At 39.2% G+C, this 144,179-nt stretch overlaps 6 protein-coding genes across 12 annotated transcripts; 3 read left to right on the forward strand and 3 right to left on the reverse strand.

Annotated features, from left to right (window-relative positions):
- Nucleotides 1-2,386: 2,386 nt before the first annotated feature.
- letm2 (leucine zipper-EF-hand containing transmembrane protein 2) lies at nucleotides 2,387-23,610 on the forward strand. Of its 2 annotated transcripts, none has more exons than XM_033619702.2 (11): nucleotides 2,387-2,622; nucleotides 3,428-3,496; nucleotides 6,649-7,183; nucleotides 13,164-13,307; nucleotides 14,501-14,644; nucleotides 15,514-15,717; nucleotides 16,184-16,303; nucleotides 16,813-16,932; nucleotides 17,684-17,779; nucleotides 19,355-19,423; nucleotides 22,301-23,610. In XM_033619702.2, the coding sequence occupies exons 2-11, from the start codon at nucleotides 3,450-3,452 to the stop codon at nucleotides 22,355-22,357; spliced, it is 1,536 nt and encodes a 511-aa protein (XP_033475593.1). In that variant the 5' UTR covers nucleotides 2,387-2,622; nucleotides 3,428-3,449; the 3' UTR covers nucleotides 22,358-23,610. The 2 variants fall into 2 exon arrangements, with proteins under 2 accessions (XP_033475593.1, XP_078026737.1); XM_078170611.1 differs by lacking the exon at nucleotides 2,387-2,622 and adding an exon at nucleotides 2,694-2,773.
- Nucleotides 23,611-27,269: 3,659 nt separating this feature from the next.
- Nucleotides 27,270-32,665, forward strand: LOC117252296 (uncharacterized). 2 transcript variants are annotated; one of them, XM_078170612.1, is made up of 3 exons: nucleotides 27,270-27,721; nucleotides 28,520-28,959; nucleotides 29,008-32,665. In XM_078170612.1, exons 2-3 carry the CDS (start codon nucleotides 28,527-28,529, stop codon nucleotides 30,180-30,182), a joined length of 1,608 nt encoding a protein of 535 aa, XP_078026738.1. In that variant the 5' UTR covers nucleotides 27,270-27,721; nucleotides 28,520-28,526; the 3' UTR covers nucleotides 30,183-32,665. The 2 variants fall into 2 exon arrangements, with proteins under 2 accessions (XP_078026738.1, XP_033474966.2); XM_033619075.2 differs by having other exon boundaries at nucleotides 27,271-27,721; nucleotides 28,520-32,665.
- A 2,535-nt stretch (nucleotides 32,666-35,200) lies between these two features.
- Nucleotides 35,201-44,653, forward strand: prnpb (prion protein b). The gene is made up of 2 exons (XM_033618600.2): nucleotides 35,201-35,346; nucleotides 40,041-44,653. The coding sequence occupies exon 2, from the start codon at nucleotides 40,048-40,050 to the stop codon at nucleotides 41,263-41,265; it is 1,218 nt and encodes a 405-aa protein (XP_033474491.1). The 5' UTR covers nucleotides 35,201-35,346; nucleotides 40,041-40,047; the 3' UTR covers nucleotides 41,266-44,653.
- Nucleotides 44,654-49,322: 4,669 nt separating this feature from the next.
- On the reverse strand, nucleotides 49,323-54,179 carry sprn2 (shadow of prion protein 2). The gene is made up of 2 exons (XM_033619782.2): nucleotides 54,053-54,179; nucleotides 49,323-50,596 (listed from the first exon to the last, which is right to left on the reverse strand). Exon 2 carries the CDS (start codon nucleotides 50,584-50,586, stop codon nucleotides 50,047-50,049), a length of 540 nt encoding a protein of 179 aa, XP_033475673.1. The 5' UTR covers nucleotides 50,587-50,596; nucleotides 54,053-54,179; the 3' UTR covers nucleotides 49,323-50,046.
- Nucleotides 54,180-54,493: 314 nt separating this feature from the next.
- Nucleotides 54,494-77,354, reverse strand: rassf2b (Ras association domain family member 2b). Of its 2 annotated transcripts, none has more exons than XM_078170613.1 (11): nucleotides 76,957-77,354; nucleotides 69,168-69,216; nucleotides 66,109-66,182; nucleotides 64,133-64,208; nucleotides 63,643-63,794; nucleotides 61,532-61,647; nucleotides 59,792-59,934; nucleotides 59,446-59,599; nucleotides 59,175-59,296; nucleotides 57,790-57,887; nucleotides 54,494-57,664 (listed from the first exon to the last, which is right to left on the reverse strand). In XM_078170613.1, exons 3-11 carry the CDS (start codon nucleotides 66,159-66,161, stop codon nucleotides 57,595-57,597), a joined length of 984 nt encoding a protein of 327 aa, XP_078026739.1. In that variant the 5' UTR covers nucleotides 66,162-66,182; nucleotides 69,168-69,216; nucleotides 76,957-77,354; the 3' UTR covers nucleotides 54,494-57,594. The 2 variants fall into 2 exon arrangements, with proteins under 2 accessions (XP_078026739.1, XP_033475672.1); XM_033619781.2 differs by having other exon boundaries at nucleotides 76,986-77,353.
- Nucleotides 77,355-84,546: 7,192 nt separating this feature from the next.
- Nucleotides 84,547-141,470, reverse strand: slc23a2 (solute carrier family 23 member 2). 4 transcript variants are annotated; one of them, XM_033620194.2, is made up of 16 exons: nucleotides 141,217-141,445; nucleotides 121,321-121,369; nucleotides 116,220-116,440; nucleotides 112,653-112,751; nucleotides 110,530-110,646; nucleotides 106,459-106,616; nucleotides 98,444-98,532; nucleotides 98,069-98,136; nucleotides 96,277-96,458; nucleotides 94,276-94,396; nucleotides 93,153-93,309; nucleotides 91,813-91,960; nucleotides 91,599-91,704; nucleotides 89,634-89,901; nucleotides 88,034-88,129; nucleotides 84,547-85,838 (listed from the first exon to the last, which is right to left on the reverse strand). In XM_033620194.2, exons 2-16 carry the CDS (start codon nucleotides 121,367-121,369, stop codon nucleotides 85,561-85,563), a joined length of 2,157 nt encoding a protein of 718 aa, XP_033476085.1. In that variant the 5' UTR covers nucleotides 141,217-141,445; the 3' UTR covers nucleotides 84,547-85,560. The 4 variants fall into 4 exon arrangements, with proteins under 4 accessions (XP_033476085.1, XP_033476084.1, XP_033476088.1 ...); XM_033620193.2 differs by having other exon boundaries at nucleotides 84,552-85,838; nucleotides 116,220-116,443; nucleotides 141,217-141,443; XM_033620197.2 differs by lacking the exon at nucleotides 121,321-121,369 and having other exon boundaries at nucleotides 84,552-85,838; nucleotides 116,220-116,443; nucleotides 141,217-141,470.
- Between the last annotated feature and the right edge of the window lie 2,709 nt (nucleotides 141,471-144,179).

Below are 144,179 nucleotides of genomic sequence, written 5' to 3' on the forward strand. Positions count from 1 at the left end.
ACATTAAAGCCCATCTCAAGCTCTGTCCACTGACCCACGTCAATGACATGACAGTTTATCTGATATCTGGCCTGATTTTCCCTGGACCTGATAGATGCTGGTTGACAATGATTTACATTTGAGTGGTGCTCTGGAATTTTTCCTCATGCCAAAAAGCATTTCGAAACCAGAGGGTGTCTGGCTAAAGTGTAAACAGCAGGTGATGTAATGCATTTCTGATGCAGAGTGATGCAAAGTTTGTCTAGCAAGGGGTAAAAAGCTTCAAAAGGCAGCATACAAACAGCTTGTGTGCTGGCAGCAACTGAGGGTTATGTATTCAGGATCAAATATGTTTAGAAAGCAAACCAAAATGAGATGAGAACGGTTGAAAGCTGCACAGAGGTGCATTGAATATGTTTTGTACATTGGTTCTCATTATAAAGAGTCCAAAACATAGTGTAAGGCATACATAATGAGTTACTGTGTTTCAAATACTACTAAGACTAGGCATTACAATCTGAGTGTAAAATTCAGCTTTTTTTGGACCACTTTTCATGTTTTTTCCAGTTTAAACATAAGACACAGGCGGTCCATTCAGGCATATAGGATTCATTTTTTTGTTTGAGAAAAGGGGAGAGATAATCTTTTATTAGTTTAGGGCATCTGTCAAATGCAAATTCAATAATTTTGCCATAAGAGAAGAAAATAGACAAAAAACACAAAAGTTTCATAGGACCTTTATTCTGACAAAATTAAGAGGCCTGTACATCATAAATAAATGCAGAAAAGACACAAGTTGGTGCATAAAAATTCACCTGAATGCAGAAACTGAAGTGTTGATGCTCAAAATTTTCTGTCAGGGGCCCTCCAGTATTGAAACAAAACCTACGCCCTTGGCATGCTACGATATAATACAGTATTTTTATGAGGTATAAGACATATGCAGGGGTATAAATATAGACAGTACAAGCAGAGCAGTTACAGTGAGGCCCATGATGTGAGGGGCCCCATCGAGAGTGGGCCCTCCATCTGTTTCTCAAGTGGGATTTATATTTGTGCAGCAGACCCTACACACGTAGCCTACGCTGTTGTGAGCATTTACACCTGTGCAGTGGTGTATCTGTCACACTGCAGTTACACCTCCAAAACACTAGAGGAGCTTTCTGTGAAGTGCTAAAAAGTTTAGTTGATTCAAAACACACCCATAACACCCATTAAACATGGCTTAATAGAGACAATTTCAAACCCAAGTACAGAAAATCAGCTTCACCATAACTTGCAGCATTCATAGACAGAGCACCTGTCCTTTGCTGGACACATTTTCCCCACAAATACAACATGCTAATGTTTTTAGCACAAGCCTATGGCATTTTACATCGATAGCTAGCAGCTAGCGGAGATTTCCTCTGCTCATATGAAGCCAGGATAAATCACACATAAGACTTAAAATGCTATTTTGTGGAGGCTTTATTGTCTTTACAATTTGTTGTTTCTTATCTGTGAAATTTAAATAAATAAAATCTTCGTCTCCATTGAGGGAAATGATTTCAGCTTATTAAAATAGACCGAAGGTCTGCATTGCCACGACACCTAGTTACATGTACGGCATAGGCCTCAAATCGACACAGAGCATACGGCGTCGATTCGATACACAAGTAATAATCATTCCTTGGGCAGAAAACAGGCCCTTATGAGTAATTTAGATTGCCATCCTTTGAAATATGCCTATGTTGAAAGACAAACTCACATTTAATTAAAAATGGTGCCATGTGCTTTATATTCCTTTGAAAAGGCAAACCCATCTTCATCATGGTTTTCTTTTTTCTTTTCTTTTCTTTTGTAAAATAGACAGTAACAATATATGACAAAATGTTGTAAAATATAAAATATATAAATAAGTTATAGAAAGCCATTCAAGTAAATTAATAATTCCTTATTTTCTTTGGTAATCTTGTCCTATAAGTATATGCGATGATGATTTCTGGGTATTGTGTATGCTGGTGTTATCCAATGTCAACTCTTTATTTGATGATGTGATAAGATTATACAGTAGCTAGTTCAGGCACGTAACAAGTAACTAGCATATGCCTTAGGGCCCCTCACATAGCTGGGACCACTGGTAACTACCTCGCTCACGCCACTGGACATATGGTAGTATAAGGTGCAATGTGAGTGTAATTTCTCAGGCTCAACCCTATTACTATTTATTACTTTTGTGACATAAAATACTAGATTTACTTTATTCAAATTATTTATGTTTAATATAAGCTGCTCTGAGGTGAAAATAACAGCTGGGGCAGGGTATTTATTTATTTTTTAAACACCGAGTACTCCATCTTCCCAAACATAGACGATCTTGGGTGGGGACGCAGGCAACATCCACGCATGTACAGTATGACCTTTCAGTGCAGCTGCCTGGGAAGGCTGCACATGTCGAGCAGACGGGCCACAGCCGAAACACCGAGCCTTTAAAAGCATGAACCCACCGTAAATGGGTCTATCACCACATCTGCCGTTTCTTTCGTCGCTCCCGTTTACCTCGAACGATTTTTGTGGATGGATTACAATATTCACCGTCTCACCGAGAAGCCTTACAACGCCCAGTCAGCAGCGGCAGCCATAGCTCCGTCATTGACGCTGGAGGTTAGTGGGCTCGTCATCGGCTGACTGCCATTTCAGCAGCTAGCTTAGCCAGCTGCTAGCTAAGCGGCTAGGCTAACGGAGGTTTACAAGCTAATGGTGACTGTGCTAGCATGATGCTAATGTGAGACTAACGTACCGGCAAGTTTGAGAGGTTTGTAGAGTACAAATGTTTAGATGTTTTTTAAGATATTTTGGATATCTGATTAGGGCGTTTTTAGTTTTTAGTTAACGTCAGTGGGAAATTAACAAAATGGTGACGATTTTCCTCCTAAGTTTAGCAGTTAGTTAACGTCTGTTTAGCATAACAGTGGCGTGTTGCTTAACCTGAAGCCAGGCAGTAAGGAAGGTTTGTGTAACAATATGTGAGCTTATTTCCTACTTTATAAGAATTGTTTAGAGTATAAGTTTATTTAAGTGTTAAATAAGCCGTTGACAGCTACATGGACCGGACTGATATGTGATATCTGTCATAAGCAGCGAGCTGTGTTGTTACATAATATTGAGTCACTGAACGTGCTGTCCGGTTATGTCAATGCTAATGTTAGCTCTATCATATAATGTCATTCATAGTTAGCTAACTTGCAACTCATAATGTCTATCATGACTTTGTTGACGGCAGGAGTGTGTGTGTGATCGGTCAGATGTTGTACTTCTTGTATTTTTCCATTCAGCCTGTTGCTGCACCATGAGTGTGACATGTAACCAGACACCTACATGCTCTCTCTCTCTCTCTCTCTCTCTCTCTCTCTCTCTCTCTCTCTCTCTCTCTCTCTCTCTCTCTCTGTATCCATGTGTGCTTCAACAGAAAACTGTAACCTGCCTGTGCAATGGCAGTCTTTAGTCACCAGGTGCTCCTTGCAGTCACAAGATCAAGGTAAGCAAGCAGCACATGGCTACATTTACATCCTGTGTGTCACTAAAACAACAGTTCTGGCGATGCTAAGCAGGCTTTGTCCAGCATAACTGGTTTCTTCAAAGAGTTGAATAGCAGTAATTACAAGCTCTCTGGTGCTCTGTGCTGTGTTTAAGTTTGAGGCTGGTAAAGGCACAGACTGTCTCTGTTTACCTAGAGTCTGCTGTCATGAAGCTAATTCAGTGTATCCCATGACTCACAAGAGGTACATACACAAACACACACACAACTGTGGTTTCTACTGATGATGCAAGATCTCAATCTCGCAGTTTATAGGCCAGCCTTTTCCTCACTTTTACTACCTAAATTCTCATGACCGTTGCTGTTACAGTTGTCGGATTGTTACACAATGTGAACTTAGCTGTACATTAGGGTTGGGCAACATTGTGATCTATACCATGAGAACATATGAACCACTTTGTCAACTGTCAGTGACCTTACAATACCACAATTAACTTGCAGATCACTGTGCTTTTAATATGTCTTAATATTATATGCCACTGTTGCATTGCCAACATTGAATTTACAGAATCTTTGCATTAGGTATTTTTCCTTTAATCAGCCAAAAACAGCCATTCTTGTCTGGTTATTTTATCTGCAGTTAATAGTTTTCCCGCTGAGTTCACATAAAATGTACTGTCCTGATGGATCAGAAACCATGATGGAAGATTTCTACCCATATTGTCCAAGTTTTGCACACATTTGTAATTTATTAAATGTTCCCTGTGCAGATTTAGACCTTAAATAGTGCTATGGGGCTGTTTTTTATGTGTCAGTACTCATTTTGTTTGTATTGTGCACATGTACAAGAGAGCTCATGCACGCGGGGAACGCAACCCACATTCTTGCCATTAGTTTTATGCTGTTCAACTGAGCTACAGGTGGTAGAAAAGCACCAAGAAATACAGCACTTCACAAGCAAAGGCAGGAAAGAAGAAGACTGAAAGCTAATAAACATGAAATAAACAATGTAGGATTTAAGACACGTGAGGAAAAAACTGCTTTGCAAATGTTTGCTTATGACAACGGAAGTTCATTTGATGCATTTGTTAGAGCTCAAGGTTAAACACAACACACTTGGTATGTAACAAACTTTGGTTTGGTTTGCAAGAGAACTACACAGAGCACCTCAGGGTTCTCATGGTCATTGAATTTCACAATTACATTTTCCAGGCCTGGAAAAAAGTCATGGAATTTTTTTTTTTTTTTAAAAAAAGACAGTTTTGGAAAAGTCATGGAATTTTGTTAAGCATAATGAAATTGTTACTGTAATCTTCCGTGGATAATCCTCCACTAAACGTAACATAACGGCAAATTTCTTTTCTGTAGCTGTCGACGTAACATAGCTCTAATATGTGGTGATGCGTCCAATATATGTGAAAATGTTTTGATTACCATCATATACATTTCTTCATTTTCTCCCCATGTTTGATCCCTCCTGTCATGTATGCCAGCGAGCTGAAATTATGTCTGAAAAGAGTTTGAATCTGGTATGTTTAAAAAAAATGCTGGGCAAATCGGGCAAGAAAAAATGTTTGTTATTGGTCCTTAAAAAGTCATCGGAAAGTTTTGAAATATTATTCATGAAATTGTGTGGGTACCCTGAGTATAGTAAGGTGTTTTTTATTTAAAATTCACACAACTTAAAGCTTATTATTTTTCAATTTAGACTAAATGCATTAGTTTTTGAAGTGTCTTGGTCCCTGGCAGCGTATCAAGATACCCCAGGTTTGTGACAGAGGTTAGAAAACACTGTTTTAGATGACAAGTGAAAATCATAAAAGAAGATAAACGGCATTTCAGATGAAACTTAGTGACAAATTAAGGACACAGAGGTTCAGCTCAGAGGTATTCAGCGGCACATTATGACGTCATCCATTGTAGGGCATGAAGACAGGTGATTCCCAGAGTACAAATAGTCATCAATCTTTCTTTGCTTCTTTCTTTCAGTAGTAGTACAACTATACCAGTATTTAGTGGTGTACATGGTGTGTAGTGATGCCTGCAACCACTAAGTATTTTTATTTTATTATCATTTTATTGATTAATAAACAGTTAAGAAAATGAAATAAATGATGCCTACAAGCTTTCAGAGTCTGTCAGAGGTGTAACTAACAGTTACTTTCATTATTGATTAACATGCAGATTATTTTCTTTTTAAATCTGTGAATGCCCATCTTAATTTCCCAGAGCTCAAGATGACGTCTTCAGATATGCTATCTTCTGTGACCAATAAAACCAAAAGAGTTTCAATTTCTAAAGATATAAAACAATAGCAAATCCTCACATTGATGAAGCTGCAACTAGAGAATGTTTAAGACATTACTTCAGTTATCAGAATAGTAGAAAATTAAGTTTTTTCATAGGCTAATCGTTGCAGCTCTAGGGTCTTGGGGATGTCCAAAAAAAACAGTGGTCTTCACTTTACAGTGATGTAAAACATGAGAAACTATAACCACAAACTGTTTTACTTTCTAATATTGCTGTCACAATATTATATATATATATTTTTTTTATTTTACCACACAGTGGTTTTGGCCAAAAGAGTTCATAATAATAATATGTCAAAAAAAATGTTACTAGTCAAACTAATCTTTAACTTTGTCTCTTGTTGGCACCCAAATTTCAATTGCAGGGAGATGGAGAGTCTGTAAACGTAAATGCACCAAATCGTACTAAAAGAGCAGTTACACCTAATGCATAGTGAAAAGGCAACCAGGTGGTGTTGGTGGTGGAGGGAGACAAAGTGAGAACATAAAGAAATGGAAATTATTAAGAGGTGCTGTATTATTATTGTGTAAATAATCCAGTGCCTCTTAAATGTTTTTTTGTTTCTTTCCATTTGTATCATATGTGTGTATTATTAACGTGGCATAAATATTTAGTTTTTAAACTTTAGGGTTATGGTCTATACCGACATATTGTGGCACCCAAAATTTATATATCTATTAACTGATTATTTAATTATTAAAATAGCAGATGAGTATTGTTGATAAACTAATCAGTTCATCAAATACACATTTGAGCATTATCATACACTCTTTTTTTTTAAGGACATTCACCCGCACAATATTACATAATAACTAACCAGTTTTTCTTGTTGCTGTCACCAGGGGATCGTACTTGTTATCCAAGAGGCACAGCTGCTCTTCTCTGTCTTCCAAAGCCTATCTCCATATAGACCCTCCCCGCCATGTCTCGTCCTTGCTCACACTCAGGCACTCCCGCTACGGCTACCCCCACTGTTACCGAGGCCACACCCTCAGCCGAGGCCACAACTCCGCCCTTTTCGCCCGCTCTCTACACAGCTCAGGTGTTTGGCTCCAAGACATAAAGCAGGAGGATGCTAAACCTTCACCAGCCGCTGCACAGGATGCTTCTGCAGGAGCTAAAAAGGACTCTGTAGCCGCCGCACCCCAGTCACAACCTCCATCAGCTCCCGCTCCGACGCCCGCTGCCACAGCCGCTGCTGTACCTCCGGCGCAGGAGAGGGCAGTCGTGAAAAAGGCGCTCTATGTGAGGATTGTGGACGAGTTGAAGCATTACTACAATGGCTTCCGGTTACTTGGCATCGACATCAAGATTGCAGGCAGGATGGTGTGGAGGCTGCTGCACGGACAACTGCTCACACGCAGGGAGAGGAGAAGGGTAAGAGAAGCTAATGTACATTATAGTGTCACATCATTCAGTCTAATGTTACAAGATTTATTAATCTGAGACTGTAAATTATATCAGGCACGTGGGTCTGGATCATTTACAGATAGTGAGTGACTGAGTCATGCATACACAAGTCTCACGGCATACGTGCACTTGGACACCAAAAATACTGTTGCAGTGGTGAAACATGTCAGACAAGTACATAGATACTAGTAGGGCTGCACAGTTAATTGAAATATTAACAAAATGGCATCATGATTTATTGCTAAGGGTAAAATATATCACAACATACCATTATAAATGAAGCATTGTGGTGCTACAGAGATGCCCCAGCCTGCAAATCATATTCCAGACATAAGAGGACATGCTTGTTTGGTACAGATCCTAGCAAAAACCACATTGGCATCAGTTTTTTTTGTTCTCAGGATAAATGAAATGCAAATATTACCAGTCACAAACTTAGATTGCAATTGTATTATCTGTCAAAATAATCACAATGATTTTTTTTCACTGCATATTATGCAGCTTTAACTGTTCACATACATTATTAGACCGATAGATAGATTGCTCTTTTCCTAAAACAAAGTTTTTTATAACCATCCAACCAGAAGAATTCATCAGAAAATATGGATAGCTTACTAAAACATGTAGCTCTTAAATCATCATATAATCTCATGTCTTTTCTCTTCAGTGAAACATTTAAACCTACCTGTGTGTAACAGAAATGTACCTGAAAGTATGTTAGGGCTATATAAAAGTTATTATGTAGTGGTCAGTTTGGGTCTGAGAACTTGCAATGAGCATTTCAACAGTTTTTTTTATGTGTTATTGATTATCAAAAAATATTGTACATATGAATTGATGATGAAAATAGTTATTAGTTGCAGCCCCATTGTTGTGAAAGACTTACAAAGACAACCTTAGATGAAGTCAAGGCTCCTTTTACCTTTTTTTTTTTTTTTTTTTAAATAACCATCCAACCAGAGGATCAGAAATGAAGGATATTTTACTAAAAAGTGCAGCTTTAAAATCATCATTCAATAAACCATAAAACATTAAACAGACTGTCTTTAATCTCACCTAAATCACATGTAAAACAAAGCTTTTTCCCATCAGGTAAATCATTAAACCGACTGGTTTCTATTGGTAATGTACATAAACCTAACTGCACATGAAGATCTTTAGGCGCCATACTGTGGTTTTACATGACACATTATAATTTAGTGTTGTACCAAATATCAACAGACCATCTTGTCAAACTTGTGTCCCAACGTATTTGGAAATCTTCGTATGTGTGTTCTTTTTGCCCTGGTCCTCTGTATTGATCTTTTTCTGTTGCCCTCTGGTCACAGCAACATGTCTGTCTGGTTCTTTAACAATCATCTGGCTTCTTTTCTGTCTTTACAAAAAGACTCCAAAAGTAATTGTCCTGGTTCCTCTGTCACTCTTGTCTGGGTTGTTATCAGTAAATTAGTGAGACAAATATTTTATGACTTTAGGGTGAGCGTTACACACCTTCGCATGTCAATACGGAATCTGTACAGTGTGTTCCCAAAGTCATAAAAAAAAACCCACAACAGCATGTATGCAGTTGTATGGTACAGTGGTGGACAGACTGCCCTTTTGAGGGATTTTTCACAGTTTAAAGCATTTCTACTTAAAATACACTATTAAAACTCCTTAATAATCCTGAAAAAGATTCAGTCTGTGACACTAAATCCTGCTGTTGAAGACATTCAGCTCTGGTGTTGGTCTGTTTGCTCTGCTGTGTTTTTGTAAGGATTGTTGTAAAATGGTTTTAGACTGATTTGTAAAGTATGTACCATTGCACAATGATTTATAGAGTTCAGCTATAGGTTGAGTTTCATTCAGCACCTAAATCATTTACACTGTCAGTAGCATTTTACCATAACTTTACTTAAGGGTCATGGTGGTTGCTAATAGTGAACAGTCCATCGCTGGATTGGCATTGGCAGACATTTTAATCATTGATTAATGATTTAGCACATTTGTACATTCAAACAAAAGTATAAAACATAATTGGCAGATTTAGATACTTTGTCTTTGCCTTATGTGATAGTAAACTTAAAATCTTTTGTTCTTGGACTGATGGGTACTTTTCACCTTTTTTTTTTTTTTTTTAGATTTTATAGAAAAAAATTATTATTAGTTATTATTATTACTAGAAAATAATCACTAATGAAAGGAATTGTCAGTTGCACTCTTGTCACTGTTACTTTGTTTTGCCCCTGAGCCTAATTGGAGCTCTCGATTTTTGAATTTACTGATACATTTTCAGAGACATGATACACCTGCACAATATGGCTAAAAATACGTCCAAAATAGATGTGACATCAGTAAAGCTTCACACAATTTTTCAGGCTGCTATTTATAATCTAAAAAATCTGACAGCAATATCAGCCAATATGAATTGTTTTACATAACAACACACATTTATGATAAGGATCATTCAAATTAGATGATCAAATTTAAGTTGTGACAAAGATACGTGTGGGACACTATACAGTGAAAAATAAACTTGTCAGTACTCTGTGGTGGACAAACTTTGCAGTTAAGACACTGTTCTTAAAATTCCTAAAACATCTTGTCTACATCAGCGTGGTTGCATTACTCTTATGTAGACTTACACACTCATACTGAATAGGTGTGGGCGTCACGATATGGCCTTAAAGTAATATCACAATATTTCAGGGTATATTCTTGATGATATGACAAATTAGTAAAAAAAAAAAAAATTTAAGAAAAAAGAATTGCAGCAAATAAGTGTCATAGTTTTACATGTCAACCCAACAGTTTGCCTTCAGATATCCAGTGAAAACTTAACAAAAATTATCTCTAATTTCTTTAGTTTGTTAAAAGCATCAGAGTGAGATTCAGATTCTGTAGACCATATTAATAGTTCAACAAAATAAACCACAAATTACACATTTAAACACCTCCCAAATACTACAAAACAACCCTGGGATGTAAATATATAAATCATCTGGGCCCAGTATTTCAAAGTTATCTGATAGGATTATCCTGGCCGGATTGGATTAAATCCTGATCTGATTTGAAAACTGGGTATTTCAACACAGATCAAGAGGATCCTGATCCTGAGGATCAGGATTCAGTTCTGGTAATCCAATCCTCCCTTTAATCCAGATAAAGGCTGCATTTGGGTATTTCAAAAGTTAAGGCAGAGATCTGGATCAATTTGATACCAAATTTCAGGATTATTTGGATCCCACCTCAGAGGTGGATTTGACAAAGCCTCAGCTCCACTTCTCCTAGATATTGATACTCAAGATATTCATTACACTTCATCTAAATTAGTGTTTTAGTTGTAAGTAATTTCAAGCATAGAAAAATATTGTTTGGCCATACTTCCTGAAACTGCTGTAAATAAGAGTAACAAATACAGACCTATTTCTCAACGTCTAGTTTCACCTAACATTGTAACCTGTTTGTACCAAAACATCCAACATATGTTTGTGGTCAGACAAAGGCAAGGAAATGCAGTGCAAAGCAAATTTATTTGTATAGCACATTCTTTTCTTTACATAGAGTGCAAGAAACAACACAGGGATTAACATAATAAGCACAATTCAAGCAAAGTACTAAAAAAGCAATTAGAAACAAATGATATGTGTGCGCTTGCATTTTTCCAATGTTACATCACATGTTTGAGGGGGGAAAAGTAATAGCTCAACTATGTCCTGAAAAAACATTGCTGTATGTCTCAATTTAAATCACATTTAAGCACTTTCAATGTATATTTTCATGCTTCTGATTTAATGAAGATAAATTTTACTTAATTCAGATAAGCTTGAAAATACACCTTTAAAATGCCTGGGAAGTGCTTGACTGTGATTTTATAACATGCAGCAGTGTATTTCAGGAAGTGTTTGTGATTATTTTACTTCATCAAATCAGATGCTATAGTGCTATATGTTTAGTGGGTGCCTTCTACAAAAGGGGATACATGTCCAGAGATTTCCAGCACTCGATCTGTTGTCTTCATTAGCAGTGGCATTGCTGAGTGGTCCATGGGTGTGAGTGTATTCTGAAAGTAGAAGTAGAGTGTGCATGAGCATATCTTTATCATTGTCAGGAATCCACAATAGTCAGAGAAATTGTTTAAGTAACGTTACAGAAAAGCATATCATCAGCATTACTGTAGCATACCCAAACTCAATCCTCTAACACTTCTGAATGAACCGCACAATTCATACTAGTACTGTGTATTTTTCCAATTCTGCAGCAGTCTGCTCTGCACACATGTAAAAATAATAAAAATAAAAAAGTCCACTGTGTTGGCAATACCATAACGTTAAACTCTGAACAGGCTGGTGTTTAAAGAGTTCATGTATGACGTACTTCAGATTAATTCCCTTTTAAGTTAAACCATAGACCGCAAAATACATCAACAAAGCCAGCTACGTCACTAGCCTGCTAGCTACTTAACATGCAAGTCAATGGAGCCGCGTTAGCTACCATTAGCATGACCTCGGCTCAATTAGAGATCGGTACGCCCACGTTGTAAGTAGGTGACAATTCAAATAGCTGGCTCACATGAGATGGTGGGTGGCCTTCGTATGGTCTTAAAAACGCTACACATTAGACAACGGTATACTTACATTTTGATGCGAAAGCTGTGCTACCAACTGCTCCTTTCGTGAAGTACTCCGCCGTGGAGACAGAGCACAGCGGGTCATAATCTGAAAGCCACGCCCCCAAAGGGGAAACGTTTCAGATCTGGGGGCGGAGTCGTGAGATTTGGAAATCCATATCCAGTCAGATTGGGATCAAAGTGATCCACCCTGCCAATGTTTTGAAATACCCAGATAAAGTAAGCAGGATCACCCTGATCCCTGACTGAGAAAAGGAGGATTTCATTATCCGGATTATTCTGATCCAGATTACAAGTTTTGAAATACTGGGCCCTGGTGATTTCCTTCTCTCTTAGCAAAGTCTGTTTACTTGCTCACAATGCTGAGCAGTTTCAGTGTTAGTAATTGTGAACATTTGAACTCAAAAAATTACTACTAAAATCTGTTGTCAGTCAGTTACTGATACTATTATGCAAGTTATGAAACAGCGAGTGGTCAGCTGAGCTGGTCTTGGTTGTGTTCAGAAACTTAAAGTGGCTCTATGTGAAATCCAGAGCCTTTAAGTTTGTTCGACACGGTTCTCAACATGAAGGTGGCTGAGCTGGTGGCTAGCAGCTAACAGTGCTAACTCCATTAACAGCAATAAACAATGACAGTGTTGACAGAGCTAACAGGGTTAACCAGGGGTGAACAGGAGGGAGGGCATTACGCTTTCATGAAAATGCTGTCCTGATATCAGCAGCAAATGCCTTATGAGGGCAGTGCAAAGTGGTGGTGATGAGCTAGCCAGTGGTGTAAGTACGTGCAGTGACGCACACACATGGCTGGATCATGCTATTCTAGCAAACCACAGAGAAGCTTAGATTACAACACTGACAGAGGGACGTGCTCAGGACGTGGTTACTCCTCTCTATCTTTATAAAGTAAATAGTGGTTTGCTGCAATATTAATGCTCTGAATGTTGCATACACAAAATTTTAGACATGTTGAAAAGTCGATACCTTCTGGAATTGGCTCTGTCTGATGTTATGACCTCCTCCTTGAACCTATCTATGCAGATGTGAGATAAACTTCATGGAGAGGACACTGGTAGATCATTGAAAAGGACATACTGTTACTGTCCATCCCAGTGCCTGATATACACAATAAATGCACCCTCAGTGACCCAAGCTGTGCACATGCCATGGTAAAACTATATTAAGGCTATTTTAGAAGAGGACTGGCAGAGTCTCAGCACACATGTAATGGATCTTACATGCAAACACGCCTCTGAAGACGACTGCACAGTGGCATGAACACTGGCTCATGTTACCCTCCACGTTTTCTGACATTAACATTGTTCTTCTTTGCATTGACAGCTGATGAGGACCTGCGCTGACCTGTTCCGTCTGGTGCCCTTTATGGTGTTTATCATCGTTCCTTTCATGGAGTTCCTTCTTCCTGTCTTCCTCAAACTCTTCCCGGAGATGTTGCCCTCCACCTTTGAGACTGAGAGCAAAAAGGCATGTGTTTATGTACACACACACACATGCACACCCTGTCGCCTGAATGACCCCACCTCTGGGTTCACTGTTATCATATAACTCCTCAGATATGTCTGCTGTACTAAGAACGCCAGGCCATGCAGGCAGCAGACTTTATCTAATCTTTATTTATTTAGGATTTGTGACATAATATATAACACATGTTATCCAAACCTGTAGTATGCTTACTGCATCTGATTTTAAAAGCCCTCATACTGTTTATATAATCATAATGATACCACATTCCTTACCTTTTAATCTCCTGTAAAAGAAAAGCAGCAGGTCTTTGTGCGTGGTCCTCTCGGCCTGTCAGCTCTGATGTTCTCTGGTTGTTCTGGAGCACGCCTCAGTGATTCAGAGAAATGCTCTCGTGCTCCAGGACAGCACAGACGTGTGCAGCCTCTGAAAATGTGATCAAACATAAGGATCAAAACATAGCATGTTAATAAAGGGGATTACAGCATGCTGCAAGAGAAAATGTTATGATATAGTCAAAACTGTCATTATAAGTGTATATTGTGATTTACTGTAATGTTATTATCTGCAGTGAACTAAAGACCCATTCTATACATTGTACCCTCTACGGTCCTTATTCACTCAGGTGCAAATGCCTTTTAATTAAGTTGTTTGGTCAAATATTTATTCTCAACTGTCTCCCTCATAGATTAAACCCTTTTTTTATAGTAAATATCAGTTTGTGGGCACCAGCCTTTCAGGTTTTTATGTTTTGCTGTCTGTAATTATGTAAAATATCACTGTTAGTGCAAGAGAAGTTAGCATTTGAGAGTCCCAGTTAAAAGTAGGCAGCAAAACGTGCTGCTTTATAAAGGAAAGACCTGAAGAGACAACCTGCAATCCAAACAACATGTGAAATCACAGTTCTGTTTTTATAGTGTCATTATGCACAACTGTCTCAAACTGTTTGGAAAGTCCACTGCTTTTCCCCAAAGACTGCATCTTTTAAAGAAATCTAACAACCACAATGAGAGTTTTAACTGTGTATTATTAAACTATAGAGAACTTGTAATGTACACAGTGTTCTGGAGGAGAGAAACCAGTCCATTCTGACTGTATTTGCTGTGTATTAATGCATCCAACTGCAGCTGTATTTGCAGTATTTTTTTTTTTTTTTTTAATTAACCTGTGTCCCTCCCTCTTCCTTCTTCATGCAGGAGGAGAAGCAGAAGAAAGGTCTGGCAGCGAAGTTGGAGCTGGCCAAGTTTCTCCAGGAAACCATCGCTGAGATGGCTCGAAGGAACAAAGCGAAAGCACAGACGGAAGATGAGACACAGCGCTTCTCCACATATGTTCAGAAGGTAAATTAGAGCAAAGATAACATTTGAACATCTTGTGTTTAAGTGGCAGGTCATTTTACTCAGCTCACGGCAGGCCCCCTTGATTACACCATGGATGTATAAAGAGAACTGGATGCAGTATTGGAGTCGACGTTCATTTAATGAAAACTGCTCAGTGGCACATGAAGCCAAAAAAGTTCAACTTCCTGGATGTAAAATTATCTGGATCTTTTGCATCATTGGGCCCACAGAGCAAGCACACTAGAGACTAGAGAAAAATTGTACCCACTGATTCACAGACGTCTCTTTCACGATTTAAGTCTGTGGGAAAAAAGTCTTTTTGGGCCTTGTAACATCATGTGATTGACCTGAAAGCTGTAGTTACAAGGTTTGGCCACTTTGTCAAATTCAAAGCTTCAAAGTCCAGCACACTTCCAGGGGGCTTGTATTAGACAAGTCACTTGTTTTAATGCTGTACTGTTTTTGCTTTACAGTTAATATTTGACTGTTGCCAGCTAGTGTTTAAAGTGATAATCAGTAAAGTCAGTAAACAAACTAAAGCATAGTTGAGAATACAACTTCGGATGAACTAAGATGCATAAAAGATTTTCCATAACTTAAAAAAAAAAAAAAACAGCATTATCCAAGGGGGAAAAGGCATCTTTGTAATATCTGGAAACCTGCAGTGTTTTATGTTATAGCAGTAAAAAGCAGATAAAATTGATGGCTTAGAATTTGAGACTTGTTTGGTGCATTCCATGACTGCAGTCCTGTATCCAAATAAAGTGTATATAGGTTATCTTATCTTCTCTTATGAAACTGCTGGTACAGTTGGTCTGGATAATATTTGCTCAGCCTGCTTAGCATTAGTGACTCTTTGTCCTTGCCAGGTTCGGGGCACAGGCGAGCAGCCCACCACAAAGGACATCGTCCGGTTTTCGAAGCTGTTTGAGGACGAGCTGACACTGGAGCACCTGGAGCGCCCCCAGCTTGTGGCACTGTGTAAGCTGTTAGAGCTGCAGCCCATCGGCACAAACAACTTGCTGCGTTTTCAGCTGATGCTGCAACTCAGAACCATCAAGTCAGACGATGAGGTGAGACGGAGGAGTGGGACCTGGTGTTTTTGTGGTCGAGGGGGCGGTCAGCGTGATTTCATAGACATAAGAGGAAGAAGTAGATGATGGTTATGAGACTATGAACTCTTGATGAGCTATGAGCTCTTTCTACCAAATGCTTTTACATCTCCTCACTATTTCTCCAAGCATCTTAATTATTTATGTCCTGTCTCACAGGTAGACCGACTAAAGATGTCCATTCATGACATTAGGTTTAAACACCAACTTGTAGATATTGAAACTTCATTTTATTTTCATAATCAAGACTATGCAAATTGAATGTAATTTATAATACGATGAGAATGGGCTTTGAAGATATTTTAACCTCTGCTGTCCTCATGATCAAACTTATTTCATATTTGTGTTACCCCAGTCTTGATGTGCAGCTGTTATATTTCTCACACTTGTGCAACAGTTTTTGACTTCCCTCTCTGTTTCCTCACAGATGATTGCAGCAGAGGGTGTGGCAGCTATGAGTGTGTCAGAGTTACAGGCAGCATGTCGTAGTCGAGGGATGAGGTCTCTGGGTCTCACCACCGATCAGCTACGTCAGCAGATGCAGCAGGTGAGCAACCAAAAGTTAGATTTTTAGCTTTCGTTGGTTGATAGAAACTAGAGTTGGGTACGAAACTCAGTACTTTTTAAGAGCTAATAAATAGTTTCCCTGTCAGTGTGTCTGCTTTGGTCCATGTGTCAAATGTCATTATCCACCCATGTCTATGAGGTCTGCACGGACCCAATGCAGGCATTCGTGTGCAGCCCATTTTTTTATTATGTCAGAGTTTTAAGGGTACTGACTGAATTATAGCAGTACTACTGAGTACAAATTCACGTTAAATCCATCACTGCTAAATGTTGCTACCTGACAGCGCATCTGGATGAGAACGCTGGGTTTAGACCAGAGGTGGAAAGGCCGTAAAGCGCCCCAAAGTCTGGAAGCCAGGCAGATTCCCTGGAGTAAAAGACTGTATACAAATCTTGTCCAATGAAACATATAGATTTTCATTTCTTCTCTATTTATTGAATATTATGTCTTGTCATTGTCCCCCATATAATAATGTGTTTCTCATCTAGTGGTTGGATCTGCACCTGAAGGAGAACGTTCCTCCATCGCTGCTGCTGCTCTCCAGAGCCATGTACCTGACTGACCTCAAACCAAAACCTCCAGTCATCCCGCCTGTTCCCAAACTAGAGGTTCGACCTTTACAATCTAGTTAATATCTTACAGTTGCATATTCACTTGAACGTACAGATTAGAGAGAGTTTAAGCTGAACATTCCAGCTGCTAAATCACTGGTATGCAGGTCACTGATATTTGGTACCATTCAGTTTTTCCCCTCTTTAGCATGAGATGTTTCATAACTACTTATGTTTCTGGGCTGCAACTAATGATTATTTCCATTTATTGGTTAATAGTTAAGCCAATGAAATATTATACAGCAGTGAAAAATGCCCATCAGAACTTCCCACAGTGTCAAACTGCTTAATACATCTGACAACAGTCCAAATCCCAAAAACATTTATTTGCTACCATATATAAATAAAGAACTTTAACATGTGAAAAACTTGGCTTTTTGCTTTAAAAAATGAACTCAAATGATAAATCAATTATCAACATAGTTGCTGATTAATTTTCTTTTGATTTTCATTGCAGCTCTATTAGTATATCTAAACCCTTATTATTCCTGATTAAAGATCTTCTCCAGACATGTGTTAAGACATAAAAATACTCTGCTTTGAATCACATTTTGTGTCTGACACATATAAAACTCTTGAAATTACATTGTTTCCTTCTCTGTCATTTAAACATCCAGAATCTATGAATATGAAAATGTTTAACTACTGGACACAAGACATGTCCAACTGTAATGCAGTCATAACACAGGGCACCTTGTCTTTCATGATGTGTGGTCTCCTTACCAAACGTTTGCTGTTGTCTTTGCAGAAAGCCACACCTCCAGTTGAGAACACAGGAGCAAACACGACCTCAGTCAGCACTGACATGTTGGCGGACCCTGCTCGTATTATCAAAGAGAGACCGGTCAGTGCACTCGTAAAACACATGGCACACAGCAGCATCAGATTATCAGATCAACTGTACAGATGACAGAGAGGAAACAGTCATGGCTATGGTTAGGAATAGATTTCAGAAAAAACAGAGGTATTGGTCGTAACCCTAGGGGCTGCACACCTTTTTCTAACCATTGTCGAGTCCTTGGATATTTTCAAATACTCACAAGCTAGATGTAGAATTAAGCGGGATTTATACGTGTGCGGTAGACCCTATGCTGTAGCCTATGCACGTGGCCTATGCCTTTGTGAGCATCTACACTTGTGCGGTGGTGTATCTGTGTCACTCTGCAGTTACACCTCCAAAACACTAGCCGGCAGTGGGGTTTCTGTGAAGTGCTGTAAAGTAATTGATTCAAAACACACATTAAATATGGCTTAATAGGGACAGTTTCAAACACAAGTACGCAAATCAGCATAAGTATAACTCGCAGCATTCACAGACAAACACTTGTCTTTATCTGGACACATTTTCCCCACAAATGTAACATGCTAATGTTTTTAGCAAAGCCTATGGCATTTTACATTGTATAAATTAGTCCTAGCAGCTAGCAAATTTTTCCTCTACTCATATGAAGCCAGGGACAACAGCAACATTTAACAAAGGAAATGTTACAAAATTCTGCTCCATTACAACTCACAAGGTTCACTGACAAAACAACTGTCTTATAATAAATAGGTTTTCCAAGCAGATAGCACATGCTAACGTTTTTAGCACATGCCAATGGCATTTTAATTGTATAAATTAGCCTAGCAACGAGCGGAGATTTCCTCTGCTCATATGAAGCCAGGATAAATCACACTCAAGACTTAAAATGCTATTTTTGTGGAGGCTTTATTGTCTTCACAGTTTATTGTTTCTTATCTGTAAAAATTAAGTAAATAAAGGCCTCCTGTCCACTGAGGGAAATGGTTTCAGCTTACAAGTATAAATTCCGCCTTACAAAACATGAAAGTATATAAAATCAGAAAAACTAGCAAGAACATTTCCCGTTACTTTAAGTCACTGTCCTGTCTCTGAAGGCATGTTTGCAACTACACAGAATTTGACGGTGTTAATCTTTGGTTTTATGTCAGAGTTACAAAGCCAATGTTTCTCCATATAAGCTGCTTCATGGTCAAACTCAAGAGTTAAAGTCTGATATTTTTTCACAGATCAAGAACATGATCCAGCTACTCAAGCGAATATTTTAGCATTGAGGAATATGCCCTTATTTGCTTTTTCACGAGGAGTTTGATTAAAAAGGTTGATACTACTCTCAGTAAATGTGAAGCTGCAGCTGCATAGCTGAGTTTAGCACAAAGACTAAACTGAGGAACAGCTAGACTGGCTCTGTCCAAAGCTAACAAAATCCACCTTTTACACTTTGGATTTTGTATAAGGATTAAGCTGCATTTAGATGTTTCCCCATTTCCAGTCTTGGTGCTAAGCTAACTGGCTGCAGCTCCATATTTACTGTACAGACATGAGTTTCTTCAAAACATGTCGCAGTTGTGCAGCACAACCCTCCATCTTATATCTTTCATTTTATGTGTGTTGCTGTAGGCGGAGGAGATGAGAGACAAGGCTCCTTTGGTAACGGACAAACCTCTGACTCCTGCTGAAGTCCTTCAGGTGAGCACTCCTTGTTGCTTGGACCTGTGGAATCCACAGAATCCAGTATGAGATGCAGCACAGGGTTTCATAATCCAGTTAGTTCTTCCTGACTTTGATCTCCCTCACATGACGTGCTAATCTCTCACAGTGGGACACGGCTGCTATTCTGATGGACAGAAAGTACTTGAATACAGTAGAGAAAGTAGAGAGACTGGGTGGAAATCTGTTACGTTTAGATGTGTAGATAATATATGTAATAATTATTGACAGATACAGATCACAGATACAAACCGCTCTTGGCAAAGTTGGAACTGAACATCTCAAGTTAATCTGTGTAAGGTTTAAAAATAGCTGATAAATATAGACCTGTCACCATCATGCACGCTCCCAAGTTTTTTTTTTTAAACCAACCAGTCATTTAAAGAGATACTACATGACTTCAAAACACATTTGAAATAAACGTGTCGATTTTTTTTTAAATGTGATTGCAGTACCTTTTCAAATTATTCTGATGGCATGTATTTTTGTTTTATAAAAGCAACACAAGCTAATTCTCTTTTTCTTTCGCTTTCATGTTCTTATCTGTTTAAATGTCAGCTCCACTAAACTAAGTTTCTGTTTCTTATTAACACAGACACATTAATGTCTCCATCTGCTGGTGGACCATCACGATAAGAGTATGCATGCATAATATGATGTTAATTCCACTACAGAAGAGACTTGATGATCACTAAAATTGAGTCAAATGAGTTGTTACATATCAAATATTGGCAAAAAATATTGCGTATCCATATTTAAGGAATATTTCTTCTACCTCCATTTTTCCACCATATCCTCCTCTACTTAAGAAACTCTTAAGCCTTTAATAAGTCCTCCTCCCTAACAGTTTTTGACCTTAGGAGCTCTCTTAAGGGTGAAGATGCTTTGTTAATGACTTATCTTTACCAGGACCTGGTCTTATTTTCTGAGGGAAAATTCTTAGAATATTCTTAGGAAAACTCTTCGTACTAGGAACCTTTGTGAAAACAGCCTGAGGTATCTAAGCAGCAGTCAGAGACACATAACATGTGACAGTGACATATTTCAAAACAAGTGTGTGTCATATGGGGGATGGTGTTGTTATAAGACGTCCAGTTTATGCTCAGGTCATGATTATTACTTAGGTTAAATACATTTTAAGAGTTATCACAGGGGTACTTGGGGACCTGTTGTACAAGAATATTGTGGAGTTTGCTAACAACTTTAATGTGATTTTTTTTTTTAAATAGAATTTTAAAAAATGGGATGCTGTTATTTTAGTATCTGATTATTAAAAACGCTGTAGTGAAAGAATTAAGTCATGACAGGTGTTTCTCAACAAAGAAAAATAGGAAAAAATAGAAACTACCATATTAAACAGCATTTTGAGGCCATTTGAATTAAATAACTGAGTTTACAAGGTGCATTTAATGCACCATGAAGTCCCTGTTGGCCCGCCATACAAAGCAATGTAGATTTCAAAGTTAACGAGCTGCAAGGGAATGCACCATGCAGTTCTGTTCCTGTGTGAGTGTCAAAGTCAGTCACAGACTGGCAGCAGAGGATCGAAGCAGCGTGACCATAAATTACACCAAACAGCGGTCCAGCCTCTCAGCATAGTTTTTTTATTACACAACTATTGTGGTACAAACATTTACCGGTCAGTGTGGTGGATAGACTTCAGTGATCTACTTGCCTAACGGAAAATTTGCCACATTTGGCGAGTGTTGATTTTTCTGGCAGTCCTTTGCGTTACTCATCATATCACGATGACTACAATGAAAATAGGACTGATTTGTTCAGCACCATCACTGAGGTCTGTCAGTGAAGCACAAAGTCATAGTAAAGTAATTTTATTAAACTTTTGTAATAAACTTATCACTGTCATTGTAGGTCACTGTAGTGCATTCATCAGCACTGCTGGCGTTTAGAGTCCTGGGGCTGTTTTCACAAACGTTCTGAGTATACTCTCAGAAAGCGCCTAACTTACCATAAACATTTCAAATGAGGACCAGTAGCTGTTGAATGATTGAGGAAAAATGTTAGAGCAACTCTGAGTAAAGAACCAACAGAAACATTTACCTTAGGGAGAAGGTGTGGTTGACCCTGTTGCCAGGTAAGGTGCATTCTGTAACAGATTTATTTGGTTGCTGTTTCGTGAGCCTGCAAGGTGTGGACACCTAGTGGAAATGAAATGAACTGCATCACATTATGAGACTGTTGAATTGTTGCCATTTTTAGTGTGAACGCTGCTGATGGAAGGTTGAGACAGACCAAAGTCATTAAATTTCTTGCATTGTATTGTTAGTGTTTGGCCGGACATGTGCGCGCATTTCTAATAAGATCGATCACAAACATCCCTGCACCATCTTATCTGTAGCATTTTATCTACTCACTGTCATCCAGCGTTTAAGGAATATTTCTTCTTTGTTTTTCCTCCATTTCCTCCTCTACTTAAGAAACTCTTAAGCCTTGTAAAAGTCCTCTTTCCAAACAGTTTTTCTTAACCTAAGGAGCTCTCTTAAGGGCTAAGATGCTTTGTAAATAACATACCTTTACCAGGACCTAGTCTTATTTTCAAGTGGAAATTCTTAGAAAAACACTTTGTAGTAGAAAGCTGTGTGAAAAACAGATCCAAGTATCCAAGCAGCAGTCAGAGACACATACCACGTGACTGTGACGACTTCAGTTCACAGATCATGTCTGGCTGGTGACCTTTCTCACATCCTATCCCTCTCTCACTCCTTGTCCCATGATTTTTGTCACTAAATACCTGTGGGCTATCAAAATGCTCCAAATATTAAAAAGAATAACATGTTTTAAAAGGTTCTCAATGGGATATTGAAGTTATACTGACCTCTGTGACATCTTCTGCAGGCTAAAGCGGCGACAGAGGTGTCCCAGAAGAGCAAGATGAGTGCCAACGGTGTGTAAAGTGGAGCAGGAGCCTCTGGACTGAAGGGGGGATGGACTCAGCTCTGTGTCCTTGGGGGGGAGAGGGACGACATAGATGTGGTGGTCAAAAGATCAGCCATTGATGGTCTACACTTCAGTAGCCCTCAGTTATGTTGAAGCTCCTTTCTTTGGACCAGAGGGACAAGGAATCACCGGCTCCGTTCAGCATTGTGTTTGACATGTTGATGGTACAACTCATCCAGGAGTCCCGTTTCTCTTCTTGTCCCCGTCTCTGTTAACACCCAGGGAATGTCTGCTGCCTCTTCTGCATCGTCTCAGCAGCTGCTTCTTTATACCCTCTGTTTTCACATGCGTGCACTCCGTTCTCTGTCATTGTCCGTTAGAGCTGGACTAACCAGTCTGACATGTCACTGGACTGGCAGACCACTGATGGTGTGTTTACTTTGACCTGATGTCCTGGATGTGACGCCCAAACCGCCCATGGCAGAGCCTGGTCAACTGTCTGTCTGATGGTGTCTCCTTACAGTCTAGACAGTCTTCTCCTCCTCCTCCTGTAAATTTGTAAATATGCTGTATATTTGTGTCTCTGTCTTGCATCGCAGCAGCAGCAGCTTTGTACATTTTGCTATGCAAAGGCCTAAAGTCTCCTGAAAAATTTTAAGTTTTTCAGTTTTCAGTAGCTGTCCTACCTTCATCTTTGCTCAGTAAGCTGGATCTCACCGATGTCCAGAAACAGACGGCACATTATGAACCTGCGATTGAATAAAAAGCAAATTCAGCAAAAAATGTCAATCATATTCCTGCGGATTTGGACCGGCCCTGCTTCTGAACAGGGTGACATAGCGTAGTTGCTCGCTGCTGCAATTAGCAAATGAAGACTGGTATATTATTAAGAGAGAGGTCACTCCTTAAACCCAGAGGCGACTGTGGTAAAAGTGCAGCCTGCCTCCATCGTTAAACCACTGAACGAACAATCTGTATAAACTGTGCAGATTTTATTTGCATATACAGTGTATGTATTGTGTTTTAACACTATGACTCTTGTTTAAACTGAAAAGAGAAAATACTTGATGTTTCCATAAAGATATATTATTAATATTTGGGGGAGAAGCTTAAATATTGAAGCCACGGATGAGATTATTTTTTTGGTATTGTGGCCCTAAAAGAGTTAAAGCATTATGACTGATTTGCCCGACTATCCTACTGCAGTATATGACTCTAAGAGCAGTTCTTGGAAGGTTTACCACATAAACGTGTACTGTATAAATACAGTTTTGTGTGTGTTTGACAGTGCTTACGATTTTTCCATCCCTCTTTATACATTGGATATCTGTGGAGTGACTTTTTGTCTCCACACATTTTTTTCTCATCGCTGTCTATCCATGGGCGCCTCCCAGAAGTGGATGCCATAAACTAAATTATATTTTTAAGCAAAAAAAAAGATAGCTAATGAAGATTTTTATTATTGGTTTTACATATGTGCCTACAGTTAAAGGGCGATTGTGTTTGCATTTTTCATCAGAGAACAGATTTTCTATATTGCACCTTTGTTTTTGGTTTTGCTCATGCTCTGTGTTTTAAAAGGGCCCAGTTTAGTGGAATGTCTCCTTCCCCTTTCCCTGTTTGATCCAAGTTATCAATGCAAATCCAAATGAATCCTTCCCTGTACTGATGAAAAAGCAATCACCTTTTCAATCAGCTCTGCACTCGTGCAAAAGGGGATCAAAAGTAAAAAGTTAATTTATCGTTTTTGGTTTGTGCTCTGCTGCCATATTTAAAAAAATATCCAAGACATTCTGAGAAGATGTGAGTAGATTGACGCAACATTTATGGCATTTACTTTTTAGAAACAGAAGGTTGGTGCTTTCTAACAACACCTGTCACTACCTGTCGAAAAAGTGGTGTCATATTGATGTGCTGCTCCACAGTGGTGTGGAGTTGATCTGCTGGGAGGTTTTCAGATGTTGATGTCTACTGCATAATTAAAGGACTGCACAGCATTTAATAACGGGAATGGCTGGATTGGTTTCTCGTTTCTGCCGTGCCTCCAAGACCCTGAAACTGCAGGAAAATAAAAGTAAATGTCTAATTTCTACCCCAGTTATTGGACAGGGTGCATCCTTCTGCATCCACATTAATTACCATCCTTGTGTCACTTCTTCCATTCATCAGCATCATAGTGTGTTAACAACACGATGCCTGTCTGGAAACTACATATTCATATAACTGTCTCACATGGTTTGGTACATCAGTGACATCATGATGTGTCCTTTCCTCTGTCTGTAAGGATTGTTTCTTTCAGTTATGAAAATGCACTGCTGTCCAGTTACTTCTTACCCTGCATTCAATTTATGCATCACTTTACCATGGCAAGTGAGTGTCTGCGTGATGGAGGAAAAAAAGAAATCACACAATTAAAATCATTAAATCCTTTACAGTTGTGTGGCAGTTGTCTTTGTTCACACATGGGTCATTACTTAGTGCCTGCTTTGCCACACTGACTTAATGATTTGTTAATTATTTTTATCCACATAATAAGGTCAGGTGTGAGTTTCACAGAAATATTCATCATTAGGATTTTTAAATTAATGTCTTTATGTCCAGCAGGTGGCGCCAATTGTATACAAGAAAATCAGGCTAAGTGTAAATTTATGTATTCTTAGGTTTAATCTCATGAACAAAATAATGTAACTATTAGTAAGTAACAGTTCATTTCGGACATGCAAGTAGCAAATAAACAAAATAATCATACAGTAGTAGACAGACATAAAAAAACAGGTTACTAAAGGAAGCATGAAAACTGAAAACAACATAATGATTTGATTCACATGTCCAAAAAGGAGTGGGAGGAAGTACAAACTTAATTATTCCCATTCCTTCTCCATAAATTAATAATAGCCAATCATGTAGCTCCCCATCAGTATAAAGCTGTACAATAATTAATTCCCCCAGACCTAATATATTAAATTAATTACCATTAATATTTGTCTTACAGCGAGATATAAAATGATTACAAAAATACTTAGAAAATAAAACTTCAAAATTCAAAAAATAATGTCAACTTTATATCCTTATCCAATCATGACAGATGTGTTTTGCTGTGTCAAACTATGCATATATACACAAACTATGTACATATACATACTCACACATACAAATACATACACAAAGTAGTACATATATGAATAAATAAAGAGTAAACACCTGCTGATAGTCAAACACCTTCTTTACTCAGGTACCTCAACTATGTCTGTAACCACAGGAAGACATGCATTTTACATCTGCTTATAAGGACTAGTCTAACCCAGGTAAGTATCTTTCAGATGTTTCCACAGATGAAAACATCTAAGGTGACAGTTGGAGACATTAAACCACTAAGTCCTTCCATTCACCTTTGATTTTCTAAAGTCTGAAGAAGCTCAGAGGGTGGTTCTGGAAAAAGTTAATTTAAACTGGCCGTTGTTTTTCTGCTTCTATGGAACATTTAAAGGTCAATCCACCCAAATCACACCACCACAAAAACGTATCTAGTCATGCAGATCGTTTTTTTTAATTTAGTTATTTGTCCAGGTCTTTATGTATGGTTTATCCTTCTGGGGATTATCTTAAGACATAGAGACACTGTTTCTGGAAGGAGACTTGACGCCTCAAAATGTATTGCATTACACTGCTATTCCTTTTTTTCAGTGCATGCCTGTTTTAAATGGTGGAGGAAATTTTCAGGTCTTATACATAAGTATAAGTAGCAATGCAGTGTAAAAATACTGTGATAGAACTAAAGAAAAATCCTGCATCCAAAGGAGAAAGCACCAAAATATTTTACAGCAAATATACTTGAAGTACCAAAAGTAAAAGAAGACCTACTCATTAAAGTGCTGAATGGCCCATCTCAGAATCATAACCTATATATTATATCACTGTGATACATTAATGTGTGCATCGAATTTATGTTGCAACTTTAAAGATGGGGCTATTGTAATCACTTTATATACTGCTGGGTAGCTTAACCTAATATATATATATATATATATATATATATATATATATATATATATATATATATATATATATATATATATATATATATACACATACATATACACACACATATACCGTAAAACTTTAATTAATAGCCCGGGCTTTTATTTGCTTAAATCACTGAAACTAACAGGCCTATATTTGGGAAAGGCCTTTAATTCCTTTCACAAAACTTTTGCTCAGCAAAGATGGAAAATACTATCAAATTGTTTATTTAAAGCGTGTGAATATTATTTGTGTATAAAATAGGTTTCACATAATATATTAATTATATGCCTTATGGAATTTGAAGGTTACAACACCCGACAAACTGACACAACACTTTATCCTGTTAAAACAATACTCACAGCTTGGATTAATTTTTTTTTATCAAAAAACCCTTTTGATTCTTTGATCCGAGGACCCACTTTTATACATCTGAAGAACTCCTATAAAAAATGAACTGCTTGCCAAACAGACCAGACCTCTAACTGAGACAGGCCTTTAATTGTCAAAATGTGTAGCCTCACCAGGCTAGTAAAAGGGACTGACTAGTTTGTTAAAGGGAATATTTTAATGTCATAATATTTGTCCTGTAATACCATTTTGGGCTGCCTCTTTAACATGTGGCCAGGGAAAACAGACACTCATTTACAGTTATTTTACTTTATTATTTTTATTGTTATTATTGCTACTTTATTTTTATTTTTGCTATTGATCCAATGAACTAATAAACAAATATTCACTTCTATCGAACTGGGATGAAAGTTGAAAGCAGAGATTGATCTTAAAACCTGGCCTTTTTAAGGCAAAATGTGAGAAAATAATGTTTGAGTGAAATGACCCTTTAACTTCCTTCATCACCCGTGTTGTGTTCACGTTCTACGGAATATCAGATGTCAGGCAACACAACCGTTAATCTCGTAGTTACTTTTACACCCAAAATTGCAGTGTATCCAACTTGGAATAACATAACACGACGTACAAGACAAACAAGTCAGTCACTTAGGGCACGATAATGCAAATTATTTAACTTTATTTAATAAAAATACACATAGGTTTCACGAAAGAAACGTCGGTCAACCCTGTTCAAACTTAACTTAAACGTCACACTAGCTCTTCGCGTAACGCCTCCTCCATCATATCAGTGGTTTACTACAGGTTATTAACTATTTTAGATATATATATAAATGTATACCAATCAAAATATAGGTTAACGTTTACGTTTGGGGTGATGGGCGGGGGGTTATAAATATTTTAGCCGCATCAGGAGGAGGCAGAAGGGGAGGAGGCTGATACCTATGGCTGATTAATGTTTGGTCGCACAGGATCTAACGAAACGGCGGTGTAACGTTAACGGACAAGGTCAGTAACATTGTCATGTGTCCATGCGTGCATGAATATTCCGTTTTAGGTAGGCTACTTTTGATGAGGGTTGTCTCATAACTTTTGTTCACAGCAGGTGTTCTCTGGAAAGTTTCACAATGCGTCACAAACACATGGTGGTTTTAAATGTGCCTTAACTGTAACGGATATTTTGTGGTCTGTCTCAAGAGAACAAACCAAAGTATAATTTACATGTGAACTTAAATGACAGTTACTATCAGGTAATAAAGGTTATATCCGGTCACCACCAACACTTATTGATTATCACTGGCGCTGAAAACAATTTTATATAATCACTAACTAGTGAGTAAAGAGCAACATTTGGCCGCCTGCAGTGGACTAACAGTCTGAAGGGTCTGCGCTATTTAAAGCCTGGCAGCTATGTTGGACACACAGCTTCATGTTGAACTAATGTGGTGAAACAGGTGGAGGAGGCTGTGTGCTGCAATAACATGCCAAGGCTGTTAATGTAGGGAATGTGAACACAATGTAATGTAGTTAACGTAATTAAGGCAAACCTATCCTCTCCAAATCATACTTGTTCAGTTTTCCAGTACAAGAAAATCAGTGATAACTTTGTCTTCTACTGTACTTATCAGTTGCCACGTGTTATGGTAATGTGTTGTATCTGAATTTGGATATAGTTTTTGCTGTGAGTTCAGCGGTTCAGTAGAAGGACTTTTTAAATGGTAAAATAATTAAAATTCATGTATTTTTTTCTTATGTTTCTATACCTTTTGTTCTCTTTACAATTCTTTCCCTGCCTCCTCTCTGCAGTGCAAAGATGAAGCTAACGGAAATAGCTCTGTTGTGTCTGTCCCTTCTTTTGGTTCATATTCATTTATCATCGGCCAAGAAAGGAGGAGGGTTTGGGAAATTAAATATCTTTAAGAAGACCCCCAAAAAGAATAATCTGGACACTAAGTCTAAACAGCCTAAACAAACCGAACGATTCAACCAAGGAAGCTACCCTCGGCAACCCAGCCAACCAGGAGGTTACCCAAACCAAGGGAGTTACCCAAATCAAGGGGGTTACCCTCAGCAACCAGGCCGACCAGGGGGTTACCCAAACCAAGGAAGTTACCCTAACCAAGGAGGTTACCCGAATCAAGGGGGTTACCCTAATCAAGGGGGTTACCCTCAGCAACCAGGCAGACCAGGGGGTTACCCTAATCAAGGAGGCTACCCTAATCAAGGAGGCTACCCTAATCAAGGGGGTTACCCTCAGCAACCAGGCAGACCAGGGGGTTACCCTAACCAAGGAGGTTACCCTAATCAAGGGGGTTACCCTCAGCAACCAGGCAGACCAGGGGGTTACCCTAACCAAGGAGGTTACCCAAACCAAGGTGGTTACCCCCAGCAGCCAGGATACCCAGCTGGGGGCTATCCAGCTGGTGGTTACCCAGCGCAAGGCTACCCATACGGAGGAGGTTATGGCGGCTTTGGTGGCCATGGCGGTTATGGAGGGTATCCAGGTGGATACATGAACTACAACCCAAACAACAAAGTCCTGAGTCCTCACTATGGTGGCAGCTTTGGATATGGGGGTTATGGCAGTAGGGGTGGCTCTCCCTTCTCCCACTCAGTTCAGGCAATGGGTATGTATCCCTCCGATAAATCCAGAGGGTTTGGGCGCAGTGCCGTAATGGCAGCAGCTGGAGGGGCTGTGGCAGGGATGGCTCTGGGCTATGGGCTAGGAAGATTTCCCCGTCCTCCCTTCCAATTTCATAGCCCCCAGGAGGAGTATTACTACAATCACTACATGTACAGGAAATATGGTACTAAATCTACTGATACCAATGACTACAGCAGAGACTATACGTTCAGCAAGCCCCCTGAGCCCTATGATCGCTTCATGGACTCCTGCATGAAGAGAACAGACCTTCTGCCAGCGCCAAAGAACAAACCAGCTGCCACTACTACAACTACAACTACAACCATTACAACTACTTCTGTAGCTAACACAACTACTTCTGCAGCTAACACAACTACTTCTGCAGCTAACACAACTACTTCTGTAACTAACACAACTACTGCTGCCCCAGACTCTGGCATTGGCAATAACACAACAAAGAGCAACAGCACTGCAGCAGAAAGCCCAACCACTGCACCTTCAACTCCACATCCTCTTATTAAGTCTGAAGCCAATCCAAAGCCTCCTGCTTCACAGCCTCTCAGACAAGCTGCTACTGATGATGATAATGATGATACAGTCAGCATTGTGGAGATTGGCTATCCAGCACTGATTGAGCAGATGAAGGCCAGGAAATGTGTAGAGCTGTACATGGTGTACTCTGAGAAGTACTTGAAGAAAAAGACAGAGTCCAGCATCACTGATGGGTTGCAGAGACTGGAGATGGGCTTGCAAGGGCTCTTAGCTGTGGCCACAAGTACTACACTGATGCTACTGAATAGCAACATGCTAATGCCGCTGTACTGAGGCCTTCAGTGACAGTTAGGGTGCTTTCAGACCTAGAGTTGTCTTGCTTTGGTCGGAATCAGGGACTAATTTTGTCATAAAGTTGCATAATTGCCTAGAGTTGGTTCGTGTTCTCACAGCAGCATTAACAAGCAGACCAGATAAAATGCTTTGTGCAAGAAAGCTGCTCTTTATTGGTCAGAATTTCCATGCGGGGAAAAATCCAGGAAGTAAACAAAATGTTGAAGAAGAGTACACTTGCGACACTTTTTAATGTCACAATGGAAGGACAACTATGCAGGTTGATTTCATTGTGTATTATATTACTTGCATTTTTCATTTTAGTCAAACCATACAGTTTGAAAACGAGGCATGACTGCAACTAGAAAACAATGTTTTGATGCATTGGATGTGCTGAATGCGCATATTAAGGCAGTACAGGAGGAGGTGCATATTAATAATCCTCCAGGACTTTAACATACTCATGTTTAACCCAAACAAAGCATAGTGCGATTGCAGTTGGTTCAGATCGAGGTGGGAACACGTTCTCACCACCAACGAACCGCACCAAAGTTGGTTTGTAACCAGACCAAGACCACCCCTTCAAGAAGGTCTCGGTCTGGTTGTTTTGGTGCGCACCTGAGTGCGATAGCTGTGTTCACACCTGCTCAAACCAACTGCGCTAAGGGGGCAAATGAATTTGAGTTTGATTGAACCGAACCAAACAAGGCAGGTATGAAAGCACCCTTAAAGTGAAATGGACAAATATAGAAACACGGTGTACAACAAAGAATGTGTTAAAAATATTAAGTAAGCAGCGTGGCTCTAGAGATGAAAGTAGCAGTTGGTCGGTCCACCACCTCAGTCCAGACTGAAATTATCTCAACTACTGGATGAATTGCCATGAGATTTTGTAGTGATATTCATGGGGGATGAATCCTGATGACACAAGGTCAGCACTTTGGAAAGATTGTCATAATGAATTGTAATAACTCTCCTGATTTTTCATTTCTTGCCATCATCAGTTAGTTTATTTGTCCAAGACTTTGGTTCATGACCAAATACCTTCGAAACGAACAACATCCTCAGTCTCATTCTTACTTTGTCTTTAGTTCCAATCAGCTGACTTCAGCATGCTAACATTAGCATTTAGCTAAAAGCACCACTGTGCCTAAAAACAGCCCCACGGGCCCATGCATATACTGTAGCAGGAGACTGAGTCTTGTTTTATTTATTCAAGCCAACCATCCAGTGTCAGTGGCTTAGGGGATTAGTTTGCACCCTGGGGTTGGTCCAGGCTCTGTCATGGCGATGATCTGTGTAAATAAACAGCTCCGCAATAACAGAGATGATATATACTAATTGTGTTAATTTGAGGGGGCTGATGTTGGAGACAAGATGGTACAAGGATAGTCCAAAGAGGAAAGGAGTGCACATTATATTAAAGTATGCAGTGAATATTAGGGTATTAATAATATTAATGCTTTAGACAAGAGAAGATTTACATTGTAAGTATAAGAGTAGTAAACCAATATATTAATATGAAAATGTTGCATTATTATCCTAAGAAAGCAACTATTACAACAACATATAACTCATTATTAGTGGCTTATTTGCTCTGATGTATTAAACATGTCTGCTTTTTATTTTAAGAAACATGAGGTTCTGGGTTCACAGAATTATTGATCCCAGAAACTTTAACATCGGACTTTCAATGGCAAACAGGTGGAGTCAGCTGCATTCAAGAATGTAAGAGTGTGCTGAACCATACCTTTCAAGAGCCCATTAATGTCTGTGAAAATGCCTTGCACTCTCTGCTTTTATGACAGAAACATATTAACGCCAGAGACTCAAGCAAATGAGAGCCTTTGAGTCTAACAGCAAATGGCTAAAAGATTTACTGTAGTCTGCCTCGTGTCAGAGAGTCTCATTTCACAATTTACATTAAAAATGAATGAAACTGCCATTTTGTATACTTGGAAGTGTAAGCTTTGGTATGTGGCGTTTGTCTTTTCTGAGGGTCTCTGCAAATTAAAATATGCACACACCATAATGCAAGAAGTGGAGTTTTTGTCATTAGGTTACAAAAATAAATAGTTAAATTATTTAAAAACCCTACAGATCTCTGCTAGAAAAAATGTATGAATTTGTATTTATATTTAGTCTTTATTTTTAATCTATAATGCACGTTTGAGAAACTTTATACATGTATAGTAGAATTTGGAGAAAGACCCATGGGGACGGGGAAGTTGTGCTACTTCTTTATGTCTGTAACTGTCTTTGTCATGACAGTAGAGCTGTGTTATATGAGGTATGATGTTATTAAGATAAGGTCAGACAGTTTTTGTTAAAAAAATGTTTTTGTTATTACGCTCTGTTTTGCTTATTTAACTGTCATTGCCCTGATATCTACATGTGTTGTGATATTGACAGCAGTTATTACTTCATGTGTACCTGAAAGTTGTGTCGAAAATAAATTGAAAAACAAAACAACAAAAAAACTACGGATGTGGCAGATTAAGTTTTGTAATGTTTAAAATCTTTGCCTCTTGAATAACTGAAGTCTTGGGACTCTTTCCATTAGTATCTGATATTTTTTACAACACTGTGAAACATAATGGTCAAACTGGATCCTATATGAATTTATTTTATTTATTTAATGTTTATTTGTATAGGTACAAGTAGCATACATCAGTGCGACACACCGCAGTATTTATAGCCTAAACTAATTTGCAATGCCTGTCCCTAGCTGGGCCTTAAAATACAAAAGACTCAGCAACAAGAACAAGTGACAGTGCAAAGTACAAACAACAACAAAAAGTACAGACAGAACAATACAAGACACAAACTGAAACGACGACGGTCACGCCCACATTTTTCGTATGACAGATTAATAAATCCCTTAAAGAATGTCTGGTCTCCTAAACAACTTAAAAATAGTGTACTGGAATGTCTCCCAATTTGATAATGTATATCTTTTTTCACAATATAAAATAGTTAAAGAAAACTCTATAGCAGAGATGTCAAACTCATTCTAGTTCATGGGCCTTATTATATATATTATTCAGCCATTTTTCATTTTCTTTTAGTGTAAAGAAGTAAGAGTACATTTTAAAGATATGTATCTGTTTAATAGCAGATGATGAACAGCCTGAGATATCTTAACAAAAAAAGGGCAATTACAACAATATGTCTCAGTTTTTCCACATTCAGTCTACGGCTTGCTGTCATTACATTTTCCCATATATTTCTACCATCTATTTCTGGAGCTGCTGGTTGACAATATTTTGCACAATAATCAATATATTTAAATATGACCACACTAAGTATTTATTGTATTTTCAGAGAGCTGTGTTCTGGTCAGGGTGGAAAAGCCTTTGAAGCAGCATTTTACATGGTGTAAGATACTTATTTGACTTGTTCCTGAAAGCTGCACCTCTTAGCCTTCACAAATGCGTCAGTATTAGATGAGCAAAGTCATCTAGGGGGTCAGATTGGACCCTTGGGTGGGCCGGTTTTGGCCCTCAGGCCGTATGTTTGACACCCCTGCTCTATAGCAACACGCTGTTTAAAAAATAATGAGGAAAGAAGGTCTTAAGTTATGCTGTTTAACTGCTTTAAACCCACAGTACTCTTTATGTCTTTAGATCTGCAAGTACATACACCTATCAGTCAAAACATTAAAACCACTGACAGGTGACGAGAACAAGATTAACCATCTTGTTACAATGCAGTGCTCTGTTCTGCTGACATTCATGCGGATACCTCCTGACATGCCCCACACACTTAAACATCAGTGCAGACCAGGCACCCCCCCTCATGGCAGCAGCACTCCCCAGTAGCATTGGCCCCCCAGCAGGACAATGCACCATGTCACACCACAAAAACTGCTCACGAATGACCCGAGGAACATGACAGAGACCTCAAAGCATTGACCTGGCCTCCAAATTCCCCAAATCCCAGTCTGATCAAACATCTGTGGGACATGCTGTTACCCCACCTCACAACCCACAGGACCCAAAAGATCTGAAGCCAACGCCCTGGTGCCAGGCACCAAAGGACACCCCCTAGAGGTCCTGTGCTCATGCCTTGACAGGTCAGAGCCAAGTCTGGTCCAAGGAGGACGATCAGGTTGGGATCTTGGGTATTTGGAGGCCAGGTCAACACCTTGAGCTCTTTGTCCTGTTCCTTGGGTCATTCTTGAGCAGTTTTTGTGGTGTGGCATGGTGCATTGTCCTGCTGGGGGGTCACTGCCATCGACCATGCCGTTGCCACGAAGGGGTTTATTTTGTCTTCAATGCCGTTCAGGTGGGTGGAGCACGTCAAGTTGCCTCCACATGAATGCCAGGACCCAAGGTTTCCCAACATATAACCTAAAAAATAAATGTCAAATGTGTCAATAGATAAAGTACCCCACACTACCTGTCTTGTACTTTAAACTTAGGCAGACAAATATGACATGTATGATTTAGTCACTGTATACTCAGATATTAGTGCCTTTTAGTGTGGAAGAAGTATTTAGATACTTAACTTAAATAAAAGTAGCTCTTCCACAACACCACAATAAATAAAAAGGCTCATTACAAGTAAACAGGCATTATCAGCACTAACTTACCTCAAGTACACAATGTACAGAATGTCCCCTTTAGATATCAGCTCGTTATTACACTGTACATTAACATGTAAGCAGCAGTTAAATGTGTAATCTGAATTTTCTACTGCTTTGCATCATATTTTAAAAAGGTTAATATGTTTTGTTTGTTTTATCTGCAAAGTATTTAGTTTAGTTCAAGGTAGTGGAGGTAAAAGAATATCCCTCTGAAATCTGTTGTATAAACGTACTTCACAATTGCAATTAAGTGCAGTACTTATGCAAATGTTCCTTTTTTCCACCTGTGACACTTTCCATTAAACTAAATGCGTTTCATTTACGTGCAGTGATTTTCCGTATGAAGTCCACATCAGATTGAAGATGCTGGGAAATGAGTCAAGTGAGACCCCGCCCCTGCCCTCTGTTTCTAGGCGACCCGCATCCCTCGTGCCGCCTTACGTCATTTGAAACGATCCAGTCTCCAAACTAGAGACGGTAGAAACACATTCATTCATAACATCCCAGTCTCAAACACAACCCGGGACACTCAAGTTAGAATAACACGGGAAACAGCGTCCAAACAGGCAACACAAGGTAAGACCTGTCCTTTATTTAAAGTAACCGCACCCTCTGTATTTTAATGCTGGTAGGAAATAAAATGTTTTTACCTCACGCGACCATCTCTGCCTCTAATAAAACCACAGCTCAGAGCTAGTTTTATTATAGCATGTAGGTTATCTAAATTAAAATCCACATGTAGGCTACCTGACGCCATCTTTTAACGAAATAAAGGGCAGTGGCAGCGGGCAGGTCATATTAAACTAAGTCAACACAAGGTCAGTAGTATTGTCTGTGTTCATAAATAATCCCAGTTTGCTTTGTTGGGAACTTTCTTGTTGACATGTACCGGAACATAATGTTCATTGTCGTCTCCATCCTGAAACCTCGAGGTCCTGTTGTTGTGTCCTGACACTGCCACACCTGTTTTCTACTGATGTACTGAGCGGGTTCCCTTCAGACACAGACACGAGTCATTTTTTAGTTAACAAAAGTCTGAATTTAAAAGGTAAAACTGGACAAATTAATGTTAACTAGCAAACAGATTGATTAATTATTGCATTTTTCATAATTATGACCTATGTATCCCATAATAGGAATCCTTATCAGAAAGAGGAGATGAGGATCTCATAGTAAGGGACTGTTCTTTACTTAGTGGCTGGGATGTGACCTTGTCTTTTCTTTTTCTTTTTGACCCTCTCCTAAGCTACATTTGTAAGCTTCCCTGATTGATTTTCCTTGGGGGAAATACGTGGCCCTCCCTCCACCATAAAATAGTTGTGAGATTGTAAAAGTATATCCTTTGATGCTTGAAATTTAAATCCTGAAATTGAGAAAAACCTTGGTTTTTCACTCTTTTGTCGTGCATACTAGTTAGTTAGTACAAACTGTTTTAGGTAAGGTAAGGTAAAACTTTTGTGTCCCTGAGGGGCAATTTCAGATACAGACAGTAATCATAAGTAAAACAAAACAGACAGTACAATACATAACACACAGAATCCAGTACCACACACTGTGAGGGGTAAATCAATGGTCACTGCTGGTTAAGATAAGCGATAGCAGACGGGACAAAGGACGATCTGTAACGCTTAGGGAGGCAAAACCTCTACCGTGATGGAAGCATCTGAAACTGAACATAGAGGGGATGGTGAGAGTCTGAGACAATAGACCGAGCATTAGAGGTGACCCTCTCTTCATACAGATGCTGTAGGTTATTAAAAGTAACACCAGTGATCTTACAGCACAACTTGACCACTTTTTTCCAACTTGTTCTTGTTTTTAAAGGGTTTGGTGGTGGGCTGGTTAGCACTGTTGCCTTCCTGGTTTGAACCCAGGGTGGGGTAGCCCCTCTGTGCGGAGTTTGCATGTTCTTTCCATGTCAGTGTGGGTTTTCTCTGGGTGCTCCAGCTTCCTCACACAGTCCAAAGACATGCAGGTTAATTGGTGACTCTAAATTGCCTGTAGATTTGAATGATTGTCTGTCTGATAGTCTGGCGACCTGTCCAGGGTGTACCCCGCCTCCCGCCCAATGTCAGCTGGGACAGGCTCCAGCCCCCTCAAACAGGATAAGCAGTTACGGATGGAGACAACAACAGACTTCAAGAGGCCATCTAGGGTCTCTGGACTGAGCCATGTTCTGATCGAGTTTGTCAGGAGTCACAGGGGCGCTGCCCATTTAAAGGTCAATTGTGAGGATTCAGAAACTGAATATGATATGTGGCATGATGGTGCAGTGGTTAGCACTGTCGCCTCAAAGCAAGAGGGTTCCTGGTTGGAACTCGGTTGTGAGGGGTTTATTTATGTGCAGACATGCAGGTTTATTGATGTTGCCCAGAAGTATGAGTGTGAATGGTTGTCTGTCTCTATGTGTCAGCCCTGTGATAGTCTGGTGATCTATCTAGGGTGTACCCTGCCTCTTCCCCAATGTCAGCTGGGACGCTTTATTCTGCATCTTATTAAAAAAATCAGCTGTAAAATAAATACAAAACGTAACCATTTAAAGCACACACACACACACACACACACACACACAGTGAGCAGTTAAGAGAGACGTCTGTTTATCTGTACACACAACAACCGACAGGATAAGATCAGAGGCTACATCAAATGTTAGCCATATTGCTGCTCGCGTTGTTTTGGAAACAGCTGTCTGTTACTTGCCACCGGCTGACAGCAACCACAAACAACAACAGGAGCCATTCATGGACTCAATGTTAATGTTAATAACTAATTGGAGAGTACGGATGTACAAAGACTTTATAGATGCCATAATGGGCTGTGGGAAATTATAATGGGTGGATAAATGAGTAATGGAAAAAAAAATCAGCTGAGTAATCAAAAATAAAATTGTTGCTATGGAAAGTCTTTATCTGGATGGTCCGCCTACAAGTAGATAGTTTTCATAACATCTGAACAGCTTATTATTTGAGATTCAACAATTCAGCTGTTTTGCTTTATTCTATAGATGTTAAACATGTTAGCCTATCTGTAGAGTAAATGTGACAATTCATGAACAAACCTGCATATTCTCAGTTCACTCAACCTATTAACCTCATTTATAAACACTGGGTATGCACAAAACAAGGCCCGAAAGAGGTGTACGCCACTTCCCATGTAAAATTTGTGATCTATAGAAACAGACTTGATGGGAGAAACTTTGACCCATGCTTACAAACAATTTGAAGATGGGAAATTGGTGATGCAGATGGTGAGGTGGTTGTAGAAATTGTCAAATATTTTTTGGCACACACCATTTTGGCTTTTGTCTGTACGTACATTCTTTAGCATGGGTCCTACACACTGTTTTATAAATGAGACCCCTGGTCTGTTTGTTTTGGAGGAGGAAATGTCTACAAACAATTTGGCACCTGGTAAAAACCTGTTAAGCAAAAAACTCTGAAGGAATTCGAACTGGGAGCTCAAACTTGGCGCATGGGAGTTTTAACTGGTTGCAATTTGCATCCTCACCACTAGATGGCACTAAATCTAACACACATCTCAAATTATCAAACCCAATGAATCTGGGAAGATGTAAGTATGCTCACAAATAGTCACAAATAGTCTACAGGTAATCTATTAAACATCTATAGACAAAGCCAAACTGTTGAATCTCAAGTAATGAGCTATTGAAATGTTAATGTCGGACTATCCAAAGTGCTACCATAATTTGATGTATCTAATTTATGTAACTTATCATGATTTCAGGCAATGATAAAAACACTCATTTTAGATACAAAATACTCTAAGACACTGATGTTAGTCATATAACATGACTATACATGAAGTCCTGCTCACTGATTTGCAACATAACCCCACAATAGCCTTATACACCCAGACATATTAAAGTGACAGCTATGGTATAAACCAGTGGTTTCCAACTGGTGAGTCAAGGTCCAAAAGTGGATCGCAGGTCCATTCTGAATCGATCGCAAATGACTCACAAATGTGTCAGGTTTGTAAAAAACACACCTAATTTTAGAGTACAGTGATTTTCTGATACGGAGCTTTTAATTTTAAGTGCCGTTTCCTGCTGTTGACTAACGCAGTGGTTCGACAACTGGTACAGCCCTGGGGTCCAGACTCTTCTTAGTCATTAGTTCAAGGTCCACACAGTTAAATACATTCAGCGTCATACTTGCGTTTGCCTGTGTCGTTGAGGCAGTTTGAAGTCTCTGTCAAGTAGATGTCCAGTAGTCACTCGCCTATTCACTGTACTGTAAAAATAAATAAAATAGTGTGGTTTTTTACAAACTTGACATGTTTGCGAGTTACCTGCGGTCCATTCAGAATGGACTAACAAATGGCTACTTAACAGAGATGGCAAACTGGCTCGACGACAGTATGATGCTGAATTTATCAATCTGCGTGGACCTTTAAATAATGACAAAGGAGAAATCTGGACCACTGGTATAAACAATACAGCAAAACCTCTAGACACTAGTCAGATTTATATATTTCATGGTGGCCTGTATCATAAAATAACAAATCTTTGTGGTTATGGATACAGGTTTGTGATTATTAGATTCTCTTATTAACATGGGATATTAAGCCATAATTATGAGAAAGAAAATCCCAATATTTTAGGCACTGAAATCACCATTTAGTCACCTGCAGTAACATTAAGATCGCAGTGTTCTGTGGTATTTCAAGCCAAGCTGGAAACCTATTTTGGACCGACAGCTCTGTGTTAAAACCATGCGGTGAATCAGGTGGTGCAAAATCACGTTCAGGCTGTCACTAAAATTAGGTGATTAAATGCTGTTTTGCTTCCACTAGCTTGAGTTTGTCAAATAAGTTAATATAAGACATGGTTTAAACAGTAGCCAAAATAGTTCGATTGTTTGCTCAGCTCAATAAAACTTGTGTTCAGTTCGTGTTCTCTTGGATGCCAAAGTTGCAGTGAGGTTCAACTCAAGGATTTCACTGCTTTCAGACAGACAGCCATCACTTAACAAGATAGACAGATAGATAGATATACTTTATTCCAGACTCAGGGTCCATAAAAACACACAGACAATACAAAAGATTAACAAACACGATAAAATTTTTTTTTAAAAAAGTCTAGTGACCTATTTTTAAAAGGCACTTATACCAGTGCTCCCAAAGCTGAGACGTGCAGCATGTGTAAAGACAACACTGTTTTAGGATAAATTGATAATATCCATGTATTTTATCTCATATTGTCCTCACCACCTTAATTTTTTATTGTCTCTCCCTGACCCTCCCTACAGGGTGAAGATGAAACTGAATTCATTACCTGTGCTGTGTCTGTCACTTATTTTGTTTCATACTCATTTTTCACTGGCCAAGAGAGGAGGAGGAGGTAGCTTTGGGAGATCGTCCCACGGCTCAAAGAAGACCTCCACACCCAACCGAAGCAACACCAACAGTAATACAGGCAGCAGAAATAATCAGGGCTCCAGCTCTCAGGGTGGACACCCCAGACAACCCAATCAGGGACGCCACCCTCAGCACCCAGGCAGACCAGGGGGTTATCCTGTCAAAGGAGGTTACCCCCAGCAGTCAGGATACCCAGCTGGGGGCTATCAAGCTGGAGGTTACCCAGCACGGAGTGGAGGTTACCAATATGGAGCAGGTTATGGAGGTGGATACATAAACCACAACCCAAACAACAAAGTCCTGAGTCCTCACTATGCTGGCAGCTTTGGATATGGGGGCTATGGCTCTATGGGTGGCTCTCCCTTTTCCCGATCAGTTCAGGGAATGTCCATATATCCCTCTGATAAATCCAGAGGGTTTGGAAACAGTGCGGTACAGGCAGCAGCTGGAGGGGCTGTGGCCGGGATGGCCGTGGGCTACGGGCTAGGAAGGTTCCAACGTCCTCCCTTCCACTTCCACAACCGCCAGGAGGAGCAACACTACAACCACTATATGTACAGGACATATGGTACTAAGTCTACTGATGCCAATGACTACAGCAGAGACTATACATACAGCAAACCTGATCAAACCTATGATAGCTACATGGACTCCTGCATGAAAAAAACGGACCTTCTGCCTGTGGCGAAGAAAAAAACAGCTGTCACTACCACACCTAAAACTACCGTTCACACCTCAGCTCCAGACACTGGCACAGACAGCAGCACGACTGAGACCAACAGCACTGCAGTAGATAACTCCTCGACCTCTGCACCTTCAGCTCCCCGCCATCTAAATCCGCCTGTAGCCATTCCTGTGCCTCCAGCCTCACAGGCTGTCAGCAGTGCTGAAGACAATGACACAGTCAGCATTGTCGAGATCGGCTATCCAGCACTGATTGAGCAGATGAAGGCCAGGAAATGTGTAGAGATGTACATGGTGTACTCTGAGAAGTACTTGAAGAGAGTAGGCAGTGGAGTGCAAGGACTGGAGATGGGTGTGCGAGGGCTTTTAGCACTGGTCACCAGTACCACACTGATGCTACTGAATAGCAACATGTTCATGCTGCTGCGCTGAGGCTTTCATTAACACTGAAAGTGATGGAGAATGTGTTAAAGGAATTAAGTAAAAAGGTGGAAAATGATTAGGTAGAGAGGAACCTCTTACCTTTTTATGACTCTTTTTATTGTGTGTGGATTTCTACTTTCCATTTTTTCTCAGTAATTAGGCGTCATGTACATGCTCGACTGGGACCACACTGGATTATATCTTTGCACTATCTATTCAAGTAAAGTTAGGGAAAGGGTTAGACTAGAGAGACAGTAAATGCAACAAAGTGCACTTCTGGTTTCCTCCTCTGAAAGAGTCCATTAACGGTACTCTAATACTCTGAGCTTTTGATGTTGAACGAATTGGCCCATTAATGTCCATTTAGATTTAATTGAACATGCTGTCAGAAACACAAAAACTTTTTATTGTTCGACTGTAGAATAATGTCTGTGTACAAGTGATCAAAGCCCTAACAGTGTACACTCTCTAGCCACTCAGATTTTTTTTATTTAAGGAAACTTGTTTTTTTTATGTTGTTTTTACTCAGAGGAAAAAGCATCCGACAGGGCTGATGGAGTACAGACTCTGCCATGTGTAAGTGCTTTGCACTAATGGACATGTGCATTTAAGTGTGATATGATCATATTAGCTCCAGGAACATTAATGATGGAGGACTGTCTGATACAAGGACAGTTCAAACAGTGAATAGTGATCTAAAACTATCAATTAATACTGGATTTTAACTTGTCTAATATTCTATTAGTCAACTATTATAAACATCTGTGCTTCAGACAGAAGTTTTACACTATAAGCATGACAGAGTGTTTTCAAAGGACCATATTTACTCATTTCTTCATAGCTTAAAACATAAATGGACTTTTAGTGTATAAAGTCCATTGAAATACAGAAACTTAAACCAAAAAGACTGATATTTTTATGTGTTGGTGCTTACTGTATTTGGATAAACAGACTCTCTTCACAAACAGACAATAGTATGCATGCTGTTTTCGTAACACCCCTTAAATTACTGACTTTGACATTGATGCAAAACAAAGTGCGCTTTTCCTGAATATTTATGAATGTTGTCTTAACCTTTTTCCACGTGTACTGCCCTCTCCCTGTGCAGTGTGTGTATATTTTAGATATTTTTTTTAATACACTTGCCTCCTTCTGTCCTTCTGTTATGCTTCCCTCCTCTGTAGCTTGTGATTGCAAAGTGCTCTTAAAGTGTAAAGACCCTCTAATGTACTAATTCACCTCTACTGAATGTTGTTCATCAGTTGAGTTTATGGTTGTTAAGCCTGCATATAAACATATGTAAAGTGCAGTACATAAAATTTATATCATAATTTTTTAATCATAGAAGGTGACTACTTAAAAAGGTACTCTCTGGAGTTTTAATTGCAAACAAACAGTTCTTCAATTCCTAGCTCATAATTCATCAGACATGCTCATCATTTGAGACCCAGTTATTATGAGAACTTGCAGGGTCATTAGTAACTACCTACAGTATATCTAAATAAGCTGTTGTGGGCTGTGACATACTAGTTAAACAAAAACAATGCCAGCTTTGCGTTGACTTAAAATCCTCTCTTCAGCTTCAGCTTTGTCTTTAAAGGATAAACTTTATCAGTAACACTTTGTTGCTCTTGATTTCTCCATTTGTCACTGTGTACATCTATTGCCAGTGGTAGAAGAAGTAATCAGATTACTTAAAGGAATGCTTCACCCAAAAAATTTCTATTTGAATATTAATTAAGCACGCCTTATGCCCTTGAATTCATAAAGCAAACTTTGTTTTTCTCACATGCCTCCATGAAAGAACAGCAACTTTTGAAACGTGCATTTTTGCAAAAAAATAAATACGAAAATAAAAATAAAATAATGAATTAAATTAAATTAATTCAAATTAGATTAAATAGAAATAAAAATTCCTATTTGAAAACTAAACTGAATCCGAAGTGAAACTCATCTATGTTCTCTTCAAAGCCAATACTGAAGTTTTTATTATCAATGCATGTGTTTGGGAAATACTGAGTGTACGACTGGATAAATGAGACTTGGATTATACTGCACAAGTTGTGTGAGAGTTTGTAAATGGATGTTTTGATAAAGCTTGGCTGTTGATAAATGTGGTCCCCAGTCAGTCAATCAATAAATTAATCATTTTGCTGTTTTCCATTGAGGCATACGAGGAAAAAAAAAAGTTTTTCCTTACAAATTCAAGGTAGTGTCATACTGTACTTGGGTAGAACCCAGGACAATCTCATGACCCAGGACAAACACTTTTACAAAGTTCTTTTGGCCGCAAGCAGGAAAGCCATCACTCGGAGGTGGCTACAGGTGAATCTTCCTTCAAAGAATGATGGATTGCAGTTATTAGCGAAATTCAATGTGTGGAGAAAATCATATTTTCTTTAAGACTGCGACTCGATGTAAAATATTGGAAAAAATGGACCCTATACACAAAGGGATGTAACCTATTGACTGGTTAGTTAAAAAACCCTGTTCTGTACTGTTGTGTGGCTCCTACCAACCTAATTGGTATTGACTAATATACAGGAAGTGTACAGAGACTGGCTAAGCCGATTTAGGGAACCCCTGTAATATAGAAGATGACAGTGTAGGTCCAATGTACTTTAAGTAGGGGTCCCAGACTGCCTGAAAAGCCTCTACTGAGGAGCAAAGCAACGAGATATATTCATTGGGAATACACTGCAATAAAAATAAAGTTTAAATTCAAGGGAACACAACGTTTTGTGGGTGAAGTATTCTGTTAAATAAAAGTATCAGTACCTGAAAATACCCCACCACAAGTACAAGTCCTGCATTCAGAACCTCACTTTAGTAAAAGTATTTAAGCGTTACCAACAAATGTACTTAAAGTATCAAAAGTAAAAGTACATCATGCAGAAAAATGGTCCCTGTCAATATTTTACTGCTTTATATAATGAAGAGGGTTTTCTCTGGACAGGTAGGGTATGAAAAACTGTAATATGAATGTAACTTAAGACTGTCAGACAAATGTAGTGCCTCTGAGATGTAGTGACCTAGAAGATTTGTACTCCATTAAATATACTTAGTGCTATTCCACCACTGCAGAGTGACGTCATGACCACTAAACAGGCGATTTCAGTGGTATCACTGAACAACAGTTACAGCAAACACTGTTTATTGCTTGTCCAACAGCCTGATTATACACCCCACAGTGTACCTTTAATGTGTCGTTACATGTATCTCATGTTATCCTGTGTCTGGCTTTGAATGTATCTGACAATACACATGTACTGCTGTTAAAGACATGTATGCATTTTACTGTGAAGGATTAACCCTTATTATGCTGCTGGAGCTTCTACTGTACACTGAGTGTTAACTCACACCTTGTCTTGTTAAGTAAACTCAAACTTCACTCATATGCATTTGTGGATATTTTATTTTATGATGTCAGAGACTTCAGAGTTGTGTGAAAGAGTTTTGGTGACATTGTGGTTAAAAATTAGAGTTATACGAAAGGTTTAATGAAGATCAAATTGATGACATAACATGACTTCCCTGAGCTCAAATTATTCAATGTGTGATAAAGCCTATTACAGCGTTAAAGGGAAACCACAAGAATTTTACAAAATGTAGCACCTATATAGAAATTCTGACTTTCAGAAACATTGGGTTAACTAGAAACTAACAGTCAAACAGAGTCACACAGAGAATCAAACAGAGTCAAAATATCAAGTTTGTTGTACCAGCATCTCATATAAGAAGAACTACACAAGGGCTGTGTCAACTCTTCCTGTGTTTCAGGTCTGAGCTTGTGAAGAAGCTGGATTATTGAAAGGCCCCAAGAAAAAACCCACTGGTGGGTGTTACAACAGTTTTAGGATAGTTACTACTGTAGCTGTTTTATTAGTTTATATTTAATATTAGATTTAATATGTGACAATAACAGTAAAGAACAACCAATATAACCCAAATAGTGAACGTACTCACTGCAGGAAGTTTGCGTAAAATTAGTCATGTATGAATTTTTAAGCAGGTTATTTCCTGTAAATGTTGCACCAGAGATGAGTTTAGGAACTTTTTGTGCGATTCTCTGACTGGGTTATGTATTTATTAAGTGTTCCATTGTTTTATTAGCTCTTTGGTTGTTTTAACTGCCTATATTTCTAACACAGGACGAGGTTGTTAAGCAGAGCGTGAAGGTTCTGTGAATATAGTTCCCTCATCCTGTGAGATTTTTAAAAAGTTTATATCTTTAATAATAATGTAAATTTTAAAATAGCCATTTAAAATAGCCATCAACCAAGGAACAAACTGAGAAAGCCAGACAAGCGAAAGGAAATCCAAAAGATTAAATAAATGGGGAAAATGGAAAAAAAAAGGAATAAAAAAAATAAATAAATAAAACAATTACAAAAAAAGGACAACAAATCTATTAACTTGTGCGACATAAGTGGGGGAGTATAACATGTTTCACTACAATTTTTCAGCCTCCATATTTGCTACAAAAGTAAAAAAAAAATGGTTGCCAGGTGGCAAAGAAACGTGCTGTTGATCGGATTTTCTCCAACTGTAAATAATACATATTGTCCTTAATCCAATGTCCATATGTTGGAGGTGAAGGGTCCTTCCATTTACACAGGATGAGCCAGAACAGAAAGAGACAATGTTCGTTTGGGCTCTAAATTAGCATCAAGAGGGGTCACTCCAAATATTGCCGTGGACATGGATGGGGCAACCAGCCATCCAAACATTTTTGAAAAAGTTTTTACTGTTTTTTTTTTTTTTTTTTTGAAATAAATCTTACAACCTGTAAATTCAAAAAGGCCTCATGACCCCTCATGGAGCTTTGATGACCCCTCACGAGGGTCTGGACCCCCAGATTGGGAACCAGAGCTGAGAGGAAAGCGAACCTGAGCTGTGGTGTGATCTGATCGGCTGTGATCTCATGAGGCTGAGACAGGAAGCCCTACCGCAGGCTGTTAAATGTCAGCTGACAGGCTGAGTCATGCAGCACTGCAGACACTCAGGGTTTCCATATGTTGATTAAATAACAGGCTTAATGGAGGTGGTAGATTTTATAACACAAAGTGGGGAGTAAAGTTGTTCTGCTGCATGTTGCTGCTCTAAGAGGGGTTCATATTGTTTTCAGTTGTGTCTTTTAGACAGGGATGGTATGGGTACAAAAAATATACTCAAGTAAAAGTACTATTACTTTAAATACCTGTTACTCAATGGTAAAGTACTTCTATAAAAATGTATTTGGATAAAAGCAAAAAAGAAGTCAGTTAAAATGTACCATACTGCATTATAATGACAATAGGCTATGTATTTGTATCATGATTATGATTCTACTGTAAAGTAAAGATCACCCATTGACTGCAAAATAAACAAGAGCATCACACCACCAAGCTCTACAGAGGGCCCTTTGTGCATACAGCTGACTATTAATTAAACAACAACAACCCAAACCGGTAGAAAACCTCACTTGAATTAACTCAGACAAAATAAATGACAATAAATAACTCAACACCACAGCTGGTGCAACAATAATTAACAAGCTATGGAAATTAATTAACCTGGCTCTTCTTGTAGAACAGCAGAATAAAACATCACCAAAGCACCAACACAGAGATGTATGAACAATCTAAACTCAGCTGCAGCCACAAGTACGCATACAGCAAGAAGAGCAGGCATTGTGTGTTTCCTGCACTCACACACCACCTGCTGATTACATACAGGTGTGTTTGATTTGGATCATAATCTTTGTCGACCTATCTGGAGAGTGAGTTCAGTGAGTGTGTTGTTGTACTTACTTGTCTGAACATCATTCTGTGAGACGTCCTCCTCAGTCCGCTCCAGGTTCAACTACTCTGCTGGTGATGATATAACCAGTCCACTCGGCCTCTTTGTCCCAGTATAACCAGTTCAATCAGCCTCTGCACTCCTCAAATGTTTGAGCTGAATGAAGCTCTGTAGTCACATCAGGGATTAACAGTCACAAACAGTAAATAGTCCTGACACTGCTCCCTGAAGGTAAAAGTTTCTCAGTGAAAATCACCCGTAGAGCCAAAATGCACCTGCTGCAACATAATTGCAGGTGTGTTTGATTTGGGTCACTCAGCTGTCAGCCAGGAGGTGCATTAAACCAGTGATTAATTAAAGGAGCAGTGTGTAAGATTTAGAGGAAATTAATGGCATCTAGCAGTGAGGATTGCAAATTCCAACCAGCTGAAACTTCTCCTGGTTGGAATTCCTTCAGTTTTCATTGTTCAGGAGGTTTTTAACAGGTGCTGAATTATCTGCAGAGGTCTCCTCCTCTCAAGAGTAGACAGTCTGTTCCAGTAAAATCACTGAATGAAGCAGTTTCACATTACAAATCAGTGTTTCTCCTACACTGTGCCTCTGGTCAGAGATGGACGACTAGTTCAACACCTGCTAATGTGTACTCAACTTTTTTCCTCTGACAACTTAAGATACATGCATTCAGGGTCCAATAAGGCTGTGGCTAGGAGGCAGAGTGGGTTGTTCACTAATCAGACGACCAGTGGTTCAATCCCCAGCTTCCTCAGTATCCCTGGGCAAGATTCTGAACCACAAATTGCTCCCAATGGCTGTTCCATTGGTGTGTGAGTGTGTGAATGGTTACCTTGTACAGTAGCCTCAGGCACCAGTGTGTGTGAAGGGGTTAATGTGACATGTAGTGTAAAAGCACTTTGAGTGGTCAAGACTAGAAAAGCGCTTTAGAAGTGCAGTACATACATACATAACTGAGAGCTGAAATACCCATAGAGGTCTCTTGCTTTACAAAAACACACAGACTGAAATGGTGATTGAAATTGGTAAATACATGGAATAAAGCAGTTTCATGTTTAAAAAAAAAAAAAAAAAAAAAAAAAAAACAATAACGGAGAACCTGCTTTCTATGTAGATATCAATAACTCATTCTTAGGTAACAAAAACACCAGAATTCTTACTTTCAGGTGATTATACAGCAAAGAAAACATACTAATTACTTTACAATCCATTTCTACCAATATATCCTCCTAAATCCTACACACTGGGAATAAATGCAACCTTGATTTTTTTTTTAACTAGGGCAAGGTACAGTAAATTCTAAACATACCCTATATCGATGTAATCCTTAAATTAATGGCATTGTTGTGTGTCTCTTGTATTGGTTACTAACTACTGGCAGATGGTGCCACACCCAGTCACTCAGCCTGTGACAGTAAACATCCAACAGCAGAGTGTTTCCTTTCTAGAGCTCTGCCTCTGATCTTGGTGATCCTCTGGTTCCCAGGATCCCAAGTGGATCGTGGGTCCATTGTGAATGGACTTGGAAGTGCTGCTTCTTTCTGTAAAGTGATTGACAAACAGACAGCTACTTGACAGAGACAGCAAACTAGCTCAAAGACATTAGCAAATCCAAGTATGACGCTGAATATATTACAGAGTGTGGACCTTGAACTCATGACTAAGGAGAAATCTGGACCTCTTGGCTTGACCAGTTGGGAACCATTGCCCTAATATGAAACTGCTTTATTTAGTGTTTTACCTGTTTAAAGAGGTAGAGACCTCTGCAGATAATTTGGCTCCTGGTAAAAACCTCCTGAACATCTAGATCATAAGTTATCAGAGAAAAAGGTGAGCACACATTAGCAGGTGCTGGGCTAGCCACCTGTCTCTTGACGAGTGGAACAGGCAGCGTATGACAAACACTGATTTGTAATGTGAAACTGCTTTATTCAGTGTTTTAATGATTTTTATTACCCAGTCTGTTTGTTTCAGAGAGGAGGAGACATCTGTAGATAATTCAGCTCCTGATAAAAACCTCCTGAACAATTAACACTGTAAGGAATTCTAACTAGGAGAAGTTTTGGCTGGTTGCAATCTGAAATCCTCACTGCTAGATGCCACAATATCTCCCTAAATCTTACACACTGCTCCTTTTAAGTCTAATCCATCACTTAAGTGGGTCTCCCCACAGGGATTAACAAACAATATCTTCTTCTGAAAATGTGTATATACTTTGGGTATCTAAACACATCATGGTCTCTTCTCACAGACAATAAAAATCAACACAAATGTTTGTTCTAAGTTCATTTTATTTATATAACAATATTAAACATGGAAGCATGTTTCACTTTTTTATAACATAAAAATCTACAAATTAGCATAAAACATGAGCTTTAATCAGGTTAAGTTTACATATGCAAGCATTGTACTGGCAAAAGTAACACTTTAATAGACTTTTTATTTCGCAGAGCTGATAGAATATGAAACAAAATGAAAAAAACTGTCTAAAATATGAACTTATAGCTAAATATACTGAGAAATGGCATTATCATATGAAGTAGCTGCTCTTAAACTCTGGTCCTCACATGACTTTTTGAGGTAGACTTAACCTACATCTAATTTATTCCTGGCGTGTTGTCAAAGATTCCTTCTGGAGAAAACATATCGATCAAAAATAATCATCAAAAGTATAAAAAAAAAGACTTTAAAAGGAGAAATGGGAGTGTGGGACACACTGGGGTCAAACCATTTGTGATGTATTTCGACAGGAAATGGTTTGTTCATCAGTACACCTGCAGACTGAAGCATGGTGGAGTCACACTGACATGATGTAGAGATCAAATTCCTCCTCCTGTCCTGATGGACGGTCACTGAAGTGTTGAGAAAATAAACTGGCCACAGCTTTTCATTACTGAAGGGTCACATTAGACTTTAAGTCTGTTTTCTGTGTGTTGCTTTAATTCAGGGTTTGTTTGGACCTGTGTGTGTTTAGGGATGGCAGCTCTGTCTCCAGCTCTACATGACTGCCACCCAATGGCCCATCAGCAGGGAAATCAGGGAGCCGATCACAACGATGATACTGTTGTAGATGGGGCCGCTGGATGCTGCGGTGTAGTACTCCATATCTCCAGAGCCCTCTGGCTCGTAGCCAGGCCTGGAGCCGTAGCCACCAACACCTCCGAATCGTGGGTAGCCATACCCCCCTCCATATCCTCCATACCCTCCTCCATACCCTCCTCCAAATCCTCCACCATATCCTCCATATCCTCCATACCCATACCCAGGGCGGCTCAGGGCAGATCCCAGCATTGCTCCTCCTACAGCGCCCGCTGCAGCTGCCCCGGCTACTTTCCCTGCACTGGGTCCACTGCTCTGGACGGGTCTGTAGCCTGCCCCACCACCACCCCAGCCTCGGCTGTAGCCTCCACCTCGGCCAAAACCTCCACCTCCAAAGCCACCACGACCACCACGCCGTGCCTCAGAGCTGGGTAACAGTGTGGCGAGGAGCAGCAGGCAGAGGGCCACTGTGAGGGGGAGTTTGTGCAGGCCAGACATTATTTTGATCCTGTAAGACACAGAGACATCATTAGGAGGCGAGGATTTGTTACTCTTCTGTTTGGACTGTTCAGGTGTTGGAAGTGATGGAAGAAGTATTTAGGTCTGGTACTTTTTTACTTTAGCATTCAAGCAAAAGGCATAAAGTGTCTCCAGAGTTTGTAAAATACAGACAACTACAAGATATAAGCAGCATTTAAAATAGCCTACAGGAAGAGGAAAACAATAATCATTGTAAACTGTATTTAAAAAAGAAAAACAATTATAGAAATATCCTTCTGAGACCCTGTGTCCTCATACAAAAACTTCACATTTTGGGTGTCCTGGACCTTATACTTTATTCTACTTATACACCAATCCATGTAAAAACAAGATGGCAGCCATCTCTGCCAAGTCAGTCTGCAGCTGATCCCGACACAAAAAAAGACAAGCTCCAAAACCTGATCGACTTTTATGGTTGAAACTTGTTTATTTATGATTAATAATGTTTGTAGTTTGATATAGCAACAGATTTCACCAACTGTAGCAACAGTAACAAGCTAACAAGACAAAGACACTGTTAATTGGGAAGCACTCGGTTGAAGACATTGGGACTTTATAATTGTCTCATTTGAGGATATAGGGACTTTATTATCGAAGACAATATTTAGTTTTTAATACTTACCAGGTCCTGCTGATCCCAAATAGCTAGGAGAAGTTAAAAATGTGAATGTAACAAAAGTTCAGGTCTCAGGAGGATATAAATAAAAAGAGTAAACTGTACTGTACTAAGTACTAACTTTTTTTTAAATTACTTATTTTTTTATTGCAACAATACTATTAAACTTAGTAAGCTTTACTAGTAAGTAAACTTACAAATCTTTCATCAAAAGTATTCTCAGAAAATATACTTTTACTACTAGTATCAAAAGTATCAAAAAGTGTTCATAATGCAAAATTACCATTGTAAGAGTGTATTACTTCTATAAACATTACATATTATGCAATATAATAATAATATGCAGCATTTAAAATGTTTTCGCTGGATGAGGTGAAGATAATATTTACTTACTTCTACACTGTTGAGTATTTTAAATGATAAAAATGCTTCATATTTTTAGGAGTTGATCATATATTTTTAATTTTTAAGTCTGTATTTTCAAAGCAACACGTAATTATAGCTGTCAGATCAGTACACTGGAGTAAAAACTACATTTGCCTCCGAAATGTTGCTTAAAATGGAATCACATGACTGAATGTACTTAGTTGAACTGGTCCCTGAAGTCACATGGTGCTCATAAACACACTGATGAGATGTTCCCATGACAGCTTTAGCCCTGCTGCCTGTTATTTTTACGTTGCTGATAAATTAAGAGCAGTACAGATCATGGCTCTTAATCCAGCTTTGAGAAAACAAATCTTACACAACCAGCGTCACTGCTGCCAGTTAACACCAGCAGCTGACGTGGGATCAGATAGCTTTGATAATCTCTAACGCCCTTTCATCAGGATCTACTGTAAGAGATTCGGTCTGGCTCTGTGTCTGTGGACAAGACCTGCTGCTCTAATCATCGCAGCACCAACAGACGGCTGTTGGTAAGCATTGAATAAACGTTATCTCAGTGTTTGACTGTAACACTTATCTAACAAGAAGATTAACATTAAACAGATAAAGAACTATTCGGAGGAAATACATACAATAAATACAAAATCAAGGAACAAGAGATGACATTAAAAAGCTATATACAATATATGCATAAAAAACTTTAGACTATGTAAATCAGGTCGACCGAGTCAGTGATCTCTTTTAAGTCCCTTCTTAAAACATACTTTTATTGGAGAGCCTTTCCTGATTTTACTTAAGTTTTAAGTTCATTTAGACTGTCTTTTATTTCCTCTGTTGTATACATTAAAGTGTTTTTATCACTTCTTATAAAAGTTGTTTTCATGTCTTGTCTGTTTTAATTATTGACATGTAAAACACTTTGTACCTCTGTTTTGAAAAGCGCTTTAGAAATAAAGATTATTATTTAGAAGTATAAATAATAAATATAAAATATAATGGTATATTATAGTGTTATATATTATAGAATATATGTGCAGAATATGTAATATACACACTTTACATTAATAATATGATACTATAAAATGGTGGAAAGTAACTACACTAAGTACTTTTACTCAAGTACTGTACAAAAGTGTAATTCTGAGGTACTTGTACTTTATTAAATTGGTTTCATTTTATGCTTCTGTATAGTTTTATAACAGTGAGAGGGAAATATTTTACTTTTTTCTACACTGCATTTATGTAACAGCTGTACATACTAGTTATTTTTCAAATACAGATACAAAATATGAAAAAAATACAATAAAATATACGATCAGGTTTTAAAATATGGTGCATTATTGTAGATTTAAGTACCTAACAGTGTATGAAGCATCTAGAATTAAATCAACTCCAACACTAATGTTTTACCTCTATATTAAAACATCAGTGATAATGTAATAGTATAACTGACAGGAGCTATTATGCATCATGTGTACATTTACTTTATTACTTTAAGGAGGGCCTATATTTTATTACGAATTAATTTTTAATGCAGGACTTCTGGTGATGGAGTACTTTTATAGTGTGGTTCTTAAATAAATAATCTGAAGTCTTCTTTGACCACGGTGAGCAGCATGACATCATTTGCTCTGCCGTCAACAAACAGTACGCAGTCTAATCTGTGTCCTCTTAAAAGATGAGTTGAGCTATAATTAAACTGGGTCACTTAGTTTGGGAATAATCCAGTGACTCACAAAGCACTGAGTCAGGCAGGTTAAAACATTTTATTATGAATCTGGAGCCTGCAGATCTGTTTAACAGCCTGTTATTAATTGTGCTTTCTAGAGGTTGACTCTAATTTTTGCAGCAGAGGACAAATTAAATTAGAGAAATTCAATTGCAAAGTAGGAGAGGAAAATAAGAAGTGATGGAGGAAGAATTCACATCCTTCACTTAAGTAGAAATACCAGTCGAAAAATACTCCATCACAAGGTAAAGACTTAAATTCAAAATGTTACTTACCTATAGAAATTTAATCAAAGTATCAAAAATAAATTTATCATGCAAAAAGTGTCCTTTCAAAGTGTTATAGAATATTACTTTTATCACTAACATACATGTTAAGAGCATTTCAGTGTTGTGATTCAATAATGCCGAGAATTTCATATTTTTTGTAGATAAGTGTAGCCTATTGCATCATATATTTTTTTAAATGTAAAAAGTAAATATTAAGTGTCAATAAATGCAGCAAAGAAAAAAAAGTACAATATTTCCCTTTGAGATGTAGTGTAGTAGATGTATAAAGTTGTATAAAAGTAGTAGTGTTTGGGTAAATGTACCTCCACCACTAAAAACACAGTTTAAACCTGCTGCAGTCAATAGAAAAATCTTCACACCAGTTTATACTAAGTAAGTAACCGTAAGAATAAACACTCTCACCTGTTGAGCGGCTCTTTGTGAAGGAGACAGATGACGTTCCTCTGCTGACAGTAAAAACCACACAGCGTTTGTTTGCAGCTCAGACTCTTCTGACAGTAAGAAGTATGTTTCGGGGCCAGGCTGTTATCCTCCAGACAATCTCCATCAGGTGGAGTGGATCACTGCGTCTCACACCTGCTCATAGGCTGCAGTAAGCTGCTGCACCACTAACAACATCACACATAAATACCTGTGGGTGTGTGTGGGCGTACATTTGTGTGTCTAATTTAGTCTGAATGATTTAACCCGAGCACTGAATGAACTCTCCCGAAGCTTCGACTGATGTTATATATCTCTTCTCTTACTTTAGATTACACAACAAGATTTAAATGTCATTATATAAGGTGAAAGGCTCTTCACCCACTGACCTAAACAAGACTTAACGAGAATTATACAGATACATATGTTCATCTTTTTTTCTCAAGATAACTTTCTTTTTTTTATTAAATAACAATCATTGTACGAAAAACCTACATTGTCCAAGTAGTGGCATGAACATCTTAAAGATCATTATTTTGTAAAAGACACAATACAAAAGCAGGCAAGTCTGAAGAGTCACTAAAAATATAACACGCACACTCTCAGAATCGCACACACGCTGTTGATGACACTTTGTACTGTATGGTGAGGTTTTCAACAACGGTGTTAGAGACACTGAACGGACGGGCAGACAGAAGCAAAGCGCTGTACATGTGGAGGCAAACTGTGCTGCTTTGTCATTCATACATTTACAACATTCTTCTCACAAAGATCATCGACATAATTCACAGTCTTGTGGGATTTCACTCGTGTCCTTCTCTGTTGGATGTAATAACAAAAAAAAAAAAAAAAAAAAAAAAAAAAACGGGAAGTCCACCCGTGAATATTCTTTCATTTTTGTGCAGTCAGTCCACATGTCCAACTTCTGACCAGCAGTCTTTGTGTGGAGAATTGTGCTGTCAAACATTATTTTACTTTTAAAATGTCAACATCTTCTTGTCATCTTACATAAGGCAGGAATGCAAGTGAGGACGATACATCAGAAAACCCCAAAAGTGTTGTTTCAGGTTGGATTTTTTCTTTCTTTAAAGGAATGGTTTTGTTAAATAAGATGATTTGATTTCTTGCCAAGAGTTTGATAAAATGATAGGTAGCACTCTGTGAAGCTACAGCAAGCAGCACGTTAGCTTAGCTCAACACAAAGACTGGAAACAGGGCCAAGCTGCAACCTCTGGGGCTGAAAAATGAAGCCGACGCTGAGGTGCCAAAAACTGCAGTTACTACAATTTTCACTTGAGGCTTTAAAGTTACACATTATTCAGGGGATGGCCACTGTAAGTTCCCTTTTAACACAGAGATCCCACTACTGCCGCAACAAAAACCCCTTCACAATGCCAGCTTTGGTTTTTTTATACAGACCCAAACAATGCCAGTATTATGCCACCGCCGTGTATGATTTTAGATAGCATGCCTTGTTGTCCACCATTTTAGTTACTCTTTACTAATCTTACTCCTGTTGTTACGCTTTTAGGCACTGGTTTTGCTTTTGCTCCTTGAAAACACTTCTAATCTTGTGTATTTGTATATTTTGCCAGATATTTAATACTCTGTTGTTTCTAAAACTGGGCCCAGTGAGTGACCCTGACCCAGAGGAACCCACAGGTTGTTCTGGTTGTTACTGGTTGTGAACGATTAATTGTGGTTACTGCACTTAGTGTTACTGTAATTTGAAGGATTCTCTGGCACAAGAATTTCCTTCAGGATAAATACAGTTCTGTTGAATTGAATTGAATTGAATTAAATTGAACTAACCTCTTTGTTTTCCCAATAAGCAGCATTTTTCTGTTGCTGTTCTTCTTTGAGATAGCTGCTAACTGTTGCAGCTGCTTTTTAAATTTTCTGGCAGTAAGTAGCATGTATAACATGTCATCAAAATGTTACATCGCTTCAGTCCTGCCGGCTGTCCTTTTCATACAGATGTAGATTTAGCGCTATTACTACCAGTATTACTACTGCCTGCTTAAAGGCTAAACAACTATGTCCCCCCCATTCAACAGTTGTACCTTTTATACAGAATGAAGGGGTGGAAAAATGGTGCAAATGTGGTCAGTTCTGGCTCCAAAAAACAAAGATTGCAAAAGCCCAAATGCCAAACTTCAAATCTGGAGTCCACAAACCAATGGGTGCCGTCATGGTAGCTACTTCAGTGCAGTCTATTAACAGGAGGAAATAGTTTGACTAACTCTGTCCAAAGGTAACAAAATCTGCCTACCAGCACCTCTAAAGTTTAATAATTAATCCTTTATTTCCTGTGCATTTAGTCTGTACAAAAATCATAGTGTAAAACCAACATAATGCTGTTTTACAGGGGGGGTTACCCGCAAATATATGTCCCAAGCAAGCAATAGTCCGGTGCATAATTCCCTGAAATAACACAAATAAAGTTTTAGACTTTGGTTTTTGTATATATTAGAAAAAAAAACTGACATCATTTGAGCTTTACGAGGTGCTGGTAAGTGGACTGTGTTACCTTTGGACAAAGCCAGATGAGCTGATTCCAGTCTTCTTCTATGCTAAGTTAAGCAGTTGCTGGCTGTAGTTACACAAATATAGCCTATACACATCTAACTCTGGGCAAGAAAATGTTTCCAGCAATATCAAACTAGTCCTTTAATTCAATCATGAAATGTCTTTAACATTCAGTCCAAATGGCTGCAGTGAAATAACAGACAGTTGTCTTCATCGGACCACCAACGGAGTGATGATCACAACACAGACAGATTTTCTGTTCACAAGACCTTCAATAATCTTGCAGTGAACTTCTCAACTGAGATAAAATGAAGAGGGTCATTTTTTCCCCTCAAATTTTCAAACAGTGAGGGATAAAGGCACGTAGCTTTTGAGGGCACAACATTTTCTTGGTGGTTTGGTTGGTTTCACATCAACTGTATGGTCTGATGTTGTTCTACTGTACTTTCCAGGTCAATTTCCCAAACAATTTCCAAAGGGGCAGTAAATTCAAAACATATGATCAGAGTTTGTGTCTTTGTGCTTTGAGAAACCTTTAAACAGGCACTTTATTAAGACCATATTGTGAGATATTTGTGCTTTAAATTGATTTTGGGCATCAGCTTGTAATCTGAAGGGTAAACAGAAGATAGGATGTCTCATTTTAGGCTCATTCTGCAAAACACTACACCGTGAAACTGTTAAAACTACTCATGAGTAGAGGAATGTCTCTCAGTGTGGACTGTATGTAATGACGAGAAGAAGTGACTGTGTCTGAAGACTATTGCTGAAGTGGTCCCACTTCACATGCACACGATATAGCATGTTAAAGTTTTGTGTGTAGGTTGACTGATGGGATGATTTTGAAAAAAGACTCCATGCAGAGGCAGGAATTCAGGAGGAGCAGGATAATTGCTTAAACACATACACTGGGGTTGCTGTCAGCTGATTCTTGGTCACTGTCTTGGTCACAGTTGGGTGGAGGATGTGGTACCTTTGACAGTCTGATGAGCAGATCACATACATGTTGCCCCCTCTGGAAGACATCTGAGCTGCTTCTCAATGATACACCGCAGATACGTATACCTGTAGGTACAAGCAGACAAATGCAGACAGAAAAGAATACGCTGATGAACACAATGATGACTGTGGCCATTAAAGGCAAAACAGAAAAGAGACACAAGTAGATTATATTCAGTATTCTCTTGTACCTTTTTCTCAGTTTCTGCACCTCTCTGTCCTCCTCCTCCTTCAGTTTGGTGATGAAACTCTGCAGGACAGGCATTTCAAACTTGATGTACTGCGCCACCTGGTGTTAGGGAGGAGACATAGAATGAAAACCGCAAAAAAGAGACTAGTGTGGTTAAAAAAAAGGACACGAGAGACAGAGCGCAGGATGGATTTTGTGCCTACACAGGGTCAAACAACAGGAGTTCATGTTCATGTATCTGTTTTTCAAGTGTGTCCATCCACCTCTTATTATGCACATTTTCAATTTGCACATAAAACAGACCTGGATGGAAATGTAAAAAAATTAAAAAAAAAAAATTTAAGCTTGGGTAGGTGGAAAAGTTGGTGTATTGATAATAGGTCAATGCAACTCAGTGCAATGGAAACAGACTCAACGGATAAATGATGACGTTAACACAGGTCTATTCAGCTGACAGGCTTCGGGGCACATCCAGCCCAGATGCAATCTCGGAGTGAGGTGCTATACTAGTGAGCAAATAAGTAAACAAAATATTGTTTTGGAAGTAGCACAATGCACAGTACAGATCTGGCAGGATGTACAGATCAGTATAGTGACACCTTCACTGATATCTTTTTTCTCATGTGATGCAGTTCTTAACACGTGAGGGAGATACTAGTAGAGCGAGAGTGTCTTACTGCTTACTGTTAGTGCCAGTTTTTATGGTTCTGTGCATTGATAGCTGTTTTTACTCTGTTTCTGCACTTTGTGATGTGCCTGGGTCAATTAAGTTTTTTACTACATCCTTTTTGCATTTGAAAAAATCAGTTGTAACCAGAAGCTACAAAAGGTTTTAAATAGGCTACTGAAAATGTCTGGCCCATCTAAATTTCTGATTTTTCAAATCCAGCCTAATTGAAATTGATATTGAATAGCCCTGATGAAAGGTCATGATGGACTATCCTTGCACAGGCCACTGCAGGCTCTCTTCATTGTCTCTGGATGGCTTTTAACACGCTTGTACAGACAGGGCTGCTACCAGAACTCTTTCAAGAGCACAGAGCTGTATTATTAGTTGTTCAAAAATGTCTTCCTCCACTGTCCAGTGTGTGCTCCGTTATTATACACCCATTGTTCCCCTTCTTTGAGGTTTGACTGGCACTCTTTAATTACATCATCTCGTTGCACACTCTTCCATTTCTAACTGGAGATTTAGCCCCACCTGCTGCTTATCTAAATGAACCAACTCCCAGTACTCACATGACAGTAGTGGATGGAAAAGCGCATAGATCTGCATTTTCTGAAAATGCAGTTAAAATTTGCGCTGCATTTGGATGGGAACCTAACTTCTGTGTCCATACATTTGTTCTTTTTGAAGAAGAGCTTAGAACGAATGTGATTATTTACATCATACGTGACTTCTTCTCCCAGGTCTTCCTCCATGAGGAAAACCTTGCAGACCTGCTCACATGGGCCTTGCATGACTCTCAGCAACAGAGGATAGTCACTCCGCTTCAGCTTCACACGCTCTGAAACATCAACACATCCACAAAAGAATCAGTTAACAGAACAAAAATAACAAATAATAAACACAGTACATAATGCCACATATTCATTAAGAATTCGTTCTCTTAACAAACAAGGAATGAACTGAATGAACTGAATAATTCACACTCACCTCCACTTGTATGGACGAGGTAGAGCGCAAAATCATCCGGGCTGTTTTCAATTTTAAACTTGTTGAGGAGAACTCGCAGCACCTGAGGTGTCGTCATGCAGCTGTTGATCCGAACATTAGTCACTGAGCCTAAAGCAGGAGTAAACACTGCAGTCTGAGGAAAACAAAAATATTCAAATGTTAATTGAGTTTCCTCTATAACCTTGTGTGTGTATATTTGTGCACAGATACACAGACAGAATTGCTGCCAAATCCAGCATCTGTTTAAAAGTAGCACATAAACTCTCTGAAACTAAAGAAAAGGTACATTATTTTCATACATCTTCTAAGACTTCACTGGCATCACCTTATGGTTGTAGAAGTGTCCGTTTATAGAGAAGCGGTTGCGTCGAATCTTCCTCTGGTCGCTCGGTGACCGTCGCTGGCCCCGTCTCAAGACGCCGGCATCACTCTTTGTCCTGAGGAGCTGAGCGGAGCTCTCACTGTCCTCTGACCAATCCATAATCATTATTATAAGTTATTATTCGGTGTCTTTAACATGAAAATAAACATGTTGACAGAAATGGTAAATAATATTCATAAATATGTTTTCATTAGCTTATAATCACCTGATAATATAACTTTTGTGTTTTTGTTACCCTAGAATAAGCTGTTTATATCTACATACTGAGTGGGTCCTCTTCTACAGAGTCCATCATGTTGTTCTACAGTAGCCCAGAATGGACAAATCAAACACTAGCTCTAGATAATGTCATTTGCGTCGGCCACTGCAGTTCTCCTACATGCCTGGCACACGGAACAAGTTTCAGTTCTGCAACCTCACTGCTAGATGCCACTAAATCCCACACACTGGACTTCACATAATCTTCTCATAATAAGTTCACAAAACACTCCCAGAGTTTCTGCAGAAAACAGCGTTGCAGCCAAATCCACTACAATTGAAGTGAATGGAGACCAGTTTTAAAATGTAAAAAAAAGAACACGAAATGTCTCCATACTGCTCCTGTGGTCTAATCCAAGTGTTTGTAAGCCACGACATTCAAATTTGACCCAAAAGACACCATTTACACCATGTTTTTAGCCTAAATGTCAACTGTAGCCGCTCAGACCTCCTTCGTCCATCTGTCTGAGCTCGTCAGTATATTCCAGCTCAAAGTCCTCAGACATTTTTGTCTTTGTTGAAAGTTTGCAAAGTCAACTGTATGTTAAACAAGTCACTATATCCAAGAAGATCTCTCTCTCTGTCATGTGAGTCACTTCCTGTTAGCATTTAAACACAGGTGCACAGGTATCGCGAGATCTCGTTGATCTTGTGTTGCACCGTCACTCGTGTACTTCCTTCAGGCATGTGGCTGTGGTCTGAGAGCCTACAGTTGGCATTTAGGCTAAAAACATAGTGTAAATGGCATATTTTCGGGTCAAATTTGACCGTCACAGCTTACAGACATTTAGATTACACCACAGCAGCAGTATGGAGACATTTTGTGTTTCTTTGTGTTCTTTTTTTTGACATTTTAGGACCGGTCACCATTCCACCACTGAAATTAAAAACTTACAACACCGACTGTTCCTGAAAGAAAGCCATATTTCAGTGCTTGCAATATGTTAAAAACATTTTTTTTTTTTATCACACATGACATCATGACAGTAAACGTCATCTGTACACAACTGGAAAAAAAAAATACTGTTTCTACATATATTTATCACCATTGTCATATGCAACCTCCTGTAAGGGTTGAAAAAACCTCTTAACAACTCTGGAGGAACTAAAAATAAAGCTTTAATTCCCCCCTCATGCACAGCTGCCATTTTGGAGATGAGAGGTTTCCATCCAACAGTGATGGCATGTTTATATAAACAGCTCAGGGTTAATTAGAGATTTGGTCCACAGTTAATTTGATCATGATTATGTAATGAAACGTTACTTTTTTCGTCTTAGGATCTGATGAGTCAACACAAACAAGACAAGAAGTATTTTTAGTAATGCAGTTGTTTTTGGACTGATACATGATGTCGTTCACTGAATCCTTGTTAAAGCTGAGAAAGTGATACTCGGTATGTTTAAACTGTTAACAAAGCCACTCACCTTCTTCTTGTTCTACCGTCACACCGTTGCCCTCTGGTTGGTTATCAGGCGGCGTCACTTCGACTGTGGGCGGGCTCTGCTGTGTTGTCTGTTGACCATCTGTGCTGTTGGGGGAACTTCAATAAAGAAACAAGAGAGAGTCAGAGACGAGGAGACTGCAAAGATACAAACTGTTATTAGATTTAATGGCACTGAAAAACACTTTGATTGCTTTGAGGCAAAAATGAGAGGGGTAAGTACACAAGAGCGCAGTAAGACTTTAACTTTTGGGTAGCAACATCACCACTGCAAACACTGTTACAGAGGTGGGTCTTATGATTAGATTTCCTGCCAAGCAGCAGCATTTTGTTGACCTCTAAAACACCACATAAAGTACTGTATGTATGTCACTTCCCTGTTCGTTTCAGCTTGTGACAGCTGTTCCTCTTTGTTGTTGTAGCTTGTGGGTGTATGAGAGTATTTCCCTTGATATTTAAAGGGCGGCTTCTTTATTTTTTGAAGATCATTCTGTAACTTTCCAGTAATGTTTCAGATGTATTCAAATCCAAAAATTCTAATTTTGGTCAAATTATGTATGTATTAGTCTTTTTTCCCCCCAACTCTTTTTATTAGGGGTTTCAAAGTTAAACAGACCATGGCAGTAGTAAAAAATGAGAACATAATTTCTGGTACAAAAATATAAAAATATTCTACAAGTCAAAAGGGCTGGGAAGATTTAGAGGGATGTCAGATTGACCATGTTTAATGTTATTTAAACTATTCTAGTTAGTTTGGGGGAGAATTTGGTGCATCTTCCTTACAGTGCTCTATAAAGGGTTGCCAGATCTGGTAGAATTTGTTTTCACACCTTCTAAAGGAGAATTTAGTCTTTTTCAAATGTAGAGTGCATCACATTCTTCACGAGGGCAGAATGGGCTTCCACCTTAACAATAATATTAACCTACCTGCTAGCAGGGTTACAAATAATAATATGTTATAGAGCTGGTTGACACAAGATCAGAACTTTAATACCACAGAGTTCGGTCAGTGGATCAGGATCCACAGGCCAACCCAGGATGTCTGATGGTGACTGAAAACTATATCGCCAATATGTTGTGACTTGGGCGGTGTGTATGTTTCAGTCTTAATGCTATTTTCCTAAGCACCTCTTAAACATTTCCCCCACTTCACCTGACGTGGGTGTCTGCATGATGTCTGGCTATTAGTTTGGTTCCATGAGTCACACTAAATGATCGAGGCAGCGGGTCGACTTGCAACTATCATGTGCTGTGAGGTAAAATGACTGCTTCTCTCAATGGAGTCTGGTGCCTTTAAGAAAGCATAGATAATGGCTTCAGTTACCCATCTAAAAAGAACTTGTCTGACGGCAAGGTAAAGTGATCAAAATAATGTAAACTTAGTGTGCACTTACACTGTTGTTGACTTTTTTAGGTTGTCTGTTTTTGTAAGAGGCTATAATGAATTTTGTGGGGTTGCAAGAATCAGTGCTGTAACCTAGGGCACCGTTTTTTGATAGTTTCAACTTGAAAAACATGGAAAACAATGCAGACCTGCCTGTTAAATTAATTTTAAGAGTGGATTATTTGGACTCTTTGGAGCTCTCTGTGTAAGCATTTGTCTCTGTGTTGCTTTGAATACTCACAATACCCAAACGTGAGAGCTGGACCTGTTTTGTCGCTTTGCAGTTGTGTGATTTAGTAACTTCAAAGTTAAAGTGTTGATGTTACTTTGTTTATTTCCTGTAAGTTATCCTGCCCCTTGCTGTCAGCTGCACGGCCATGAGCTCTGTTATCCCTGGAACAAGAATAGTTCCTCTGATGAATGGGATTACAGAGCTGAAAATGGGGCTTCAAGCCTATTGACACAGATTGATCTGTAGTAGCTTCGAGCAAAATCCAAAACTGAGCCACAGATGTGGGTTAAAAGGTTTTCTTTTTCTCTGTGGACCACTGCCTAAAGGATTTATCAAACTGTGGAGATCAATTATTTAGTTTAACCTTATTTTTTTATCAGACAAACTAGACAAAATCTATATCTGCCCCCCACTAACCCGCTGTGTATCACCATTTCCGGTCAGCAGAGATGTAACTGGATCTGTCTGAACCTCTCACCCTTGACTGTCCAAATTGCAGCCTGAGTGCCAGGATGTCGAGGAGGGGGGCGGCCGGATTCGCTCGTGGTCATCCTGCATCTGTAGCCTGATTGGTCGTCTAAGACCCCAGAAGATATTCAGCAAGCCCTCGATGATCAGCTCCCCCTCTTCCTGTTGGGAGAGAGGAGCTGTGGTCAGTGTGCGCACGTACACACACACACACACACACACACACACACACACACACACACACACCACAATGGGCCTCTATTACTCCTTTGGGATACAGGAATAATGGGTAGGGTAATATTAAATTACAAATGACTGACAGTAAAGTAAAAAGGCGACAGGAAGGCAGACAGACAGACAGACAGACAGACAGGCAGACAGACAGACAGTGGTGAAGAGTGCTCCTGTTGAAAATGAGGATTAAACATGAGTACACACACACACACACACACACACACGCGCATGCACGCACACGCACACACAGAGCCATAAATACCAACCTCTCTGTGTCTGAGCTGTAGATTTTGCCCTTCATAATAAAGGTTGTACGTCTTTAGATGTGAGAGGACGGTTGCCCTGGAGACAGAGATGTTGAATCACTGAAGAGGAAATGCTGTTTAAAGGAGCATCTTGCTAATTTTACATGTTTTTAGCCTGATAATGCATTTATACAGTACGTACTGTATATATCATGTATACTTTACATTACATTTTCCAAAGTATCACATGTGGTTAGATTAATTAATTCCCACCCTGCTTGAAAATCTACTTATTAAGACTTGAAACATGCAAGAAAAATGTTACTCTGATTAAAAAAATGGTTAAAGGTTCACCATTTGTCTGGATGTGTAAAGGAAATATGATAATATGCTTTTTGAGGAGGACATTTGGATCTTGGTGAGAATTTCAGACACAGAATACTATCCTTTACGACAGGACAATTCTGTTGTGTACGATAAATCCTCTGTCACATTCTTTTTGGATTTGGGGAATATCTTTTCATCAGAGGCTGAAAATTGAATCCAATGTGAGGTGCACTTGAGGCTGGCTCCAAAACACAGTCAATTCTTATAGACTTCCCATCTTAAAATCACTAACTTTACAGCAGAAATTAACATGTTTACAGCCTGGTACAAAAAACAATTTCAGTCTCGATAGCTAATTTTAACATTCATGACAATTGTACAGGGGGTGATTTTTTTTTATAAGAACCATTTACATTTTATCAAGGCCCAAAGTTAGGCATATTTAAGGGCGGGGCTGCTCTAGTGACAGGCTGTCTGTTAGGTGTCGTTGCACTCTGTGAGTTGGATCCATCCATCACTCCTCTACAGCTCCAGTCTCTCATCCAAATATGGTCACTTCTGGCTCCAAAAAACCAAGATGGTGAAAGCAGTAGTCCACAAACCAATTGGTGACATTATGGTAACTATGTCCATTATTTATACAGCCTATGGAAATGACCAGTATCTGACATCAGTGTGAATGGACCTCTGCCCTAAAACGCCTAACATGTGACCAATAATGTCACACACATGCACATTGGAGAAACAATAAGCATCACATTTGCTTAACAGGTATTTGGGGAAAAATAAATGACACAGCACTGCAAGCTTCATCTCTGGAATGATCACCATAATACGAAGGTTTGATAACATCATTCTGCGTAATAATTAGCCATGTGCAATGGGCGTTTGTTTTCAGGAAATGGGCTGTCATTGGTCCACGGATTATCAGCAGCTTTTCCTGGTAGCTCTATGGAGAGTGAGGTGTGGGTGTGGCTGTGAGTCAGGAGTGGTGGGGCCATGATGTGGAGGGTTTCACAGAGGAACAGTTCATCCAGACCTTGGGGTGTCCAGGGCTAATCCAATATCTCCGTCCTCCCCTCATGACAACACTGTCACAGCATGTAGGTAGGCTATCCCCGTCAGACAGTGCCTGGACGTCGGGCTCTATTGGCTGGCAACTTATCACCACAGCGGTACAGTTTTGGCAGCTTTCTGTAGTGTTAATGGACCGCTCCGACACTGTATAGTGAATGATCTGCGCCTGTGCTGATAAGTATGTCGTAGAAAAAAAACCGGATGTATGGCAAAACACATGAGTTCTGCATTGCCAGTGATTAAATAAATCACTGATTGGAAAAAAGTTGGATTTTTGTGTCCACACTGCTCTGAAAAAATCTGATCTGTATGACACATGAGCAAAAAATAGGATTTTGACCACATTTACATGTAATGTGAAGTTTTATAGTGTTTTGAAATCCTGTATGGGCAGGGCATGTCAAGAACTTACATACTGCATACTTGAATTAATCACTAAATGTGTGTATGTATGCAAATTGTCTGCAGTGATGTAACATATGCACATGTTTACAAGACAGAATGCCACACATACCAAAGGTTAATAAAGGGAAAACTAAACTGTTAAGGGTAGGCATTTGTGTGTGTGTAACAGCGAGGTGTTCAGTCCTTACTTCCTGATGAATTTGTTCTCTCCAATCTGAACCCCGTCCGTTATATCATCCATTCTCAGTCAGCATGAGAGGAGCTGGGAGACAAAGAAGCAACAGAGAGAGAGTTAATAAATTTCACCCATCTGATTCAGTCTCATGACTCCTCATGACCAGCAGCGAGCGACAAGAGGAGCCTGGAGTGGAGGAGAGAGATCACAGGAAGAGGAGGAGGAGGAGGTAAAGCTCCACGCAGTAAACAATATCAGCAGATCATATCTAACTTCCTGTAAATGTTATGCCTCCAAGAGATGAATCAACTCATAGTTAACAGTTAAACCAACACTAGACAATCAAAACATTTGGTGTGTGACAGAGGGAGACAGCTGCTCTCCACACTCTCTTCCTCCTCCTCCTCCTCCTCCTTCTCCTCTTGCCTTCAATATATCTTTTCTTGACTGTCACCCTTTAATTCTCCCCTCATGTCTTTGTGTCTCTGCACACATGCAGCTGTTTAACATGGCACTCAGCCATCACCCTGCAGTTTTCCTTCCCTCTTTGCTGTTTGCTTTGTGTATCGGCAGAGGAGGCAGTACAGAAGTCTTCGGAAGGAGACGAACAGGTGGAGGACACATGTGCCACCCGCACAGCCAAATAATCTCAGCTGCTTAAACATTTATCTCTGAGCAAGTGATCATACACATAAATCCATTTGTATCTACACACAGAGTAGGTGCAATCTCTCTCTAAAAATTAAATAACTGAGGAAAGAAATAAAAATATTTCAAAGCTCATCCAAGAGGATTCATCTCAAACTACAGACACATGAGGCTGGACATATTATTTTCTCTTTCTCTTTCTTTGTGTGTCATGCTTTCACACACAGACAGAAACTGTTTTAAAATATATATTACCAGGTTTAGCTTCCAAACTACAAAAATTCACATTTTTGAGGACCAGTTTTGAGTGTAGGTTATGCATTTTAGATTTTTACCCACGCTCTATAGATGGAAATGTCTGTTTGGTGTACTACTTTGGTCCAGATTAAAATATACTAAATTACTGAATAGACTACAATTAAATTTGTTTAACACATTCACATGCCTGAAAGGTGAGTCCTGACTGACTTTTAATAGGGTAAACTTCTTTAGTTTTTAGTGAAATATCTCAACAATAATTGGCTGGATTACTGTGATAATGTGTGCATATGTTATTGGTGTTGAGGAGGATGAATCCTGATGACTTTGCCTCAAAGATTTAACTTATCCAGTGAAGCATCTCAACAACTACTGGACAGATTCACACAACATGTGGTTGAGACATTCAGTTCTGTTTTACTCAGTGAGTCATGTGTAGGTTAACTCAGGGTCAATAGTACAATGAAATGTCTTGTAGGAGAGAACGGATCATTTCAGCACTAAAAGCACCAGTCTTAATAAAGATAAAATAATAAATATATGGCAATATAACCTTATCAATTTGGTGATCCCCTGACTTTTCCTCTAGTGCCTTGCCTGGGTCTAGATATTTGAATCCGCCCACTTTACCAAGTAGACTGATTCATCTTGAATCATGACATGAAACTGCAGTGTTTCAGTTGAAATGAAAAACAGCCAATCAGCGCCACGGGTGGGAGTAATGCCATTGTAAAGCTTTTGTCAAGCTGGAATCAATGAGGAGTAATAACAACGATGGCAAGCACTACGGACAAGATCAATGCTGCAATCGAGGCTGATCTAAATCAACATGTCTCCTCAGTATCACCAAACACTGTAATTACTTAAACAGTGTTTCACTCCACTCTTAAAAATTCCCAGCAAAACAGGTATGTTGCAATGGCTAGGTATCAGTGTGGACTTAAAATGTCGTTACTTTCAGGCAGATACATGCGTCTCCAGTGATTGGTTAGGAAAAAATAAATCTCTCTCCCTGCACGGACAACAGTTAGAAAGGACACAATGTCAGACTGAAGACTGAAATGGAGTCGTTGACAGTTTTGTCAGATATCAGGGACTCTAGCATTAACATCAGATCAAAAATTCGAATGTGTCTACTGACTCAGTAGGCCTACCTGCTGAACTAATGACACTTGTAGAAAGACGCTGTCTAACTTGCAATTTATGTTGGTTTTTCCGAAGGAATTCTGTTTTCAATTCAGTCAAGAACACTCATTTGTCCAAGATTCTAAAATGGTACAGATTTATAGATGACTTCTCCTGTATTTATGATGGAAGACCTGATGAATGCAAGGTTAACAATAAGAATTTAAGTATCTGTTCTCAAGAAAATACCTGTCAAATGTAATTTTTTGGGGGGGTATGTTTAGGATTGTCACTAAGCTGTTTTCTATGTAAAATGTTGATTGTGATGAACTTACTGATGTTTGATACTGATGTCTTCCTTATGCACGTGGGTAATGTGACTAAATTCCAAACCCACAGCCACTCCTACTTACTGTAAGATGGCTTCTCTTTGTTTGATGAAGGTCTAGTCACCAAAACATTGCAGCAGCATTAAAATAATTGCAAAGCTTGCAAGTTAGACAGTGTGCCGGAGTCTTTTCTACATGTTTTATTCTTCTCGTCCCTCTCCTACGCACCTGTTTGTGCTAAGTATTCCTTGACGACACTCCCATCAGCCTCAGCTGTACTTTCTGTTGAGTGCTAATTAGCAAATGTTAGCATGCTAGCAGGCTAATCTCAAACGGCAACCCTGCTAAATAATACCTGCAAAATCACATGCTAACATTAATGTTGTAAGCATGTTAGCATTTAGCTGTAGAGTGGACTTTAAAGTCTTGTTTGTATATTTTTCTTACAGTTCCGGGCTTCTATTGGTTTCAGTTAATTTCTGTATTTATTTAGCAGCGTTTAAAAGCCAGTCTGTATCACTTTTTACATGTTATATTATTGTTGTTACAATTAAATGGCAGATTTCATAACTCTCATGGCTCTCTTCTAACACAGCCAGTACCTCGACAACAGATCAACTAACAAAGTATAATACTATAAGTCATAGAGAAATACTGTTCCTGCCAATAAATGTGGTATAAATATCAGTTACAAGACTACAAGTGATCTTACCGTAGTGAAGACTGTGTGATGTTGTTGAGTCACCAGAAAAAGGGAGCAGCTGATGTGGAGAGACAGAGAGAGACAAGGAGTGAAAGGTTAAGGCCAGCAGACTCTGTACGTATCCTCAGGTATCAGCAGTTCTGTCACTCAGGTGTCGGTTTCAAACGTCTTTTCTTGCGAGTGTGACAGCGAGCAGACAAGGAAGAAGTGGGGGCGTTTAAAGGAAGGGCTCCCCTTCCGCTAAATCACTTCCTCCTTTACTCAGTCAGTCACACAGGAAACTGACACTAACCCTGACACGGCCCAAAACTTCCTCAATTCAAACAGCATGGATGAGTTATCATGCACACCCAAACAAACGATTACACACACACACACACACACACATATGGGCACGGCTAGAAAAACTGATAAGGCTAATTAAGTTTCCTGATCTTAACACTCTGATCAGACATATACCAAAACACTTTTAACAAAGATGCTCAAAACCTGACAAGCGCAGTAATGTAGCAGCTTTAAACACACAGTGCTGTCAAACAACCTGAGCCTGTCAATCTGAAATAAATGTGTTCAGTTATTGTGGCCTGATTAAATATTAAACACCAATCAGCCCGGCCCACGTGCCAGGGTCTATCAATATTTCAGCACCTATATTAGCTCTGTCAAGCGCTCAAAAGCTCAACCATTCAGCACCACAATGGAAATCATTAGCCTTTAATACCGTGGTCATGGTCAAGGGCATCTGTGCTCATGGACTCATTAGTGGGTGATGCCAGCGATCTGAGACAGACATACGGCCAGCTGTCAAACCAAGACAATGATGTAATTGTATGTCACAGACCAACATGAACTTTAAGTCAACTACGTAGATGAGCATCTGATAACGAAATTGATCTGTCCCTGATGTTACGTCAGGAATAAAGATCAAATCAGACTTTTAACCTTTAAAGCTGCTGCTAAATGTGCACCCTGTTTAGTGTTTGCTGCTGGGCTCAGGCTGGATGAATGTGTGTTTTTGAATGTGTCCAAAGGGATTTTAAATGATTTTCTTCAGCTCCAGATCTCATGTAACAGAGCTGAGATATTTCAGTGAAATGCTGATGTTGTGATATCAGACAAGATATTGTCTAAGGGTCTGTGTTTATTGTAATACTGTGATAAAGCTTTGTCTCTCCCTGCTGTAAAGGCTGCATTAAAGTTAAACAGGCAGAGTATCGTTTGAAACATTTCAACACAGGCACCACTGACACTAAAACATATGTTTTCAATACCTTTCTTTTAAACCTATGAAAAAAAGGTGTCAAATGTTTGATGATATCCAAACACAAGCAGCTATAAAATAACTGTGGTTGCCTAAAAATGGCAAAATATGTTCAGGAACTATCTCATGAAAAAAATAAGCAAACACGACTGTGAATCTGACCAGACATTCGATGCCAGTACAAAAAAGGTATTGATGTCCAATACCCAGTTCCAGGAACATAACCAGAAATTTAGAGATGCTAAGGTCATGAGTTAAAATAATGCAACCCCTCTTTCCCAGACAACAAAAATAAAATATCAGAAGTCTTTCTTATTATTTATTCAGTTACCTGTTTGATTTATTTTCTGTATTGTTTTTCCAACATTAAGGTTTAAATGCTGTTGTTGTCTGGTGAAGACGCACTGAATCTTTCTTTTTATTTTGTTGGTTTGAAAGAACGAAAATCAAAATATATTGAGCCTAAAAATGAAGGAATTAGGTTATTATAATCCCTAAGTTTCTCGAGCAAATACTATGGATATGACCTCAGTGTCGTCAGTAGAGCTGCGATGATTAATCGATTAGTTGTCACAATCGTCAACTAATTTGATAAAGAAAAAAAAAGCCCAAAATCTCTGATTTCATCTTCTTAAGTGTAAATATTTTGTATTTTCCTTAACCATCTATGACAGTAAGCTAATTTTTTTGTGTCATGGAAAAAACAAGACAGTTCCTTGGCCTTTGGGAAACTTTTTTTTTTTTCAACTTTTTTTTTACCATTTCCTGAAATTTTATAGACCAAACAACCTGTAGAAAAGAATCCCGCACACTGTCTACATTGCAAAAATAATAATTTTAATGCTAATGTGACTAGATGTTCTGTAATGTTTTGCCGCAGCATTAAAGTAATTATTTTTGCAAGTTAGACAGTATGCAGGAGACCTTTCTACAAGTTTTATTCATCTCGTCCCTCACCTACGCACCTGTTTGGATATAGATGTGCAAAGTATTCCTTTGTTTTTATAGACCAAACAACTAACAAGTCAATAGATGACAGATTAATCAGCAATAACAATAATCTTGAGAGGCAGATGATTCGTTTTTTTCTACCTATCTGGAAAACCACATCATTTACGTTTTTGTCAAAGGCCATCTTACAAACCTAGTCTGTATTGGAAATAATGCCTCAAAATATTTTTGCTGTATTGATATTAAAATTACATTTTTGTCAGTATTTTCCAGCTCTACAACAACAGACCATGTTTTCTTTAAATTAAGGAAAGCATACTGACAAACTACAGGTTATGTGGCCTTCACAATGCAAAAAAAAAAAAAAACACCTACAAACTTCAATCTTGACCTTTAGTGCACCATATTCAGCGTCTTCTCAAGATTACAGCCTATAAAATTGTTTTAATTACCTTGACGTTTAAACCAAACCAGTGATAGCTGTCATTACCAGAGGACCTTGGCTCTGTGGAAATTATCTGTGTTGACATTTACACAGCAGAAAACAGCTGTCTCCACTTTTTGTTTTGAAGCCAACAGCAGCATGTACAGTCAGGTCCATAATTATTTGGACAATGATACAGTTGTCATCATTTTGGCTCTGTACACCACCACAATGGGTTTTAAATGAAACAATGAATACCTGCTTAAAGTGCAGACTCTCAGCTTTCATTTAAGGCTTTTTTCAAAAATGTAGTATGAACCGTGTAGGAATGACAACCATTTCTTCACACAGTCCCCCAACTTTAAGGGCTCATAAGTATTTGGACAAACTAACATAATCATCAATTAAACAGTCAGTTTTAATACTTGGTTGCAAATCCTTTACAGTCAATGACTGCCTGAAGTGTTGGACACATAGGCATCATCAGATGCTGGGTTTCTTCCCTGGTGATGCTCTGCCAGCCCTTTACTGTAGCCGTCTGCACTTCCTGCTTGTGTTTTGGGTGTTTTGCCCTCAGTTTTGGCTTCAGCAAGAGAAACGCATGCTCAGTTGGATTCAGGTCAGATGATATGACTTGGCCATTGCAGAACATTCCACTTCTTTGCCTTAAAAATGTCTTTGGTTGCTTTTGCAGTATGCTTCAGGTCAATGTCCATCTGCACTGTGAAGCATCGTCCAATGAGTTTTGAAGCATTTGGTTGAATCTGAGCAGATAATGTAGCCCCAAACACTTCAGAATTCATCCTGATGCTCTTCTCAGCAGTCACATAATCAATAAATACAAGAGAACCAGTTCCACTGGCAGCCATACATGGCCATGACATAACAGTACCTCCACCATGCTTCACTGATGAGGTGGTGTGCTTTGGATCATGAGCAGTTCCTTCCCTTCTTCCTTCTCTTGTCTTCCCATCATTCTGGTAGTTGATCTTTGTTTTATCTGTCCATAGTATGCTGTTCCACAACTGTACAGGCTTTTTAGATGGTTTTTGACAAACTCTAATCTGGCCTTCCATTTTTAAGGCTAACCAATGGTTTGCATCTTGTGATAAACCCTCTGTATTTATTCTAGTGAAGTCTTGTCTTGCTTACAAGAGCAGCAGGATGAAAGCTGAAGTGTTTGGGGCACCATTATCTGCTCAGATTCAACCAAATGCTTCAAAACTCATTGGACGATGCTTCACAGTGCAGATGGACATTGACCTGAAGCATACTGCAAAAGCAACCAAAGACATTTTTAAGGCAAAGAAGTGGAATGTTCTGCAACGGCCAAGTCATATCATCTGACCTGAATCCAACTGAGCATGCGTTTCTCTTGCTGAAGCCAAAACTGAGGGCAAAACACCCAAAACACAAGCAGGAAGTGCAGACAGCTGCAGTAAAGGGCTGGCAGAGCATCACCAGGGAAGAAACCCAGCATCTGATGATGCCTATGTGTCCAACACTTCAGGCAGTTATTGACTGTAAAGGATTTGCAACCAAGTATTAAAACTGACTGTTTAATTGATGATTATGTTAGTTTGTCCAAATACTTATGAGCCCTTAAAGTTGGGGGACTGTGTGAAGAAATGGTTGTCATTCCTACACGGTTCATACTACATTTTTGAAAAAAGCCTTAAATGAAAGCTGAGAGTCTGCACTTTAAGCAGGTATTCATTGTTTCATTTAAAACCCATTGTGGTGGTGTACAGAGCCAAAATGACAAAAACTGTATCATTGTCCAAATAATTATGGACCTGACTGTATATGCAGCCAGACTGACTCACAGCTGACCCAGTCCATGTTTAAGATCATGGAGCTCTGTCTGTCCAAATGCTGACCTCAGTGACTCCCCGAGTCCCCTGTGCCTCATTACAACGCCAGACAATTTCTCTGTATGTTTGTCTCATTCGCCTTCATCTTCTCAGTTGTTTCATTCCACAGTCCAATTTTTCTGATTAGGGAATTCTTTCCTCTCTACTGTCTGGACTGTTTTTCCCATTCAGCTTTCTCCTCTGTCTCCTTTAAGATTCCCTTGCGAAAGACTAGAAGCCATCCGCCATGCTATTAAAACAACTTCCTGACTTGTCTCCCCCCTCCACTCTCCTTCTCTCCCTTTCACTGACACACACGCATGCTTGTTTTCTGCCCTCTTGCCTCTGTACCTCCTCTGTCAAAGTCTTGGGCTGAAATGGACGATGAATGGCTCCAAAACCTCCTCCTGTCTGCTTTCAATCCCACCTCCCCTGCCTCAAGCCTCCACATTACTACAGCTCTGCCTCACTATTGTCACCATTGTCATAGCAACACCAAAAACATCTGAGCTCCAGAAACTATCCCACAACACAGAGCCAAAAATAGTGTTTGTCTCTTCTGCTCCATGTCAGGCGTACTGGGGTTGTCAAAAAACATGGCAAGAGTCTAAATATGGATTTTAGATTCTCCAGATCAAGCTGAAACTATTCGTGCCCCTTTGTTGACTGTACCAGATACATTTGTTGATCTATCTGCAGCTATATTCTTTAACGTTTAATCATTCCAGTTGTTTTTCCAAGCCCCCCCCAAAAAAATCACTGGTTTAAGCTTTTTAACCCTGAATATTTTCTGGTGTTTGTAGTCTTCTATAATGATAAACTAAATATTTTTGGACTGTTTAGTCACACAAAAGAAAATATTTTAAAGGGACAGTTGACCCCAAAATTAAAAACACATACTTCTTCCTCATACCTGCAGTGCTATTTAGAAATCTAGATTGTTTTAGTGCAAGTTGCAGAGTGTTGGAGATATCAGCCATAGAGATGTCTGCCTTCTCTCCAATATAAGGGAACAAGATCACTGCACAGAAGGTAACATGCACCTACTCATGGACGAGAGCCTCGTGCTTGCGACAGCGCGAGATTTTGGCTTCCCCTTCGGCGGCAGACGCACATTTCCCTCTACACCAACACATTCTCACTCTGACCTCGTCACATATTGACGTGCTTGGTCATGGATTTTCCACGTCCAGATAAAATGTACAAGGTACCCTGGGTGCATTGGTTGTTGACAGGACATTTAATGTTTGCATACAGTCTCTTTCAAAATAAATGCAATATGTCGGTACAACGCGAAATGATGTTTTTTTTTTCCTTCAACAACAAACACATATGTTTGGGTTTAGGCAACAAAAACACATGGTTAGGTTTAGGGAAAAAGTAGTCTCTATATAGAGATCGTACCTCTGTAAAAAGAGCAGAAGAGCCCTGGTTTCCGGTTGTAGGCTGTTGTAGTCCGCGTGATATTGACTAATTACGTTTGAGCAGGCTGCAGTTGTTGCCAGGTTAAACAGTCCGTGCGGTGAACTAACGAGGCGGAACATAATTGGCGTCACTACAAACTCTGAATCCATCGCAATGGTTCAGCATATTTACTTATATATAAACGGAAGTTGGAAACAGAAATTCGCCTCCTCCACCCAAATCAAACCAGAATGCCAAAAATATCGGCTGTATTCGGCGTCTGACTTCTGGCAGACGCCGAATACAGACGATAGGGAATACAGCGAGAATGGGGAAAAAGAACAGGGTTTGGCTTTAGAATCTTATGGGGCGCAAACATTGCTCTCTCAGGTGAAAGTCAATGTTTGTTTAACCCATCCACCACCCCTCCTGCCTGTGCTACTCGGACTTTTGCCGCTTAACTTTCGTCCCACTGCGTATCCCCCGATGCTGTCGGGCACTGTTAAATTTTAATGGCAACTGTCCACAAATCATGCCAATGTTAAAGGTCGCCTTTTTTGGTTGGTTTCTGATGCCACAAGTCACTGCCCAAGCGCCGAATTATGACGACTTCAGAATGAGACCGGGCTCTCTACACAGTGATACGGTTGGTGGGTGTAATTTCGTAGAAAGAAAATAGTTCCTACATGAAACTGCTCACAACAAGGTCTGTGGATTATCTTGAGTAACCGGGTCATGATTTTTGGGAAGAGACATTGCTGTTGAGTTTTTCAAGTGTATTTTTTTTAACACTTTGAGCACCACAAGCTGAGTGCCATCTAGTTCCCTCATATTGGAGAGAAGGCAGACATCTCTATGGCTGATATCTCCAATACTCTGCAACTCACACCAAAACAATCTAGAGTGATAAATAGCACTAGAGGTACGAGGAAAAATATGTATGTTTGATTTTGGGGTGAATTGTCTCTTTAAGATTTCACTTTAGGCTCTTTCTTTTCCTATCAGAAATTTTATGGACCAAACAATTGCATCCTTAGTTGACTCTATATTTCATTTAAGACTGACACTTCACTCTGTAATAGTTTTAGATAGGTGGACCTCATAAACTATTAACTGCTAGTGCAACAGTTCTGCAAATAATCCTACCTATAATGTTCAATTTATGATTTAGGGTTTAGGGTTTATATTCAACTTTATGATCATTTTGGAGTCTGCTGTTGACTTGCATTGTTTTCAATACTTTGTCCACATCAGTGCAGGTTGGCAAAATATCAGAAACTACCATACAGTTTAATTAACACCTCTCTAAACAGTTTCAACAAACACACTGAGCATTATAAGCTTCATAAAGGTAGGACTTTATGCAGGGCTGTTGTATTAACCAGCATTACTTTAGCTATGTGTGCATAATAAACTGGCAGCTGAGTGTGCATCACAAGCCAAAACATTATTCATTTTTGGCAGAGGGTCCGTACTAGCCAGCCTTGTGTGTGCTGAGAGGAATCTTAACTATCAACTGCTTGTTATGTAACCTGTTTTACTGACACATAGCTGCACACACACTCCCTGCTGGAGACTAAATGTAATAAAATACGGATTTTCTATCATTTTCAGCTCAAGATTTAGGCTGAGCCTTCATGTGAAGTGCCACGGAGCATGCCTATCACCACCGCATGTGATTTAAATACACCACACACGCCTCATATTCGGATTATTAGTCCATACATGTGTCGCCTGTGCTTTTATAAAATCAATATGTGTGCTAATTTTGCATTAAATGTTGTCAAAACATTTCTAAGTCTTGTTTTTGTGGAGACAATCACGCTATCAAACTACACGTCGCGACATCAACCATCATCACGATCAGCCCACTTAGCTACAGCGACGCTTCTGTCTGATTCATGACGACTTTTGGAGATCCTATCTCGGCTCACCAAACCCGAGGGACGGCAGGCTCTCCGGTTCTCCGGTTCTCCTCTTCCACCACCTCCTCCCGTCGCTCCTCTTCTTCTCCGTTACGGCTGAACTGTCCGTTAACGGTTAACTCCTCCTCGGTCAACTCGTTCGCTCTCCTGCCGTTGGAAACAATCACTGGGGCGCGTGCATCCAGGACCAGCAGGAGAGGGAGGAGGAGAAGAGCGCGAGGGGTCCATCTGCTGTGGCGGAGCTCGCGGCACAGCTGCGTCGGGGGGCTCCGGCCGGGAGCCAATCAGAGCGCGACCCTGACGTCCCTTTGTTCGCGCTGCGTGCGGAGATGAATGAAAACATGAAAACAATAGGAGAGCCGAGCATGCGCACATAACCTGTCCGGCGAAGATTCAAGTTTATTTTTCAGGTATTTATTTTTTTTCTTTCTTTTTTTTTTTTTTTTTTAGTGATTTTTAGAAGTTACATGTCATACTCTGCCGACCCTCCACCCCCACACAAATAAATATGAATAAATAAATAAATTTAAAAAATGTATTTGGATTGTTAGTCTCATAAATTTGACAAAAATGTCTTATGTCTTAATTTATTTTTGACTCAAAAAATATTGTCATAATTTTAAACATGTTTTTTCTGCAATAAGATACTGTACTTATCAGACAAGAAGGTCTGACTTGTTTTTTTTTTCTAATTTTAATTTTATTCTTTATTTTATTTATTTATTTTATATCATGACCCTGCCCAGAGCTACAGATATTTTCCCCTTGAGCCAACCTGAGTGACTGGGGAATATGCATGACCCTCCCCTCCACCATTAATAACCATGTTTCACAGTTTCTGGCTCTGATTAATGTTCTGATTTTGAAGATTTTTCAGGACAACATGCCTCTAAAATCCACATGCAGGATTCGGGGCTCTGAGGATATTCAAAAATTAATACAAAATATGACCATTTAAAGTTAAATGTCCCTGCCATAAGCCAAATTGAAAAAACATAACTCCCTCCACAAGTGCTTAAAATTATTGGAAGTGCCTCCCATGTTTTGCACCACCTCCCCCACGCTCATGAGTAGTGAACAGTCCCTAACAAGAGAAAACAGAGTCTTGTTGGAGCTGATGGTTACAGCTTAAGATGAAAAAAAAAAAAAAAAAATCAGTGTGGCAGACAGGAGTTGTCTAAACATGTTTAATAGAGCTGCAACATTAGTCGACTAGTCAATCATAAGAAAATTAATCAACTATTTTGATAATTATTTTTTAAGCAATAATGACAAATATTTGTTGGTTCCAGCTTCTCGTGTGAGGATTTGCTACTTGCTTTTATCCTATTTGCTGATATCCAAATCCATTGATATATTTAAGGGCATTATAAAGAATGTGGTGATAGAGACGTGCTTGATTTTCTTGAGAGGCCACTATGGATGAATAGTTGTTGATTCACTGTGGATTTTTGTATTATATGTTGTATTTGTTGCATTTTAAATCTGTTTTGATTGGTTGCTGCCTTGGCGAGGGCTCTCTTGCAAAATTTTCAATCTCAGTGGGACTTCCTGGTTAAATAAAGGTTAAGAAAAAAATAAATTAAAAAAATATATTAAACATTTTGATTTTGGACTGTTGATTGGATAAAACAAGCAATTTAAGAACGTGAATTTAGGTTGTGGGGAGTTGTGATGGCTGATTTTTACTTCTATATGATGTTTCAGAGACTTAAATGATTAAACGATAATGAAAATAATCTTATGTTGCAGCACTATTATTACACTAATTCACACTCTGTGCATTGTGTTTAGGATCAGCAGAAATAATTCATTTCTTAAAACTAGATTTTACAGAAAAACACTCATTTTCAAGAGAGCAGGACCCATATCAACGCACCTACTGCATTTGTCATTATTGTGCATTAATAGTGAATATTCCCAAACAACATTACAATAATTTTCATGTCCACAAACCAATCACCAGAGTAGCTGGGGCAGTTGCTGCTTTGCCTGGTTTGTAATCCATCTTTAGCTGCATGATAAGGTCGTCCTTATTATCTCTTCATTTAACTTCATTCTTATGTATCAGGACACCTGCTTGGATTTTGATGGCAACACTGAAAAACATTAACAGTTATCTATCTATATTAGTTTCACTACATCTGCCCCTCATGTCCTTTAACAGTGTTACACTGTATTCTGTGACCTGATTTGATATTTTTTAGTGAAAATGCTTTCACCATGGTCACACAGGCCAGCTGTGTTTTGACAGCTGTTATCAAAAATGCTTGGAAACAGATGGAAAAACGTGACATACTTCTATAGCTTTCACAGTAATAGAAGAAAGTGTGTAGATCTTTCTGTGCAACACATTGGTATTTATATCTACTTAAAGAAAACGGTCACAGATCTGACCGGCTACCTAATTCAGTTTTATTACCAATAAAGACAAAAGACTTCATTCATTCAGTAACATCTTATTAAATAGTTTTAGGAACAAAGAATAAAACATTTTGTTGCTACAATTAGTTTACACAATTTCTCTTCCAGAAGGTTTAGCAAACTTTACTCCATTAAATATACATTTATTTTTTTGTGTTTGTTTTTACATCTATTTAAAGTTTCTCAGCTCGTTCTTTCATTTATACTGGTAATGGGTTAACATGGACAAAAAGCAATGTTTGAGTAAAAAAATACAATATGAAAAGGTCCTAACAAAACAAACAAAAAAAGATTTCACCAAACCACAGATTCCAAATAGGATCAAAATGTATTTACTTTTTAAATAAAAAGTACAACAAAATGGTGCGCTTTCCAGCATGATTTAAGATTAAAGTTATGATTTGTTTCTTACAAATATTTGCTTGCAAAAACATAAAAATGATGTATAAAAAAACCCCAAAACATTGAAAAAGATAAAACACTTAATACACAAAAGTATATTCTTCAGGTAGCACCCCCTTCAAAATAACTGAAAGGGATTGATGTCTTTGTGTTTCACACCTTATGGCCGCCTTCTTAAGAGCTGCTGGTTCAGCTGGCTCGTGTGTGATTCAAGACAGAAAACCATCAGGGACGACAGTCTGTGCTTGAAATCAAAAGTGTTTCACTGTAACTGTAATAACTGTGTCAGAAAGTGTATATAAACCTGTTAAAAAACCCAAAGAGTAAAAGCTAAAAACAAGAGGACGCTGCCTACAGGCACAAAGACATCCCATGTTCATGTTGCTGCTGAGTGATGAGGCAGGTTCGCCAACAGGATCTTAATAAGGTGGCCAGTTGGTGTCGTCTCCTGCATCCAGACACGTCAACAGTAAGAATTCCCAGGAGGAAACCAAGTACACTAAACATGAGAGGACACCAATATATTTCACTGCAGGACTGAGGGGGTTAAACAGAGAGTGTGTGGAGAGAGGAGAGACGACGTGAGGGGGAGAAGTACAGTAAGTGCTGGTTGTATGAACATATGACACAGAAAACAAGGTCACACGTTGTGCATGTGATTATTAATGTGTGCATACTGTGTATACGAGAGGTGCCAAAACTGTCACTCCACCTCTGAAGCAGGAGGAGGGCGACTGCTCTCTGACCTCCGACATGATCGCCACCTGCTCCTGGAGCAAGGTCACGCAGCGTGGGCAAGTGAGCAAACAACATCAGCTGGTGTGCCAAAAAACACGCTGCTAATTTCACCAGCCGTCCCAGAACACTGCTTCTTATCTACAGCTGCCAGACCTGAGCACAGCCAACAGTTAGATGAGGACGGTGAGTTTTCAGATTTTCAGTTTCTGCACACATCAGTGGTCATCGGCTATAAACAGGCCTCTTAAGTGACTTCAGCACTCCTTTTGTTTCTCTGTGATTTGGTCATATCACAGAATTATAAAATATTTGGTGAGATTAATATTTAAATTTCCACACACTCTGACACCCATCTGATTCTGTGACCTGAATTTCACCTGTATAACCACTACAAACATTTTTACCTTACTTTATTAGGTATTGCATTTTGACGGGTGTAACTGAAAACTGTGCCCCTGTAGTATCCAGGTAGGGTTCAAATTTTGACAGCTGTGATTCTGATGTAGCAACAACATAAAAAAGACCAAAACTAATGCTTTTATATTAATAAGTTGGGGGAAGGGGGCATTTTTGGTCACATCCAAATAAAGTATGTAAGTTACACTAGTAACTGCCATTATAGTACTACAGGCTAACTAAAAGTAGATCCAGCAAAGTAAAAGAGCAGAGCGGAGCACCACAGGCTGTTGAAATAACATTTTAACTTCGTATTTGTTCTGGACGAAGACAGTTGACATCTGTAAGATCACAAAAATACCCTTGAGGATGCAACCTACTGCTGGATTTTCCCACCAACATTTGAATTAGGTTGGGCGACCTGATGGTATATACCAGTGGTTCCCAGCTGGTCCAAAAGTGGGTCACAAGTCCATTCTGAATGGACCACAAGTGACTCACAAATGTGTCAAGTTTGTAAAAAACACACTTTATTTTTAAGTACAGTGAATTTCCCACCACAGAGCTTTTATTTTGAAGTGCCGTTTCCTGCTGTAGAGTGAGGGAGTAACAGACAGCTTCTTGACAGAGACAGCATAATACCTTAACGACATGGCCAAACACAAGTATGATACTGTGTGGACCTTGAACTAATGACCAAGGATAAATCTGGACCTTGTGGTTGGACCAGTTGGGAATGGGAACCACTGCTATATATCATGCGATGGTAGAAATGTGCCCACTGGTAGGGATTTGGCTGTACCATTTCTACCGCTGGTGCTATTTGGATCAAGCTATGTAGTAAATCCAGCTACCTCACAAGTAACCTGATGCATGCTAATGTTTCGTTGAAAGGTGTGAAACGCTGAGCGACAGGCTTTGAGATAGGTTTTCTCTCGTGTGGTGGGTGTGTCAGAGGTGTTCCCAATTAGCAGCAACATGTGTATAATCCAAACTCTGGTAGATCTTTACTTATTGAACATTTTATTTCACACTTGTTTTGGCAATAAAGCCACTTTGAATTGAACTTGTATAACACAACAGGGCGTTCAAGGCATCACTAATTCTGTTTTAATAAACATTTCTTTACATTACGTCGGGACTGAACACAGCCCTGATTTGGCCAGGGAGAAGGGGAGTGAAGTTATAAATATAAAAACCTGTAACACTTGTTCTCAGGAACCTTCTCAGATTTTTAGTTTTACTGTTTTGAGTCTTTTCTTTTTAACTCAAGTGTTGTCTGATGTGAGGCAGCTGGGTTTTTTCTTTTGGTATGGACGTTCCAAATAAAAGAAGAAATAATAAAATGTCATAAAGTATGGTTATCTTAAACAATTTCTTGATTGAATTTACAAAACAATTACTTTATTGTCATAAATATCATTATGGTGATATAAAATTGCATATACCATAATTGAAGATTTTGGCTGAATCGCATACCCCAAGTTTGAATTATGTGACCAAATAACAAGAGTAACATACAGAGTGCTGAGGTCATAAAAGGGGCTACTGTAACCATCACAGACTAAGACAACAATGTTCATAACCGTCTATAAATGTGAAAACGCACTCTAGCGACATTTTAGGGTTTCAGATTATTGAGTATCACTACAACACCCAGATGTTCTTGGCACTATTACATGTGCAAACAGTACTTGTAGGAAAAGGCCCTGATAATGACATTTGACTAAATTATCCAGTTCCAACATTTAAAAGTGTTTTTTCTGGCTTGTTTTTAAAATCAACATGATATAAATGGAATGAAATAGAAGCATCTCACATTACAAACTATCTTCAGGAGAGGCTGCTGTCCCCAGGTGAGTTTCTAAAAGCACCGACTGTAGCTGAGGAGTAGCGGTCCATCATCGTCATCACGCCGATCTTTACAGGGCATGAACAAGTAAACTAATAAATATACTTTCAACATTGTGCAAGTGACACATAGACCTGTTTCAAGCAATCTTTAAACATCAATGTTCTGCTCATAAATAAATAAATAGCTTTAACAAATGAGATAAAAACGTGAGGAATTTTGGGATGAGAATCCAAACTAATTTTGCAAGTTTCGTAAAGTAATAGCGACAAATGCCAATGCTTAAAGAAAAGTTTTGGTATGTGGTAACAGATCAGTAATAAGAAATAAAAATAAAAGATATTTCCGCATTTTGGTTTAGTAAAAATCTCAGATGGGCTAAATCTTTAGTAGTTTTCTTTTAGCTGTTATTTTTCTCATTGTGCGATTTTTTTTTTAACACGATTATAATGTTGCAAACTCTTCTAAGGTATTTTTCTGTTTTTCCAATTAAAAAAACACCACAGGCACACAGTGTCGTTAAATTAGAGACTCGCTCTTCAGGGTCACACCTGGGCTAATAACTGACAGGCTGCTGATCCTCTGAAACGTTCACTTTCTCAGCTACATGTGCCTCCACAGCCTGAACTACAACAGACATGAACAGTAACAAACATCAGCAGGTAATTAATTAAAGATGGACAAGAGTGGGAGACGTACAGGGGAGTGAGGATGGGAGGAAAAGGAATGTAAGGGAATTAAGGAACAATGTTAAAGTGAGAACTATTAATGACATCTGCATCAACTGTCAGTTGATTCAGAGAACAAAAGAAACCCCTCTTATTACATTTAAAGGAACAGTGTGTGAGATTTAGGGGGATTAGTGGCATCTAGTGGTGAGTATTGCACACTGCAACCAGCTGAAACTTCTCAAAGTGAGAATTCCTTCAGAGTTCATTGTTCAAGGGGTTTTTACAGGAGCCAAATTATCCACAGAGGTCTCTTCTTCTTCAACACAAACACACCAGGGGATTTAAACCGGTAAAAACACTGAAAAAAGCATGTTACAAATCAGTGTTTCGCTGACGCTGTTTGGCTAGTCTGAGGTGGGCCGCTAATCCAGCACCTGCTAATGTGTGCTCACCATTTTTCTCTGATAACTTTAGATCCAGATGTTCAGGAGATTTTTAATAGCGTTTGGTTTGTTAGTTCTGGGCTACTGTAGAAACAACATGGCGATCTTCGTATACAGACTCTGCTCCCTATGTAGATATAAACAGCTCATTTTTAGGTAACAAAAACACAATGATTTGTATTTTCGGGTGATTATACACTAAAGAACACACTTAATATATTACATTATATTTCTGCCAATATATCCCCCTAAATGCTACACACTGGACCTTTAAATACTCCATATGCAAACCAAAACACCACCTTTTCTTCTTAGTATATTCATGTAAGTGCTATCTGAATGCATTGTTGGAAGTATCAGTGGGTTTGGATAGTGGCAGGGGTGTATTATTAAAGTGTAAATCTTACATTAACACACATTACAGCAGAGCACAGGTGACACCTGTGAGAGAAGATCCACACAGAGGATCACAGATCTTCTCCTGTCGTCATTTATCTTTTTTAGTAGCATTAACACTACTAATATTTAAGCACACAAGGTATCTCTGACAAGGCCACATGTCTGTTACTGTGTGCCATTAATGTAACTTTTCATCACAGCAGTAGAGGCATTATTAAAAGCTTGTTTTGTTTTGTAAGTGCCTTCATGTGTTAGAGGAGATGTAAAATATTCAAATTAAGGTTATCCAGTAAAAATAAAAACTAATTTTGTTCCATAATCAAGTAAAAGACAAGTCCCATTTGACAGCCAAATGAGACGAGGGTGTGATGAACAGTAGAGTTGTGGGCTTGTTAGTAACTGATGCATAATACTGACACATTAAAGAGATGTAAACTGGTATGTTACATTGGAGGTCTCGTGAATGTTAGTGCTCTAATACATCAGAACAATGAGGGATGTCAGTTTCTTGTAAGATGACATGATGTGCTGCTAAATGCGTCTCTGAGGAGTTTTACTGAAGAAATGGGGGCATGAGTTGCAGAGTTGAACTCAGGAGGCAGATAGTGCAAAAATAAAAAAAAGAATCACAATCACTTTGCATGGCTAAGGGCACCTGACTAACCACTTCCATCTATCTGCATGACCCCGACGTGCATTGTAGCGCTCAAGCTAGTTCTGGTGAGGCTATTGGTATGTGAACATGTGTGTGTCCCTAATGTGGTTGCATAATCAGTTTAGAGGCAAATTATTCCTAACAGAAATTCTGCATAATCCTCAATTGACATAATCAAACCTACTGTGCTTTTAGTAGAATGTTTTATAACATTGGGCAGTTATCATCAAACATTCAGCTCTGATTGTTTGACTTCCATCTATTTCCCTCTGGATTAAAGTGCAAATAAATTAATGCACAAACCCGTCATTCTCCTGCTGCACACACACATGCACACACACCAACTAACCTCTGTGTGGTGACATCTTTTATAGCATGCTGTGACTTGCTATAGCATGCTGAAAATAGCATAGTGGGAAGTGGGAGAAGACTGACACAAGCTAAAGAAAACACATACTGACGGGGGGGTTGGTGCATCACATTTTTTTCCACACAAATCCTGCACCGCTTCTGTCCTCCACTCTCCCATCCTTTTATCTTAGTGTACCATCCCTTGCTCCCCAAATTCAGCCGCATAGGAAATTTTGCAGCACCAGCCTGTTGGCTATACCCGACTCTCCCCTGGCGCTGTGCCTCCCTCTCCACCGATTCCTCCCCCCTTCACTGAATCCCTGTGTCCCATTCTGCTCCTGCAGGATTCCTGTAGCCTCCCCCACTGGTAGCCTTGGAAGGTGGGGCTGATGGGGAAGTATTTGAAGATGGGGTGTCTGCGGATAAAGTCCATGCCAAACGGCAGGTCATACGATCTCATCCCTTCCAGTTCTGCAGCACTGAGACCAGTGCCGCGCTTCAGCTTCCTGATGCCTCGCTCTTCAGGGGTACCTGGGGAGAGAAGGAAAACAGATTAATAACAAATTCCTTAAAATTCACACATTAAATAACCGAACTAACAAGTAGGAACATGATAAACATCATGTGATGAGCTTTCCATCGTTGCTATAATCTGCTACCAAGTTCAGACCAAAAATTTGCAATGAGTTAAAACTTGTAACTACTTGGAACATGCCAGTCTGTGGCGTTCTGAACACTAGCCAATATACACCAATGAAACTAAACTGGACGGTGTATCATCTTCATAGCATACTTCTGTTCTAATTTCTGGCTTTTTAGGATGTTTTCACACATGGTCCTTTTCAGCCCTCTACGCGGACTCGAGCAGTGACTCAATTTTTTTTTTCCACACGTGTGAACACTTCGAGAGAACTCAGACCCAAGTCCACGGTGCAGTTCACTTAACCTGTGCATTGTGACCAAAGTGCTCCAGGTTCGCTTTGCTCTTTGGCATTGTATTTAGCCCTCTAGATCACATGCAGTTGCACTGGGACACTTGAAAAAACCGACAAAACCACGTCAGCCTGTAACGCTTGCAAGGACTCAGGACGAGGAGTAGTTTGGTCCACAGAAGATACTGCATGTCTCCATTCCTCCAATTTTAAGTTCATCTGAAAGTGAGAGGTTTCATAACCTCACTGCAGTGCCCAACAAAATAAAAACAAAACTATGTCAATATATTACATATAGGCTAAGTCTGAACGGAGAGAGGACTGAGGCCCCATCAGAGCTGAATTCGAACAGAAGGAGAACTGAGTCCCTTTTCTTTCAGTCCACTTTTTGGTCCACTTTCAGAAGACTGAGTTCGGTTAATTTAGAAAGGACTTTATGTGAAAACACCCTTAGGTACTATACAAGTAATGTCTTACTTAAGAGTTCGTTTTTTGAGTATGTGTGTGTGACATACACACAAACAGCCAGCAGCAGCAGCAGCAGCAACCCACTGTCCAACTCCGACACCCCAGGAGGACAGAGGCTGACATTCATGTCAACAGCCGCAGGGATGTAAATGAAACAGGCTCGGGTTCGGCGGGGACGGAGGGCTGTGGTCAGAGAATGCCACAAGCGAACATGCATCTGCTGACATTTTGTAACCGACATGACCAACTGACTTCGTTACAAGCTGATTGGCTGTTGAAATAGGTGACGTGTGTTGTGTTCTAAAACAAGCTGCTGGCGCACTGACAAGCTGAGTCACAGGTGACACCATCAGCCATCTTGAGTGGAGCTGAGACTGGCTGGTTTACACCACTGCAACTTCTTCCTGCAATGCTTTAATCTTGTTATGAAACTTTTGGTCTTAACTGGGCTTCATGATGTGTTTGAAGACATAAAGAAATAGGAAGGGAAGATTCATTCTGAAGTATGATTTATCCATGTGTCTGTCCACCAGTCTTTTGTTGCTTGTCCAAGTCACAGCGGCAGCAGGCACCTTTCTCCTGACCACTTCTTTCAGCTCTCCCAGAGGGGTCTTAAGGTGTTCCCGAACCAAATCAGATATACTGCCTCTTTAACTTTACCTGTACCTCCTTGGCACAGCCATTAAAGTCCCCCTCCAGACACATTTTAAAGTATATACTTATACAAATACTAATATTTTGTTTAACAAGGTTTTCCCTCATAGTACTTGCTGGAAGGGTCTTTAAGGGCTGGAAGCAGATCCACTCCTTCTCCCTCATTGAGAAAATCTGGATCTGGCCTCCGGCTCACACGATGAAAGAGCAGCGCACATCAAGATGGCTAACATTAGAGAAAACATCACAGAGATTCAGCCGTACATGTTTAAGCCTCAGTCAGACCCAGATTCGGATGAGGAGTCTGCTGTGCAACAAAATTGGCAACTAGCAGATATATCAGAATGTTAATTGTGGTTAGCATCTTTTATTTATGTGTATTTATCTTTTATTAACGCAGCGTTAGTGGTTGTGAAACATAGAATGAATCTGCTATGATGGGGTTTTTGGTAAGTAGTGGAAGGAAAGTCGAGGTTCTGGTTTACATCAAAAAATTGCACATGCTACCATGTTTGCTATTAAAACTTTGCCCGCTCTTTGTTGGTATTGTGTCAAAGTTTGTTACCCGGTTAATATTCGTTACCCATATTAGAAAGCAACTGGCTTCAGTATTTAATAGCCTGGAAATTATCAGTTTAACAAACATAAGAAAGAATGGACTAAACACCTTACCAGGGATAGTATTGTCCAGAATGAAGGCGACAGAGCCTCCAACAAACATGGCAGTGGTGAGGAGCACGTTCAGCACTTGGTCAATCCCAACGATGCCTGGGAAAGATGAAGAGACAGGGGCTTAGTAATAAGTTAGTGATTCACACTGTCAGTTTGTATTGCAGATGGAGCTTTAAAATTACTGAAACTGATTCAATTTCAGTCATGTTCGTATGTTCAGTAAATGAATACCCTCAGACATACTGTCAGCAACGAATACCCCAGAGTAACTTGTAACTGTGTGTACTTGCATCCTTTGTGTGGGTTTATTCATAACAAAGAAACTTGGGTCTGCGTCGTTCCACCAAGTTTTTACAGTTTGAAGTAATGTAATTAATCATGAAAGTCTGCTCCAACTTCAATGGAGAAAACACAATTGCACACTTTGTCTCAAACAAACATGATACAGAACAAAACAAAGCCAAATGTAAATACTGTCAGTAAAGGAGCTGCAGCTTTCACAAGAAATACAAGCAATTCTTCTATATTCATACAGTATGACATGCGCATGGCCAAAAAGTAAAAAGAAAAAATAACCCACTTGATCAGGGAACATTTCAGACAATAAGAGTTTTTAATGTCACTACACATCCTAGAACTGCAGATGGGATGAGGTAGGAGAAGTCATATGAGTTATTTACATCTTTGTATCTGTATATCTATATATATATCTGACTACACTTCTTTGACAGTTGATAGAGACATGAAACAGATTCTAATTTTACTTTGCTTTTAAATGTATGAACAGGTTTTTAATCACTGAACATGTTAAATAAAAGTTTCTCAGAGTCATAACTCATTTGGTTTATTGCTCAGTACAAACAATGAATAAATGTCCGCTGCAAAGAGAGAGTCTTGTGCACAGGTAATTTAAAAAGCTCCATTAATTGTGATAGGTAATATTAAAGGGGAACAACAGCCATGAAAACCACCACACCACCAACAGACGGACATCAAATCCAAGTGGTGGCTGGTACCAACTTTTTGCAAATGACGGCTCAGTTGAACACAGTTAATGTATTTAAGGATTTAACTGCAGCAAACATTACTTAACTATCTATCTAGCTAGCTACTAAAATATAAAATGCCGTAGCTGCTGATAGCCACAGTTCTCCTGTGAGCCGGATGAACGCGACAACGTGCTATGAAATCTTGTCATGGATTTCTTTGTTCCAGTGGACAGTACTTTCATAAACAATAATTACCGGAGGATGAAAGAAGTCAGAAAGGTCTGACACATTTTACCTTTCTTATAAGTATTTATAGTTAAAATAAAATAGACTCTTTTTTTTTTAAATTGCAAATGATGTGGAAATTCTGCACTCATTCTGATCGCCACCAGCAGGCAGTTACTGTTTACTGTGATGACACTACCACCTACTGGATTCCCTGTGTGCCCTTGCAATACGTGCCTTAATGAGCATATTGCAGTATTTTTTCCATCACGTTATATAGCCTCTAGAGTAATATCAATGTTTTAAAAAATGGCTGTTGTTCCCATTTGATTTCAGCTGCCCAGCTGTAGTTTGTAAACATGTTGGGATCTGTCCCCTCCACTCACCGGTGACCAGCGGGTTCTGTTTGAGGTAGCTCGGCAGCATCAGGCCGAAGAAGATGGAGAAACCCAGAACAAAGAGGTTCCTGGAGGAGTTGAGGTCGACAAACTGCAGGTTGGAGAGTCCAACCGCTGTGATCATACCGAACAGGGTACAGAACAAAGCTCCCAAGACAGGGTCGGGCAGAGAGGCAAACAGGGCACTGAATTTACCCACGAGCCCAAGCAGCAACATCATGGCGGCTCCATACTGAATCACACGTCTGCTGCCCACCTGGAGGACCAATCAGAGATCAGAGGAAAAGAAGGGAAAGCCTGTCAGTATTTGATATAACAATTAACATAAAGAATGCACCATCTATTTTAATTGACTCATGCCTTTATTCCAAGCCGACTCGACTTATGTAATGCACTTTTTTTTTTTACTGTCTCCCCCAATAAACACCACTGAGAGACTTCAGCTCATTCAAAAATCTGCAGCTCAGCTATTAACCAGAACCAAGAGGAGAGAGCACAATTGATTTTAAGCTCCTCCTCCTTGTATACAAAGGCCTAAATGGGCTGGGACTGAGCTACAATGCTAACTCCCTTGTTAAATATCTGCCTCCAAGAACACTGATCATCTACTGCTGGTTTATTGGAGGTTCCCAGCAACAGCCAGAAGATCAGGGATGCAACCTTTGTCAGTTACGCCCCAAAACTATGGAACACACTACCTATAGATCAGGGGAAGCTAGCATGCTAAATATTTTTAAAAGAAAGCTAAAAACATATCTGGCTAACTAGCTCTGACTTTCTGATAGCAGTCTGAAATGCTTTATTTCTACGCTTTGACTTTCTATTCATGCTTCACGCTGCTGCAATTCTTTCAAATCTTAATTGATTTTATGATTTATAGTTTTACAACTCTATGATTTTATGAATCAATTCTGATTTCTGTTTATTCTATTCATGTGAAGCAATCAGTGCTTATACTGCCCTTGTTGTAAAGCACTTTGTGCTGCATTTCTTGTATGAGAAGTGCTATAAAGTTTATTATTATTTTAGGATGCTACACAATTACAGCTAAGCAGTACAGCTAAGCAGCAGAGCTGTGTGAGTCCCACTCTTTATTTATACATTCTTTTCAATTTCTACTTTCATAAATAGTGAGAGAAAGACAGGAAAGGCAGGGAAGAGACCGGGGATGACATGCAGCAAAAGGCCCAGGCTGGACTCAAACCTAGGTCACTGTGGTAAGGACTCAGCCTTAATGGTATGTACTCTACCTGGTGAGACTATTGGTTTGCCCCAGAATGACACTTTGTAAGAGGATCAATTACAAAAAAAAAAAAAAAAAAAAAAAAAAAAAAAAAAAAGTGTGATTTTTGTTTTAAAGTAGTGTCAGGCTGCAACAAACAATTATTTTCATTACAAATTAATTTGCCTATTATTTAATCTGTTAATGTTGGAAACTGTGAAAACAGCAATCACAATTTCCAAAGGCTCGAGGTGATTTCTTCAACTTGTTCATTTTGTCAAAACAACAGCCCCAAAACTAAAGATATTACATTTAAAGTTATATATTACCACTGAAAAGAAGAGAGTTCTCACATTTAAGAGGCTGGTACCAGCAAATGTTTGGTACTTTTGCACTGGAAAAAAAAAAAAAAAAGACTCAAACAACTAAAGGATCATCAAAGTAGTTTCCAATTAATTTTCTGCCAAATGACTAGTCAATAAAGTGACTTACTATCTCCACTCCTTTTTAATTATTTGCACAACAAAACCATGATGGTAAAAGAAAAAAATAACTAAACTGGAATGTGCAGAGAGGGACGGAAACTAAGACTTATACAAAGTCTTCCTTAATGCAGAAAAAAGTGAAATAAAGTGTCATCACAAACATCAGGTACAACACATGTAGAAAAGGTTTCAACAACAAAATACAAAATAAAGAAGAGATATGACATGAGTGCAGGTGTGTGTTACCTTTGTGATTCCCAGGACACCTATATTTGGACTGGAGGAGGTGGAGCCATTTCCTGTCCCGAAAAGGCCGTCTAGCACACAGGAAATACCCTCTACAAATATCCCCCTGTGGAGACGTAGAAAAAAAGAGTTAAAGTATCTTTCAGATGAAATTCACAAAACAAACTGAAACATCAGAGAGAATGAAAGAAAACAAGATATATTAGAGTGTTACCTGTTGATAGCGTGAATGGGAGGTGGAGGAGCACAAGAGAGACGGGCACAGGCGTAGTAGTCTCCAATCGATTCGATGATGCTGGCCACCACCGCGCTCATCATGCCAATCACACCTGCAGCTGTTACAGTAGGAAAACCCCACTGGACTGTAGAGGTAAAGACACAGAGTGGGTCAGAGCTGAGAAACTGCTGCACTTAAAAACAGAAAATATCTTAAAAATTATACTTTTGTTTAATTTCCTTGACAATTTTATACTTTTCAGTTTAAAGAGGCAGTTTCATTAAATGCAGTTTAATACCATAGGTCACAGAGTTCTGGGAAACTGTTATTTTTCTGATAAAAAAGTCAGGCAATAACTGGGCTTTTTCTATCATTCTGTGAGCAACTGTGATCTGATTTTATGCTGCACACAGCATGAGTCTGCAGGGCACAACTGAAGGAGTCCGTTCCCTAAACAAGTTGGAGGTGTACAGCCTGTCGCCTGCAGCCCTGCTTCTAAAATCTCACTGTGGCTGATCCTGACTGTTTCACTTCTAAATCTAAAATCTATCTAAAATGACCGTTGTGTTGTTTTGTATAGGAGTTTTTGATTAATAATAGCAGTAAGTGCTAAGCTCAATGAAAAACACATTACATTTCCTGTGACCCCTTCATAATAAAAGTCAACTTGTGTTTTGCAAACTGCAGCAAGAGGTAATGTTGGGTTTGCAGTACACTGATTAGCCTTTGTCCTGGTAGATTTTGATGGTTTGGATGGTAGGTTTGGTTGGACCACTGTGTTTAACTATAATCTTTAAAAGTTACAGTTACCTTAAAATGACAACAGAAATAAACAAGTTTGCAGATGACACATATCTCTGCGATCAAGATTAATAACCAGTTGTCTACCCAGAAGTGATTGTTACTGTGAGTGCAACGTCACAGTGATTCTATTTATGGGTAAATTTTCTGTTTCAAAACTGAGAACTCTACCTTGACATAAAGCTGATTTAGGTATAAATAAGAAAACAAACATTCAGTGGGTACACCAAATCAGGCTCCCAGTCATTGACTGTGGAGAGGCTCCAGATGTTATACCCTATGACAGTGGTTCTCAAATGGTGTGCCGTGGGATTTTGTGATACCCACACATTATTACTGCAATGTTCAACTGGGCCTGTACAAAAAGTTAGAAAAAATATTTTGTCACTGTCACTTCACTACAACCAAAAGCTTTCCACAGCATGGCTGCCAGCAAGCTGCATCGACCACACCATGTGGAGACCAGGCGTAACATTAACAATCCTTTCCAACAGCCCCTTCCTTTTTCTTCTCCTCCTCCACACAAACACACTCACATGGATATGGGATCTTAAACCACGGTGCAGCTGCCAGGATTCCTTGACGTGCGTCTGTGCGAGCATAGAAACCGTATTTGTCTACCTCCGGCGGGAAAACGTCAGTCACAGTGAAAATGAAACACAGCAGCCATGACACCAGGATGGCCATGATGATCTGGGTACAAAGAAAACACTTATCAGAGATTTACACTTTACTTTTCTCCTCCTGTAAAATCTTAATATTTCTGAGGACTCATCTTAAAATAAAGGTATCCAATAAAATGTGATTTGGGGCGACTAGCTAACCCTGCCCATCATATAAAATCACCGTTAGCTTGTGGGTTGTGGTAGCTAGAGCAGTATCATAGTAGGAGGTGTGTTTGGATCCATGTTGCCAACAAACTTTGTTTTAAATTTTCAGAGGAGAGCATGGTTTAGGTCAAACTTCACCCTCATATTTCACCTCTTGGTCAAACAACAAGGGTGGGGGAGGTGTGGGTGGAGGTTAACAGTTCTATAGCTGTATTATCACATGCACAAAACCACACCCGGTTCTGATCCAAACTAACATAAGGGATCAGATTTAAATCCCACTGATAACTATAACCTGTCCACATATTTAATTTTCCCTTGGAAACACGTCCAGTTACTGCCAACAAAGACAGTGAATTTAAACTTGAATTATTACTTTTCCTTCAACATAAAGTAAACCTAGAGAAAATACACAAAGTTTAAAGGTGCTGCACTGTGTTACCCACTTATGTACACTTGAACAGTGACCTGGTTGAAAGTAATGGGAAGCCACGTGAGGAGACAGGAAGAGGCAACTTTGATGCAAGGTTAGGAAAGGTGTTATTATTCCATTAATCACCAGCAGAGGGCAGGAAAAGACTGATTTACATGCTGCACAGTGGCATGCAAAGGGAAAACCTCTTAACCTCCCAGAGAGAATGAGATTAGTTCTGTTTAATAATTTGTGACTTAGATGGGAACTCAGTTTGTGGTGCAGGCAGGGGGGCACTTGTAAGGAAACCAAGGTTTATTCCTTAACAAAAAATATAAGAAAAAGAAATGAAAAAGTGGAGAGCAGAGAGCAAAAAGTTTAGATATGTTTGTACTTGTAGAGAAGTTGTGTACTTACAGGAAACATTTTGAAGACCTGCAGTCTGTAGGAAGTCCAGCCTTTCTTGGCTCTGTAGACTGGCAGAGGGAAGTGAACGTTTCTGGCATATTGAGAGAAGAGCAGCACCAAGAAGATAGTCCTGCAGACAGAAACAGTCTTCCTCAGTTTGATGGACCACAGTGTGTTTTTATTTTTTCCTATACTCTATATTCTCCTGAGAGCACTAATCCTGTATGTACATGTTCCACTTCCTTCTGTCTACGTCCGACTCAGACCCCAGAGGCTTTAAAGCCAATCAATTATCCTAACTGCCTGAGAAAAAAAGCAAATCAGTGGCAATTACAAGCACGTATCCTCCGTCCCTGTGGAGTGAGAGGAGGCGGCCTCCAGCTACAGTGTAAACAGCCGTGACACAGCAGGAACTGATGTCACACCACATGAATATCACAACTTTGAAGTGCATCTTCCCCCATGAGTCAATCCTCTGTATCTTTACAGCCTTTGCATGATCAACTACATTCTTTCCTCGAGTAAAAGAAGCGCTTTCTTTATGTCCTTCTTCTCTGCTTAATCTTTAACTGCAAATATTCACTGTGAAGGAGGTGTTCTATAAAGGTTATTTAGCTGTAAATCAGTTAAGTGAATGAGCTACAAGCTGTAATGTTAATACTCATCTTTGTACAAAAGCTTACAGAAGTATTTCACTGCCGGGAAGATGGTCTTTTCATAAAACTAGGCTGTCTATGCAGTAGAAAGACTTAAATACTTTTGAAATTGGTGCTGCATGACCTAAGAAAACAGGAAAGAGGCTGTGGCATTTGCTTTTGTTCAAGAGGTAGAAAACCTTTAAATACCAGAATGAACTTTGCCACACCGGACCAATAAATGCTCCAACTGGTGGGTGACACTGGAAGCTTGGTTGTTTTTCCACAGTGCCTAGTTTTACAGTTTAAGAGAGATGGAGACAAAGAGAGGCGAATCTCTTTCTTAATCTGCTTTGATACTCTTTGGTTGTTACCAAAACCATTCACTCATTCACGAACGCCTACTCACTATTTAGGGAGTTCTCAGCAGAGGACTATATAGCGAGCTCATGGGCAACATGAAAAAACACTTGTGGACACTATTCAGGCCATTTTTCCATGGCTGTGGTCAGGAAAAATGAGGAAGTACAATTTGTAGTTTGAGCAATAACCCAAAGGGCCGACTCATATAGATGAACAGAGACTTCTGCATGCTGGTAAGATGGAGGGAAGTTTACCACGGTTTATTTACACATACTACCGCATTGTTATGATACTAAAATGGTTGAAGATCTGCAAAGTATGTATCAAGTCCTCAGATCACATCACACCAGTCCTCATTCAACTCCACTGGCTCCCTGTCCAACAATGGATACAATACAAGCTCCTAAAGCTCTCCATAACCAGGCTCCCCCATTTCTCTCTAATATGTTACACCCTTACATCCCACCCCGTTCATTTTATCCACATTGTATTTTCTTTATATTTTTATTGTATTTTATGTCTATTTTTGCTATTGTTTTTATCTGTAAGGTGTCCTTGGGTGTTGTGAAAGGTGCTAACAAATAAAATGTATTATTATTGTCATTATGTCCGTAAGATGATACTCCAGATAGTGTCTTTGAAAATGAACACGTGGCTTCAAAAGAGATGTCAGTTTCTTCCTGTACAGAGAACAATGGCTCTTGACAGTTTGAGTTTGAGTCAGTCGCAGTAGTTTCCCATGGTGCCAGATGTTTTATTTATTTTTTTAATAGAAACTCAGTCTGCATGCTCTGTATATTCCCAATTCTTCTCAAAAATACCATCTGAAACATCAGACGTAGAGACATCAGAGATCATCAGACGACCACACACACAAAGGGACAACTGAGAAGTGGATTTCAGGTTGAGTGGCACTGGATTACTCCAAGTTTTGTTGTATAACATACAACGACAATCAAGGCTGATCATCTTGTTGACACCTGTGTGACTTCGCATGAGAGTCTGAACTTACAGCATAGCAATGCCCCAATGTTTTCCAGCCCTCTCCCCTGCGGCCTGAAAACCAGACAGGCCGATAAGAGCCACTGTGGGGGTGATTGTCAGAGGTCCGATGTACTTCAGCAGGATCCCGGGCAGACCGAGAGCTCCGATACACACCTCAACCAGGGACGACACGATAATAGCCCCTTGGATCTGACGGAACACAGACAAAGAAAAAGAGATAAAACAAAGACTGTTTTTTCTTTAATTATAAATTTGATTTTGTAACTACACACATAAGCACTGCTGCAGTTTTAAAATTATTCTCTTTAATCAACTCAAGCCTGTGAAGTACAGGTGCAGGCTCAGAGGGATACAAGATGATGCTGACTGAAGCAACTCAAAGTGGATTTTAATGAAACACTTAAAGCTAAAATAATACACCCCGCCTTGCCTGAAATAAAGGAGTGCTATCGCTGTCAAAAGAAATGATTACAGTTATGAAATATAATATTGGGTTTATTAAAAGGGGCAGTTCACCCCCACATCTAAAATACACATTTGCCTCTTATCTGTAGTGCTATATATCAACATAGATTGTTTTGGTGTGAGTTGCGCTGGAGGTGGTGGCCGTAGAGATATCTGCCTTCTCCCCAGTAGAACTAGATGGCACTCGGCTTGTGGTGCTCAAAGCGCCAAAAAATTACATTTGAAAAACTGACACGGTTGGCAAGTGTAGTTAGGTTAAAAAAAAATAGTTCCTACATAAAACTGCTCACAACAAGGTATTTGGATTATCTTGAGTAACCTGGGCATGATTTCTGGAAAGAGACATTGACTTTTTGAAATGCATTATTTTGGCATTTTGAGTACCACAAGCTGAGTGCCATCTAGTTCTATTATATTGGAGAGAAGGCAGAAATCTCCCCCGCCGATGTCTCCAACACTCTGCATCTCACACTAAAACAATCTAGATAGATAACTAGCACTACAGGCAACAGGAAGCATATATTATTTTTGATTTTGGGGTGAACTGTCCTTTTGAGCTTTAGACAAATTGACTAGAGGCACTAAATCACACAGCAAAGTCTGGAATGAAAGTCTTTATGAAAGAGGCGATTACTAGAATCCAGAATCCTCTGGTAGCTGATCATGAAAAGTTATCTAGTCTGATCCAGCTCAGCAGTGATCAGTCACATCGTTTGTTTGCTTTCCAATAATTAATTAACAAACCTCTGCTAACCAATTTCCTGATAAAAAAAAAATCCTGTTCATAACCAACATTTTTCTTTTCCAAATAACATGAAATCAAATTAACCAATCAAAATCAGAAACAAGAAAAGTTTTCAACACCATTGGAAGAGATAAGGTTACAGAATAATAACCCTGTTTGTCTTGTCTTAATCCGTCTTTGTGTTCTTTTTGGGTGTTTTCATCATGTGCACGTTCCTCCTGCCCTCAGCCCATCGATGTCCCATTCAACAATTTAATTCAGGCTGATTGAGTTTAGTCTCATTCAAGCGTCACATATAAAACAATTACTCAACTGGCTTACGCAAACGGAAAAGGTTAATTCAAATTAACAGCTCCTGTCACAGAGAACCAGACCCTGCAGCCTCACACAGACACTGATGTCCTCATTTAGACATGTCAAGAAAAAAATTCTCCCATTTAAACATTAGCTTCAAAAAACATTCATTAACTAATTTTAACATATACATACAGTACACTGTGTCAAAATTCCTGTAGGGGTTATTTAAATTAAGCTGAATAACATTTCCTTTGGTGCTTTCAAGTCTTTTACTTTTCTTTCCTTGCCTCACCTCTCTTATTCTGGGGTGCCAGATGTGCTCTGTGTGGAGGAGCTCTGTGCTGTTGAATACTGCAACCTCTGGTCATAGAAAAAAACAAAACAAAACAAAACAAAACAAAAAAATGGGGAGATGAAAGATTAGAAAATTACAGAACATAATTAGATCACTGTATGAATCATAACTCTAGTTATTAAAATGGAGCACACACATATAAACCTGCTAATCCCATTTGGGGACATTTAATTCTCTGCAGGCTTTGATGCTGACAGCATTTGGAGTTGGGATCAAAGTAAACAAAGATACAATAAATCATAGCATTACATCAGATCAGAGCGTCTCTATTGAATGAGTCAGAAGTGAGACACATGAGAAGAGAGGAGTTACCTGTGGTGTTACACTTCCATTTGTCCAGTGACAGGATGGCTCGGGCTGGTGCGAGGAAGGCGAAAGCGCTAGCCTGGAACAAAGGCAACCTGAAGATAAGAAAAGCAAAGTTTAAAAATTACTTTATGAACTTGAATAATCACATAAATGTCCAAAAAGGGAGTGTTCGGTAAAGAGCAGGTGATTTTCTTTGTTATGTTATAGTATCTTTTTCATATTTTTATTATGATTTTTCTCTTCTATATTTACGTTCTTCACTGTTGCAGGCAGTACCTCGCCTTTATTTTTATTTCCTCTTTATACGTTTATTGTATTCACCAAACATCAAGACAAATTCCTTGTAAATGAAATCCTACTTGGTGAAAAAACATCATTGTTGGATACAGACTTCATGCTATTCTTGCTAGCTATGACTGTGTGGAGTGTGAGAATCCCCCCTGGTCTTTTGTTGGATAATCTAAGATCAGTTTAATACAGGATGGGGTCATAAGATCACTTATGTTATTGCTGGCACAGACTTCCCTCCTTCCTCTGTTCTTTCTCTTTCTCCCAAACCATCAGCAACATTCAGACACTTATGTAAACTCATAAAAAAGTCATATCTCATGTGGTGGCTGAAATATGGCTGACCAAATTACAACTATAATTAGCCGTCATGACAGTGAAAGGATATGAAAAGATCTGATCAGAGATAAAACAGAATAAATAGACTGTATTGACGTCACATTAGTGGAAACGCCACAGACAGAAATAAAATGGTGTGAATAAACCGAAGAAGGAACAGAGGACTTTCAATTTCTAAAGAAAGGGGAAGTTAACAAAGTCAGAGTTAGAGGCACACCTGTTTAAGAGTAACACCTGCACACTGACACTGAAAGAAAAAATAAAAGATGACACCACAAAGATCAGATTGCTGACTCATTGTTTATTTCATTAAGATTTGTCATTTGGAAACCGTGTGCGGGCAGGTCACATGGCATGATGTGTAAGTAATTATGTTTTATACAGCTGCTTGTTTGCAATGTGCGTACACAACCAAATTAACATTAAATTACATTAACAAAAAAACAAAAATGTTATGACTATCACTAGTTTTTAAAAGATTTAGGCCTCAAGACCTCAAGATAAGTAGTTTGAGTTCTTGATCGGATAACAAAAAAGACCTTAGCAGAAAACATAAGTGAGTAATTTCTCTGTTCCATCAGAAATTTTTTCCGAATTGCAATTCTTGCCCTCCTTCCTGTTATGTCAATAAGACACAAGTTAACTCCTGTAGACACTTAGGCATCTATGTAAACACTGCTTTATCTTGGAGTCCACGTACAGATTATACCTGCAGCACGGTATAATACCATACTTTACTTTCTTGGGAGACTTAGGTCATTCAGAGCAGACAAGCAGGTCCTGTTATTGTTTTTCTGATCTACAACAAAGTGTAGTTACTGTTATAGCTGAGAACCGGTTTCAAACTGTCAGGTCCATGGTATTAGTATGCTGTCAAGCTCATTAATTAATTTTTTCCAGTGCTGGCATGTTTTAAGACAGTTGCATATTGCAAAACAATACAGTCAAACTCATGTGTCTAAGCTGCTGGAAACATTCAACAAGGAGGAGTCATCAGTGAGAGGAGAAAACGGTCCAAAATATATCTTCATGTCACAAATAAAGATGACAACAGAATGTAATGTCTGTAAAATGATAATTTCATATAAGGGTGGAAACATCGGCAATATGCTGAAACATCTTTCTACGCAACAGTCTACGCACGAGTGCCGCTGCTTCTCATCTAAACAGCACGTCCCTTAGCGAGGGAAAATATCCTGTTACAATAAAAATAAGGTCTCACAGGCAGGTTTAGCAGATTTTTTTTCTTTTAATAAACAAATCTGAATTAAAACAAATTCTTTACAAATATTCTCAAATTTCATCCATTTAAGATGAATAAATAAAACAGCTGTTTGACGCTGAAAAATTAATTATGCAGTATGGAATCAGTGCATGGTAAAGCTAGACAGCTAAGAATCTCAGCTCAGACACTGTGGGTCAAAGGTTTGGTTCAAGCTTTCAAACTGTGTATACTGAAAGACTGATGTGTCTGGCTGATCATATCAGACCCATCAAATGAAAACAGCACTTAACCTCCAGCCAGGAAAGCTTACACTGGGCAGATGTGATTTACTGGTCAGTAAAACCAGAAGACAATGAAGAGGGACTTTAATTATTAATTATGAAAGCAAAGTAGTGTGTCTTCTTCAGAAAACAAAAAGAGAAGAAGAAGAAGAAGAAGAAGAAGAAGAAGAAGAAATTATAAAACTTTCAAAGTTAAAGAATTATTCTAAAAGAATCAAGTCCACACTGAATCATCTCAAGTTACGTAAATGTCTGCAGGTGCCAGCTTCTCACACACGCAGGATACTTGGGTGAAGACACACACAGATGCACGAAGACCTAACCATCCCTGGAAAAGCATTTGGGTGTGTTTTTTTGTTTTGTTTTGATCAACCTCACTTGGCACCATGACTCATCATACAGACCGTTGACTGCATTTCCCTCCTCCCCTCATTTCTTCCTTTTATCCTTCTCAATATACTTGTGAGATTTGGGGTCTTGATTGATCACTTGAGATCAGATTCAAATGCTAAATATGCAAATACAGTGCACATCAGTTAAATAAAAATGTCCATGCTCAAAATAAAAATGTCCTTCCTTATGCTCCAGCAGCCAAACCAAATTGCTCAAGGAATAGAAAGGCTCTGTCTGCATCACCTCAGCTCAGCACTTCCAATGAAGAGAGCGTAGGCTGTTGGTGTGACAGGAATGCCACTCATGTTGAAGCCAACACCAGACGCTGCTGTGTCTTTGTTTGTGTGAAAGAGCGAGGAAGAAGCAAAAGATGGAGAGAAAGACTACACTTTGACTTGAGAGCCGTTGCTCCCTCTGCCAGAGTTTTCTGGAGGCTACGCTGAACCTTAAAATGTCCCTGCTGTTGCCATGACGAGGCAAATATTGGGCATCATCTAAAGCTTCTTATATTAACACATCTCATCACAATTTACGTTTACAGTTTTCGAGCATTATTGATCAAAACTGGGTGTGTAAGCTCTGTTGCTGCTGATATTAAAGGGACAGTCCACATGGAGATGTGACACATGGAGATATGACCGCTGTGGGAACGTTCATATCAGAATTCCTATGTTTTGCCATTCATCCATGGTTTTTTCAGGTTATACTTCACTGCACAGGCAGATCATACAGTGTTTGTTGAACTACAGTAGGCTGCTGTAGCTGTGATGGGCTGCCTCAGTTGCCAACCAATACAGCCCGACTGCCAGACTCTTTCTGACAGCAGTGTCATGAGGCAGCGACAAAGATGCTGAAATGTAGCCCTGGACATTTTGAGGTTTGGATGAAATGTTCCTCAGTGAAACCGTCCACATTACGACCCCATTACTCTTGACTCTTCTCCTGGCTGCACCCACACCTCTCTCTCCACAGATCTACCACCATTAGCTGCTAATAGAGCAAGTGGACTAAAAGTCCATTTGTATGACAGCTTATTATCCTGACACTCTCCCAAACAGAAGCACATGGCCAATTATTATGCAGAAAGTCATTAGGCCTTTCTACTATGGTGATCATTCGGGAGAAGCAGCTTGCACTGCTATGTCATTTAATTCTCCCCAAATAACTGTTTCTCAACTGCATTATAGTTTTTATTGTTCAAATCTGCATGTGTGGGATCTGTTCACACTGATCTCAGATATGGGTTACTTCAAACAGAAATGTGAACAGTCTAGGCAGAAAGATCGGGGGCCATATTCACAAACATTTAGAGAATACTCTCAGAGAGCTCCTAACTTAGCTGAAAAGTTTTTAGTAAGGAGTCCCAGTTTAGGATTATTTAGCAAAGTTCTCACAGCAACTCTGAGCAAGGAAGGGACAGAAACTTTTATCGTAGTGAGGAGGTGTGGTTGACCCTGTTGCTAGGTATGAAGCCTTCTTTTAAGAGAGGGGACTGGTTGTCAGAGACACCTTTTTGTGAGCCTGCAAGGTGTGGACACCCAGTGGAAATGAAATGAACTGCTGACTGTGAAAGTGTTAAGTGTTAATGGGAACGCTTTGCTGATAAAAGTTTGAGACAGACACAAGTCATCACTGCTGCACTGTTGCATTTTTCCAGTTTTCCAAATGTATTGTGATCATTTTATTTCTGGCATTATAATGATACTGCGTTAGGTGGGAACTGCGTGCATACCCCTAATGAGATCGACCACAAATGCTATCCCTGCACAATCTAATCTGTAGCATCTCATTCACTCACTGTCATGCAGTGTTTGGAGAATATTTCTCCGACCTCTGTGTTTCCACCATTTTTTCCTCTGATTAACAAACTCTGAAGCATCTTAAAAGTCCTCCTCCTGCTCCTAACAGTTTTTCACCTTAGGAGCTCTTTTAAGGGCTACGATGCTCTGTGAATAACTTTATCTTTACAAGGACCAAGTCTTAACTTTAAGGGTAAATTCTAAGAAAACGTCACAAATCTAAGAATTTTCTTAAAGTTGCGTCACTAAGGAGCAACTCTTAACACTAGGAAGCTTTGTGAATATGGCCCCATATCTGGAGAAATAATCAGAACTGAACATTAAGCACTGTAACATGAACATAGTCGTAGACTGAGCTTGAGAAAGCCTATGTGGAATTTGAAAGACATAAGCATTTACCAGGCTAATGACCGATGCTTTAAAGTTTCATTATGGGAAGTGTAGCATCCTGCATTTTTGGTGCTTTGGTGCGTATTTTACAACAATTTTGACTCTTCCTTTTTTTTTTTTTTTTTTTAAAAATCAGTCTTTTGCAGGTGTCCCCTTTTATGGAGGGGAGGTGGAGAAAAAGGCGAGATAACGCAACATTTTTTTTTGCAGGTAGTGGCCAAACAAACCTGCTATGAATGAGCAGAGCTGTGGTGCTGACATGAGAACAAACAAATGTCTTGGACCAGTAAAGCCCATCAGTACAGAAAATGATCTGTGACGCACTGGACAGTCTGTGGTCTGTTGACGTACGCAGCCAGAAACTGAGCTTCTGGACATATATTTGTTCCTTATTTGGACACTGGGGAAAGAACCTAATCAAAGCCTGAAGGCAAACAAGACCACAGACACCTGATGTGACTTCACAGCAGAGAAACGTTTGTCAGCAAAATCAAAGTCATGTGAAATTTTGTAATCTATGTACGTATGTCCAAAAAGAAATAGTATGAAAAAATGTTTGAAGATCTGATAAAAATGGAAAACAGAAGTTTTTATCTTCATTTTAACTGTGTTTACATAACGTTTTTACATTTCACAGTTGAGCAAAGATCCTCATGAGGAAAACAGTAGAATTAATTCTACTGACTTCATGTCCTTTTTCACAAGGTCTTCACTTTTTTTTTTACTCTACAATGTTTCTCTGAGCTTCTATTGAATGCTTGATTAAAAAAAATAAAGGAAATAAAAGAAAGATAGGACAATGTTTACACACTATCTACCCTTAGGCATGAGTCAAGGACATGGAATTGGTGTCAATAAGAACAGCGAGTATCTGTGTCAGTCTGGGTTTGTGTCTGCATGAGGTGATTTGGCTGGAGCGGCTGCTGGGGGAACAATAATGAGATACTCAGAATCTGCCACGACATGATGAAAATGCTTCATTACAAAACTGGAAAAAAGAGTCAGAGTTAACCTCTCTGAACCGCTCCTCTTTTATGAAAGGAAAACAACACCTCATGCCAACATGACCTGGCTTTCATTAAAACACAGATCCAAGAAACGGGATAATATCCATGGCAACAGGTAATATCTCATGTCAGCTGTTGTTTTATTGGGGAATGACGGGACTGATATAACCCTCAGAGTGGAGTCAGGTGGATCACTGGTCACGAATCACTATTCACATCACATTATGTACGCTTGAGAGCATAAAACAACAGTGGGGGTGAACCACAGAGATCAACAGATTCCAGGTATCACATCAAGATGTGTGAAGAACAAGGGCAGCTCAAGGGCAGGGTGAGGACTATGAGAGGAAAAATGAGGGAGGAGCAGGGAGAAATATATGTAATCAGTCAGTGGGATGACATAAGGTGAAAGATATGAATGTATTTTCAAAAACCAAGCAGGTGCCTCTGTTAAACAGAGCGTAATAAATCTGGGAGAAACTGGGTCAAAAGAACTTTTCCTGACATGTGTATCCTGGTATGGCTGAAAGCAGGGACATCCCTCTCTGTGAATGGGCTGCTAACAAAGACATGGCTGGGTGTTTAATCGACTATGGCTTGTTCAGAGGTGATGCAATAGTTGAACTACATGTAGGTCACTCCTCTGTCTTTAGTTAACTGGAATCTCTTCAGCCTCTGCTCTGTTGTCTCAATTTCTGGAAAGTTAACTTCATACTCATAAAAAGACTGCAGACTAGAGTTGGGTCGATTGCTGGATTTGCAGTTCTGGTCCATTGTACGAGCTTAAACTGTTATAAAAACCATCTGTATAAAAACCATCTGAATCGGCATTTGTTGTTATGGTTGCTAGGCAACTTAAGGTGTAAACTGCCTCTATGCCCTTGAAGGCTGGTTTCTTATTAAAACAAGCTGTGCAAAATTTGGCAACATTTTGGGTTTGAAAGACATGTCCGAGCTGGCTATATTAATTTAATTTTTTATTTATTTATTTATTTTTTATATACTTTATTAATCCCCGAGGGGAAATTCAATTTTTCACTCTGTTTGTCAATTACACACAGGTCCGAACACACACATGCACAAACTGGACCTATACATGCACTAAGTGGAGAGATGTCAGAGTGGGCTGCCCATGACAGGCGCTCTGAGCGGTTGGGGGGTTTGGTGCCTTGCTCAGGGGCACCTCGGCAGTGCCCAGGAGGTGAACTGGCACCTCTCCAGCTACCAGTCCACGCTCCATATTTTTGGTCCGGACGGGGACTTGAACAGGCGACCCTCCGGTTCCCAACCCAAGTCCCTATGGACTGAGCTACTTTCTAACTATTACTGTCACTCGCTTTAAATGCGCCACAATGGTGGAGGAGCAGCCGATTCATGAAGTTGATATGATGAGTTATCTATAGGATACCTTCTTATTTAACTAAAAAAAAAAAAAAAAGGTGGCAGCTGGCTGGAGGGAGATCACTAGGGAGCTGAAAGTTTCTGGTAAACGACAATCGCTAATAACAAACTACTTGCTACTGGCTGTATTGTATGTCATTCCAAAACATATCACGATACAAAATGTGTTTGTTTTTTTTTTTTTGTTTAAAACGTATAAATGTAGGAAGATAGTGTACAGGCTATTCACCAAAGTGAGTGGTTACATCTCCAGTCTGATCTTGAGCGCACAGCTAATAGTTACCAGGATTTTTTACATGACTTAACAGAAGTACATATTTATTGGATTTAATGTGGACAGAAAGCTCTGATGTTACGTGAAAAACGAACGCTCACTTGCTGTTAGGACACGGTCTCACTGTGTCCACTCGGAAATAAAAATTTTGAACACCCCAGTCACATGAACAATTAACTCATCGCAATCTCATAGAAAAAATATACATACAGGACAACTTCTATAGAATAAAACTCCTTTAAAAAATTCAGAAGCGCAACATATCCCTGCTTAAATTACTGTTCTAAAGTTCTGGTAACCTCCCGTGACATAAAAAGGACATGTAAGCTTCTACTTAAAACGCATGCAAACACACTTCAGAGTGACATGAAGAGGAAGGATGGAGAAAGAGGAACTTCATGTCGACAATGACCCTTGTCTTTAAGTGGTACTTAGAGATGAGAGAAAAAAGAAAGGGGAGGGGGAGGTGAGGAAGTGAAAGACTGAACACAATGTATGACTCATACAAAAGCTGCACTTTGGTGTTTGTGCGTAGGCATGAATCTCCGGTATGACTGTGAGTATGTTTTTATTCATGAAAGCATTTCCCTCTGTCCATGTGAGACAGTATTGTGTGTGTACCTGCAGCCAAGTGTGGTCTGTAGTAGGGTGGTGATCCCCACACAGAAGAAGATGGTCCCAATGAGCTGACTGGTGGCCCACTGATCGAAGCCGACGCACATCGCCTCAGCGAGAAGGAACGGCACGGCGATAGTTCCACTGAAACATGTCAAGTAGTGCTGCAGAGACAAGAAGCCAATGTCAGTGTGTATACGTGCGTGTGTTGATGTTTTGACACGAGTTTTGGAACTTGAGTTAGTAAAAGAATTCCAGTACCTTGGTGTTGTTCTTGATCCTACTCTCTCTTTTAAAAATCATGTTAAAAAGATTTCAAAAACAATCAAATTCAATCTACTTAACTTCAAGCAGATTAGGCCATCGCTGACAGTTAACGCGGCCAGAATGTTTATGCATGCTATGATTTTTTCCCACATTGAATATTGTTTTACAAACTCGTCTCTCACTGGAATAACTACAATTAAACCAATAGAATCATTATATAAAAGGGCCCTAAAAATCCTTGACAGAAAACCAATCTCTCACCACCACTGCCATATCCTTGAGAAGTACAACCTCTTGAGTTTTGAAAATTTTAAAGTTCTTAAGTACGCCTGTATTATTTACAAAACACTGAATGGACTTGCACCTCCTCCATTAAAAGAATATATAAAACTTAAAGTTAGCAGTGGCAGAACCACCAGAGCCTATTCCAGGGGAGATTGCGAAGTACCTTACAGACACACGACTTTTGGACAATCTGTTATGTCGGTTAAGGGCAGTAACATCTGGAACAACATACCATGTACAATAAGACAATGCCCTATCTATAGCACCTTTAAGGCCCACCTCAAAAACTGGCTCAAAACAAACCAACACTGTAATCATGGCTAGGCGGACCTCTCTCAGAGCCCGATACATATACGTATGTGCCGTGCTCTGTGACTGTCCGCCATGCTTTGCACTGTCTTTGTTGTTGTTATTGTTGTTGTGCAGTGCATGCCTACATATACGTATGTATGCATGCACTGCACTATACTGCACTGTGATGTATTATCTTTGTGTACCTAAATTGTGAATGGGACTTTTCATCTGCTGCTAAGTATCCGATGTCTTGGTCCACTCTAAGAGGCAGGAGTGGGCCACCACATGTGGATCTATTTAACTATCATGCACTTGCACTTTAACAACTGGCACTTTACACCCGGCACTTTATAGAATCCACACTGCACTTTATGTCTATGTATGAATGAGTATTTTAATGTGAACTCCTTGTGTACTGTTATTATTATTACTCCTTCTTTTTTTCTCGTCTACCTCCTATGTGTCTGTCTGTCTATTACCTGCCAAGGGACTACGGATGTAAATTAGCAGGTTTGCTAACTCTGACACATTTACACGTGTACTCACATACTGATGTTCATTAATGTGTACTGTCCCTTTCAAATAAATAAAAAAAAAAAAAAAAAAAAAGTTTGAGGACACTGACTGTAAACTCAGCACAGTAACACCATAGTAACAAACTTTGAGGATGTTCCCAAAATGAGTCAGATTACATAACCCCCGGGTGTTATTTATCTTTTTGTTCTGTCAAAAAGCAAAAAAAATATTTAAAAAAAAAAAAAAAACTACAGATGAAAATTAGCTTATAGCTAACTCTGGTGCAGCTAAGTAGCTGTGCACTGTCACAATAATATAAAATAAAATAAAACAAAATAATCCCTCACATTTGCATCAAATCTGGTATAAAGTTCTGAAACGGTCTGAGGAACAAGTGATCCGTTTTTGGATCGTGTAGCTGTGTATAAACCACTTACAATTTTAACCCTTTGGTTCAAACTGATTTTTTCAGGTCTATTTCTGCTTGGACAGGTTTCCCTTAACTTTTTATTTTTTGCAAAACACAATTAAAAAAAACAACCAAACCAAAAAAAACCCCACCCCTGCTACAAAGTTATTTTTCACCAAATCTGATACATATGTGGACAACACAGCAAAAAAAAAAGAAAAAACCCTTTCACTTTTTTAGTCACACCTGACAATTGTGCAACCGCAACCAAATTTACTGGCACACCATGGCACATTCACAAACTCTGGGGTGGTCATAGAAAATTTGATGATGATAATGATGTCTGACTCACTTGCATTTCTTTTACACATTTCATCCCTGTGCCACACCCTAATATTTCAGAATGGATTTAGCACCATTTACTAGTCAATCATGTGTAGAAATCCCACTCTAACCTTCCTCCACCTGGCCTGAACTGCTACCTGTGTGGGTGGAACCTCTGAATCTAAAGGAAGGCCGCTCATCTGTGGTAAACCGAACAAAGGAGCAGGCAAGCCTCATGTGCATGCACTTTTCCTTCAATAGTTTGATAGTTTAGGAATAAAATTCTACATTAAGTAGTATTTACTGTTTATTATATGCTGTATACGTACAGTTTCAGATGTGGGAAAAGTAACTGGTTCAAAAATATGTTTTGGCCATAGACTGCCAATTGGTTTGTGGACACCTGTTTTGAAGCCTCGAGTTTGGCATTTTGGCCATTGCAAAAAAGGTCCCACTAACCCATTAACACCCACTAGCATCTGGCTTTTGTCTATGGTGGAAGTGGTTACAACTGGCATTCACTGTGTGACAAATGACTCACTGGTATTAACTGGCAACAGCTCCAATCTGCTTTGACGGGCAGTGATGGAAAGATGGTGGATCTGACTAATAGACTGTAGCTTCGCCTCACAGACAGCCTGTCACTAAAAGCTGCCCGCCCTTAATTATGCATAACTAACTAAGCCTCAAGTGGCCATTGGAGGAACTGCAGTTTTTGGCACTTCAGTGTTTGCAGCTTGGTTTTGGCAGCATTTACAGTTAGATTAAGTTACATTCATTTACCTATGAATTCAAATTGTAATAAAGCATACTGTTAATTTCTTTCCTCATTCCAAACTACTCTTTAACCATCAGCCTTTGCTAATCTGTTCTAATAGGCAGCCCATTAAGTTGATTGGTATTCCTGGAGCCAGGCTATTCTGAGCTATATTAAGCCACAGTATTCTACAATAAGTGATGTTTGATGTAGATTTGTGTCTAGATGTACTCATCTGGACACGCTACCCTTACCGAAGACCAGTGTACGGAGCAATGCCGAACTGGAATTAACTAACACTATACTTAACCCAGGTTACTAGTAGGCTTACTTTTAAAAAAGAAACTAACAACAGAAATTATTAAAAAAGAAATTTGTTTTACCAACACATCATGTAATGTTTGTGAAGGTTATTTGTATTTGTGGAGCTCACTCGGGTGATGCCTCAGTGTACAACCATGTTTTGTGCAGTCACATATAATTCATGCAGTTAAATATAATTCTATAAGCCTAGGTTTTGGGCTCTACTGGCTTGCTGTTATGATCTATTGATGTGATGACAGTGTAAATGTGAGATAACTACTACTGTCTCTTGTTTGGGTTTTACCTAAATTTGTCAATGATGTAAAATGTCTACGATGTGATAATTTAATGTTTTGTTTTTGCGTTTTGTGTGGACCGCAGGAAGAGTAGTCGTTACTGTGGTAACAGCTAACAGGGATCCTGAAAAAAGAATAAAGAATACTTCTTAAGATGTGTTTGTCTACCCAATATTACAATAACAAATTTGAGGAACGGTGAAGCCTCGCTAGGGGTGTGTGTTCACTAAGTCCCTTTATTTATTTTCGTAGATTTTGCAGATATAAAAGATCTTCTTAGTCATGACTTCAAGATAATAGTCCAGAGTCAGACACAAACACACTGAGGTCACACAGTGAGGACATTAACCAACTAAACCACCAAAATGACAACAACTGTGACCAAAAACCTATTTTTGTGTCAGACGTCCAGTTGCATGATGAATATTGTGGACAGTCAGATGAAAAATGTAGCACTGAGATGACAAATACAACCTCGGTAAAGGACATGACACACTGATTATAAAGTGTGAGTGTTTTCCAGATCATTTGATGACACATTTTCAGCTTAAAGACAACATAATGACGACTGAGTATAGACACTGTAAGTCAGCCATGAAACTAAACAATTCAGTCTGTAGATTTACCTGTAAGCCCAAGAACACACACAGGTACCAGGGTGGGGTGTCTTCTATGGTATAGATCATGTCCATCCTCCGTGCGTCTGTACTGTCTGTGCTGTCCAATGTCTCAGACATCGAGCTCTAAACACACAAAGAAGCACACACATAAATGAAAATCCTTATCATATCATGATTTGTCCTGTACACTTCACTTAGTGTAAAATATGTCAACAAGTTAGTTCAGTAAAATAACTGCCAGATCACAGATCTTGTGAAACTCTGATGTGAGATCAGCACGTCGAAGTGGAAACCATAAAAGCTGGAATTTCATGAATGATAAGATAAAAAAAAAATAAGGTGCCAAAGAAAGAAGCTGTGTCAAAGAGAACAAAACACATGATCTTATTCTCTCAGGAAAGAAAAAATGCACAGTCACAGTGACAACAAGAAAACCGAGAAGACAGAATGGAAACTGTTTGATGAGTCAGCACTTTTTTGTTCTAGTTACAGTGGAAATGAGTCTGTTTCACAGCTGAAAAAATACAAAGAGCTAGGTACGAAGTGAAACATGCTGAGTTTTCCAACCTGTTATTTTTTTTTTTTTTGAAGAGTCAGACATCTCTTGTGGCCAACACCAAATGTTTATTAGTTAAATTGACATTATAAATCATAGTTGATAGAGTCAAAAATGCAATTCATATGGTGTAGGGAAAACACATGAAATATAACTGATCGTTAATGTTGGATTTTTACTTCATGGTGGTCATTGTGTACCTTCCTTTGTATTTGATACAAAATAAGACGGAAAAAAAGAAAAGAAAAAAAAATCAAAAATGTTATGAAAATAAAAGTTATAATCCTTAAGATTCACATGAAATTTAACCTCATTTTCTTGGTAATATTACATAGTCATTTCCATTTAACAACCATTTGTTTTTCCCTGTTTAATTGTTGCTGTTTTTTTCAAACAAACTTTTATGTTTTTTAGTTGTTTGATTTATTACATTCTAACCCAGATTGTTGCCCTCCTAAACGGATGTTCAAATCTTTTAAATTGGGGTTGTATGAGGTGCTTATCCATAGTGGTGTATTACATACAGCAGATGTCAGCCGGTGTACTTCCAGCTTGGTGAAGCAGCAAGAGTGCCGGCACAAAAGCTAAGCAATGTACTGCTGTGGACGGGGGCAGCAGCGAAACGAATTTTAGCCACCTAAAAAAAAGTCTGACCTCACAAAAATCAGTCTCAGTTTAAGTAAACGCTATATTTAAAGATATTTTCACCGCAGTATCTTGTTGTTAGACAGTGATTTCCAATGGGGAACAGAAACAATTATATAACTCTCTTCACAACCAGACTCCTTTAAGAAAAACAGTAATATAAAATCACTAAAGACAGGAGCTGCTGGTCTACCGCTGGCTCAACCAGTTAATTTGGTTGTGATATTGTGTGACTCTAGCGTTTAAAAAGGGTTACCTCAGATTAAACAAAGTCACGCAATAACACATACTAACAAACTGATCAAGGCAGTGGTAGACCAGCAGCTCCTGTGTTAAGTGAGCTAAAATGACTGTTTTTGTCAGTGGAGTCTGGTGGCTTTAACGAGAGCATAGATGAGGAACTGAAACCTTTAACAGCTTTCCTGTCAGAACAGGCTGTGTCACGAAAAGTAAAGCAGTGCCGACTGATTATTGACCATTTACTGTGGCTAATACACTGACTATATGGATAAGTACCTCATTCAGGCTCACTAACTTCTTTAATAAAACAACATGTGCTTGCTTATTTGCACGGTAAACAGATACACCAGTTGCTCTTCTGTTATATCTCTGATAAAATAGCTGCTCGAGTGTGTGTAAGCTGTAGTATCAAACCACACTTCTTGTTACTACGGTAACCACCAGCTATAAATTCACTAGGACTGAAATCTGAAGGATTACAACGTTGAGAATGTTGGGGAAAGGTGAAGGAGGAAAAGAAAAGTCCATGAAACTGTGATTATGAGTAATTATGAGTAAGCTTTCTGAACCATGTGACTTAGTGTGAGTCTGCTTAAATACAGGCTTATTTGGGAGTAAACTTGCACTGTGGATGACTAATAAAGACATGTGAGGACTGTTTCACTTCTCTATTTTTCCTTTTGATTACCTTTTCTGCTCCTTGATTATCTTTAGTGTAGATGGCCATCAGCTCTGTGTTCTCAGTATCCTGGTCTCCACTGGCACCGCCCACGCCGTTCACCACCACCTAGACACACAAACATACAATTTAGACTCTTCTCCCTGTCTCCTTTCATAAGGCAATACAAGGGGAAATCTTAATTACAGTTTACCAAAGCAGGCTGGCACGGACAACTGACTGAGGAGAATGTTCACAGTTCTGACACATCGTTGGCCAGTTGACAAACCCACATCCAGACAGGTAAGCTGAGCAAGTTCCAGACTTTTGTTTAAGTTTGTATCTGTAAAGTCCATATAACAGCTAATAAATAAATAACCAGATTTGCCAACCAGGCCATAAAAACAGTTTTCCTATGTCACTGTACAAACAAATTTCTTCCACTGACTGTGTTTGAGTGTATGTGACGTATGAGGATGTGCTTTTCCTGTGTAAGGAATGCTGTCATGCTGATTAATAAAGGGAGGGGCATTAACAACTACAAAAGTACTCTACCAGGCAGCTGCCTAGGCTGATGGCGGCCACTTCAAACAATTCTTGCAATTCGAAAACAAACAGCACAGCATGTCCCAGAAGCCAACAAATATACACCCCTCTATTTTTTACGGAGATCCAGCGTGTTGCGCAGAGCAGATCCGAGTTTTCACAGGCACTGTTGTGAAATATAGATACAATAGATTTACAAGGATTAATGTATTTTTATTAACTTTGTCTGTGGGCTCCAACGCAACAAAGTTGAAATAACACATTAGCAAATCAAAAAAATCTGCAAGCCTATAAAAGTGGGCATGAAATTGTCCCTCCTGGCTCCCTTACAGTCAAGGTGGCAGTGAAGATAAGAACGATGACTGACTTAATCACATCATATTGTGCCTAACTTAGTGGATCATAATATGTCGGGTATGGAATTATTCTGCAGATGCTCTGGTTCAAAATGAGACCAAGCTTTTCTTTGGATGTCAGTTTTTGAGCCACGACAAAGGCCAAAATGTGGCCTGTAACAGATGGTAAGGCTTGTTCATTTTAGTCGAGCTGACAAACAATAAACCTGGGGCCCCTACCGGCTGGTTAAGAGGAGTGAAGAGTCAGCAGTTACTAACAGTATAATACAGTTAATAAAAAAGTTTTTTCAACACTTGTGAATCATCGCAACCACTAGAGGTGCTAGAGCATATGGTCTTGTATGTGCACACAATATATGAGGCTGATTGATCCAGTAGTATGCCAAGTTAACTGCAGACAGACAGATACACACACTGACACACACGCAGGACGCGAGATCCTCTCCAGGGGTAAAAAGGGACAAACTGTGAGAAAGATTAAAAGCATTAAAAACTACATTTATAGATGATATACTTTTGAATGCCGCAATGTCTGAGAGACATCACACAAAGAGGCTCATCCATCAACTGCCAGCAGTCTGTCTTAACTGTGTGGTTACAGAGTGATTTCTACAGCCCAGTTTTTACTGTACAGTCCTGTGATCCCTTCTGAGAAAAACCTCCTCATGTAAACATACTCTGCTGTGTCTACATGCAGAGTCCCCAGATTAAACACTGGACAGCAGAGTCTCTGCGTGTGTAAAAGGAATTTGTAAAACGTTGGAGACAAATGTCTAAATCTAGGGGTTATACAGCAAAACAAAACACACAACAAAGGGAAACTTTAGACTTGTATCATATTTCCCTTCCTTTGTGTTCTGCTAAACGGCTCCAGAAAATGACACAAGAGAAGCCTTGAGATTGTTCTAACAAACAGGACATAGGTTATCTGAAGCCAGCAGGCGTCATGGTCACTGTCATGGCTCTGTGGAAAGTTTTATCTTAGTTTCATTCTGTGGTGAAGGCAGTGCTTAGATTCTTTAATTAAACCTGCAATAGCTGTACTGATTTTATGAACACTTGATTGTTTCGGAAACAAGCTGTAAACACAACACTGATACTTACTAAGTTAATGTGTTGAATGCGATAGCAAACAGTTGCCTATTAAGACATCCAGCAGATATGGCACTATTAGCAACGATTTATGTTTCTGGATGCTAGATGAATACAAGTTTGCATCATTTCTCATTACTCACAATACATAAATACACTAAATACATACATTTAAGGACCTGCAGACACTCTTACTGTGTTACTAACTGTCAGTTTGCCGAATTGTTGTGGGCAGGTGTCATACTGCTGGTTTATTAGAGCTTAATGCTGAAAAAACAAAGCTATGGGGAGCGGTGACACTGAACCACAACAGTTAAGTTGGAAAACCAAAATGATGCGCTGAAAGACACCAAAAAACTCTGTAGAGCTGAGGGACAGTGCAGGCAGAGTAGGGTGGTGATTCTCTGTGGGTTTGTTACTACGATTGTCCTCTTTCACACTACATGGTCATTCAAGCCATTGCTAATATAAAAAAAAAAATTAATTACTATTATTTATTACTTTAGCATGAATGGAAAGATTTTATAAGCAAGTTTACTTAATATATCAAAATTATTCATATTTATGCAAAATGGTCCTATTTCATGAGGGAGCAAAAAATAGTACTTACCGGGCTTGTCACTCCTAAACAAACACAAACTTTTGCTTTAACGTACCTTTTTATTATTTATTTATTTTTACACATATCTTTACTTAAGTTCCCAACCTGAACTCTATTCTCCCATGTTTTTGTGTGTAAGTGACTGGATAAAGAATTTTTGACATTTGCTCAGTCTTGAGAGAGAGCGCTGCGGCCGACATAGCGAAACAGGCTGCACTGTGAACACTTGGGGCATTTGTGCACTGTCAATTTACATCCCCTCAAGTGTTTATTTTGCCACTGACAGGGTCAGACTGTTAGTCTGAGTGTCTGACAACACTTTGGAAAGGATCTCTACAAAGACGGACCTTTGAGTTAAAGAGTAAGATCCTTTTTGAATGGGGTGTCTTTTACGATGATAAAATGACAGTTTATTTAAATGGAGTCTGGTGGGTTTGCTAAATACTGGACCAGTTTTCAAAAACGTATCTCCATTAGTCACTTAGACACAAGACATGGGAAAATAGAGCCCTAGTTGAAAAATACACAAGTTACCTTTAAGTACAGAACTTGTGAAAAAGTGCATAGTTCATTTCCATCACTGGATTTATGTAAAAGAAAGCTACGTTAAAGCAGAAGTTCGTTTTATAAATAAATCTCAGATAAATTGCTACTGTTGTCATTTTGCCTTTTGACCTAAATGAAGCTAAGCCAAGAGGATAAACAGGAAATGGATTGACTGAGTGGCAGCAGCATGCATCAACTGGCCATGAAGTATACAGTTTGTGTTTGTTCGTTCTCGGGCCGTCCGCTCACACAGATACATTCCACGAGCAGTGCCAAATCTGAGCGTGTAAGGCCCAAGACAGAGAGGGGAGAGAGGACAGACATTTTTAGGTTGTGTGCATATTGACCAAAGCCTGTCTTTGTCTGATTATGTGAGCTTGCCTTAAGCATGTTCCTGATGGGTCTGTGGTTTTGGTTTTATAATTTTATATCCAGGCCATTAACATGTTTATGTACCGGAATAGGGTAGAAATCTGCGCTATGCTTGCTCTCCTCTTCGAACTTTCCTCCCTCACTGCTGCTGTCCATCGACTTGGGGGTTGTATTCTTCCCCACGCCCATCCTTGTGTCTACGACGTCGTCCTCTGCCTCTTTCTCTGTCCCTCCTCCGTCTCGCTCTGGTGTGAACACTGCAGATGAATCCCTCAGTCCGATTACATCATCCAGGACTGTCTCATCTGCTGGGAAAAAAGGAGACAGATAGACAGAGAGATCAATATCTTGAGTTATAACGTAGAGGGTTCTAATATCCTAACGCTTCACTGTGAAGGTCTCATCATATCAGAGAGCCTGAGAGGCTGCCGGGCCGCACTTCTTGTTGTTAGAAACTTATCTCAGGTCTCTGGTTGTTGTTTATGGGCCTGTCTTTTTCAGATGACAAAAGTATGTTAACTGCAACCATTTATCAGATTAAAAGAGAAATCAATATGCTAGTTATAGCTTTACAAATGCAAAGCCCTGCTTCCTTTCTCTGTTTCCTTTTGAAACATCTCAGGTCTATTTTGGCTGCTGTGGGTCTTTTGGTTACTAAACAGATTGTGTAATCACTTTTAAGACATCAGCTTTGGCCCAGGCAACTTGGGTGTTGGTGATTATCTAGAGCTGAAACAGCTAATCAACTACTTTGATACCAATTATTCCTGTAAGTCATTTTCTGAAGCAAAACTGCCAACAATAAACTGTTTCTAGCTTCTTAACTGCGAGGATTTGCTGATTGCCTTTTTGTCTTATGTGGTAAAAAACAGAATATCTTCATCAGTCAGGGCAAACTAACAACCTTAATATGTCACTTTGACCCTTAAAAATTGTAATGGCCATTTTTTTCTCATTTTGTAGACTTAACAATTTAATTTATGTTCAAGAAAATTATCAGTAGATTAATATAATGATGAAAACAATGATTAGTTGCAGCCCTAAACCACTCAAACAAATAATTCAAATAATTAAGAAATAATGATTTATGTCTCCAACAGGTCTGACAGACACAAGAGGAGAGAAGGCAAACACATAGAAAGGCAAGATGATGCAAGATTATGCAAAGAGAGAAACATGGATACAGGTTTTACAGAGAGGGGGAACAGAATGATCAGAGTTGCGTGTGATGAAAAGGAGCAGGAGGTAGAGACAGACAATACGTGCTGGGACAAACTTAAATTCCTTGTGTCATGTAAACTTTTGTTGGTGTGAAACAATCCTCGAGTTATGCCGCTCTGTATAATATGTGACATTTGGCTGTCACTGGCACACCTTTTATGCAATCTATCTTTAACTGTCACTCACGTGACTATTAGTCTGGTATTTTTTAATTAACCTAGACCTTAATGTACAATGTTTCTGTGTCCAGTTGACCAATGGGGATAATATTTTTTTAAACTGTTCCGGCATTGTGCAAGACCAACGCTGCCAGCAGCGGCAAAACAGGCTGCAGTGTGAACACTCGGGACATGTTCGCTTGTTTACTTCCCCTAAAAGTGCTTCTTTTTGCCACCGACATGCTCAGATTATTATTTTAACTGTGTGACAATTATGACCGACTTTTATGTTGAAGAGTATGATTCTTTTTTAAAACCAAATACAGCCCCGAAGTTGCTGTGGCCAAACCCACCAAACTCAAATTAAATACAGTAATTCATTGTAAAACAGATTTCATTCAAAGTTGACAGAAACAAAATACAACCTACAAAAAACATCTTGGTTCATTCACTGTTCCAACAATACACAAATCTGGTTTGGCTGAAATGAACCCTTAATTTACCCAGTTAGATGTGAAAATAATAAATAAATTAGCGTTTATTTAAATGAGTCTGGTGGACTTGGCGATATCAGTTTGGGGGCTTTTTCTGGTTAAACAAATAGTGCCTTACTTTCAACAAAACAGTCTGTGAGGAATGCTTTCCATAATGTCTTTTAGAAACACAGAATAATAATCTGAACATGTCAGAGGCAAAAACAAGCACTATGATTGGGCATAAATTGTACGTGACTGTTTCCCAGTTTCCACCAAAAAACTTTCGGTATGGTACCTTTGGAACCAAAAGTAACCATTCAGACATGGTACCTACAGTGGTCCCTGGCGTTTCCACCGCAAACAGTACTCTTAAATGTGGGCGGGGTTGCTGACACTCACTGCTCCATCCAGCATTCAATGTATTTCCTCATTACCAGTGACACAGATGGAAGTCTGCCACTCATTTATTGTCCAGAGAATGAAATTACAGCAACATTTTCTGAACAAAATAGAACAGGCTGCAGTGAGAGTCTCTCTCCATGGGATATTTAAAAAAAATGGGTTTGTGCATTTAGTCCTTCTAAGGCAAGCTCAGGGATTTAGTGTTGCCATAGCCCACAGGAACAACGCTCCACAACACTTATCTTTTCTCTGAGTGAGGATTAGAATATATGCAGTTTGCATAACCTGGCCAAAATTAATACATATAAACGCTCGAAGATCCACTCATTACTAAAAGTGTATGTCATATAAAAACTAAAGTAATGGTCAAAGTTGCTTAAGTGAAACTTAATGTATGTTGGTGATTAATGTTGTCAGAGCATACATTTAGTACATTACAAGTTAACATTCCACCTTAAAAGTTGCCAGCAGTTGGCCCGGTGAAAGTTATTTTTTTTACTCCAACTCCAGCTGCTGCAAGAGGCAGTAAAACATCCTTTCATTTTATAGTTAGAGTCTTATAATAACACTCTCCTTGGTATGAACAGTGGTTACATGAGCCTAAAAACCAGCCACAGCTCAGCCCTGAGCAGAGTGACCCTCTGCTATTGACCAATCAACAGAGTGCAGTGTTCACAGCTCCACCTTTTAGTTCCAGATCTGTGTGCTAGGTACCCCAACAGAGGGGGAACCAAAAATGGGGACAGTACAGAACGGTTCCATTGGTACCATCCACAACTTCTTACAGTGGAAATGGGAAAAAAGTGTACCGAACTGAACTGAACTGTGCTGCTCGGTGGAAATGTGGCTATCGTGGCCTGTTTCGCTGCTGTTGGCTGTAAAATACTTGATCCCCTTCGTCACTTAGACACAAAAACATAGGAAAATGGGGTCCAGGTTAAAAAATGCTAAACTTTCCCTGTAATGTATTGAAAAGTTGCCAAGATCTTAGTGTTGACAGCTGTTACTCAGCTACCTGCCAAAACCAATAAAATAAAACATGTCAACTATGTGAAAATTAAACATTCCTTTATCTCGTTTTCTCTGAACTCAAATGGCTCGGAAACCTGGTGCCCATTTTAACTACTATGTTTGTGTGTAACTACTGCTCTGTATGACTGAATTATCTTGTTATGTTGTATAGATGTGTTTTGACCTCAGGTCTCTATAAAAGAGACCTCTATAAAAACAGATCTTTAACTCAATGAGATTTGATTCATCTGATTAAATAAAGCTAAACTAACCCACTACATTCAGGGATGGTTTGTTGTATACAACATGTATCTCAGGTTACATCCCCGACACTGAAGTCAGGACTGCACAAAGGATGTTTTCACGTTTCAAAACTACAGTACTTTGGTCTTTTATCTTCTTGTGAAGACTGGTTTTATAAACCAGTTCATGAATCATGTCCCACTGGAAATGACTTCGCACTACTCAAGGAAACTGTATTAGATCATCAGGATTCATTCGAGACATAGTGTCCCAACACAAAAGACAGACAGTTATAGGGATCACTGACGCCTTCAAACGTTGACCTAACCCCCTATATAAATACTGTTGTAGACGAGTGAGAAGTCAACTAAGGATCCTGTTTCCCTGGGCACTGATGCAAAGCTGATTCATTATTTAAAAGGTCAATTCATTCATTACGTAGAAACCAAGTTACCAAACCAACTTGTTAAAAAAAAAGCATAGCTCTCGTATAACAGCAGTACAACTAATTAACTATGTGCGTGTTTGTTAAATTTTTCCTGCCTTTTTCTATTCGTCGGCCACCTTTGTTTCATTATCTGTGTGTCTAGATGTGATGGTAGGAGTGTGACATCCTTTGCTTTTCGTGCTCATTTACAGTGCTTGTGGAGTGCTTGTATCTACAATCTATGCTTCTAACGCATAAGTATATTGGCCCAAACTGAGCCAAATGACCAAATATATATTTAAAAAAATCCCACAACTTGATGTCTCATAGGTTTCTTAAATGCACGAAAAAATGGAGCAAGTGTGAACGAGTAATAAAAAGCAATTTTTAAATTCCAAGAGCTGTAATTTAAATTATAAATTACATTAACAACAAAGTTTAGTCTGACCCTGTTGACTGTAGCCCCTGAAATTATCGATATATTACTTGGTGGACCTGTATGTGAGGAAGCACGTTTGCATCAGTTGGATCAGACATTAAACGGACTTTACCCTGCCAGCTCTCTGTCTGATTGAGCCCATGTGTGTATAGGGCAGGTCATTGTTCACAGAATTCACAGTGAGCAAGTGGGTGGGTTGATGACGTTTCTATTATGATGCTCACAGAAAATTGGAATAAAACAAATATCCAAGGGTGAAGAAGAGGGTGAATTTACACAAACACTGTAACAAAAATGTCTAACTGGAGAGACAATGAGATTCGGGAACTTCAGTTGGTAAGGGCTGGCACCAAAATCGTCAAACTTATGGAACAGAAAGAGACAAACTGGCTACGTGATTGGGGTGTAGTCCACATCGTAAAAAACAAAACAAAACAAAACAGCATTACCTGTAGGTGAGAACGCTTCTAATACAAACAATCTCCTGTTGTGTGCTACACATGTGAAACAGAAAATTATGTACAATGTTCAGAGTCGATATGAGGAAACAGCTTTTTTAGCTATGAAAAAAACATTTCCCAAACTGTTCAGCCCTGAAAAAAAATGAGGTATGTTTAACTGAAACTACTTGCTGTAAATCTAATTTGTGCCACTCCACGCTATACTTACACATAACCCTGTACATAAGCAGACGCATACCTTGCATCATATTCCCCTTTCAAAGTTTAATTTTTTTCATCCCAAATATCCTTGCCCACCCAGCCAGTCTGCCTGCTTGCAGTGTAAAATGTTGGGATAGGCGTTATACCTAGTTGACACATCCCATCACTCCTGTCAAGCTGGGCGGCTGGGAGCATCTGTGTGGAAGGGGCAAGAGAGAGGGGGCAAAGAGGAGGTGGTAGAAGAAGAAGAGGAAGGAACAGAAGAGGAGGAAAGGAGAGAGAAGAAGAGAAGGGGGCAGAGGCAGAGAGGAGAGAGGCAGAGGGGTCAAGGATAAGGAGGAGGAGGGAGGTGAGACATAAGTTAATTTGACAGACAGAATTTAATCACAAGCAAGTTAGTGTGTAGTGTAACTGATGTGTCGTTTGTAAGTCAGATTCTCAGGTGAAATATGGCTTTAGGAAAGCAGCAAGAGTGAATTATGTTGCAATCAAGTCTCCCACCTGTAGAGGGTGCATTTAATTAGAGGAATAATAAGGGAGGGAGAAAAACAGACCCCAGCCAGAGTATACTTTACAGGAAACGTTGAGTTATAGATGAGCATTGCATAATTATTTGTGATGCCACAGTCAAACCACTTCCCCAGACTGACATGCTAGCATTTGAAAACGAGCCTTTAGTATCTCACACTTTAATAATTGTTGTATTGTTGTATGTTTTAAGAACTACTTTCTACTTCTAAGAGGAACTCTTGTTCAAAACCCTGTACTTCCTTTAAATTACACATAGTCATATTTTTTAACTTACACTCAGACAAAAAGGCATGTGCAAAGAAGGCAATATTGCTTAAGACCAACTCCTTTACAAGGATGATTTTGCTATATAATTGTGGTTTTTATTTTTGTGTAGTTTTGGCCATCATTCTTCTAATAGGAAATAACAGCATTAAGATCTGGAAGGGTAGAAACATTGGCTAAAAGGAAATAAACGAGCAGTCAGATGATCCTGAAAGTTTTAAACCAGGGACTCAATCTCAAAACCCCTGAGGATCACTGGCCAGGTTTTTGCTCTGCCAAGAGGGCTGCTTAAACACTTTTTTAAACATTTAATTTAAACTTAAACACTGTAAATTTGACCAACTCATGTGTGCCCCTCCTGTCTCTAATGCTTAGAACAATGCTCTGCTTATTTTTGTCACATATAACTTCATTGCTCTAGTATCAGTCCTTCAGTTCAACCTTTGAAGTGTTCTTTCCTTTAGGTCCGAAAAGAGACCTGGAAGAGTAATGGCTGTTGCTGTAGTTAAATTTGCTAATGGGGATCTAAATAAACTAACAAATAAACTCTAAAATAAAAAACAGGGAGAAAAAAATTTAAAACTGGATTTTATAATAAATTTTCCCAATATTGTGTAATGGGACAAACTTTGGAGAAGCTTGATTAATCCCAGTTGTTTGGAAAGTAAAATAAAGGCAAAGTCACTAACCAAGCTGTACTTCATAAACATCCATACAAATTTACTAGGGTTGGCTGCCGAAATTGGTTCTTTTACCAGTTGAATTATGTCTGTTTTCCTTAATAAAGAGAAAAGTACCAATTCACTTTAAATCAACCAGTGCCAAATTTCGCTAACTAAGAGCACAACTGAGTGAGAACGTCAGGTTCAGACAGGACGAAGCCCCGCAAAACCCCCCACAGCTGGCCATGAAGCTCCACAGACGGCACTGAAGCTCCCAAAGCCACACACAGTAGGTGGACGCACCCCAAAGCTGGCCTCAGAGCTCCACATTCAACAGAAGAGGTCTGTTGGCTTCCCAGCAAGAGGTGACAAATGACATTTGTTATTACAGAGTGAGTAAAGTGCCGAAAAAGTACTATTGAGTGCCACAAACAAATTCCAGGTACCACTTCCTGTATCGGTTTGGCTGTGAATTCATTGAGGAATTATTACCAACATTTTGCTTTCCTAGTATTTATGTCCAAATGAACTGGTTTACATAATCTGATTTAACAGTGTCACAACCTGTGACATTGTTTGAATGCTCATACTTCTTGACCAATGACTTCTTGACCGTTTTGTTCCCAAGTGATAACATTTACAGGTACAATGTTATCATAATAGATAAATACGATGGTCCAAACTTCAAACCACAATCATCTTTTAATGACACAATGACAACAATCATCACAAAGTCAGTCTTTCTGACCAGTGAATACTGCACACAGCACATGGACACAGATCACATAATTGACCTCAATGCTGCCCAGCCTGTGGCTCTCTGTCACTACTGTGGATCAGTTGTGATATGTAGGGTGAGACAGAGAGTATCCCAGCAGCCTCTGGGTGATTCCAAGTCTGATGAACATCAGCGAGAGAACAAGAGACGCAGTGAACTGGAGCGAGAGAAAACTGAAACTGAGCTTATGTGATTATGTAACTGGGGAAATCTGCAGTTTCATAAACATAAAACAACTATTCAGATTATGTATAAAGCAGGGTGTGTGTGTGTGTGTGTGTGTTTGTTTAGGACAGAGCATCAGTGAAAGAAAGAAGAAAAAAGAAAAGCACAAGAAAAACGAGTGCGAGGAGGAACAAAGACAGACTGCGGTGGTAATTTTAACTCATCCCAGAATAAGCAGGCTGGTGGACAGAGTTACCGCCTGGATCTATAACCATGGTAACCTGATCTGTGGATCCTGTGCAGGCTTGTGCCGTGTTGTGTGGGACTCTGGCAGAGGAGGAGGACTTCACACCAGCTGTTTGTGTTGGCGGTTTCATCTCTAGTGCCAAATGTGTGCTAGTTTGCATATGTGTGTGTGTGTGTGTGTGTGTGTGTGTGTGTGTGTGTGTGTGAACTCCAATCCCTCCAGATGTTCCTCTAAAGTTCAGGACAATATCCTGGACTATATCAAGCCTGCAGATGGTTGAGAGTTCTCTATAAATAGCGTGAAATTTTCGTTTCTGGTGTCCTTGAAGGATATATGACTGGGGTCATGAAAAACCCATGTTTGTTTGTTTGTTTTTCAGACTTGTTCAGTCTCACAAAAGTAGTGAATTCCTGCCCACTTTCAGCAATAAGTCCAATGAAAACGCAACTTGTCAGTCATGGATTGAAGGAATAAATTCACAATATGAAACAAAAGCATCTTAACACTGAGGCTTTTTTACGACGCAGATTCCAAAAAAAGTTGGGACCCTGTGTAAAACAGCAGTTCCCAACTGGTGGGTCGTGGTCCAAAAGTTGGTCACAGGTCCATTCAAAATGAATCGCAAGTGACTCACAAATGTGTCAAGTTTGTAAAAAACACACTTTATTGTCACGTACAGTGAATTTCTGGTACAGAGCTTTTATTTTCTAGTACCATTTCCTGCTGTAGAGTGAGTGACTAATGGACAGCTATTTATCGGAGACAGCAAACTAGCTCGACGACATGGCAAAACACAAGTATGATGCAGAATACAATAAACTGTGTGGACCTTGAACTAATGACTAAGGAGAAATCTGGATCCCGTGGCTGGTTCAGTTGGAGACCACTGGTGTAAAACATACATTAAAATAAAATGCAATAATTTGCAAATCCTTTTCGACGCACATTGGGGGAAATAAGAATGTAATCAACGTTTTTGTCATTTTAAATATTTCCAATGCAGCTATTCACATGAAATTCAGACTAGATATTTGTATTATGTCAATAAAAAGACACTGATAAATCATAACATTTCAATCCCTAAAAATGATATGCAGTAAAGTGGAATGACACAGGAAGAAAGTATTGAACATGCTAACTGAAATGTATTTAATACTTGGAGAAGCCCTTGGTTGCACAAACTCAGACTAAATATATATACAAAAAATGTATCAGTTTGAGCATTTAATATCTTGTATTTGCACTTGATTCCAATGAATAAATTTCAAAAAGGATCTGCAAATCATTACATTCTGTTTTTATTTACATTTTACATAGCATCTTGCCAACATTTTTTGGCATTTGGGTTTTATTATCTGATTATATTCTCAATTATGCATTGTCAAAAAAAAAAAAAAGGTGAAAAAATGCTAATCACATTTTCTCACAGCCCGAGATGACACCTTCAAATTTCCTGTTTTGTTTAACCAACAGTCCCAAACCTGAAGATATTCAGTTTGCAGTGATGTAAAACACAGAGAACCGGCAAATCATCACAGTTAAAGAGTGAGAACTAGCAAATGTTTGGCTTTTCTGCTCATTATATGACTGAAACAATTAACCTCTTATCAGAATAATTGCTTATTCATTTTCTGTCAATTGTCCAATCAATCATTTATGCTCTAGTTACTTCTAGAGCCACAAACTAAAACAACCAACCTAAAAAAGGAGTCAAATTACAAACACCTCTGACATTATCTGACACAATCATCCCTAAAATGAGAAAACAATAATCAAGGTCACCAGAATAGAGCCAGGTGTGCTTTGAAAGGTATAAATGAGACCAGGAGATCATGTGAAAATGCTCTCTCATTGTTACTTGGAATTAATGCTTAACAGCCTCACAATGAACAGTACAGCTGCATGACGTATATCTACTGACACATATCTACTGCATTTTTCCACATCTAGTTTATAATTACAAAGCTTTTGCAAGTTGCCATCCTGATTATACATTCCTGAGATCTTCCCAGGGTTTATGTTATATGACACTATTTGTGTGCATACCTATGCTACTACTACTAGAGCTTTCACTCCAACAAATAAGCTTACAAAATGTCAAGAAAGGAAATATTTTACCAACTGTTTTCTTTAATAAACACAAAATACAACCACATACCTCTCTTTCACCTAAGAGTAGCTTAATTGCCCTTTGATTCAAACCCAAGAGACACAAAATAAAACTCAGCAAAACTGTCTTCGTTTTTCTTGTTGTTTGACTAGTTAGTTAGTCCACTGTTTTAACAATCACAAACTCTGGTTTGGTTGAAATGAACCCCTATTTCACTGAGTTAGATGTGAAAAAAGATGGTATGCTGGCTCGACACTGTTTTTCCCTGCCGTCTGTCTCCGTCATTGCTGGCCGGGTGTGTTTTCTACTTCTGTAACAATATCCCCACCACTCGCAGTCACAGTCAGTTCAGCTGACGGGTCCACCAGTAGAGACTGAGCTCTGGTGGCTACATTGCTTAATAAAGAATCTCTGCATGAGTTTATTAGAAAGAGAAGCATCTGTATTTTTGACGGCGTTAAAAAATCATGCAGTTGAGATTTTCAAGTTTTGTTTCCATCATGTCAACTGCTGTGAAACTATTTAAAAAGGTAAAAAAAAACACTAACCAAAGTAAAGACACAGAAATATGTAAACATGTGTGTGCATGTTTGTGTATGACTGGAGGTGACATGTTACGAGATAGGGTACACGTGAGGGGTTCGTATTTCAGCTCCGGGGGGAGCAAAGGGGTGATTGTAAAACGCCTGCAGGGTCGTGTTTACATTGATCAACTTCCTGTCTTTGAAGCAGAGGTGAATGGAGATAAGGAGAGTATGTCTCAACAGCAAAGTTAAAAGAGCAGCAGGCCAACTCAATATAAATGTTTCAATACAGAGACATGAGTAATGTACAGAGGATGGCTAGACATCTGCTGGTTACTCTCAGCAGGTTTCACTGATGATCAGAAGCTGGATGAATCAGTGACAGATGTTTGCTGTTGTTGAGACAGAATAAATTTACTGACATTTACAAACTAATGAGTATGTGTTAAGTTTTAAGGTTGTGTTCTACTTGCTGCTGCAACTAAGTATTGTTTCTGTTTGTTTATTTAGTCCAGGGTTGCCTAAAGTGCAACCTGAGGACCAGAGTTGGCCTGCCAGGTGTTTCTAGATAAAAAAGAAGATAAATTAAAATTAATTAATATAAAATAGTCTTTGCTATTTTATTTTTTATGAAGTAAAATGCTTTTAAATTGGATCCCTAATTATTACCATTTATTTTTCATACTCTGAGCACTAACTAGTGCACAGAAAGTCAGTTTGGCACAAGTGAGGTAAGAGAAAAATAGAGAGGCAAGGACATTGGCACAAGCACAAAAGGCATTTCAATTAAGGGAAATGGAATACTAGTACCATTTTGCATCTTAACAGTACAATACATTACAACACAAAACAATATGGATTTGCTTTAGGCCCATGGTCCACCATTAAGTTTCAGTTCCCACAGCGAAAGAGAAACTGGATCCTGCAAAAGTCTAGAGGTTTGTCTTGAGAAATTACTTTAATACAATTGTTGACTCATTTTCTGGTGACGGACTGATGATAACAAATCCTTTCAGCACAACAAAGCATGACACAAAAACTCTTTTAGCTTTTTTAATTCTTTAAATACTAATGTATGAGGCTAGTATTGATTAAGCACCTTCATACTGTAGCTGAATATTGCTGCTTTTAATGTATTCACACATTAAAATTAAATGCTGTGGACAAGATGTGGCCTTTTTTTCAGGGTCAACTGCATTGCAGTTGTTCAGTTTTCATGCATTTTTTGTTTTAAATTTGTAATTTAATTATTTTTGTGCATCACACTGATTTTTTTTCCTAGGATTCTATGTTAAGCACATTCAGCTGAATATTCTTTAAGAAGGGTGCAATACAATTTGCTATTAATTATTTCAGTTTAAGATACACTATTGTTAGCTGATTACTTTTGTTGCTTTTATTCATTCTTTTTTCTTTTTAATAGAAATGTTGTTTGTATATAGCATTCACAAATGTGAAAGCCTTCTCCAAACCCACTGAAACTTGGCCAAACATCATTGGTTTGAGCTGTACAAGAGCGCAACACTAACTTTTAAAAGTGATTGCCAGACTGGCCACCAGGCATCAGCTTTTGGTTGCCGAATCTGAAAATACCGTTGCCATTTTTAGTCATCTTATATTTTAAGTAACTAAGATGCTCACAGTGACTTTAATTGTTCTTTTATCTCAGACATGTGTTAGATGACACTTGTGAGGAAGGCAGAAGTTTCTGCCGAAACATGTCAAGGTATGTAACATCCTAACACATGTCTGAGATAAAAGAACAACTAAAGTCATTATCAGAAACTAAAGACATGAACACCATTGAACTAAGATGCTCACAGTTCTATGTCAACTTAAAAATTGAAAAAGTGACATAAACAAGGTTTATAAACTTTGTAGTTTGTATTTTTTTCTGATTGTATAATTTTTCTGGTCTCATCCTGTCGTTCAAGTTTATCTGGTATTTTGTGATAAAGATGGCTTAGTGGAAATCCGCACCCCACAATCAAACAACTTAAATTGCTTCACCACTGTCTCTCAAACAGATGCACAAACTGGCAGTCTTGCCTGATTCCGGTTCTTTGTTTGTAAATGTCAAATTCTCTTGGCAGAAGCCAGTGGAACAACCAGTAGCCTACTCATAAGTCACACCAAAAAAAACAAAGCTCTTAGACGGAGATCCTTCACACAACTTGCAAGGTAAACCACAGAATTTATCTTTACTTGCTGAATCATGCAAGCAGTAGACAAAAAGAAAAAGCACGTGCAAACTGTCCTGGGTTCGCAACTTGATAAAGTCATCTGAGCAGTTGTTGCTTTGCGTGAGCCACGTGACCTGAATGTTTGTATCTATCTATTGTAACGTGTTTTATGGGGTCACAGTGACCTTAACCTTTGACCACTAAATTCTAATCAGTTCATCACTGAGTCAAAATGGACGTTTGTGCCAAAATTGAGGAAATTCCCTCAGGATGTTCTTGACATATCATGTTTACAAAAACATACTGCCTCCAGCCACAGTTCACCGGCGCGGAGACATAAAAATATATAGCAAAAATAGAACTATATAACAAATACAGATTTATATAAATATAAAACCTGAACATGCATAGCAGCTTAAAGTATAGCATTTTTCAGGACTTCTGTCTAATCTTAACTATTTGAGCCCACATAAGCACTTATGGGGGATCTTCAATATCTTCATTTCAAATGGAGACTGCTGTTGTATAAAACCTGCTAATTATTTGTACCGATTTACACTTGTTCCCATATGGATGAGATACAGGTGGAAGTTTGGCAAAAGGCTTGGCAAAGGCAGAAACATTAAGAGGAGGCTGGCAATGACACCAGCAGGGGTTGTGATGATAAAACTGTAAATTAAGTACAACTAAGATGTTATACTGCATAATGAGTTTCACTGTAGTGCAGGGAATTTAGAGCAACTTCCAGATAAAAATTAACTTGACCTATGCTGTTGCCTTTTTAAATACTTTTGCTGATCTGAAGCCCAAGTAATCCTGCTTTCTTTGGTCCTTAACAGCAGGTGGACTCCCATGCTGGGCTGCACAAATGCATTCCTCAGTTTAAAAAACCAAAGCAGCAGGGAAGACTGTTACATTTAGACCAGGGGAATAGAGATGTTCAGCCTTTAAATGTAATTCCAACCCCCTCTCAAAAGCAACACCTACACCCACACAGCATGCTATCAGCAGCACATGAATGGGTGGTGAAGGTTAGATAAAAAATACAAGAAAAAAGTTTCCCACATTTGTTCTCAAACAAAAAAGGCATTTACTGTAACTGTACACGCTTCTTATATCCACCACCCACAGCCTCAGACATTTTTTCATCAAGTCCAGCAGGGATATTTAACACTAAAAGGCACCCATTGTTGCTTGAAGCTGATGAAATCCTTTAAGCCTACCCGAGCCAGACTCCTGCTGTTGTTCCCAGTGGGGAAACCAGTTTCATTTGCTTGTACAGTAACTGTGGAGACACATTACGTTCATTCAGCCCCTACACAGGTTTTATAATGTTCTGCTACCTATGCCTAACGTGAAATGCTAAAGCACATCAACAGGTTTGAGGATGTCTGTGAGATAGCACTTTTAAACATAGCAAAACTGGGTTGTGATTTAGTGGTTCAGTAATGTTCAAAAGTCTGTATTACAACAGAGGTAGTAGAGAGTAGTGGAGATGTGAAACTTCAGTTAATGCCGATTTTTCCACATATACTATTAGGCCTGGGGTTATTTTCATGATTGATTAATGTGCCAGTTATTGTTTCAATTAATATGTAAATTGCTTCATCTATAAAACGTCAGAAAATATTGAGAAATGTTCTTCTGATGTCTTTTGCCCAACCAACAATACAAAAGTCAAAGACACTCAGTTTAAAATGACATTAAGCAGAAAAGTTGCAATCACATTTGAGAAGCTGCAACCAGAGAATATGACTCAGACTACATCCACTCTAATACATTTTTGTTTAAAAACGCATTACTACATTTACACCTTGCGTATATGCCACTCCAGCATTTTGGAACCTCTAAAATAAAGACCTTTCAAAACGCTCCCAATATCGATTGAAGATGTTGGGGTTGCGTTTTAGTCTGGGTGGGTCTTACCAGTAAAAGTGTGTCTAACCAAAACATTATTGCTAGGTCTCCATTGCTTTTGTGATTTCATCTTTCTTGTGTGCGTACTCCTTTCCCATTGCCATGTCACCCTCTGGTGATGGGTAATGCTCCTGCTAACTCTAATAGGTTGCTGGATTCGCTTTGCAACGACTTCCAATCGGGTTTTCTACATCCTTAACTGCCTTATTCTCATGTGGTACTTTCAGCTCCATCTCATTGAAGCAAAGAAACCTTTGATCTTTCTTTTTGCCATCTCCATAGTGTTATTTTTTGTGAGCAACCAATCGCGGAGTAGACGGTTTGCTTCCTCTTATATCGGCACACGCATGCCCAGTGTACAAGAATGTTCATGTGATGCCTGTTTACAGATGTGTTATTACGGACAGAGAATATTTCTGAAACGTTGGTAGAACCCTGGTGTGTACAGAGAGAGATTTTGTTCTAAAACACTGTTTGAAAATGAAAACATATTAGTGTAAACATGGCCTTAAACAATAAATCATTTCTCACAACAGCTGCTTGTCTGGCAGGGGACAGAACAAATAAACAAATGAGGGTCAGAGAGATAAGGAGACATATGCATCACTGGGTGAGGCTCCTCACACACAGAACAAGACAGTACCAGAGTGTGGAGAGGATAGAGATCAATGATGGTACAACATAGACACTGTTCTAGATAACATTATTAGCCTGTATAAAAAGTCACAAGCTGATTGAAGGTGACATTCAGCAAAGACTGAATAGATGCTGAGCCAGATTTAACACAACAGACCTTATTGTTGAGAGCAACACAGAACAAGTGGGCAGTCAATTTAAAGTATTTCCTGAGTGACCAAGCAGAAATGCCAAAAATTTACTGGTCTTTTGTAATATCAGATTAAATATTTTTGGGTTATTGAGCGTTAGCCAAATCTTTTCATAATCAATTTATTGTTTCAATCACTTTTCAAGCAAAAATGCCAAAAGTATGCTGCTATGAGCTTCTTAAATGTGAGAATGTTTTTGCTTTTATCTGTTTTTTGCCAGTTTAATTCAATTATCTTTGGGTTTTGGACTGCTGATTAGACAAAACAGGAGCTGCAATTTTTTAAAATGATAAAATGTGTTACAACGTACTACTACAGATGAAGCATTGTGGTGCTTGAGAGATGCCTTGGCCTACATATGATATTCCAGATGAAGGGGAACATGGCTGTTTGGTGCAGACCCCATTAAAAATCACATCATCATCATCGTTATATTTTGTTAGTAAAAATGAAATACAAAAATTACCATTCTCACTAAACTTGCCACTCATGTTGCAATATCATGCAAAATAACTGCAATATGACTTTATGCATAACATACAGCCCCTAGCTGGAACTGTACCCACCTGGAAACACTACTGTGGCTTGAAGTTGTTTTAGCAGTTAAACAGCATCTTAAAAGTCAGAAAACGTGGAGTGGATGACGATATAGACCTCAAATGGACCACTTCCAGTAGGACAGAGAATCAAAGCAGCTATCAGCTAAATCAATTAGAAATGCACTTTAGTCTGTGCTAACAGTCCATCCATCATATGTCATGCTGCTTTTTAATTTTTTATGACACTTATGATGTGGGTCATTGCTCAGTTCCAGGATTTTTAAAACTGCACTGATTGCCTCAGAGGAAATGCTACAACTTTTAACTGTCTGTAAGTGAGGCACAAAATTTGGGTCATGGCTGATTGGATTTTTTTTTTTTTTTTTAAGAGAATAATGCAATGATGTCATTGCTCCATCTTGGCATTTATTCAACTATACTGATAAGCCCCAGTTGGGGGAGAAGCACATGGGTCACAACTCATTTTGCTGGATTGTTTTCATTATTGATTAATTTGCAGATTATTTTATTGATAATGTGATTGATTGCTTGGTCTGTAATATGTAAGAAAATAGTGAAAAATGCCTGTTTACAATCACACGTGTATTGGTTTTGCCTAACTGACTTCATAAGAATAGTTGCAGATGCATGTGTTTTTGTCTATCAACAGTTCAACATAATGCTACCTAAAGTTATTAAATGATATTACTGAATTATTATTAGTGTTGCAAGGTATACCGGTACTAAAATAGTACCGCAGAACTAGAGTATTCCAAACGGTACTATACTGCATTTGGAAAATACCGGTACTTTGAAATTGATGACTACTTCAATTCATTAATTTAGTTAATTTATTTTACTCAATTATGCACACAAACACCTTCCTTGTTCCTATTGGAGCACAGATTGCACAAGTGGTGTGTATGACAACACCTGTATCAACATTCGCAGCTGGCGCATGTGAAAAAAGACAAGAGAAAGTCTGCCTCGCAAAGGGAGACAACATGAGACAACACAAACTTGGTGGGACATTTGAGTTACCAAACCGTGACGTCCGTACCGAGGTACTTACCGAACCATGATTTTTTTGGTACCGTTACACCCCTACTATTTATTGTTCTAAAGGTTTGTATCCAAAAGGACTTTTCCTTAGGAAAAGTACCGAAGAGTATCGAAAAGTATCGAAATTCATATTGGTACCGAAACAAAGATATCTGTATAGTGACAACACTAATTATTATTAGTATTCAGTAATACGTGCTGTGTCCTTTGGGTGCTTGATTGCCTTTAATGCCATCACTTTAATATAGTGCAGATCAACAGGTACCTGAGGATGTGCTGCAGGGTTTTAATCAAACAGTACATACACCCTGACTACTTCAATATTTGTCTTTACTTGTGTTGATCATAAAGAGTTAAAATGGCTGCGCTAGAAACTAAACTAAAAACATTACAATTTTAAGATCGAGCTTGAATCAATACCATCTTTTAAAAACTTAAATATGCTTTTTGTTTTTATGACAGTTGAGCATTATTATTTTCAACCCATATTAAATTGCTTGGACGTCATACCATTTATTTTATTCTTATTTATATTATCATATTTATTTAATCCTAATATACTCCCATTTAATCCAACTGATGGCTCTCATTGAGCTGCTCCATTTAGGATAAAAGTGCAGCATATATTCTGGCATGTCACAATGACATTACTGTTTTCATATAATGCAGATCAACAGATACCTGAGGATAAGCATCAGGGTTTAAGTCACACTCAACTGTCATCAACTTCTTCGACTTGAAATAAACAGAAGCTTAAAACAGTTTAATCAGGGGGAAAAACAACACATATTTACTCCCTAAACACTAGCAACTGCATTAAAGTATGGCTAGTTGCAACTGCTAATAAATCAATAAGTGGCCCCAATGGTCTCCTCCATCCATACATCCCCGCTCACACACTGAGAAAATCTTTAAAACGCAAAGAAAAATCTATTGAATGCTCATTTATTTACTAACTCGTTACACCAGGCCAGATGAGACCCAGCAACATCAGTGACACGTTTGTCTTATTGTTAAAAAACAGTGCTCATAGACAGTCATTGAATGCAGCTATAACAGCAGCCACACATACAAAGAGGACATTTCTCTGTGATGGCTGGCCGATTAAGGGCTATTGTAGGTCTGACCCAGGACACATCCTCAACAAAGAACATATATCCTCCTAAAAATGAAGTCTAACAGCTCCCAGACATTACTTCAATGACACTGGGGAGAATAAGTTATTCCCTGTAAGAATCATATTGTTTGCCGCACTGCCTCTGGCCATTTAATCCCCATCTTACTCCATTTCTTTCATCAAACACACACAAACTGAAGATTAGAAAGGCACCATGGGTAGCCACTAAGAAAAGTTTTATTTATTCAGCAACAAAAGTATTATACCAATAAACACTGGCAAAAAAATAAATGTTTTTTCAGGGATATACTATTCAGGTCCACGCGCTAAACTCCTAACACCCACTATGCAACCACACACACACACCTTTACACAGTACAGTGGGAAGGCACAGCATGACCCAGCACTGCAGTGTAATCTTAGTCACATGCTGTCAGCAGCAAACAGGGCCAAGAAACCAGTTCTATGACCCAGTTCACTTCACTGCCTGTTCCTGGCCCGACATCCTGTGAGGTGATCCTCTGTGTCCATTTACTCTAAGTCAGAATGACTCAGAGAAGCTACTGTGAAAGGCTGAAAACTAGTTTTAAAATAAGGACACTGTGACATAAAACCACATTTACATAAGCAGACTGGTTGTGGTCAACGTCATGCAGGTCTTTCGCAAAAACTAATTGAAACCAGAAACCTGGAGGCTTCAATCAGGGTGAAGAATCGAGAGGAAACAATGCATATGCACTGCAGTTTACTGTACAAGCTGTACTGTACAAACTTACGGGTAACAACAAAGGGTGGCAGCACCTGCTCTGTAACTGCACCTTTCAGGATGCCTAGATTTAAAAAATACTGATAATGAACCACACACACAGTACACTGTAATTATATGTTGACTGTTATACAAAATTAATGGCGGTACAACCAACACTTATGAGACAGAAATCAAAACAAAGAAAGGATGAGTTACATCACATAAACCCTAAAGCAAACAGTAATTTATTTAACAATTTCAACTTAAAGTTCTTGAGTGTGAATAAGTAAAATAAAAATGGACTGGTAGAAAATTATGTCTCATGCTGTGAAATTTAGTGACTAGTTATGCTTTTTAAATGTTACATGTGGCATCACAAGTAATCATGTGATGTAACCATTACAAAATGGCTGTCATGGCATGCACTACATTTTATTTGTGTGTAATTAAATCAGTCGTACACACAGTTCTCTCCAGCTTCTATCTGTGGACATGCTGCTACAGTGGTTATGTGCACAAAATACAGCATAATCCACTGCTATCAGCTGGTACCCAATGGCCAATAAAGCCCTTTTTACACAGAGATTGCGCTACAGGGCGGCTACTTATTCCCTTTTTTACACTGGCTTTGCATTTTTTCACAAAACCGCATAGCAGCAGCAACATGCCACCCCAGTGTATGACTTTAGATAGCATACTGGCATCCTGGAAGCAAAAGAAGCGGGACTGGCGTGACATGTAAAGCCCAGTTCAAACCAATGATTCATGACAAGACAAAACTGTTTCAGAACATTGCAGAGGAAAGTCGCAGCGGTGTGAGCTGGCCTGACTCAAGCCTGCTGATGGTGCCACCTGCAACTCAGCTGGTCAAATTGCCAGTGGCTGGTTTAAGAACGTACAACAGTTGAATGAGAAACTAATATGGAGACAAACTGATTGTGAAAATAGTTGTTAGATGCAGCCCTAAACATGAGTGACAGATGGGAGGAAATTTTCATCAAACTGGCCGGTACACCACCATCTCTTGATACACACAGTCATCTTCTTTTGCTCCGTTTCCTTCCAATATCCTTGTCTGGTTAACGGACAAACATGCCTTCTAATTTCTTTCTCCTAATACTTAGGAAGAGCTGATATCATTGTCATCTTCATCATCTTAAGTTATTGGGGTTTCATTTCCTTGATGATGACAAACATACCCTGAAGGGACAGACCTTTAATTGCAGGAAGGGGCTGTTTGAAAGATTATATCTATCCAATCACCTCACCCTAACCACCTGCCACTCAGCCTGTATTTCAGGTTTGTGAGCATCCCAGCACTTTCAAACAGCAAAACAGTAACAAAACACCTGCCCCAAACAGCCAGTTACACTGCTCTCTGTTTCAGATGTGCCACCGTCACACTGGACCCCAAACACAACACATCACAGGTTTAATGACTAAAAGGCCTGTCACCCAGACATCTGTGGTCTCACAGGCTTTTGAGCTTCACATCAGTGTATCATCAACTTCTGTACAGACTGGAAGCATCCAGCACCTGAACAGTCAGCACTGGCACCACCTAGGGATGTCAACAGTCACTACAGCCCTTCTATTTTGACACCACAACCCCCAACTCCTATCGGTCATCCATCACATCTGAGACAATGATGAGTCACTTATCAAGCACCAGTTTTCTACACTTTTCTGCCCGTTTTGGCACAGCAGCACATATCAGGGTTCCTATGCAGTATGGAAAAGTATGGAATCTGATTTTGGTAATTTCCAGGTCTGGATAAGTATGAACGAAAGGAAAGAGAGTATGGGAAAATATTTGTGTTCCCAGACTCTATTCTTAATTTTTTAAAAATTAATTCATTCAGCAGAGTGCCTTCCATGGTGTTGAGAGCAAGCAGCCTGCGCAGCCAAAGGTTTACCACTGAGTGCGGGCCAGATTGAGCACGATGTTGAAACTTAGGCAAGAAATATCCATGCAATTGATCACACACTCCTATGCAGAGCTGCCTCTAAGCCGCAAGTCAAAGCCCATAAAACAGCTCTGCCCCATCAAATGCCTTAAAACTTCTTAAACTTATTTTTGGTTCTTATTTGTAAAAGAGACAAAAATATGAGGGGAACAATAATACTATATACTATATATTACTTTATATGATAAGGGAAAATAATACGAGTGTAGCTAGCACTGGTTGGTTAATGTCCTCTTCTGGCTGAGGTGTTTGACAGTGCAACACTGTCCAACTTTCTGCAAGGGAGAGTGAACTGAGTGTCCACAATGGGTGAATGCATGTTTTCTAAGGGCTGGCTATTTGTTCTCAGATTTCAAATATAGTCTGAGAAATCTAAGGAGAATTAAGAAATTTTAACATGAAAAATGTGTTGACATGTGTGCATCTTGATTGACTAGGAATTCCTCGTTGTAAACTCAACTAATAAAACATATCATTGTCCTTTGCTTGGATCCAACAGTGACTCAGCAGCAGTATACTAAATAGTACTTTGTATTGCAACTGAAATGTAACTGCTGCAAGATTTGCCTCATGATAAATTAAGTTCTGTTTTATCTCATCTGACCTAAATATAAATCTAGAGTTCAAATGACCATCTCTTCCACAGTAGTTTAGAATAAAAGCTCAATGTTGTGCACCAATATTGCCACAAGATATCGCTGGTTGACTTCCAACATGGCAAAGAATTCAAATCAGGCTGAGACACAGTATTTGAAATAAACCACTGGTGGAGAGGGACTGGCTCAAACCTCAACCCTGCTCTCACACACCAGCGTCCAACAAGATAGAATTTCACAGTCCTGGGGCCTATGCAAACTGCAGGCACAGGTGCAATGCAAAATATTCTGCATGCAATAGTGTTGGGTACACAGATTTTACTGCCTCAGCTACAACTCTGCAGGTGCTGAAAAACACTGGACTTCATTGAAAAAGATACCCACTGAGCCTAGCACACAAGTTTAATTAAACAAAATAAAAACAAGATGGCCACTTGTGGATAGGACTTGACATAAAAATATGCTGCCGAGGATTACTCATCTCCAGGCTCTTTACAGACCTTGAGGATATTTTGAGACTAGCATTAAGTTTTAAGTTTGCTTTTATTGTCCCTGATGTGGACAAGTGTCTTGGAATAACAAGCAAACGCACACATGGAAGAATGGAAGAGACTCAACTGATAAAAACACTTGCAACAGTGGCCTTATGCCTTGATGGATTACAAGCACACAAACACACATCACCTGCATTCCTAAAACTAAACGCTAACAGTAAGATCTATTTTACAGTTACCTGATCGCCTGTCTGTCCTCCAGGAGTTCCCTGTTAATAGGCTTAACCAATAGAGAGCCAAATAAATGTTTGGAACAATTGTACTTACACAATGGGACTTACCAGAATTCAAAGGCTTATACTCAGAGTTCAACACACAAGAAGACTCAGATAAAATCTAAGAGTCAAACAGTCGAACGCTAAACATTGTCCTTGGGGGAGCAGGAGGTGAGGGCATCTCCATGATCATCCCTGTAGTCTATACCTTTTATATAAGAATTTTAGTCTTAAACTTGACCATTAAGTTTCCAACCCAGCTCAAAATATCATTATTGGCTCTAGAAAATAGAGCATCATATAATGCAGACACCAAAATCTCTGAATCTCCGAACAAATGATAGATATAAAAAGTTACCCGTCTCTTAGCAGTGTATGGCAACAGGCCAGGGGTATAATCATGAACTGACATGGGATCCCAAAAACAACTTCCTCAGTTTTATGGACACTAATGTCCAAATGACAGGTCATCATATCGGTATGAAAACCTGCCAAGCTTTAAAGCTGCTGATGTCAGAACTGCTGGAGAGTGAACACAGAGAGGCCAACATTTGTAGTTTGAGAACAACTTTATTGAAGCCTAAGAATTAGGGCTGAGTATCGTTAGAAAAGTTGCAATACCAGTACCAATACTAGTACCCCTAATGTGGTACCAATACCAATAGAGTACTTCATTTGATAACTTTTTTCCCCTACTTCATTCTATACTCATCGTGTGAATGGAAGCATTCAGTTAACTACTATAATTAATACACCACTCTTGATTTCACCATACTAGACTGTACCTGTTGTGGCTGCTGCAGTAGTGGGCCAATAACACATTGCATTAAATCAAAGAATGCTTGCAGTGAATGGCTGCAAGCAAAATAATACAACTAGGATTTTTTTTCTAGATCCTGGTACGAAAAGGATCGAATGCAGGTATCATTTGACTGAAGACGTTTTTAACGTGTTTAACTCTTTTTCTCATTGTCATCTGTCTTTTTACTTATATGTTTTTGCAGCTTGTCGCTTGTTTATTTTTACCTTAATTTTTGTTTTGCTTTGGTGTGGCATTATTGTTTGGTTTTTATTGTGTCATTGCCTCTGGGGTATCTTGCTTCTGCTTTGCTTTGTTTGTCACAACATGTTGTAAACTCTGTTTTTAATGATGCTAAAAATTATAATTAACTGGGTTAATTCAGTCAAAACCTTGATGGTATCTATTTTTCCATAACTTCATACCTTCCTGACATTTCACAGGGATATAGTATATGACAGTATTTGTGTTAAAAAACAAACAAACAAAAGCTTGTTGTAGCATGTATGTATGACATTTTCTAGCCTACAATGCGGTGTGTATTTAGCCTACTTAGACAAGCCTTGCTGTGTTTCAATACATGCCCCACAGAATTATACATAGAAAGGTAATAAGTGCCCTTCTTTCATAGACTCTTGCTGGGAGACCCGATGAGACATGTTGGCACAGTGCATACCAACACATTAGTGGGCTGAATGAAGATTATGTCCGGGTGGTGGTTTGCAGACTGAATGAAGGTTTGACGTGCTAGCCTCTTTTGCCACAACTTCCTTGATGCAAGTAATGCACACAGCTTCATCGGGACTATACCCAAAATACTCCTGAACAGAGGCAGAGGCATATTTACTAATACTGTAGCGTTATCCCTGCCACTCATAATCACCATCTTTCTCAGCTTAGTGACCTGTTCCACAGCTGCAGACTGGCCTCTGGTGATGCGTGCTGTGCACTACATACAATACAGCATCTTTGTATCAGTTTAATAAAAGAAGGCGCATCTGTGGTTTTTTTTTCCAATATTATTTTTATGGCTTTTGCCTTTATTTGACAGGAGAGTATAAGCATGAAAAGGGAAAGAGGGGATGACATGCAGAAAGGGTCGTGGGCTTGAATCGAATCTGCAGCCGCTGTGGCAAGGACATAGCCTTTGGACATGGGACTACCCGGTAAGCTACTGGTTGCCCCAGCTTATGTATTTTTGATGGTACTGAAATCATACCTTCTGGATTTCTAAATACCCTGGTACCATGATACCGCAAAAGCATAGTATCGAGGACCAATACACAGCCATGCTAAGAATTATCATGGTTTGATGACCCTCAAAATGAGGAGTGTTGGTCTCACAATTAAGTTATTCTTTATGCTTAAAAATGTTGATGTAATTTTTACCTCTTCAAACTATTTTTTTCTCTACGGATCAGATGAACTTGTGTCATAAGAATCCACGCTGAGTAAACTGAGAATAGCAGGTCATCTGGAAATGTCACTACAAATTTATTAGACAGGGAGCAGAGACAGTCAAGCTGCCTTTTGACGTCAGAGGTTAATATTTGGTCATTTTAGATGTCACAAAGACTGCAGACTCCAAGGAAGATGGCATCTTAAACCATTATCATTACATGATTACTTCCATACATTTTAAGTTACCTGTTTGATAATGTGTGTTTGTCTGTAGCAGAAACACACCTGCCATGCCACGTTTCCAGGACAACCCCATCATCAAGAGCCAATAAATCCTAATGGCCAAATAAGCTCTGGTGTCCCAGTTAGTGCTGCCTGGTAGCTGTAGTTTCTTATCTACTTTGCAGGGTCTCATTTAATCTAATGATACAGTGCAATGCAAATCAGTGATGCCTGCTTAGTGTTCCTATGGTGTGTTATGTGTTGCAGAATCGCAATAAAGCCCTCTACCAGAAACCTTGAGGCATCTGGCCTCCACACTGTAAAGATAATAGCCCCATCTCCTGACGTGTTGAAGAGGGGAAAGGTGAAGAGTGACTAACGGGGCCTTGTGTTTCACGGTCACACTTAAGCATCAGTAGACACACAGTCACACCGGCCCACAAAGTCTAGCTACCGATAACGTTACATCTCTAATCGTTACTCGTTAACCGTTGCCAGCTCGTGCCCAACGCTTAGTACAGAGAGGGCAGGAGTTTCGAAATGCCCCGCTTGCTAACATCAATATGTGCGTTAAGAGTGTCTCAAGGGGTAAAAATGGCACGTTTAGTCCTCACCTGCCTGATGAAAGAGAAGACGGAGCCCACTTCCCTTCTCGGCTTGCGTTACGTCCGTCGGTTCGTCCCCGTGGTTTGTGTTGTTGAAGCGGCGAGTGCGCACGAGGAAGGGGGATACGGATAGCCTTCACTTGTAGCCGCAGGATAACTCAAGCCGGGCGGACTGTGGCGGAGAAATAAGACCGTCTTCAGCGCCGGTTCCTTCCGAAGCGAGCTCCTTCTCTCTCACAAACGGGTTTCTAGACAGCTGCTCCGCTCATGGAGGGATTTCGCCTTTCATAAAGCCACGGGGTTGACGTTCGCACTCACGCATGCCCACATCCACCCGTGACGTCAGTGCCGTCCTCTCGCCCCGCCTTCGAGCCGCCGCTCAGCCAATCAGAGGCAGCCTGGCTGTGACGCCAGCCTCCCTCCTTTCCTTGTTAAGATTTACACTGACAGCCATTAAACAGTTTTTGTAATAATAACCTTCCTTGCATAAGCTGCGTTTTTTTCTCCTGTGGATGACAGTTACTTAACCAGCACGTGCACCACCCCCTAAATAATTAAGATAGGAGTCTGTCTGTTCGCCTTTCACTTTGGTGCCTTCAGGCTGATGTGTTCCTTCACACTGCCATCTGATGGTTGTTTATTTCCACTGCCTTTGGTCGCCCACATTCACATACAGTAGACCGGCTATTTATCCTGACGTAACCCAGTTGGCACAAGGTTGGATAACAGGGCTAAAACAGCAAGCAACTAACCGTTTGCTGTGTGCACTGTGCAGTACTACAGTATGGAAACACCCTGTTACAATATAGTGATACATGGGTAATATTGCCAAGGTATTAGCATAAAAATATACTTACATTTAATCATTTTTAATTTTACATAATTAATCCCTGAGGGGAAATTCATTTTTTCCACTCTCATGTCATATACACTGAGGCCCAAAATACACACACATTGACAAAGAGGACCTATACATATTAAGTGGAGGGATGTCAAAGCGAGAGGACTGCCCCGGATGGGCGCCCTAAGCAGTTGGGGTTCAGTGCCTGCACAAGAGTACCATGGCAGTGCCCAGGAGGTGAACTGGCACCTCTCACCCACCAGTCCACACTCCATATTTGGTTCCCAACCCAAGTCCCTATGGACTGAGCTACTGCCACCACTGGTACTAAAGCTCCTAAAGTGAAAGTGCTCATTATGTAGAATGGCACATTTAATAATAATAATAATAATAATAATAATAATAATAATAATAATACAAAGGTATGATGTCGCTGGATTACAAGTGGATTAGTGAGATATCCATGCACGGACAGGTTATGAGACAATGGGCACAGATATGAAAAGGCCTCTCAACGCAGAAGCATGATCACAGACTTTGTGCATCGTTCTTTAGCCATTACACATTCTGTTGTGGTTTTGTGCCTCTTTGAATTAAAGTTGTGTCATCTTTGTTTGTTTTATGTCTCTTTGTAGTCACTTTATGACTCTCTGTGGTTGTTTTGACTGTTTTTGTGGTTATTTTGTGTCTCTTTGCTGTTCCTCTGAGCGGCACGATGGTACAGTGGTTAGCACTCTCGCCTCACAGCAAGTTTCTCCAGGTTCTCTGGCCTCCTCCCACAGTCACTCGCTAGACACAGGTTAGGTTAATTGGTGACTCTGAATTGTGTGAATGCTTGAAATTGTGAAACTTTTTGAATGCTTGCCTGCTTCCATGTGTCAGCCCTGTGACAGTCTGACGTCCTGTTAAGATTTCCCCCACCTCTTGCCCAATGTCAGCTTGATGACGATATACCAGCATAAGCAGTTATAGATAATGAATGAATGCAGTTCCTTTGCATGTATTTGTCATTTTGTGTCTCTTTGTGTTAATTTTAAGTCTCTTCCTGGTTGGTAATTTTAGTTACAGAGACCCAAAGTGTGAGGGAGCCCCCCTGGACCTGTGCCCAGTAGGCCTGTTCAGTAATCCATCCATGGTTACTACACTGCATGTAAACATGTTCTCCTATTACCTGTGGACTGTTACATGACTCTCTGAGTAACCTGGTTACTACTGTAAACACACTGACTATATCTGACTGAAGGTTTTCCCCAGAATACCCAAGGCACACATGAACTTTTGATCCCAGTAAAGTCAACAATACCAAGAGGTTTGGGGCGTAGGTGGCTTAGTGGTAGAGCAGGCGCCCCACGTACAAGGCTGTTGCCGCAGTGGCCCGGGTTCAAGTCCAGCCTGTGGTCCTTTGCTGCATGTCATCCCCTCTCTCTCTCTCTCTCTCCCCCTTTCACACTTAGCTGTCCTGTCCATTAAAGGCAAAAAATGCCCAAAAAATATCTTTAAACAATACCAAGAGGTTTAACTCATAAGGAGCTGCAGCAGCAGATGGCGTTGCCATGAAGACATCAGCAGCACTGTGCACCTGCATGAATATGATGTGACATTACAAGTCAGTTGGCAGTCAGGCAGCTGTTGAATAAACCATTGGAGGTGAAGCATGAATGAAGTAGCTAATGCGAGCATGGCTTCAGTGCACACCTGACTTGACATGATTTAAATGATAAAAGTAATATTTATAATACTATCAACAGAGTTTAGCAGTAACCAATACGCAGTACTGCTGGTTTTACAAATGACAGATGAAACAACAACAACTGAAGATATGTGCTGCATTACTCTCTCTACACACAGTATGTGCAGTGCAAGCAAATCTCACACCTCATATTTACTGACAAAACATCCTCATTGTACGGCTATCATGCTTGCTTGTAACCCCTCTATGAGTGTTATTATGGCGAACCATTTGAAATGTAAGCATCAAAGATTGGTTGTGTCCCATTCTACTTAATGATGGCTGTAAAGAGTTCTCTCAATAGTATCATTGTACTGAATAGTTCAAAGCTTCATTCATAACATTGACATTCAAAGTCCTTTTCTTTGCATGCTTATCCTGTTTAAGCCCTGTAGCCTACTT

The sequence above is a fragment of the Epinephelus lanceolatus genome, chromosome 9, assembly GCF_041903045.1.
Source record: "Epinephelus lanceolatus isolate andai-2023 chromosome 9, ASM4190304v1, whole genome shotgun sequence".
Taxonomy (NCBI): Eukaryota; Metazoa; Chordata; class Actinopteri; order Perciformes; family Serranidae; genus Epinephelus; species Epinephelus lanceolatus.

What these genes read in the sequence shown, in the direction of transcription:
- sprn2 (XM_033619782.2), bottom strand. Translation starts at nt 50,586, where the DNA reads ATGTCTGGCCTGCACAAACTCCCCCTCACAGTGGCCCTCTGCCTGCTG.
- prnpb (XM_033618600.2), top strand. Translation starts at nt 40,048, where the DNA reads ATGAAACTGAATTCATTACCTGTGCTGTGTCTGTCACTTATTTTGTTT.
- LOC117252296 (XM_033619075.2), top strand. Translation starts at nt 28,527, where the DNA reads ATGAAGCTAACGGAAATAGCTCTGTTGTGTCTGTCCCTTCTTTTGGTT.
- letm2 (XM_033619702.2), top strand. Translation starts at nt 3,450, where the DNA reads ATGGCAGTCTTTAGTCACCAGGTGCTCCTTGCAGTCACAAGATCAAG. An exon ending in TTGAGACTGAGAGCAAAAAG is followed by an intron (nt 13,308 to 14,500) that starts GCATGTGTTTAT and finishes TTCTTCATGCAG; the next exon opens with GAGGAGAAGCAGAAGAAAGG. An exon ending in CTCCTGCTGAAGTCCTTCAG is followed by an intron (nt 19,424 to 22,300) that starts GTGAGCACTCCT and finishes CATCTTCTGCAG; the next exon opens with GCTAAAGCGGCGACAGAGGT.
- slc23a2 (XM_033620193.2), bottom strand. Translation starts at nt 121,369, where the DNA reads ATGCTCCCAGCCGCCCAGCTTGACAGGAGTGATGGGATGTGTCAACTA. An exon ending in ATAATCAAGGAGCAGAAAAG is followed by an intron (nt 110,647 to 112,652) that starts GTAATCAAAAGG and finishes TTGTGTGTTTAG; the next exon opens with AGCTCGATGTCTGAGACATT. An exon ending in GTTTAAGATCCCATATCCAT is followed by an intron (nt 91,961 to 93,152) that starts GTGAGTGTGTTT and finishes TTACCTCTACAG; the next exon opens with TCCAGTGGGGTTTTCCTACT.
- rassf2b (XM_078170613.1), bottom strand. Translation starts at nt 66,161, where the DNA reads ATGGATGATATAACGGACGGGGTTCAGATTGGAGAGAACAAATTCATC. An exon ending in GAGAACAAATTCATCAGGAA is followed by an intron (nt 64,209 to 66,108) that starts GTAAGGACTGAA and finishes CTCTGTCTCCAG; the next exon opens with GGCAACCGTCCTCTCACATC. An exon ending in GTGCAGAAACTGAGAAAAAG is followed by an intron (nt 57,665 to 57,789) that starts GTACAAGAGAAT and finishes TTGTACCTACAG; the next exon opens with GTATACGTATCTGCGGTGTA.